The following is a 113,193-nucleotide window of genomic DNA, read 5'->3' as shown; positions in this document are numbered from 1 at the left end:
TTAAAATAGTCATTCAAGGGATAATTATTACCTTGGCTAATCACTGAATGATTTATTACCCGGCACATAAAACAAACGGTACACCCACAGCTATAACCTCCCCCTCCACACATACACACCCCCACCCACCCACCCCCACCCCCCCACCCCGAGACCTACACAACCGTTCACAAATTCAATATAACAGAGAGATTGCGATGTTCCAAACGCAGCACGTGGAACGTACGTTTTCACGTACGTTTTTACGTACGTTAATACGGTGTTAAATATTGGTAGTCTCGGTTCCAAACTGGATTGTGCTCATTCGTCACGAAAGAGAACGAGTCAGCTGGAATAAAGACTATAATATTTGAAAAAATAACAGTAAGCTGAGTCTCTGCCTAATTCAAACAGGCCGCTTTTGATTTTGACTAAAATTTTGACCTACATACTGATTAAACTTAATTGTTTTTATGTGCTCCCCAAATATTGTAGTTGCCCAAAACATATATTTTGGTAGATTAAAGATCACTACATCCATACATCATGACTTTACTTTCAAAATGAGACTTTTTCGTCCTGAAAATTGGGCGCGTTGCATGGATTTGACATGAGGTAAAATCAGTATATTTCAACGTAGCATCTGCGTTTTATTCTACGTTGGAATCCAAAATGGGAAATCGCAATGTCATTTTTTGTACGCAAAGTATCACACACATTTCAATGGGCAATCTCTGCGTATGAATATTGCGTTTAAATTTAGTCCATTTTAACACATCGCTGTACCTTTATTATAATGATTTGTTACAAACAAAAGGATCATAATAATAATTAGACATTCCTTCGTATGTTGAAATGGACAAATTTTGTGCATTTTCAACGATGTATCTACGTCGATTTCGCACGTGGAATATCTTCAAAAATAGCTAAATACCCGACCTCGCTTCAAAACAGGAGAGTGGTTTTGAATAGATCAACGTACGTCCGATGTCTACGTTTGGAAATCGCAATGTCTCTAACAATTATCACCCTACCTATGGTCTATCTCGTCTCAAGTTGAAAGTAACGCCATGCTGGATTTTTCAGACGCAACAGCGTAAAACGCACTGATACGATTCGGTCATTGCAAATTCCAACATGACAAATTGAATATTCTCAACTTGAGACGAGACAGATTATAGATCAAGATCAAGAAGCAACGGACAGAACGGAGAAAGGGGACTCCGAATAGTTTACCATTCGTCAAGGAGTTCGTCAAGGCTACATCCTTTTACCGTATCTTTTCAATATATATGCTGAATACCGTAGGCTAAAGAAACAAAAAACACTATATCTCAATCCATTTCAGCTGAAACAAATTTTTGTTTCTTATTTATGCATTTTTGTTATAGATTTTTGCCATAAAATCATGAAATTCTTAGAAATATTTTGAAACAAATTTACTTGGTTAGATTAAAAGTATAGAAAAATTATATATTTGTACTTAAATTGTGTACATGAACCAAATATATTATGCTGTGTACTTTTTAACACTCGCAAATGACATCAAAATTAAGTTTAAAAACCGCATTCCGCATTCGATTTTGAAACTACCCAGGGCTTTAAGACGTAGCATTTGACGTGTTTTGTTTAGCTTAATGAGAAGAGCCCTTGACAGTTTCGTGTCATTTGAGGGATCGAAGAACTCATCGTCAGAATGAGATGCAAGTAAAGCCGTTTGGACGCCATACTTCGATATAAAAAGACCACAAAATAACAGGCAATGTCAGTTGATGAAGTGCATTCCTTCAATTTCCCAGGTTCTCTTATTTTAAAAGAATGTTGGAGCTCAGAGTAAATCAGAAGGAGATTAGCAATGGCAAACCCACAGTCGCAACATAGAGCCACACTGATTCGTGTTATGAAAGCACTAGTCTTTATGAATTAAGGCATTATGCTGAATGAATGGAAATATTATGGTAGATAGGAAGTTGGGTGTAAAGCACTTTGCCACTTTTCTCAATACCACTGATTTTTATTTCAAACAAAAAGGACTCTCACACACACCAGCAAGAAAGTGATTAAATCACTTTGTATGGTGGTCAGATGATCGTTCTCTTTCTGAATTAAGGCACCCGCATACGTGACTCACAAATGTAATTACCTATTACCATCCGGTATCATTTACAAAATACAAGGTGCAATCAAAAAAAGACAATTTCGTCAGCGACTAATTAAAGACATCTGAACCAAAGGACATTCTGAGAACTATCATCGTGAGGCTCAAAGTGGCTATTCCAGTTGAAATCCATACACCCCCCGTGGAAAACACGACCTTAGCCTTCCCCACAGGAAGTGTAAAATTCAACTACTTTAATGGGTAGCTTCATTTGAAATCGGCACCCCATATTAAGGTCATGTCTTCCATTGTATGGGGAGATATGGATTTCAACTGGAACAGCCCATTATATTTAAATACACATTCTAATTTTGGGTCAATGATATTGATATTTTTCAGATAACATATGATGGGACTGACTTTTTAAATTCGTTTCCTGTGACCTTTTAGAGGAATGCTTTGTTCATTATGACTTAACGGTAAAAAAATGAACGAACCGTGAGGCGCAAATAATTTCAGTCTGAATTGCGACGTTATTTTGACACATCCATTTAGAGTGTAAGTTCAGAGCTTAAAAGGTACCATGCTGGTAAAATTCGACATGTTATAAAAAGATATCAGTAAAAAGTTATACGCTTTCCTCAGTAAATAAGTGCAATTATGGGTCTTTAACACGGAAATCATATAGCAGTGGTTACCATATGGAAGTAATCTGTTATGTCCGTTCTTTCTGCGAAATTCATATAATTATGACATTACAATGAACTCAAAAGTCCAGTTTGTACCTTTTATCTTCATTCGGAATCAATTAAAAATACTGCTATTACATCTATTTCGGCCTCGACATGTACATTTGAAAGTAATAAGATAAGAGCGTTCTACAGGCATTCCACAAGCATATGACGTTGTAAGCTACGCACGACCAATTTCCACGCTACGCAATGTTGTTACTAAGCAGCCGGTCGCTCCGGTCGTAGCTTTTGCGAAGTGCGCACACGCTTTAATACGACTTCAGACACGTACACTTAATTAACAGTACTTCACCTTCGTCATGTAATAAATGATGCAATGTCTTAGAATACTGCTAAAATTAATTATGCTAACCAAGTTTCAATCATATTTGGAACTGGTACTATATCTTTTGATCATTCTAAATTCACTATGTACATTATGTACTATATATAGGTGAAACACTTGTCTTACTATAACTTATAAGACTTATAATTTGGTTACCCGCTGTACATAGACGCACAACCTCCTATGGATTTATATACCAGACAATTTTATTTGATTTGATACCAGAGGAAATCCATGAGTCTTCTCTATCCAATGTTATCACAATAAGTGCCAACATTCTCCAAATGTACAATACGTAGACTAAAACCTGAATTTTGGCTAACATTCACAATCCTACAAACTTGTGGTTGAAAAGTTTATTAATATGAAACAGAAATCACTATCTAATCTAAATATCAAGTATGAAGTCAATATCACTTTGAATATTTCTTGTAAGAGCAAATATAACAATCGCTAGGCCTCGACAATCTTCCCACTACCCTTTAAGTTTGATCAAACACTCTACACAGGGTAAAAAGCATTTCAGTGGTTGGTAATGGCACGACTCCCCCACCCCTTAATAAAATAAGGGTTACGTTTCAAAAATTGGGAGCTGTTATTTACTGTTACAAACTATAATTTTTCCCATCGGACTGTCTTTAATATTCTGGGTGTGTCCGTAAACAGTAACTGTCTAGTGTCATGCACGTTGACATCAACTAGTTAAAGTTAATTACCCATTTAGTCAGTTAATTTCACTTTTACTTTAACAGAAGGTTCAGTTCTCGGGTTTCAGGTTTTCAATTTGAAACATAATGATTAATATCGCAAATTATATCCACAAATTATTGGAAAATGGTAAGATGTTGATGAGACAGATGGTAGCCTTCAACATTTCGCGCTCTGTGATCATGTAGTTATACTCCATTGCGCTTGTAATGAATGATTAATTACCATGATTACTGACCAATCAGGGGAGGTGTACTTTGTCGCACAACATTGTATAATGAACGAGGAAACCAGCCACGGTCGCTTGTTTGCTGATCATGAGTATAAATCGAACAGTTGACACTAGCCACTAACAATTTTTTTGTGTTTCAAAAGCAGGTAATTATTAGTTAAAAACTATGAGTAAATGTTATAGTGTATCAAGAATTAATAGCACCATGCTTTTCGAACATTATGTACATGTATGCAGGGTTCTAAACATGAGTGGATGAGAAACCCATTCCAGGAAACCAAAGATCATTATAAATTTGATTCTTTTTGGAAAGTCCCGTAGAAAGACATTTTGGTACCCGTTAATACAACCGTCTAATTTTGGTATTCAATTCGATATTAAAATGTGTGTTCTGCGTATGTTCTTTTTTACGTACGATGCGTTCTGCTGTTTTTGCTGAGTACGATTAATGCTGTTTGTAATGTGTTAATAATAAGAATTGATAATTTGAAGTGACCTAAAATGAGTTGGGATGTGTACACAACGCCGTAATCAGCAAGTGATATAATGTGAATGTTTCATACTGCAGTTACTGTTCATTTTCCTATACACAATACACAGTGCTCTCACAATTGACGCGTGAACTCTACAAACAGTGTATGTTATAGGTATAGGGCATTCCCTAGTTAACGTCACTGTGTGAACAATAACCGGTCAATATGTTTTGTACTCTCTGAAATTCTAGAAAATATCGTTTTGTAACATGTCCTAAATTTTAGCTAATTTAGATGTTTGGAAATATTCGCACTTTGGTGATTTAGTAAGGAAGGGCACGCACGACCTGCAAAATTCCCTGTGTAAATCGAATGCAACTTTTAGTGACGTGACTATCACTCACTTGTGGACTGCACTATTCCGAAGGGCATTAAAGCTAAACCACTTGACGGATATTTTTTGTATTTGATGTCAATCAAGAATAATGTATATATTACATGTAGGCTAAAAACTGAGTAGGTGGGGCATCTGCAAATGTTCGTACCTCCCTGATATGTAAGTGACAAATAACAGCAAAAACAACTCCCATATCTGTCCATAACTTTGGTCAGTGGAGCGAGCCAGGGGATTTCAAGTGGGTGATTATTGATTGGCAAGTGCCATATTTGGGCATAAGTACAGTCCACCATTCAATGTGGAGGATGGGCTAGACTTTATCGATTGATTTTGCTGGAGTAATATCCTGGTAACCAGGTTTTAGTACTGCAAAGGTCGAATCATGTTTCCTGTGCAGAATAACTGCACTATGTTTCTCTCGCACGGTAGGAAGTGATTTTAGGAGAGACGAAGAGAAAGTTGTTCATAAGTTTTATTACCATTTATCTGCATGTAGTATCAGATATGGCAGAGGAGGCTTAAAGGCATTCCTACAATGCACTATGATTGGGAAATTTGATCAATATAACCTAATTTTAAAGGCAAAGTCCCCATTGCCACACACACAAAATGGTAATTTTAAAACTGCAGCCAACGAGCTAATAGTTGAGACTTATGGCTGATATTTGATTTTCTTACAGGAAACATTCATATTGTCCCACTGCATTAATTTTATTCCTAAGTCTCGATGTTTTGAATGTTAAATAATAGGATGAAAACACCAGATATTTGCACACAATCCCAATGCAATGTATGATCAACTGTACCATATGTGTACAAAAGCCAGACATACAAGGTCAGAAACCCCATTGGGTTGTGGGAATGTCTTTAAACATCCTCTGCAGATATGGTGTTCAACTCACGTGAAAATATTTGCAAGACTTTATAGAAATGATGCTATAGGTTGTTGGCTAAATATCCTTCCACAGCAAAATTCTACAACAGAAAAACAAAGTTAAAATAATATGTAAGATACTATTATTTCTGTTATTGATATGTCTTTCCTTTTATCTAGAGGTACACTCATATCTATAGCGTGTAATATTTCTTGCCAGATTGTGTTCCTTGTCATTAACCTACCTTCATTGATAAAGCAGGATAGTCAGTCAACTATGCTAAAAAAATTAAATTATGATTGATATCCACCGTTTATTGAATATTAAAACCAATTATGAGTGCATCATAGTTTGCCGACATGTCAGCGGCAAAAAAACAGGTGCAACCAAATGTCAGCATCCTCAATATGAAAGTAAATTATTGTTTAGACATATAAAATCCAATTGTCAGATTGTACTAATTCCACATAACACAAACACAATAAAAAATAGAAACAGGATCGACTTTCTGAAACACTTTCCTCTAAGGATTTAATCAAATATGTGACCGTCCACCACAAACCAGCCGCAAAATGGTATATCATTAGACTTCAAACGATATCCAGAAGCGGGGCTATGGTTTGTTGAACTATGCTCCTGTAACAAAATGGTACCTTATTTCGGTTCTACATGTGTCTCTTTTTGCACATTGCTGGTAATAAATATCAAACAGTCATAATTGGCGGTCATTTCAAATCATCTCCAAGTCAACGAGGCTCAGGAATGTCCTCTCATTGTTAATTGTTGGTTATACATACCTAGAACAAATATATTGCTTTGTAACCCACCACTTGAACAGGATTTAGCCAAAGCAAATAAAGACTAGATCTATTTAATAATTCTATAGACATAGGTAGAAGCTTATTATCCTTTTCAACAATAGGAATATTGATTGGTTTAAAAGGCGATTGACTAGCATTAGCAAAATGAGATACATGTAGCACCAATTTGAGGTACCCATGAATACGACCTTCATGCACATTTTACGCAGTAACTCAGAATACAAAAAGCAGCACACTCTAAATATAAAGAGTAAAAAAATCCTTAATGTTGAGTAAAAAGGGAACAGAGCAAGAAAGTTAGTCAAATGGAACTCAATATTGATTACATTTTACGCAATATTAATTCCTTCAATTTAACATGTGTTTAATCTACATTGATTTCAATTCACTCATTTTGTTGCTCTGTTCCCTCTTTACTCAATAGTTGAGTAATAATTATTTGCAGTGTAACATTAAACGAACTTTCACCGGAGTCGTTTATTCTTTTCACATACGCACCTTTTATGTCGATTTATACTCCTTGTTTATTGGAAGTCAAATTCGATGCAATAAACAGCGTCGTTATTCAATCCGCTTTTCTCTTGTAACGAATGCATGTTGACGTTAAAAGTATTTGATATCAAATATTTGGCAGCGATAGTATTCTACGTCGACTATTCGATGGCAAATAATTATATGTAAACATAATTATATTCATTAAAAGATAACAATGATTTGAAACAAACTAAATAACGAATAGCCTACTTGTTGAAAGTATTTGAAATCGATTAAATGATGGCCGGCCGAAACAGGCCCATTTCAGTTTAAATCTAAGCAATGACATTCACAGATCATAGGATTCCTAAGACGGACTACATATATTCCAGTTGATATTCGTACATTCCACCACAATGGAAGACATAATCTTCCACAAAGGGGGTGTAGATTTCAAATGGAATAACCCATTCTGGTAACAACTACAAAATTATACAATGCCCAGTAAACACAAAACGTTTTCGACATCATTCGCAAAAGGTTATAAAAGGTTGCCAGAAAACATTTAAATGTCGGGTTCTATAAAGGGTACATTAATGGTATAAAACGTTTTCATAACATTAAATAACATTTGTTGGTAATTTACTGCACAGCAAACACAAATGTTTTACAGAAAATATTTAAATGTCGGGTTATATAAAGGGTATAAAACGTTTTAATAACATTCCAAAAACATTTTTGAAAACTTGGTACAAATCATTCCAAACAGGATGTTATTTTGGGGTTGAAAAAATATTTTGCCCAAAATATTTACAATAACGTTTTTAAAATGTTCTCACTACCTTTATATAACCCGACATTTAAATGTAATTAAAACGTTGTGTAAAAAATATTTTAAGAACATTTCTGTGTTTGCTGGGTGCAAATATTTTAACATAATGTTATTTAAGTGTTGACAAAATATTTGGCCAAAATTTGTTTGCAAAAATAGTTTACAATGACATTTCGAAAACATTTTAAAAATATTGTTGTAGTGTGTTTTTATACAAAACGTTTTAAAAGGATTTCATGACCTTTATATAACCCGACATTTTAATGTCATTAAAACGTTTTTACCCACACCAAAACCCAAAATGTAACTTATTTAAAACGTTTTTGTGTTTGCTGGGTGTATCCATAATAAGAATATAAAAATAAGTTATATTCTTAATATTGACCGTCTTTTCCTCTCTATATGCAAAGATCTCTACAAGAAAGTGACTGAGGAGAGAATGTCAACATCACAGAAGTTGTGGTCTTTCTTACGTCATTCGCCTTACGGCGGGAAGGATTCGAATGTATCAGAGTCTAGCCGTATGGCGCAAGGCGTAATGGTAAGGTACATTGTAACCTCTCTATTATTCTAAAGCGACGCGACATAAAGTTCACCACCTATGATGCTTTATGAGTACTTTAGAGACTTAAATAACTTAACTATTATAAAATAGAATCACTTTGATAAAAAAGTTTATTGTCAGTGATGTATTCCTTTAATTAGTCGCAACGTAGAACTTTTCTCATTCTCTAATTTTTCTGTCAGATCAACTTGTCGAAGATACTTGAAAGATGAGTTTTTAACATACGTATTGCTTTATAAGATAAATCCTAGACAAAACAGTTCAAGAACTAGTAGATAAGACGTTTTTCTAGGTACTTATAGCGGAAAATATAACACGGAAATGTCATATTAACTATATTAAAAGCAAAACCAATTCAAGTAAATATTGGTATACTCTATATTGATACAACCTTAACCTCATTTGAACTATGAAATATTAATATGTGGGCATCAAAACGTCATAAGTGGGGATAAGGGCAGTAGCTATCGGTCATTAGAGAGGTTCCTTTTGCCTTTAGGATGTATATTTTTGTGTTATATCGAACGTTCGACTTTCTTCCTCTTTGGTCAGAGTCTCGCCGTAAGGGACAAGGCGTAAGAAACATAGCAACCTCTCTATTTTATACGCCATACCGCCACACGTGTTTGCAGAGCACAATGATTAACCTCGTCCAACGAAGGGAGGGCGGTGTACCACCTAGCCTAAACCACTCGTATTTATACACAAATGACTTGAACTAATCGTAAAGCCATTCTTTGCGCCTATTTTAGTATTAACCTTCAACCTCATGACTTTTTGTCCTTTCATTCTTTCAACCTGTGAAAATCATATCTTCGTAGAACGTGTGGCCAACATTTTCAATTTACTATATTTTCAATATACTTGCATATACTAGGAGTGCACAAATTACGTGTGGAATGTTTGTACTTATTTTGGTTTCACTGTATAAAGGATACACATAGCTAGTTTACTAAATATAACAGTATAATTATGATGTTTAATACAGAAAAATATAAGGGCTTTCAAACCCCTTCGTAGTTGGCGTTTCTATATAAATTGGCTTCATAACAGAATATAGTAGGTCGTTTGTATAATACAAGTAGGGTATTCAGAAACTGTTGTTCTAATATCTACGGTACCCAAACAAGAAACTCTAATAACCATTCAGTATTGTATTTTGTTTGTGTGTGTGTGTGTTTTTGTTCTGTTTATCAGGTTCTTAGTTGAAATAAATAAATAAATAAATAAATAAATATATATATATATAAATAAATAAATAAATACATAAATAAATAAATAAATAAATAAATAAATAAATAAATAAATAAATAAATAAATAAATAAATAAATAAATGTGAATGAATGATTGAATAATTGAATGAACATGATAAATATACTAATGAATGAACGAATGAATGAACAATTACGAATGAACGAAAAATGAATGAATGAATGAATGAATTTTTGTTCTGCGCATTATAGTAAGAAAAATGTAAGATGTTTCTCATTTCGATGTGTTATTTACATTCAAGTCTGTATATTTTAGTTTGTAAGTATATTTTTTTAATGTTTTTTTCCATGCCACACAGTAAAACCAGCAACGCGAAAGATGTAGCGTGTGGCCGACGGGAGAAGCACCATGGTGCAATATTACTAAAACTTTGAAACATCGACCTGGTTTCCCAAAGATTAGATGTTCTTTTCAAAGATTAACATATTTTTTCGTTTTCGCTTTAAAACATAACAGTTTATTACACCGATATGTTACATAGCAATATAATGATACTTTAGTTATATCAGCTCCTAATCGGCGGGAATTGTTAGGTTTTTACCACTACGCCGAAAAGTATATCCACATTAATTGACCTGTCTGGTCCACATTTGAGAAAGAAGACAAAATATTAGGACTTTAATTAATAACTTGTGATGCCTCTTGTGAGATGTATCAAGACAATTCTCGAAATAAAATATATCGATATTAATGTCACAAGTTCCGCCAATTACGTGCTGATCAAACTAAACGGTTCCAAAAAAGTAAGTCCCCCTAAAACATTTTGGTATAATCCAAAAACGGCTTTATTAATTCTATTGTTTTAAAGTTTGGAACATAGACCGATTAAGTATGCATCAAATGAACGGGTTTTTTTTGCTACCTTTTATCATCTTTACTGAGAAATTCCGCCATTTATAAAATTTTCGGCCAAAAAAAGTTGCACTTTTCTACATAGGTTTTTTATGCATCACTTTTGGTTTTAGACCTCTTTCACTTAAAGCAAGTTAATCAAAATGGAATGTTTTTGTTTTAAGTTAAGATGTTCATGAATTAATTTTTACACATTCAAACATGTTTTATGGCTCTTTTTGTGAAATGTTATACATAAACAAAAGTTGCACTTTTCTAAATTGACTCTTTTGTATGCATTAATATGCGTTAACAAGTTTTTCATTCTAATTAAATTTATTAGGAAGGAACAACTGTAACATTAATGATAATAAATCTTATGGACCAACAGATTTTTGGTTAATTTTTTTATGCTGGATCCCAGTACACTTAATTAATTGGTCATTACTTGAATGGTTCAAAAATCATTTATATGGGTGGCCGTTATCAAAACTCAACTTTTTACAAGCGGACAAGTGAGGGACAACACCACCATGACCACCTTAAATGACTTTGCAGCAAATCCTGCAGCATTCGGGGAACCAGCTTGACCAACAGCAGAGAAGAAGCCATCTCACATGAAGGAAGGCCTACTTAATTTTGAAAGACATTAATAAGCTGCAGCATTCATTTTAATTTATTCACTGAAGCATAAAAACTGTTTTTGAATGTGTGACACCTAAATCAGGAAATATTTAAATTAAATTAAATTAAAGATGCTCCTTTTTGATTAAATTACTCGCTAAAGGAAAAAAATTATCAAACACAAATTGAAGCATAAAAAGCCTTTGGCCAAAAATTTAATAAATGGCTGTATTTTGCAATGAAGATGATAAAAAGTAACAACAAAAACCCGCTCACTTGATGTATAACTAATCAGTCTATGTTTCAAACTTTAAAACAAGAGAATTTATCAATCCGTTTTTGGATTATACCAAAATGTCTTAAGGGGGGACTTACTTTTATATGTGCTGACAAATTGTCTAACTCCAATGTCCTTAAGGGCGTACTACACCCATATATTGGTTTGATTGGTCTAAAAAATATTTTGTCATTTATAGCTAGGCGATATATGCACGGATCATGTGAAATAAAAAAAAAAGAAAAAAAAGGGAAAAAAAGGTGAGTTTAAACCATTGTATAGTAAGTCATTTTAGCCCTATATATTTTTTGTTTACTGTAACCTAGTTACTCAGATGCGTGTTTCATAACAAATCATAATTTATTCTTTTCAACATGTTCAAGTAGGGTACATGAATAGAATACATTAAATCCTTTGTTATACTCTCTATAGAAAAATCTAGTGGTACATGCAAAATATATAACACTGGATAAATTAAATAAACACTTACACAATAGATGCATATAGTCATTAGTCAAGTCAATACTATGTGTTGTTAGGAGAAGAAAAGGCTACTAGGTCACCGTGTGTCAGGTTATAGGTCAATTGGTTCAGGTCAAATTTAAGCATCAATTTTGAATACACATGTGAGAGTCTGTGATATCAGAATGAGGAATAATTTTGATATTCTGTCTTAACTGGATATATATCGAGAAGTGCAAGGTGGATATACTAATATACCTTGGGATGTAAATGGTGAGTACAATTTAGAATGCCTAGTTCAGATGGATTTCACAAATAAATATAAAATAGTTACCAAAATCACAAAAGCTAAGCTTACGGAAAACTACCCAATATGGTGGTATAGGTGACAAGAAATACAATTTTTTTCAACATTGCTGTAGTATGGTTGTGGTAACCTGTTACCTATGGCTTAATTAAGTTTCAGTGAAATAATGTCGCAAGTTAAAAATACAAAATATAGCTCAACATTGAAAATAGAAGCATTTTAACAGGTTCGTTTTTTGATAGTTGTGGAGCACCAAGTTCATGAAGTCATAAAAGAAATCAGGGACCACTTATTCCCATTTTACATATCAACATTATTTTCCTAATGTGTTAGCAACACATATCCAAAATTTTAACGAAATCCGTTGATAGTAAGCTTTCCAAAATGAAGTGAATTTAAATCATCAGTGATGTACCACCTTTTGGCTTCTACTTTTAAAAGCATGTAAGCTACGTTGATACCGACGCCACCAATAAAACGAGAAGATTTGCCCTTCATTTTGCATACCACTTTGTCCAATTTTTTTTGTAATTTCTTCACAAAATGCAAAAAATGCAAAAAAATCAATGGGTGTAGTACCCCTTAAAACCGTATTATTACATTTGCTGAGGAGGATGCCCTCAATATTTTTCAATTTCTTTTACACAATTATATTGTACTTTATGAAGCCAACATACCCTGCAAAATTCAAGACTCTAGGTGCAGTAGGTTTGTCAAAAACCGTCAATCTATTATTACGATGGAATCAAAAATAAAAGGGGATAAATCTGACAGTAAAAGCTAACATTTCATGGCAAAGAAATGCTAATCTAGTTTGTATGAAAATGTTATATATGGCTTTTAAAAGGCTTAACGAGGTTGCATAGGATAATTGACATGACCTTGCTGTTCTTCTTTCTCGGGGTTCTCACACTCTTTCTTCCCACTTGATCCTCGCTTCTTTTCTCTACGAGAAAAACCACACTTGAGCAATACGTAATCTATTATTTCTGCAAATGTAAGAATACTGCCTCCCAAAAACAGCCCAACGTTTCCGCCGATATCACCTGCGAAGATAGGGACGGAATCAAGATGATTGGGTTAAAATATGATCGATCGTGTATCTACAATGTAGGATAATACACTTCATTCGCTTAAGCAGTATGCTTTTGGGTACTGTACATGCTCTCACCAAGGTAGTAAAATCTCACGCATTGTAGAAAAATCTCACGCATTGAAAAAATATCGTTCGATAAAAATTATGTCTCTCCCAGCAATGTTTTTTACAATAAACGTAATGGTACTTAGGCTACGGAAGAACTGTTTTCAGGTCTTTGTTTTTATTTGCACCGTAAAATATGGTACCAATCACTTATGACCCATTAACAAACAAATTGCTGTGTGTATGTGTCTATAGCATAACATTATCTAATGCGAAGGATTGATTATACTGTTTATGCCTTTTTTCCATTAGTCAGACGCCATTTTATGTGTTGTACTTGCGAGTTCAATATTTTTGAGAAATGGGTACTGCGTGCCCAGTTTTCACTAGTTTAATAGCTTGAGTTTCTAACAAATTCTAATCATCTTATGGTCAAAGTTGACAACATTACACGACTTTCTCTTCAAAATAATGGCTATATTAAGGCAGCTGTGTACTCTAGACATTGTTTCTTTCGCAAAATTGAGTTTTTTTGATATGTTTGTACTTTGTTATGTTTTTTTATAAATACAAGGAATGAAAATCCAGATTTGTAAGCTCCAACTGCAATATTTTAAGGATTTTATTTCACTATTCCACTCGTGTTTGAAATTGAAAAGGAAAGAAAATCTTTGTTGTACCAGCAGGGTACACGCGCGCAACAACGCATCGCGTTGCGTATCGCGCAATTTGTTAACGCACAAATACGCTACGCATACGCGACGCTTATCTGCATGCGCGGCGCATCTTATGGAAACACCACGGAAGCACAAAAACCTAGTGGTCAAATGGCTCCGTTTTAGCTGATAAAATGTGGGTTTTTTTCAAGTTCTTTCCCCCGATTTAAATATCAAGTTATGAATGGATTTCGCTCAAACTTCTCAATGGGCGGTGGATTTACCCAATGTTTATGTAATGTAAGGTAGAAAAATTATTAAAACTGCCTCATTCTCCTGCGAGATTCGATGAAAGTGCAAAATGTGACCACTTTAAACTTCAACTGCCATTATTTCAATGTTCATTTTCTCGGTAAAATGACGATTTAGGTACACGATAACTCAATAAATACAGCATCTATAGGTAAAAAGCATGATCGACTGAAGAAACTGTTTTCTCATTTTTTTTTATATTTTGGACTATTTCCGATTTTAGGCATCATTTTGTGCAAATAGGCGTTTGTGAATTTTAAAAGTTCAATTTGATGCCTTATATGGTCAATATCTCAAAAAATAAGGCCAATATCAAAAAAATTAAAAAACTGTTTTTGGAATGGAGCCTCAAGATTGAGCTAAAAACAAAATAAAATATTTTGGAAAGAGTGTTTTTTTGTTATGATGTACCTAACAAATATTGCCAAAAACTCACTTTTTTGTGATTTTCTTCATAATTGTTGTTTTTACTTCAAATCTGTATTTATATTAAGATTTATTGATGTCTTGCGTTCATAAAAATGTATAATTTTATATGTCTTGCGCGAATAATTACAAAGTTATTGCACTTTTACTACATGTCTGAGAGTACACAGCCTCCTTAATAGACTGACATATCTAAAAAATTCAGATTATACTTGAATCCTCTCTCGGGTTTGTGTCACATTAGTGGTTCATTATCGTAATGACATTCGACGATGTAATTAATTAGCATTTTACTAGAAGTATATAAACATTAAATGTTGAGTATAGTGTATGTAATACAGCCTGTTTAAAAATTGCATTTCATTTTCCTTTCCTTCAAATTGTTTTCTACACCACACCAAGCATGCAGCTAAGATATCCAGCTTTTCCAGTAATTAGTTTCATCCCATGTGCTGTTGTTGTCGATAAAACATACCATTTGTATGAAATCACCAAATCCATTGCACGACTATTAAAGTATTACAAAAAGGTATTGCCGAGGTTCAGGAGAATAACGTGACGTCGAAACACATGACAGAAACTTGAACATCGGAATATTTCAATGACGTAGTTATTATATTCCTTTTCTGACAATAATCTAAAAGTTTAACCCCTTTCTGTACATTTGAAGATATAAATGTACCTGACGTACAAACTATCAATTTCTATAACATTGATTAACTTCAATTTCGATAATATTTCACTGACACCCAGTTTCAAAACAGGTTTACATGTAGACTACCCCGTAGTCCACTTGCCCATTGTGCATACATGTACTCTGGATATTGTATTTAAGCTTAAAACTCTGATTTAATTAATGTGTGCACAATTGATAGATTTTCACATCTGATCTTTTCAGTCACCCTACTCCCTCTCTTTGTTAGCTTCCCAAGTAGACTACTGACTTTGCCTTGCGGTTAAGATTTTTAACACGGGACTCTATGGAGAGTTAGGCCAATTTCTGGCCTAACTAAAATTGGTCATGATGTAATGCATCTTTAAATGGATCTGCCTTGTGATTGGTCGCCCATATCTCGCTATGGTTTAAATCTTCTGGGCCCGCGCCATTACCATTAACTACACCGTACACAACTGTCTGTACTTATGGTTAATGGACTGATAAACAAGTATGCTTGACAGTGTGTTTTTAGAGAGCAAAGTCCAGGGGGTAAAGTTCTGCTTACAATTCAAAGTCCATAGTCGAATTTTCGGGGTTCGCTATCAATAAACTGGTAGATTCCAAAATCAGAATTGTTCAGTATTAAAGTAAGCCATTATAATTATGCAAGATAATGTTGCATTCAATTACTTTTATTGTCATTAATCATCTGATATTTTTTAACTCTTTATGACCATTTTACTATTGAATACTTTATTTTTAATAAACATCAGTATAATTTTGAGTTCAACGAAATGGGTTCATCATGACTAATAATAACCTATTTTCAATAAAATTCGACTATGGCATAGTCTAGTTTACATGCTGTAGCTAATGCATACTTATCAAGCTTGAAACCGTCATTGCTTTGTTCTCGTTAAATGTCTGAAGACGAAGCTCCTCATAGTAAACATCTATTACGACGTAATTTAATCTGAGAGTGAATGTAAAAACTGATGTATTGTGAGTGCGTCATGTGACAAATTGAAACAAAAATGAGAAAAAATAAATAAATAGAAAACCCGACGTTTCCCAAATACTGACGAACTCCTTGAATTCTAGACAAATCCAGCGAGCAAAGTGATGGTCAGAATTCATTAAAGGCTTAATGTACGATTTCCTTCAAATTTTAAATTTGTCATTATATACTCAAAATGCTGAAATAATACTAGTAATAATTATCGAGAATGGTTTCTGTCCATTTTGAGCTGAAATTATGAGGTAAAGTGAAAGAAACACTGCTTGTTTATTTTGGCCGTTTAACACACAGTTCTATAGGAGGACATAAAGTCATAATTCTTTGAATTATGACTTTATGTCAAACTTTGCTCTGTTTACCTACAAACACAACAAATTTGGCTGATTCCATTTAGGTGCAAGTTGTGACATGTGTAAACATTACAAATATGCCAAAAATCAGGTTTGAAAAAATTAACCAAATTCATATTATAAGATCGTACATTATGACTTTAAAGCAATAATGTGTGATATGCATATGACTATGTTACGTGCATTGAAGTGATTGCTGAACTATATAATTCCATCCATTAAAACAATCATAGTAATGAATATTTAACCACCGCAATACAAAAAACGGCAATGCATTTGACAATATTGGGAGGAGGGGCATTGGAAATCGAGGGGGGAGTTAGGGGACGGCAAAATTGACCAATGCCGCCCCGCCCCATTCATCGCTGTGGGGGCGGCAGTCATAAGCATCGGGTCGGTAAATAATTGGTAAGGGGCGGAGAACGACTGGTAATGTAGATTATACAACATTAAATAAACCCGATACATGGACCCTTCCAATGTGTAGGCAAGTTGCCTTCCAGCTCCCAGAATTTTGTGGGAGTTCAATTTTACCGATCCTGGGTCAGACGAGTTTTCTATATATCACGTTCATGGTCTCACTGTCTTGCCGTTTGTGCGGGCGTTTGTGTAAGCGGCTACTTAGCCTGACCAATCAATGTAGATCTCAGCAAGCAAGGCGATATTTGAAATAGGTTTTCATTGATAGTCTATTGATCATAACCAACGCGCGCGCAAAATGACAATAGAACTGGGTCATGCATGCTATGTGTCTACCATATTTGAATTGACAATGAGGCGGGGCTATAATAATTGACGCCACAGTCACGTTACATAGCTTGATAATTATTTGGAAGGGAGTTTACTATCAAAGAGGAACAGTCTGGGTTTAGGAGAGCTATTATAAAAAAAAAATAACAAGTTGGTCTGTAGATTAATTGAGTTTTCGTCGACACACAGTGCTCTAGGAGCACTATAACTTTGTTGTCATTTATAATTAGGGCTTAGTGGTGTGTTGTTTTAATCTTTGGAGTGAAGATGAGGTGGTTTTAGCTCTAATTATTTACCCACAGATGGAACCCAGACTGTGGGACAGTCTATTTGCAATCGGTCCACAATGGTCTCATTAGATCACCTTGGATGAACGTTAACTTACCGTTGAAGTTCGTAGGTGTTATTGAAAAGCTGCTCAAACCAATTTTTAGCCACGCTCCAATTAGGTATAGCCCCGTATGATATCGATGTTGCATAATCAGTGTAATTGCAAGGGATTGGGCAGAAGCATGTTCCTAAAGAACCGGAATTAAGCTGGCCTATAATAAATAAAATTATTATATGCGTAAAATTAGTATCAATATTTATTTGCTAGTAGGCCTGCAGAAGCGTACGAATATCTGAAGTATTGTGCAATTTTCCGGAAAGCCATTAAATTTGGCTCAGTTGTAGCCCTTGATGTGGTGAACAAATCTGGAGTAAGGGCCAAAATTATTTCCTTCCAAGATGACCGCCAAATTCAAAATGGCCGCTAATGCGTAAAATTGCAATTTTTGCATCTTCTTGGTATTTAATTGTTCTTATTTCTCACATTTTCATATCTGTTTACCGCAGTAAGGCACAATTTGATGATTTGACCTACTTTTAATCTTCAAATCCAAAATGGCCGCCAATTATCAGCTCACAAAGGTCAAATTTTCAAATTCGCCGTATATCCTTCATAATAGACTCTAATTAAAGCTCTGATCATGCCAGGTTGAATGTTGAATAGTAAAGCTACAAGTAATAATGATTTGACCTATTTTTGACTTTCCAATCCAAGATGGCCGCAGATTATCAGCTCGGAAAGTTCAATTTTTCAAAGTCGTCGTAGAGCCTTCAAGCTAAGTTGCCCAGCAAACGCAAAACGTCTTATAGATAACGTTTTATTGTTGGGTAATATGTGACGTGTCATGTCAAAAGGAGACACTTTTGGGCAGGTTATCAATTTTGAGGTTTTTACATATCTTAAATATAGAGATATTTTGCTCCACAATGCCGTTTTCCCCAATGAAATCAGACATTCCTAAGCGAAGATATCGAGTTCGTAAGTTATGGTATTATAAAATTGGAAATTGAGATATCGGCCTTTAAAAATATTATTGACAATGTTGAGAGTAGGAATTACCAAGAAAAATGTCTCAAAAAATACAAGATGCCAGTTATATTTCGGTCTGAAACTATCAGACAATATTCTAAACACTAATAACATCACAAATTCGCAACAAACCCAAATTGTGAAAAAATTTCCCCGGGCAGATTTTTGGCTATTTCTCCATTTGCGATCCTGCCCAAAAGTGTCTCCTTTTGACATGACACGTCAAAACGTTCTAAAACATTTTTGGAAAGTTGATGCAAAACATTTTAACATAATGTTATTAAATATACGGTCCACAACTTATAAGTTCCCCCTAATACTTTTTAGACTAAGGGAGGACAGTTTTTATGGTCTACTTAGCTCAGCAATGCTTTGCTGTCTTCGATAATGGTTCATGTACGCTAGAGCGTTCGATAGGAACAAGCGAACAGTATACGAGTTTGCTGATATCTATCGGAGCGCTCAGCAGAGCAGCAGGATTATAAACACGGTCGATGGTAAAACCATAATCAATTTCCTTTGTGTTCAGTAAGTACATAACGACCCACTCATCAACTTCTCAAGTGGTCATTAAATGAGCATGTCTGGGGTCGTGTCTCCAGTCAATAGAAAGTCAATAATGTGTGTAAGTTTATGTTTACATAAAGTGGTGTAATTAGGTTTCAAGTGGTAGTTAATTCAAGCATGGTCGTAAAATTGATTCAATCGATATTTTGGTCAATTAATGTGGTATCGGAGCATAGTGTACAATTGAGCGGAGTCTGACAGAGTTTGCTACAGGCTTTTATGGGTTTGGGCTTTGATAAAAGCCAGGTACCTCTCCGATACAATGCGCTATCGAAGACAGCAAAGCATTGCTGAGCTAAGTAGACCATAAAAACTGTCCTCCCTAAGGGTCCTTTCATCTTTTCTGTTTCTGTTTCGGTTTCCGGTTTCGGTTTCGGATCTCATTGTTATTTTGAAGTGTTAGCATGGTACGTGTGAACAATCCTTTTATTCTAGTCTTTTGTTGACTAACAGAAAAGTTGAACGAAGATAACTTCTGTTTCGGTTTCGGGAGTTATGTTAATTTCTGGCAGGAAAAAAAGTGAGATGAGAGGGTTGATGCTAATCTAGACAAAAGAAGTGTCTAAATTTTACGGTCGTAAATTCGCGATAAATTGTACGGCTTCAATTGACTTGCGTTGGGTGTATAGGTACTCCAGCCTAAGCGGGAGTAGATTGTGAAAATTGCCCAACGTAGAAATATATACATTAACACGAGTAATCAGTGTTGCCAAGAATTACGTACTTGTTCGTGCAAAATGTATATTATATGAGAGAGTGGGGATGCTAGACGAGATGATCTGGTGGAGGAGAGGAGAGGAGAGGAGAGGAGAGGAGAGGAGAGGAGAGGAGAGGAGGGAGAGGAGGAGGAGAGAGGAGAGGAGAGGAGGAGAGGAGAGGAGAGGAGGAGAGGAGAGAGGGAGGAGAGGAGAGGAGAGGAGAGAGAGAGGAGAGGAGAGGAGGAGAGGAGAGGAGGAGGAGAGGAGAGGAGGAGAGGAGAGGAGAGGAGAGGAGAGGAGAGGAGAGGAGAGGAGAGGAGGAGAGGAGAGGAGAGGAGAGGAGAGGAGAGGAGAGGAGAGGAGAGGAGAGGAGAGAGAGAGGAGAGGAGAGGAGAGAAGAGAGGGGGCGAACAGAGCGGGGAGGAGTTTATTCCGTTTATTTTGATTTTTCCACGTTGATCATAGGTCTACTGCTAAAACAGTGAGAGGGGGAGAAGGGTAAAGGAAATACAACATCCAATATAATTCAGATATCCACATAATTCAAAAGATGGCACAGGTGAGAGTTGGGGAGGGGGAGAGACAGACAGACTAGAAAGAGAAGAAAGCGAGAGGAGGGGTCCTTTTTTTAAAGTAAGAGTGAGTAAGATTGCCCACTTGAGACGCCAGTGTTGTCAAAAAGTATTTTACGAAATGTAAAAATGTAAAAAATATGTATAGCCCTATTTTTTTTTCCACATGTGGGTCAATTTATAGCGTCACACGTCATTGCGTTCAGTCACAGTGGTTAATTGTGTAAGAAAAGAGGCCATTTTAATAGTGGCATCTGAGTCCATAGCAGTCAGGTTTTCTTTAACAAACACATGAATAGACCTGGCCTACTGTATGTATTGTTTGAGAGCTGACTCCTATGGACTCAGGTGCAACTTTTAACACTGTTTAAAACGGTCTCTTTTTGCATAAGGAACCATTGTGACTGAACGCAATGACATGTGACGCTATAATTTGGTCCATATGTGTAAAACAAATACGGCTATCCGCATCGTTTTACACGTTTGCATTTTGTCAAATATTTTTTTCGATTTATTTTAAAAAGTATTTACGGAGGAACTTACAAGTTGTGGACCCTATAGTTGACAAAGTATTTTGTTTACATTATAATGATTGATTGTTCTAATATAGTAATACACAATGTAGCAATACTAAATAATTCTGGCTTATTTTTTCAAGATGGCCGCCATTTTCAAATGGCCGCTATCTTAGCTGAAAAGAACAATAAACACATGCACATAAATAATACAGGATACTCCTTTCACCTATTATTGGGATAAAAGCAACCAGAAATATAGTGCTCTAGCTGGAGAACGATATGGGGAAATCCATTTTTTCAAGATGTTTGCCACTTTCATAGTGGGTGCCGCCTTAGCTGGAAAATACTTAAAACACTTAAATAGTTTTGTGCGTTTCAAAAATCAATCAGAAATGTGAAATTTGTTTAAAATCCTATAAACGTGTTGCAAAGACGCTCTGGTTTTATTCAAAACGTTATAATAACATTTGAATGTCGGGTTATAAGAAGATCATGAAAACGTTTTTAAAATGTTTTGTATAAAAAAATATTGCAACAATATTTTTAAAATGTTGTTAAAATGTTATTGTAAAATTTGTTTCGGCAAACATTTGTGCAAAATATTTTGTCAACTCTTTAATAACATTATGTTAAAGTATTTTGCATCTATTTTTAAAAATATTTTAAGAACGTTATTAAAATAACCCGTTGTCTACATGTATTAAACGATTTGTGTTTGCTGGGCCACCCAACTTAAAGACTCTAACTCGACTTAAAAATTAACCTTTCCGAGCTGAAAATCGGCAGCCATCTTGGACTTGAAGGTCAAAAATAGGTCAAATCATTATTAATTGTAGTTTTACTGTTCAACACTCAACTCAGCATGATCAGAGCTTTAATTAGAGCCTATTATGAAGGCTATAGGAAGAATTTGAAAATTTTACTTCTGTTAGCTGATAATTGGCGGTCATTTTGAATTTGAATATTAAAAGTAGATCAAATCATCAAATTGTGCCTTACTGCGGTAAACAGATATTAATAAATACCAAGAAGATGCAAAAAGTTGTAATTTTACGCATTATTGTGCCTTATTACGGTAAATAAATATGAAAAGGTGAGAAATTAGCACAATCGAATACCAAGAAGATTAAAAAAGTTGCAATTTTACTCAGTGGCAGCCATTTTTAATTTGGCGGCCATCTTGAAAAGAAATAATTCTGGCCCTTACTCCAGATTTGTTTAGCACATCCAAGCTACAACTGAGCCAAATTTGTTACTTTTCCAGAAAAATGCACAATACGTCTGCAAGCCTATAGTACAAAACAAAGAGAAAAAAAGACGTGAGAAACAATAATAAAAACTATAACGGTAATGGCATTCAACGTAAACAGCATTTGAATTAAAAGACGCCAACAGTAAGAGATACTTGAAACTGTTGGATTTTTGCTACGAACCTACTTAATATAACAGCCTAAATTTTACCGGCCACGAACGTATTTCAAACCGTTGAAAGAACAAGCGTTTTATACACGTGTAAACTAATTGTCAATAGTCGTTTTTGTCATTAAGGTCCAGAACTGACCTGAAAATAGGAAAAAACATTTTATACTGAGAAATTTGGTCATAATCACACCACATAGTTCCTCCAATAATAAAAAATCAAAAAAGTATTATTTGGTCTATCCGCAAGGTGTCGCTGGGCGGAAAAACCTCATTATGTAATTCCAGAGGTCAAATGCAAAACCGCATAATTTTCCACGTTTTATTGTTCTCTGCGTGGTTATGGTTCAGAAGGTTCAAACTAATCATGTAAATGCACAGATTTTGACCAAAATAGTCTCAGAGTGAGACCACAATACTCACTCAGCACATCTCTTACACAGGTTTCTTCTACCTGTGGGGTACACACTTCAGCTGTCCCTGGATATCTGTTGTAGAAATTCAAAATAAATCATGCATGAGATCCAACAATTCACGATAGCCCAGAAAACAATAAAACACCGGTCAATTTAATATAGTGAGGTCCATTTGAAAGCCGCACTTACCAGTCTGCCGCCTGGACAACCAATTCTTTAGAAATGCTTAGTCACGCTAAAAGTCGATCGATACATGTAAAAATCAGCACAATTCAGAGATACACCTTTTTGCTATGAAAATAATTTTCTCGGTCAAATATAAAGCAATATTTTTTTTTCTTCAGTAATGTCAGTTAAAAACTTGGTGCTTGAATATACATTTTTTAAAAATCCTGGTGTTAAAATTAAGCATCAAATTGTGTCTTTTAGTGTGATATTTTTGATTTTTATAGGCCTTGAATTCGCCTGCGAGCTTTTTACGGAATTCATGTTTTAGCGTCTCAAACTAACATAGTTTGCTAAAGAAAGATATTTCCCACCTCTGTAAAGCACATCGTGTGGGTCTATATGTTATAGTTTTGTCAGAATTTCCGTTTTTGTTTTACCCTTTTTCCATTCATGGTCCGAAAATGTCAAACTAAGTAAAAGTAGGCAATGGTGAGTACTTTTATCTCGAGAGCAACCAGCAGAAATAGTCGATATTTCCTTTGTTGTTATCCAGGTCAATTTTTCATTGAAAGCAAATTGCCCGACCAGCGATTAAATCCCCAATTGGGTGTTCTGGTTAAACATGATCAGTAGGAGCGCTATAGGTCTGGGAATTTCTTTGCTATATTGAAGTTCTGGCAACACTATAGCCATGCCGGTATTCCTATTAAACCCAGGGATATCGATCCACAATGCTAGTACTAGCCTTTAGATTTCACGTGTTGATTTAGAAATTTTTTCAGCCGACAGTGAAAGATGGTGAAATCAAAACGGAAATTCTGACAAAACTATGATATATAGCTCACGGTGATGTGCTTTAGAAAGTTGGGGAAAATCCTTCATTAGCGAACTATATTACTTTGAAAAGCTAAAAGGTTGATCCAAGAAAAAGCTCGCGGGCCGAGCTGAAGCCTATAAAAATCGAATATCTTACACTAAATGACTGAATTTCAGGCCTAAGTTTAACACCAGGATTTAAAAAAAAATCAGTATCAAGCATTATAGTTTTTCCAGCCATTTACTGAAAAAATGAAAATTATTGCTTTTCATTTGGCTGAGAAAAAATTTTACACTGAAAAGGTGTAACTCAAAATTTTGCTCATTTCAACACCAATTTCGATCGTTTGTATTGCCTCATTAAATGACTGAGTGAGCCTTGCAGAACAAAAGAATCGGTTGTGCAGGTAGCTGACTGTTACAACAATACAAAAACACACAGATATCATTACACATTATACTGAATACAAATCAATAGAATTTACTGCAACTTTCAAATCTTGGGTAACATGTGACGTCAATATTTAGACAATTGTTAAAAATGAGGTGTCAAATTCTGCTTCCAACGCATTTTACAGATTTTTAAAGGTCATATATATTGCTCGGACAACATCATTTCATTGGCAAGCTAATATTTTGAGGACAATGAAAATGACCCCTTTTTCGAGAAAATAAGACGTTTAAAATTGATATTCCGCAAAAACCAATTTAAGCGATGAGTTCCTTTGAACGAGACAGATTTGACCTAGAAAAATGAAATGAGACGTACCTGCTATGTAAAATTCTCAACGCACATAACGTATACTGTTGTTGTTCTCAGAAAAAACCTCTGAATTAAGTATTACAAATTTAATGGTTTTAAACATTTGGATAAAATCAGCCGCTTCTTACAATCGCAAATTTCCAATTTGCGAGTGTTCTGTTTTTGGTCAGTTCTTCTTTCTTTCTTCTGTCAAACATTTAACGAGCCATCGTAGCCATATGCTTTAAGCCAATGTGACCATATTTGGTCACAAGGACCATTGGGTGAGGGCACAAATGATACATGACCAACTCGGGGTCAAAGGTCATCCAAAGGTCATTATGGCCAAAATGTGATTTTCACTAAAAATGCTTCTTCTTCCACAAATTACATAACACAATGTCGTCACTTGCATACCTGCATCGCCTTCAGCCAGTGTCTAAAAGGTGTACAAAGAATTGGGGGCAAAGGTCATTAAGGGGGTAAAATCTTACAAATGCATTATCTCAACATCCGTAAGGGGTATGGGGCTTCAAACTCAGTGACAACAAATCTCATGACCAGGGGAACATTTTACAGGGGTCAGGTCAAAGGTCATGCAGAGGTCAAATTTAAGAAATGCATTTTCTGTACATCTGTAATGGGTACGGGACTCAAACTCTGTGACAACAAACTTAATGAATGACCAGGGGAATATTTTGGAACACTTTGCAGGGGTCAGGTCAAAGGTTATCTGGGGTCAAATCTTATAATTTCCTTTTCTGGACATCTGTAAGGGTAGGGCTCAAACTCAGTGACAACAAATCTCATGACCAGGGGAACATTTTGCAGGGGTCAGGTCAAAGATCAAATTTTAGAAATGCATTTTTTGGACATCTGTAAGGGGTACGAAGCTCAAACTCGGTGACAACAAACTTAATGACCAGGGGAATATGTTGGAACACTTTGCAGGAGTCAGGTCAAAGGTTATCTGGGGTCAAATCTTATACCGTAATGTCATTGTCTGTAACGGGTATGGGGGCTTAATTTCAGTGACAACAAACCTCGTGACCCGGGAAACATTAAGGTCAAAGGTCAGGTCAAACGGCCATTAAAGGGTTACATGCCTTGCGATTGTCTGCGCTCTGTGAGCGCAAATTATCTCTAGTTTTTTATATATTAGTAAATTGTGATATTACAATTCATATGTATATCAATATCATGAGAAATATTTAGACTAAAAAATAAAAATAAATATTTTGAGCTTAGAATTACAGCGTGATCAATCTGAGACTAATATGAGGAGCTTATTTCCAAATCGTGTTAAGGGGACTCGATCTTTTGTGCGTAATTATAGAGGGCCAGGAGATTCACTCTATCATTAAAAAAATCATTTGAAAAAGTCAAAGAGCCCTAGGAATAAAAACTGTGGTGTAATTCACGCCAGATACAAATTAATGTTTGTAATCGATCAAAAAACAAACGTTTTATATCAATTTTAAATTTAGCCTGAATCCGTAAATATGGTACCTCTCGCCCTTTTTTTTAGGGCAAGGCTATTTTTACCATTATGCAGCGAACTATTGTTGAAGCTATTTCACATACATGTACAAAACATTCTAGAGAAAGAAGGAGGACAAATAGTGTTGAAATATCTTTTGTTGATTTCGAATGATAATGTCATGAAGTCGTAAATTTTAAGGTCAAATTCCCAAAACCAAAACAAAACATTGCGACGCAGATAATTCCCGACTTACGCAATTTCATCATTACATCAGTGTCTTTATTATTTGTTTGAAACCTTTCACAAACGTTCGTGCTATTTATGCATAAAACGGCTAATCTATCTTTACAAAACGCGTCTTTTTTTAGTAAACAAAAGGCTAAAGATGGCATTATGAGATTTATTTTTTATCATTACACTCATCCGCTCAATTGCCACGGTGGCCGAGCGGTAAAGCGCTAGACGCGTAATCGAAGGAAGTTTAGAAACGCTGCTTCGAGTCCCAACGAAGCCTGTGGAAACTTTTTTTTCTTCAAAATTCATGATCGCATTCCGAAATGAGTCACTTGTCGGTAAATCATGTATCGTATCCTTAAGTCCACAAACTCATGTGCGATATTGCAATGCTATAGGTATTATAGTTTTAGTTGGATGAAATATTACAAAGCAAACGCATAGTAACAATACTGTTTCCCAAATGAGAACAATAGTCTGCATGTTGTTATGCAGCATTGTTATGGTAATTAATAGTACATGTACAACTCATTGTTGCTAATGTCAAACTTGTCAAAGTGAATGTGATTGTATCACACAAGTAAATGAGAGCATGATAGTGTCCGCTTCATTTACTTACGTCATCAGCCCGCTGCCTTGAAAATTAATTTCGCTTCGAACGGGGGAAGAACACGTACGAGCCCGAACTTTACCAACACAATTTTTCTTTTTTCAGGAGAAATACGCATAAAAAAATTGCAACGAGTGTCAACTTGTAATGTAATAATTATTCTCTTCGAATGGAGATAAACTTGTTTTTGCAATAGATATGCCCTTTAATACAATCGCCCGTTTTTGAATAATGACCATTATTTAAGGGGGTTAGTTACTTTGTTTGACATACTGCAGTTACTGTCCGTTTTCCTATACACAATACACAGTGCTCTCACCATTGACGCGCGACCTTTACAAATAGTGTATGTAAGAAGAATATTGCATTTGCCTAGTTAACATCACTGTGTGAAAAATAACCGGCCAATATTTAAACTATTCTCCAAACTTCTAGCAAATATATTTCTCTAACATGACCGAAAATTACAGCTAGGTTAGATGTTCAGAAATAGTCGCACTTTCGTAGAATATGAGTGAGGGCAAAGCATAGCTAGCTCATAGCTAGCCAACTCCCCGTGTTAATTGAATGGAGATTTGACCGAAAATATTGAGCTATATTGGTAACGGACCGCTCCGTTCTGAAGGATGCCACAAAAAAAACGGTACAAGCTACATTTAAACAATTCTCTGAAATTCTAGAAAATATAGTTTTGTAACATGTCCTAAATTTTAGCTAATTTAGGTGTTTGGAGAGGTCGCACTTTTGTGTTTTAGGAAGGAAATGTAAACGACAGATAACACCAAAAATATGAAGAAATTATTTCCAAACTGTGTTAAGTCAACAATCATTATGTTGCTCATTTTCAAGAATGCTGGTTAACAAAAAGCAGGCCATTGTCTCATTTCGTGAACAAAGGTCCACTACCATTGTTTCCTTGCGTTTCCTTTATAATTGGTTACCCAACTGAAGCTATAATACCAGCTTTATTGCGATATCGCACATGTAAAACAGACACATGTGCACAACCAGAGAAGATCCGATTTAATCAGTTGAGCTGTTTCAATGAGTGTTATCTTGGTTTAATAGCTTTTAATGGGGTTTAAGTCCTGCAAAGGTCGCGATGAATTCTACTGTAGACATGACTGCATCATGAGATGTTTATTCAACGGTCAAATCAGTTCAATCAGTCCTCTACTATTTTCATTTGCCATCTTATCATAATAGGAATCCCATTGGAATATTGAAATCACTGTGTCACGTCAGAGTAATTTTCGGGAACGGCCTAGTGGTTGTATAGTGTTTAAAAATCACTGCGAATTTAAGCGTATCGGTGATGAGTGATGCACCCACTTACCTTAAAGGTTTGCATTGACATATGCTGATGATATGAGTCAGACTGCATTCGATAAAACATCCGCTTAGTGTGTATTTGTTGTAGTATTGAAGAGTTTTACTTCGATTACATGTACCCCATGGAGGCTCCAAGTTGATGAACTAAAATAAAAACAAAATCACAGTAGTCATTTGGTACCCGTTTCGTGTCAAATGCAACTGACACGAATAATCACCATTCAAAGATTGGCAACTAAATCAGCTACGACCTTTTTAATATATAGAGTAAATAACCAGCTGGTCATAAAGAGCAACGGCTCATTGGAATGGATATTTACATTTATTTTCAATTTCAGAGGGGGTCAATATCAGACCCCCGTGTCATATCAATTTGTAAGCGCTGTTTTTTAAAAGTCATAGTTCATTAAATTTACAACCGTATGACAAAACAGGCGAAAATAGTAACTTTTTACACAAGATTTGCAATTTAAAGAGAATTGACCATTGCTCATTCTAGTGACGCTAGTATATGGACAATATAAGTTTTTTCATTTAATGACATAACATTTGAAAATATTGTAAGGAACACTTGAGGTTTTGGTAAAAAAATGTGCTTGGATAGGTAGTTTTCAACAGATATTCCACATCCGCCTTGTTATATAACATTGAATTTCGTTATCTGTTGACCTAATGACGAAAAGTGTTTTCGGGGGAAGTGTTAGCTTTCGTTTGATATAAAAAAAGAAGCTCCACAGCTCTTACATTGTTATGCAATGGATACATTCACTGCTTGTTGTTCTCTGCTTGGAAGCTCTTGGACGAAAATGTGTGCTCAGGTGTATCGAGGTGGAAACTGTGCGCATGATGGTTTATAAGAGAATCATTTTTGTATAGAAACCTTTCCATATGTTGAACAAAATATTTTCCCCTTTTTACTGACCAATGATAATATTTCCATGCTATTTTTCTTTTAATGCTCAAAATGTGTTAAATACCTGCCAAAGTCTACGATTCAGTAAACAAAAGCGACATCTGTAGCCCCCTGCATAATGCCCACCCCTATTTGGTCCGGTCTCAGAAGTCGCAGATATTTCACAAACTTTGACGGACCGGTATAATTATGAAGTACACAAAACATCGAGAAGTGTTTTGTTTTGTATCTGAAAGGGTAGATTTTGGAGTTATTAGAAACGGCAGAATTTGTTTTTAATGTTTATAGTTTCACTTTCAAAAAACATGGACAAAAACTGACAAAAAAGGTTAGAGGCATTATACAAAGTACACTAATAATATTAGTAATATCTCAACGAATAAATCAGTATGACTTATTGCATAGAGCCACTAACCAGCTAAATTTACAACGAGGAGAAGCAAAAAATATATTTGATTTGCATTTTGTCTTGACTTCACGAGGGCCTAGAATCAGCCACCCGTGCTTTTGAACACATTAAAGTAAAACATGTTTCCATTCGTAAATATCCAAGTATGTTGCTATTAAAGACTACTACGCATTACAAACTTAGCTTATTAATAACCATAAGCAATATAAGCAATCATAGCTGATTTAGTTGCTGAGATATAGGCATTTGTAAAGGGTACTTTGTCTGCCCCTAACTTGTACAGTACCATGAATACGTTAAAGTATGATTTTGTTACCCTATTTCTAATTCAATTTGAAGTCAAACTAAAGTTAGAAACGAAATTCTACTATTTTAAATAACTTTCAGATGAAAAAAATATAATTCTATATATTTTCTGTACCTCATGTAAGGGTTCGTTAAAGTTTGTGAAATTTATGTGACTTCTGTGGCCGGACCAAATGGAGTCGGCATTTTACATGTACAGATGTTTGTTTTTTTGACTGAATCGTAGACTCTGTGAAGTAGTTAACACTTTAGCATTAAAAGACCCTTAAATAGCATGAAAATATTAGCATTGGTCCGTGGAAAGGGGAAATATTTTGTTCGGGGGCTGACATTGATCCGCTCTGAAATTGAAACTAAATGTAAATATCCAATTTTTTTGTTTTTGCTGTAGCTCATTTGTGACTTGCTGGTTATTAATCCTTTGCAATAAGATAGCTGATTGACTTGCTGAGATATTGCCCTTTAAAAGGGTACTTTATAAAGTGGCCTGCTATTAACCAAATTCAACATGATCAAGGGCTTATGACTTCACCTGGGGGGGCACAAAAGAAACCCAAGACCAATGGTAGAACAACATCCAAGAGGCCGGGTGTACATCCATTCTGTTTTAAATTAGCATGGAATGACTCGTTTTTTGTTTTGTTTTGTTTTGGCCTCTGGATTTATTTTGATTATCATGGTTCAATGAACATGCAAGTAGCTTTAAAATTTTAGTACTTGTATACTATGGCCAACTTATTATTATTAAACATCTCAAAAAAAGTAACTAACCCCCCTTACATAATGGCCATTATTCAAAAACGAGTTATTGTATTACAAATCTGTAAAATGCGTTGGAAGCAGAATTTATTTCTGCGCATTTTGACACGATAGCCCAGAAAACAATAAAACACCGGTCAATTCAATGCAGTGAGGTCCAGATTTGAAAGTTGCACTTACTTACAAATTTTTACAATACAAAAACACTCGGATATCATTACACAGATTTCCATCCATTACACTGAATACAAAATCAATACAATTTACTGCAACTTTCAAATCTTGGGTCACATTGATTTAAATGTACGCTGTGACGTCAATATTTAGTAAATTGCTGCAAATGAGGTGTCAAAATGTGCGGAAATTAATTCTGCTTCCTACGCATTTTACAGATTTGTAATAGAATCACCCGTTTTTGAATAATGGTCATTATTTAAGGGGGGTTAGTTACTTTTTTTGAGATGTTTATTATTTTATTATATTTTTAACATCTAATAGTATTGAGTTGGGTCATATTGGGGCAACGGTAAGTCCATTTGGTGAATTACCTATTTTTTGTTGTGCGCATATGTTAACCGATATCTGTATATAAGTTGAAGGTAAAATGAAATAGTTCCATAACATTCTAAGACTGTAAACATAAGTGTTAGGCTTTTAGTGGATTTGGGGGATTTTGGCCGCCATCTTGGATTTAATGAAAAAATTGAGGTGCCCCTGGGTTTATTTTTACTTCCTTCATATAATGTAACATTCATGTCAAGTATGGTTTTGGTAGGAAAAAGCAGTAGGTTTTTCCTGGGATGGACCTGCCTCAATGCAGTGCACAATGGAAAGTAAATGTCATTTTAATGATATGTATTAAACAATGAAGCTAATCTTAGCCTAACATGCACAATTGCTATCTGTCGAGAGAAGTTAATGACATACATGTGGGTTTGTTGTGTTTTTGGAGGTTGTATGAAACACCACATTTTAAATCGATTTATCCGTGGTCAAAGTGGGTTTTGATCAACTTCATTGAAAGGAGAATAATAAACATATTCTTGTGACCTCTCTCTTCCTATCATTTCGTCTTCCTATCGGCTATTTCTCCAACTCACATGATGCTTATTATTTGAAACAATCAGACGGTATGCCTATAAAATGATACTTCATTTATACTTATTTTGCTTGCAGTAATTAACTTAATGAATGATTTGTTTTTCTTGCTTCAGTGATGACATGCAGTATTTAACTTAATGAATGCCTTCATATTGAGTTTTTAATCTTCCAAATGACAAAGATGGACCAGTATATATAATTAAATGTCAACCACCTGAACCAGTGGTATATATTTCTTTTGTATTTTTCTCAAAAAATAACTACACATTGGTAACAAAAGATATGTATATTATAGGGGCAAGGAATCCAATTACTTGTGACAAGTGGTTCATTAAATATGTTAAGAAACGAGGTACAATCTAGCAGTACCACTTTTATTATCATAAATAACATACCGCTTGTCTTGAGTCACTGAAATTCCAGTGTAGTAACTGAATTCTTTGCCCCTATAATATACATAACTTTTGTTTATACCAGTGTGTTATTTTTTTTGGGAGAAAAATGCAAAAATAGTCACAACTTTATCAAGGGGTGTAGTACCATAAACATGGCGCAGTACAGTCCATTCAATCAAATGTTATCATCAACCTATTTCATCTTAGTGCATTTGTTACGTGTGTGTGAGACGAACTGTCGCTGTAGATTGTAATCATGCTTTTTGTAATGTATTTGAGCAGTCCGCCATATTTACGGTATGATACGTCATATGCACAACCTCTATTTTGATGTGTAAGCATGCAAGAAAACATACTATCCACTAATGTAGCAAGACAAAATACTACACAACAATATTATGCTATAGATGAATTGACCTCAATGTTTATCAACAAAGGCAAGAAACTGGTATATCGGTATGCTTGAGTGAACCCCATGCAACCACTACACTATTCAATAGCCTTATTGTGATGTGGCGTGAGTTTTAAAAACACGAGCCCTGAACAAAATATGGTGCGCGCATACTGCCAAGCAAAAAACAATGGAAATTGTGATGATGCGTGCGCATACTGTAAGGCATTGACGTCAGAAGTCAACTCATCTGTACTCCGACCCATTGTTACAAGCCGACGTCAAACGTCGGCTTGTGCTGTCTCTTCTCAATTCTTACAAGCCGACGACAGAATGTCGGCTTGTTACACAGCCGTGACGTTAGCCGACCACTTCATTTGCTCTAGCACTTACATGCTTACACCGATTTTGACCTAACTTGGTCATAACCATCATTGACCATGCCCCTACATGTCATATGAAACTCGTGGGGTCAAAGGTCACGCAGGGGTCATAGGGGTCAAAAACGTGATTTCAACTCAAAATGCTTCTTCTCTCACAGATTACATAGGACGGTGACACCACTTACACACATGAATTGTTATTATCCCGTGTCTATGGGGTCCTCACAGATTTGGGGTCAAAGGTCATTAAAGGGTCACTTACATGCTTACACCGATTTTGACCTAACTTGGTCACAACCATCATTGACCATGCCCCTACATGTCATATGAAACTCGTGGGGTCAGAGGTCACGCAGGGGTCATAGGGGTCAAAAACGTGATTTCAACTCAAAATGCTTCTTCTCTCACAGATTACGTAGGACAATAACGCCACTTGCACACATGCATTGTTATTACACAGTGTCTATGGGGTCCTCACAGATTTGGGGTCAAAGGTCATTAAGGGGTCACTTCCGGTATAAAACGAAAAATTTTCAATTTTTTTTATTTGCTAAGAAAAACATAGGACAGTAACGGTATGTTCACACATAAATTGTAGTTACCCTGTGCATATGTGGTATTTTTCTTTTATTTAGGGTCAAAGGTCATTAAGCGGCCACTTCCGGTATAAAACGAAATACCTTAAAAATGCTTCTTCTCCCACAAATTACGTAGGACAGTGACACCACTTGCACACATGAATTGTTATTACCCAGTGTCTATGGGGTCCTCACAGATTTGGGGTCAAAGGTCATTAAGGGGTCACTTCCGGTATAAAACGAAAAAACTTCAAAATTTTTTATTTGCTAAGAAAAACATAGGACAGTAACGGTATGTTCACACATAAATTGTAGTTACCCTGTGCATATGTGGTATTTTTTTATTTAGGGTCAAAGGTCATTAAGCGGCCACTTCCGGTATAAAACGAAATACCTTAAAAATGCTTCTTGTCCCACAAATTACGTAGGACAGTGACACCACTTGCACACATGAATTGTTATTACCCAGTGTCTATGGGGTCCTCACAGATTTGGGGTCAAAGGTCATTAAGGGGTCACTTCCGGTATAAAACGAAAAACCTTCACAATTTTTTATTTGCTAAGAAAAACATAGCACAGTAACGGTATGTTCACACATGAATTGTGGTTACCCAATTCATATGTGGTATTTTTATTTGGGGTCAAAGGTCATTAAGGGGTCACTTCCGGTCTGAGACGAAAAACCTTCAAAATGCCCCTTCTGCCACAAATAACATAGCAAAGTTGTGCCACGTGCACCCATGTATTGACATTAGCCAATGTCTAGGGGCGTTTTCATATATTTTGGGGTTAAAGGTCATTAGAGGTCACAACACGGCTGTGTTCGTGGTCTTAGACCACAGCTAAGTCTAGTTCTGTCTTCTTCCAATTCTTACAAGCCGACGACGAACGTCGGCTTGTTCTGTCTTCTTCCAATTCTTTCTTTCTTCTTCTTTCTTCTTTCTTCTGGCAACCAATCAAAATGCTCTAGCTCCGCCAGGCATTGACAGATTTCAACCATATTTGACCCAAATGACCATTGGGTTAGGCAAAACCTTCCATTTGACTTTGACCTGGCTGTGACCTTTGACCTTGACCTTGTGGTCAAAAATGTTGATTTCACAAAAAATGCTACTCCTTCCACAAATTACATGCAATGATCACGTGACTCATGCATATAAATTAACGTTAACCAGTGCTCAAAACTTGTAAACAGATTTGAGGTCAAAGGTCATTAAGGGGTCATTTCCGGTAAAAGTCTGAAAAATTTGTAAAAAATATTCAAAAAATCACTGTCTTTACAAATTACATAGCAGAGAGTCGCCATTAGCACACATGCATCGCTAAAAGCCAGGGTCTTTAGGATGCCTACAGTTTTGGGGTCAAAGGTCATTAAGGGGTTACTTCCGGTCAAAAACCAAAATTATCAAAAATGTTCAAAAAATTTTTATCTCAAAAGATAAACAGACCAGAATAATATAACCATCATACATGAATTAGTGTTCCCTGATGTATGCATGGTATTTTTATTTTGGGGGTCAAAGGTCATTAAGGGGTCACTTCCTGTTTTTAGCTGAATAACTTCAAGAATTTTTATCTCAAGAACTAAACATGTCAGAATTTTAAATTAAAATTTGAACAATGCATTTTGTCGGTGTACATAAGGTTTTTTCTTCATTGAGGTCAAAGGTCATTAAAGGGGTCAAAAGGTCAATTAAAAATTTAAAAAAATCAAAATCCATGTATAAGTTCCGATTAAGCTGAAATTCACCAGGAATATTTCTTACGACATTCTAAACATGTTAAAAATATTTATGACCCCAAAGGTCAAAGTTTAGGGGTCAAAGGTCAAATTTCCAAATTGCTCAAAGTTGACCCATTAACAGGTCGGCTTGTGTGTCATGTCTCGCATGACAATTTCTATATAGCTCTTGTTACCTAGCCGGGACACCGGCTAGGTCTTGTGATGCTATCGGATCTTTCTTCTTCTTTCTTCTTCTGGCAACATATTTCAAAATGCTTCTTCTCTTACATGTTACATCCTACAATGACGTCACTTGCACATATGCATCGGCTATATCCAGTGTCTATTGGGTGTTCACAGATTTGGGGTCAAAGGTCATTAAGGGGTCATTTCCGGTATAAAACCAAATATCTTCAAAATGCTTCTTCTTCCACAAATTGCATGTGATGGTGACATGCTTAGGACATGTGACTTGACTTTGGTCGGTGTCTATAGGGTGTTCACAGATAAGGGGTCAAAGGTCATTAAAGGGGCATTTCCGGTCTGAAAGCTAAAATATTCAAAAAATCACTGTTTTTACAAAATACATAGCAGAGTGTTGTCATTAGCACACATGCATTACTACTAACCAGGGTCTTTGGGGTGTCTACAGTTTTGGGGTCAAAGGTCATTAAAGGGTCACTTCCGGTCAAAAACCAAAAATCGTCAAATATGTTCATTTTTTAAATCTCAAAACGTAACCAGACCAGAGTGACATAAACTTCATATATGCATTAGTGTTACTCGATGTATGCACGGTATTTTTATTATTTTGGTCAAAGGTCATTTAGACGTCATTTCCGGTTTGAAGCTAAATAACTTCAAGAATTTTTATCTCCATAACTAAGCATTGTAGATTTTTTTATTTAAACTGTAACAATGCATTTTCTCGGTGTATATGAGGTTTTTTTTATATTGGGGTCAAAGGTCATTAAGGAGGTCAAAACGTCAAATTTGCAAAAAAATGTTTAAAATTACGGAAAAGTAGCTGTATCTCAGCCTATGGAAGACGGATAAAGCCCCTACATGCTACAGTGATGCACCATTAATGGTGTAAGATGTCCATAATAGCCGGTCAAAGGTCAAACTTTAAGACTGGCATTTCCGGCCCCGGCTAGGTCCAGATCTGTAGCCAGATCTAGTTTCTTTCTTTCTTCTTCTTCTTTCTTTCTTTCTTCTGGCAACCAATCAACTGCATCTAGCTCCGCAAGAGATTGACAGATTTCAACCAAACTTCACCCAAAAGACAACTGGGCTAGGCCAAACCTTCCATTTGACTTTGACCTTGCTGTGACCTTTGACCTAGCTTTAATGGTCAAAAATGTGATTTCACAAAATATGCTACTCCTTCCACAAATTACATGCAATGATCATGTGACTCATGCATATGAATCAACATGTGGCAGTGCTTAAAACTTGCTAAATAGAATTGAGGTCAAAGGTCATTAAGGGGGTCATTTCCGGTCTGAAAGCTAAAAATATTCAAAAAATCACTGTCTTTACAAATTATATAGCAGAGAGTCGCCTTTAGCACACATGCATCGCTACTAGCCAGGGTCTTTAGGATGCCTACAGTTTTGGGGTCAAAGGTCATTATAGGGTTACTTCCGGTCAAAACCGAAATATTCAAAAAAATTTATCTCAAAATGTAAACAGACCAGAGTAATATAACCATCATACATGAATCAGTGTTACCAGATGTATGCATGGCATTTTTATTTTGGGGTCAAAGGTCATTAAGGGGTCACTTTCTGTTTTTAGCTAAATAACTACAAGAATTTTTATCTCAACAACTAAACATAGTAGAATTTTTTAATTAAAATTGGAACAATGCATTTTGTTGGTGTACGTAAGGTTTTTCTTTCATTAAGTTCAAAGGTCATTAAGGGGTCAAAAGGTCAATCAAAATTTAAAAAATCAAAATCCATGTATAAGTTCCGATTAAGCTGAAATTCACCAGGAATCTTTCTTATGACATCCTAAGCACAATGTAAGAGCATTTGACCCCATCCGTGACCCAAGGGTCAAGTTATAGGGGTCAAAGGTCAAATTTCGAAATTGGTCCAATCGAGCTCAAATTCAACAGGAATTATTCTTACGACATTCTAAACATGTTAAAAATATCATAATATTTATGACCCCAAAGGTCAAAGTTTAGGGGTCAAAGGTCAACTGCGGCGGCTTGTACTCAGAGTCTGTTGACTCTAGTTCTTACAAGCCGACGACGGATGTCGGCAGTAGCGTAGCCAGCGGGGGGCAGGTGGGGCAGAGTGCCCCCCCTGACAAAAAATGAATGAAAAAGTGCCCCTCTGACAAAAAAAAAATGAGAGAGAAAATCAGGAGGGCAAAGGAAAAGAAAAGGGCAAGGAGCCCTTTTCTAGCAAAATTCAGGGCCAAAATAGTGTAAAATACAAAAAATGTCCGCGCTACGCGCGCAAATTGTAACAATAAAGCCCTTTTTTAGCCGGATAATGGGCGAAAATAGTGTAAAATACCATTTTTTTCGCGCTACGCGCGCACATCATCCCAATAAGGCCCTTTTCGGGAAGCTCGAAGACATACAGTCCCAAAATTTTATTTTGCCCCCCTGACCAAGAAAGCTGGCTACGCCCCTGGATGTCGGCTTGTTCTGTCTCTTCTCAATTCTTCTTTCTTCTGGCAACCTCGTGACATTTTGCGTGAATTGCCACGTTTCGCCCTAGCTCTCTTATGCTTCGACAGATTTCAACCATACTTGAGCCAAATGACCACTGGACTAGGCCAAACCTTCCATTTGACTTTGACCTTGCTGTGACCTTTGACCTAGCTATAATGGTCAAAAGTGTGATTTCACAAAAAATGCTACTCCTTCCACAAATTTCATGCAATGATCATGTGACTCATGCATATGAATCAACATGTGGCAGTGCTTAAAACTTCCTAAAAAGAATTGAGGTCAAAGGTCATTAAGGGGTCATTTCCGGTCTGAAAGCTAAAAATATTCAAAAAATCACTGTCTTTACAAAATATATAGCAGAGAGTCGCCATTAGCACACATGCATTGCTACTAGCCAGGGTCTTTAGGATGCCTACAGGTTTGGGGTCAAAGGTCATTAAGGGGTTACTTCCGGTCAAAAACCAAAAATGTTCAAAAAAATTTTATCTCAAAATGTAAACAGACCAGAATAATATAACCAACATACATGAATTAGTGTTCCCTGATGTATGCATGGTATTTTTTATTTTTGGGGGTCAAAGGTCATTAAGGGGTCACTTCCTGTTTTTAGCTGAATAACTTCAAGAATTTTTATCTCAAGAACTGAACATGTTAGAATTTTTTAATTAAAATTGGAACAATGCATTTTGTCGGTGTACATAAGGTTTTTTTACATTGAGGTCAAAGGTCATTAAAGGGGTCAAAAGGTCAATCAAAAATTGTCAAAAAATCAAAATCCATGTATAAGTTCCGATTAAGCTGAAATTCACCAGGAATATTTCTTATGACATCCTAAGCACAGTGCAAGAGCAGTTGACCCCATCCGTAACCCAGGGGTCAAGTTATAGGGTCAAATTGCGGCTTGTATTCAGCGTCTGTTGACTCTAGTTACAAGCCGACGACGGATGTCAGCTTGTTCTGTCTCTTCTCAATTCTTCTTCTTTCTTCTTTCTTTCTTCTTCTGGCAACCAATCAACTGCATCTAGCTTCGCAAAGGATTGACAGATTTCAACCAAAGTTGACCCAAATGACCACTGGGCTAGGCCAAACCTTCCATTTGACTTTGACCTCGCTGTGACCTTTGACCTAGCTATAATGGTCAAAAATGTGATTTCACAAAAAAATGCTACTCCTTCCACAAATTTCATGCAATGATCATGTGACTCATGCATATGAATCAACATGTGGCAGTGCTTAAAACTTCCTAAAAAGAATTGAGGTCAAAGGTCATTAAGGGGGTCATTTCCGGTCTGAAAGCTAAAAATATTCAAAAAATCACTGTCTTTACAAAATATATAGCAGAGAGTCGCCATTAGCACACATGCATTGCTACTAGCCAGGGTCTTTAGGATGCCTACAGGTTTGGGGTCAAAGGTCATTAAGGGGTTACTTCCGGTCAAAAACCAAAAATGTTCAAAAATTTTTTATCTCAAAATGTAAACAGACCAGAATAATATAACCAACATACATGAATTAGTGTTCCCTGATGTATGCATGGTATTTTTATTTTGTGGGTCAAAGGTCATTAAGGGGTCACTTCCTGTTTTTAGCTGAATAATTTCAAGAATTTTTATCTCAAGAACTGAACATGTTAGAATTTTTAATTAAAATTGGAACAATGCATTTTGTCGGTGTACATAAGGTTTTTTTACATTTGGTCAAAGGTCATTAAAGGGGCTAAAAGGTCAATCAAAAATTTTCAAAAATCAAAATCCATGTATAAGTTCCGATTAAGCTGAAATTCACCAGGAATATTTCTTATGACATCCTAAGCACAGTGCAAGAGCAGTTGACCCCATCCGTAACCCAGGGGTCAAGTTATAGGGTCAAATTGCGGCTTGTATTCAGCGTCTGTTGACTTCTAGTTACAAGCCGACGTCAAACGTCGGCTTGTGCTGTCTCTTCTCAATTCTTTCTTCTTCTTTCTTCTTTCTTTCTTCTGGCAACCGCAATCAACTGCATGTAGCTCCGCAAGGGATTGACAGATTTCAACCAAAGTTGACCCAAATGACCATTGGGCTAGGCCAAACCTTCCATTTGACTTTGACCTCGCTGTGACCTTTGACCTAGCTATAATGGTCAAAAATGTGATTTCACAAAAAATGCTACTCCTTCCACAAATTACATGCAATGATCATGTGACTCATGCATATGAATCAACATGTGGCAGTGCTTAAAACTTCCTAAAAATAATTGAGGTCAAAGGTCATTAAGGGGGTCATTTCCGGTCTGAAAGCTAAAAATATTCAAAAAATCACTGTCTTTACAAATTACATAGCAGAGAATCGCCATTAGCACACATGCATTGCTACTAGCTATGGTCTTTAGGATACCTACAGTGTTGGGGTCAAAGGTCATTAAGGGGTTACTTCCGGTAAAAAACCAAAAATGTTCAAAAAATTTTTATCTCAAAATGTAAACAGACCAGAATAATATAACCATCATACATGAATCAGTGTTTCCTGATGTATGCATGGTATTTTTATTTTGGGGGTCAAAGGTCATTAAGGGGTCACTTCCTGTTTTTAGCTGAATAACTTCAAGAATTTTTATCTCAAAAACTGAACATGTTAGAATTTTTTTAATAAAATTGAAACAATGCATTTTGTCTGTGTACATAAGGTTTTTTTTTTATTGAGGTCAAATGTCATTAAGGGGGGCAAAAGGTCAATCAAAAATTTAAAAAATCAAAATCCATGTATAAGTTCCGATTAAGCTGAAATTGAACAGGAATATTTCTTATGACATCCTAAGCACAATGCAAGAGCAGTTGACCCCATCCGTAACCCAGGGGTCAAGTTATAGGGTCAAATTGCGGCTTGTATTCAGCGTCTGTTGACTCTAGTTTCTTACACAGCCGTGACGTTAGTCACGGCTGTGTCTTTTTTCTTACAGGTTCTTTCTTTCTTTCTTTCTTTCTGCCGACCACTACATTTGCTCTAGCACTTACATGCTTACACCGATTTTGACCTTACTTGGTCACAACCATCATTGACCATGCCCCTACATGTCATATGAAACTCGTGGGGTCAAAGGTCACGCAGAGGTCATAGGGGTCAAAAACGTGATTTCAACTAAAAATGCTTCTTCTCTCACAGATTACGTAGGACAGTGACACCACTTGTACACATGCATTGTTATTATCCAGTGTCTATAGGGTCCTCACAGATTTGGGGTCAAAGGTCATTAAGGGGTCACTTCCGGTATAAAACGAAAAACTTTCAAATTTTTTTTTTGCTAAGACAAACATAGGACAGTAACGGCATGTTCACACATAAATTGTAGTTATCCTGTGTATATGTGGTATTTTTATATTTAGGGTCAAAGGTCATTAAGGGGCCACTTCCGGTATAATACGAAATACGTTTAAAATGCTTCTTCTCCCACAAATTACGTAGGACAGTGACACCACTTGCACACATGCATTGTTATTACCCAGTGTCTATGGGGTCCTCACAGATTTGGGATCAAAGGTCATTAAGGGGTCACTTCCGGTATAAAACGAAAAACCTTCAATTTTTTTTATTTGCTAAGAAAAACAGGACAGTAACGAGTATGTTCACACATGAATTGTGGGTACCCAATTCATATGTGGTATTTTTTTATTTGGGGTCAAATGTCATTAAGGGGTCACTTCCGGTATAAAACGACGAAAACCGTCAAAATTTTTTATTTGCTAAGAAAAACATAGGACAGTAACGAGTATGTTCACACATGAATTGTGGGTACCCAATTCATATGTGGTATTTTTTATTTAGGGTCAAATGTCATTAAGGGGTCACTTCCGGTCTGAGACGAAAAACCTTCAAAATGCCCCTTCTGCCACAAGTAACATAGCAAAGTGGTGCCACATGCACCCATGCATTGACATTAGCCAATGTCTATGGCCGTTTTCATATATTTTGGGGTCAAAGGTCACTAGGGGTAACAACACGGCTGTGTTCGTGGGTTAGACCACAGCTTAGTCTAGTTCTTCTTCTTTCTTCTGGCAACTCGTGACATTTTGCGTGACTTGCCACGTTTCGCCCTAGCTCTCTTATGCTTCGACAGATTTCAACCATACTTGAGCCAAATGACCACTGGACTAGGCCAAACCTTACATTTGACTTTGACCTGACTGTGACCTTTGACCTTGACCTTATGGTCAAAAATGTTGATTTCACAAAAAATGCTACTCCTTCCACAAATTACATGCAATGATCATGTGACTCATGCATATGAATCAACATGTGGCAGTGCTTAAAACTTCCTAAAAAGAATTGAGGTCAAAGGTCATTAAGGGGTCATTTCCGGTCAAAATCTGAAAAATTTGTAAAAAATATTCAAAAAATCACTGTCTGTACAAATTACATAGCAGAGAGTCGCCATTAACACACATGCATTGCTATTAGCCAGGGTCTTTAGGATGTCTACAGTTTCGGGGTCAAAGGTCATTAAGGGGTTACTTCCGGTCAAAAACCAAAATTATCAAAAATTTTCAAAACATTTTTATTTCAAAATGTAAACAGACCAGAATAATATAACCAACATACATGAATTAGTGTTCCCTGATGTATGCATGGTATTTTTATTTTGGGGGTCAAAGGTCATTAAGGGGTCACTTCCTGTTTTTAGCTGAATAACTTCAAGAATTTTTATCTCAAGAACTGAACATGTTAGAATTTTTTAATTAAAATTGGAACAATGCATTTTGTCGGTGTACATAAGTTTTTTTTTTTTTTTTTTTCAAAGGTCATTAAGGGGGTCAAAAGGTCAATCAAAAATTTAAAAAAATCAAAATCCATGTTTAAGTTCCGATTAAGCTGAAATTCACCAGGAATATTTCTTATGACATCCTAAGCACAATGTAAGAGCAGTTGACCCCATCCGTAACCCAGGGGTCAAGTTATAGGGTCAAATTGCGGCTTGTATTCAGCGTCTGTTGACTCTAGTTTCTTCTTTCTTCTGGCAACCGCAATCAACTGCATGTAGCTCCGCAAGAGATTGACAGATTTCAACCAAAGTTGACCCAAATGACCACTGGGCTAGGCCAAACCTTCCATTTGACTTTGACCTCGCTGTGACCTTTGACCTAGCTATAATTGTCAAAAATGTGATTTCAAAAAAAATGCTACTCCTTCCACAAATTTCATGCAATGATCATGTGACTCATGCATATGAATCAACATGTGGCAGTGCTTAAAACTTCCTAAAAAGAATTGAGGTCAAAGGTCATTAAGGGGTCATTTCCGGTCTGAAAGCTAAAAATATTCAAAAAATCACTGTCTTTACAAAATATATAGCAGAGAGTCGCCATTAGCACACATGCATTGCTACTAGCCAGGGTCTTTAGGATGCCTACAGGTTTGGGGTCAAATGTCATTAAGGGTTACTTCCGGTCAAAAACCAAAAATGTTCAAAAAATTTTATCTCAAAATGTAAACAGACCAGAATAATATAACCAACATACATGAATTAGTGTTCCCTGATGTATGCATGGTATTTTTATTTTGGGGGTCAAAGGTCATTAAGGGGTCACTTCCTGTTTTTAGCTGAATAACTTCAAGAATTTTTATCTCAAGAACTGAACATGTTAGAATTTTTTATTTAAAATTGAAACAATACATTTTGTCGGTGTACGTAAGGTTTTTTTTTCATTGAGGTCAAAGGTCATTAAAGGGGTCAAAAGGTCAATCAAAAATTGTCAAAAAATCAAAATCCATGTATAAGTTCCAATTAAGCTGAAATTCACCAGGAATATTTCTTATGACATCCTAAGCACAATGCAAGAGCAGTTGACCCCACCCGTAACCCAGGGGTCAAGTTATAGGGGTCAAATTGCGGCTTGTATTCAGCGTCTGTTGACTCTAGTTCGTGTCTACATCTACCGTCTACATTATACAGCCTGTCTCAAAAAAAAGTTGTGCAAGTGAATGGCGCCCTCTTGGTAACTAGAAAATACCGTTGTGACATAATGCTTACATCCACGTCAAGGGAGTAGTCTTAGGTCTCCAATGCCGTTTGTTCTGTTCAATTTGCTTGTTTTAATCTCGAGATATGCTTACTTAACAACGAAAGGGTAAAATCACAATTGTGCCACTTTTACTAGGAAAGGGGGTTGTACATGTAAATCAATGATAGCAAAAGAATGCATCAATTACACAACAATATAAAATTGTTTTTACTGTTTTTACTGTTTTATCATGATACAGATATAATAATTCTCTTTTCTACTTACGACAAGTTAACAGATAAATAAATATTTCACATTCTGCTGTAAAATTAAATACATGTGCATGATTTTATCATGGTAAATACTGTTTTCTTTGTCACTCAAGACATGTTAAAAGACAAACAAATATTGCACACTTATAGGTTAATCAAGTTAGACAAGTTCATGAAATTTGAAAAATTAATGAAATTAGACAAAATAATGCACGCGCGCTGATGTTGAAGCGTCTAATGCACGAGCCCCGAAGGGGGAATGCATAGACGCATCAACATCAGCTATCATTGATTTACATGTCACAACCGTATTTTCTAATTGCCAAAGAGGGCGCTTTTCACTTGCACAATTTTTTTTGAGACAGGCTGTAGACTAATACAGGCTATTTTCCAACAAAATTCCCGTGCATTACATGCTGTGAATTCTCGCATATTCACGAGGGCCAATCGTTCGATCGTGCGTGTCTAACAATCACGCCAACGTTGCATGCCTTCGCGCGTATACGCGATAGAGCGTTGCGTTTCCTCTCGTTAAAGACCGTAAAAATACGCGGTGCGATCGGCCCTTATCGGGTGATGCTGAGACTTTGACTGTTTGGTGTTCGTCTGTAATCTTGGTAGTCCATGGTCTACATACCGTTTTTTTTCGTATACCGATGAATCCATAAAATCCTGGCGGTACAGCTGAACCAAGTGAGTCCATAAGGGGTGGATCTGCCTGATCATGAACAAGAACCTTGAGACCTGCCTGAATGTTACCAGCAAAAGATTCAGAATATTCGAGCTGCAAGGACAAAACGATTTATAGAAAAAATTATCTTGGCGAAAGAATCTGTTTTAATTGTATACATCCCTGGAATACCATTGATTATGATAACTATAATTAACTGAGTACCAGGCCTTGCCGTTTGGGCACCGCTCTCCCAAACTCGATTTCTAGTGAGTGATTTTCCACTCGCCATAGACACTAAATATCATTCGCTGCGAATCTCCTAAAATCTGCCTTCGAATCAGCCAATTCAGCTTTAAATCGATTCTGTGCCCCCTACAAGCGAAGAAAGTCAAAAATTTCAACATCAATACATAACTACCGTTTTAAGGTTATTAATTATTTTAAACTGTTGTGATTTGGTAGTTCATAGCATCTTACGAATGGAAGTGAGCTTTGGCAAAAACTGCATTGCTCAATTCATAGCGAGCGTGTAGAAGAATTAAAATATCACAGATATACTTTTATAGGTGCTGCAGTTCTTGAGTTACGTTGTAAAGAGGGCTGAAAGAACAACACTTTTGTAAAACGTACATAACTAATTAACAACAATAAATTAAGCAAGTAAATGATTTGTAGAATGAACTTTTGCAAAACATCAAGGTGTTAATTTTCAAAAATATATTGATCTAGATAATGAAAATCGATTTTTAGGTTACTTCGACCAACAATACCTCGTCTACCCTTAAGACCGAAGCTTTACTTGATTATACGCAAATACTGGTATTTGTGAAAATCGACTGCTCGCTTAGCATCATGCCAGCGAGGGATTAGACGATTGCAAGGCCTGGAGTACAGTGCATTATTAGTCAAGATAATCGCACTTGCCATGGAGTTATTGCATTTGATCTCGAAACCTAAATGCAATAACTCCACGGTAAGTGTGATTTATGACGAATGAGATTCATATGCATCAGACAGGCACGTGGCCAGCATTTCCTTTTCTGTTTCCTTCCCTTCCACCCTCCCTTTCCCTCTTCTTTTCCCTCTCCTTCCTTTTCCCCTTCTCTGTCTCCTTCTCCTCCCCCTTTCACTTCTCTTTCTCCCTCTCCTTCCCCTTAATGTTTCTCTCTTTTCTCCCCTTCTTCTGGTTCCCATTTCCCCCTTCTCCGTCCCCATTTTAGTTATCGGGGGAGTATTCACCTCACCCATCCACACCCCCGCTGGCTACGCTACTGGCATAAGATTTGATACAACAATATGCAGTGAATAGAGACTAACTGCTGCATTTATTATTTTAGTTTTAACTTTTAGGGAGCAAAAAAACCCAACAACACAAAAACATCAATTATGATTGATTATCAAACCAAACCATAAATCAATGATAAAATCGAACATTCTCTTTAAAGATAATATTTTGATAAAGTAGATATTGAAACACTTCTGTGACACGTTCTACAGACCGAAAAACATTCGGGTACCGGTTATTGTTACCCCTGTATATCCTAAACAAAGACAGGTAATCATAATTTGAACCAACAGCCAAAAGTTGCATCTTTTATATCGGACTTAGGAAGGAAGATGCAAATTCATAAGCCGCAGTTTCCTCCATTGGATGCCCTATTGATTTGTACACAAAACGTTCTCGAACTATATAGAACTATCGCCGTGCTTTCCATAGATTAGAACGTAAAGTGCACCTTTTGATTTTGTTACTTCCTTGGGATTTAGATTACCGTTTCTATAATTCTCAACCAGTTTCAAGAAATGAGGTCTTAAATCATCATCATCAACCGTATTCAGAGCACTTCAGGGCGAATGCCTTCCCCAAGTTATCAGCAAATATTCCTTTGCCAAAGATTCCAAGTCGATTGCTTTTGCCATCTATATACCTGGTAGTACATAGAGTACTCGATTTCAAAATGGTATCAAGTAAAGCGGTCTCACCTGTTGAATATCAATAACCACATTCAATCCATTTTTAGAGCCAGGTTGGTCTTCTGTTAAGATGGGTAATTCATTGCCATGGTTGTCCTTCCCACTATTGAAAGTCCAACAGTTCCCATATGACGTAAATACATGAGTGAAATTCTGCCATGAGAAATGTAAAGAGGATTATACAAAGAGTTGTATATCACCCGCGTAAAAGTACTTTCAACAGGTACCCAAAGCAAGTGTTTTTCATCAGTGTGAAATGGACAAGCCATTGTTAAAAGGCAGGTTGGTCTACTGTTAAAATAGGCAATTCATTGCCATTGTTGTTAAATGACGAAGGAGCACAATGTAACCGAGACTAGCGATATTATATGCACGTATGAACCCCGTATAAACGCACGGTCCGTGCAGGAATATCATAATCTGTTACTGTACGTAAATAGCGTATGGGATGGTCATAACACATCAAACATACCGACCTCAGTCACGATCGACGGAGTGGCACGCATATTGGTGACTTATGCGTTGGAACTAAATAGTTATTTTCTTTATTTTGCCTCCTTTGCTCGACTCAAAATTAAGAGGGGCATATCTGACAGTGAAACCTACAAAAAATACAAACCTATTGTGGAAATAATACAATATTGCTTTAATTCTCACCTCTGCAAAACATTCTTTGCCACGCCAATTACAAAGTAATAAAGTATCGTCATCCAACAAAAACCCAGCGCGGTTAGTAAATTCTGTGAAATTAAATGTAATGTTGTAGTCGGGGTAATCATACGAAGACTCTATGTCTGGGTCATAATTTTTCACTGCAAATTGGGTATAGCGAATAAATGGTATATCTTCTCGTCGTATCTGTGATGTTCGGTACCTAGGGACAAAATTAAATTGATTAGCATGACTTTTTGCAATAAAATTAATGGTTTTAATAATAATTATTACAATAATAACAATTAAATAACAAAACAGGAACAACATCAGCAGCAGCAGCAGCAGCAACAACAACAACAACAACAACAACAACAACAACAACAACAACAACAACAATAATAATAATAATAATAATAACAATAACAATAACAATAATAATAATAATAATAATAATAATAATAATAATAATAATAATAATAATAATAATAATAATAATAATAATATTATTAATAACCACAATAATGTCTTACTTTATCTGCAGATCATTAATGCTTAGGTCATTTCTTTGGTGTTTAATTTCTATTAGGTGCCCTTATTAACATACTAAAAGTCTACCAAAATCAACCTCTGCGAAATATGGATATATCGAATTTTTTCAAAATGGCCTCCAAAATGATTAAAATGATGGACAAACTATAGAAAACATATTCACTCTGTCACTTATTAGTATAGTAACACGATCCGTATGTCTCAAGCCATGCTTAGAGGGTTTGAAATAAGATTCATCACTTTTTCTCACTTGTAAGTTTTCAAAATGGCCGCCAAAATAGCTAGAACGGTCATTATTCCATCACTAAATATGGAATTAAATAATTAGCACTTGTAAATACAAAATGATAGTTTGGGACCACAAGAACCCCCCCCCCTGTACCACAGAAAAAGGTTTTGACACCCCCAGAGGAACGGGAATGCCCAGTATCACCAAACCCTAACGACATATCCCCCCCCACCAACGCACGATTTTTGTGACCCTCTAGGTATGAACGTATGACAATCTTGAGGGGTGGAAATCACAACTGTCTATTTTATGACATTTTGGCTGCCATTTTGAAAAAGTCACTTGAGTATAATTTACCTGTTAAAATTGCATATAGTAACTGCCGGAAATTCGATTTCATTCGGGTATATGCTACTGACTATTGTGTTGATATCATATAAAGCCTCGAATCTTAGGCAGATTTGCCAAATACATACACCCATGCAAGTAGCAACGGCTAAAATCCACGCAATTCGCAGCCACGTTGGTTTACTTTTATCTGCTATATTGGAGATGCCATGAAAAGTGGTTGATTGAGCACATTTTTGCTCCAAAGATTCCTTTTCAACGTCACTATCTTCCATGATGCGATTTCGTCTCAGTTATTCCAGAGTACATTTTTAAACCATGTTAAAACTATGCAAATATCAACGTATTGTGCTATTTTAAAAACATCACAAAGCACGTGATGGCGAGTTGCTAATACTTGCGCCCAATTAATTATTCATTTTAAACTCACTTTGCTCTGACCTGAGTTCAACGTGAAATTTCGCGACGTAATGCCTTAAAGCGTAAGATGTATTGGCGAATCGCAAGCTTTTATATCCGCAAGACAAACTGTGAGATATTATCAAATATGATAGCTATATACATTGAGGCATACATTAATCCACGCAGTAATAAAATTTGACTTTGGTATCCAGCTACCTTCGACTATATTTATAAATACGTACTTATAAATACGCACGAGACCCATGGGCACGACATACCAAGTCCAAAAAGTGTGACCAAAATCTTCATGCCACTGAAAAGGAGAGTAACTCTTTAGATATATACCTTAAACTTTAAGTATTAATTAAACAGCAAGGGGGGAGATTCAGTATTTGTAATATGTTATCAAAAACAGCATTTTGAAAGCATTTGCCGATGGAATAAATATATATCGACGGAATCATTTACAGTACAATCACGAAGTTGAACAAAATATACAATTTTGCGGCACAGCAGTCTCGATTTATTTACCGATCTTTGCAATCAAATGTACAGGAAGACCACCCGCTATGTAGAGGGTCACTTCGAGACTTACGGCAGCGCGGAGGTGGTCATGTGCGTATTTATAAATACGTATTTATAATTTTAGTCGAAGCATAACTTTCCGGACTTTGAAACGGAGGTAATTCAATTAGAACGTTGAAAGCTTGATATGAAACTATGCATAGACTGTCCTACGGCTTCGATTCCGTTTCTGTGCGCGAGCTTTATTCCGTAAACAATAAGTATAATAAATAGACGGCTTTCTAGCAGAACCACTTGTAGCATAGTGTGTAGTGCCTCGACTATGGATCGATAGGTTGCTGGTTCGAACCCTGGCCGATACTGGCCGTCGTTTTATCTTTTCAGTTTCTGTTTCCGTATCCGTATCCGTTTTGGTAAGTCATTGTTATTTTGAAGTGGTAGCCTCCCAGCTGTGACCAATTTTTTATTCTAGCCTTTTGTTAGTTACAAATAATTTAAGCAAGTTAATTTCAGTTTTCGTTTTGGTAAGTTATGTTAATTTCTGACATGAAAAACCTTGTGATGAGAGGGTTGGTGCTAATCTAGACAAAAGAAGAGTCTAAATTTTACGGTCCTAAATTCGCGGTAAATTGTACGGCTTCAATTGACTTGCATTGAAATAATACCAACAATGTTGCCAAGTTATAAGCAAAAGTCTTTCATATTGGCGATGAAACGAGCGTCTGAAATAGCCAAATATCTCCCAATGAGGCGCGTACAAGTGGCGATTTGGTAATCATGTTTTATATTGAAATGCAATACAAAAGAATTGCATTGGAGCAAAGATAATTTATTCTATTCATTCGTAACAATGGCAAGCTAATCTGATAATTGGTTTGGCATATGCAAGACTCGGGGTTATTTTAAATGTTTATTTTTGCAGAGCTTATTTTCAGTCATGGATCATACTGATAAATTTCGCAAGGGAGGGGAGGGAGGGAGGGGGATACTTGAGACTGAACAAGTGAGAGTGGGAGGGATGAGGAAGAATGAGAGGAGAGGGAGAGACGGAAAGACTAGAAAGAGAAGAACTCGAGAGGAGAGAGTAGGGACCGGGGAGGGAGTGGGGCGACTGATCAGGGGGGGCAAAATAGGGAGATAGACATTGATACGAGGGAAGGGCGACACTGTGGGCCTTCACAGGTGCATTGGGGTGCGACAGGCTCATAAGCGGACCTTTTGTGATTTAAGATTTCACACCACCAAATAGAATTATATGGTTGTGCGCCCTTAATTTCACTTCTCAGAAAAACCCATGCATTCTCAATTTAAGCATTAAAATGAGCAGAAATTTGCATAATTTTAGCCAAATTTGGATTGGTCATGATTAGTAATATTAATTCCTGCAAGTGTACCACAGATGGGAGAGATCGAATAACTTTTAATGATTTTAAGCAGCCTTTTCTTTACAGAAACACTGGCATGGTTTTGCCTGTAAAATAGGCAATTCCCCGACATCGTAGACTTCGAGGGCCAGTCGTAAAAAATAATGACGGTCAACCTATATTTTTCCCAGCCAGAGGGATCAGGCAGGGCTGATTTCAACCATCATAGCTGTCGCTTAAATCTGAGTCGCTCCTGTGAAGAAAAAATGACGTTTTCTTAAGGCAAATTTAGCACATATCTCTATGGGACTCTGATTTGGTGATGTGAGATCTTAAGGGCTTATTTCCAACGTTTTTACAGAAAAAAGTGGACTTTTTCATTCGGATTGGCGTTTTGTCATGTTAATGTGGATCAATTTAACAATGTCATGGCAAAGACGAGAGGGCGCTAGACCATTAAAAACACCGGTGTTAACACAGGTGTTCCATGATCTTGTCTCTCCCGCCTTTATTGACATAGGCATCTACCTCTATTGAAATAAGCTGATTGGTACTTCAAAGTTAACAATGAAGTCAGATTACAGTAAACTTACTTAATCCCTTGCGTTTTCGTATCTGAACAATAGACTTACGGAAACTGAAAAGATAAAACGACCCTTGGTAGAATTTTAAATCTAACTTGTTTCGTTTCTTTTTATTAAGTAAGAGGAAATAATAGTAGCCTAAGTAACTCCAACGGAACGCAATGCAACGCTAGTAAGCATTTCGTAAGGTGTGAAGAGGCACGCTTCGTAGCGCTTGTTACGTACCCGTCGGATATCGTGAAATTGTGACAAGAGGCTGGTAAAGCAGGAGCTCTGAAGTTATTATCACTGGCATTATCATGTGATGGCGCTTGTCTGCACAGTTCTGTTCAACGCCAACGCACAGAGGTGGATTGGAAAAGCATATCAAAAGTATCACGATTTGATTGACACAGTCGTATCTTGTTACTAGAGAGATTGTGATGTTCCAAACGCAGCACGTGGACCGTACGTTTTTCCCGTACGTTTTCCCGTACGTTAATACGGTGTTAAATATTGCTAGTCTCGGTTCCGAACTGGTTTGTGCTAATTCGTCATGAAGGAGAACAAGTCGGCTGGAATAAAGACAATAAATCTGATCTAATGATCTAATCTAGGTCGCTAGAGGGCATAGTGATTGAAAAATTTACAGTAAGTGCGGGCTACTGAGTTTCTGCCTAATTCAAACAGCCCGCTTTTGATTTTGACTAAAATTTTGATTTAACATGCTCCATAAACTTAATTGTATTTTTGTGCTCCCCACATATTATAGTTGCCCAAAAAAATATATTTTGGTAGATTAAAGATCACTACATCCATATATCATGACTTTACTTTCAAAATGAGACTTTTTCGTCCTGAAAATTGGGCACGTTGCATGAACTTCGACATGAGGTAAAATCAGCATATTTCAACGTAGCATCTGCGTTTTATACTACGTTGGAATCCAAAATGAGGAATCGCAATGTCATTTTTTGTACGCAAAGTATCATACACATTTCAATGGGCAATCTCTGCGTATGGACATCGCGTATAAATTTAGTCGATTTTCAACACATCGCTGTACCTTTATTATAATGATTTGTTACAAACAAAAAGGATCATATTGGTAATTAGACTTTCCTTCGCATGCTCATTATCATTGACTGCCTTTAACATATTGTGAAATGGACACATTTTGTGCATTTTCAACAATGTATCTACGTTTATTTCGCACATGGAAAATCTTCAAAACTGGCTAAATACGTGACCTCGCTTCGATACAGGAGAGTGGTTTTGAATAGATCAACGTACGTCCGATACCTACGTTTGGATATCGCAATCTCTCTAATGTCTGTTCAATTACTTAGATTATTGTATTTTTAAGGGATCTGGAATGAGCGTTTTGAGCGTTTCGACAGTATTTTTTGTGGGATATGAGAACACATCAGACATATCGAATTGCATTCTGAATCAGTGGCGTAGCTAGTGGGGGGGGGGGGGCGGGGGGCCCCGCTCGTCATGGCCGTCGGTTCATGTAAGGCCGTCGGTAGACGGAAGGCGTTGGTGAAAAAAAATGATTAAAATTTGAAATTGAATTATACATAAAAATTGTGTGTTTTTATGTTTGTAGCGCCTTTTTGTTTGCTCTTCAAATGTTTAGTTTTAGTTTTGGTTTTGGTTTTGGTCACGTGGTTTCCTATTGTCATGCCTAACCATTTGAATCATAAGATATCGAACTCATTGTTTCTACCTTTTGTTAAAAACTGAACATTTGGTTTTGGTTTCAGTTTCTTATAAGTGGTGTGAATCGTAAAATTATTTGGTTTGAAGTTACCCACTCTAAGTATACAAAAGAAATTTGTAAAATTTCGCAGTGCAATATTCACGAGGAGAGAAATCGAGCATGGTAATCTACATTAAAAGACGTGGTTTACAAAATCGAATAAGCCTAGGCTATTTCACCTGTGAACAAATATAGACCATCGAAATATTTGCATTCGACATTACAAAAGGGGCCACTATTGTAATTGTATAGGTGCTATAAACAAAATCGATTCATGTCCTTAATCCCATGTACCAGAATCGATGGAAGGCCATTATATGACCTCTAATAACCTAATGACTTTTACTGAAGCAATTTTGACTGCAAAAAGTAGAAGATAGAGGGGAGAAGAGATTGTGTGGTGTGTGTGTGTGTGTGGGGGGGTTGTAGGGTGGTGGGGAGGGAGGACAAGGGGATATGGCCCGGGAGAAAGAGAAACCGATGTGAGATAGCATTGGAAATGAAAGAGAAAGGGAGGAGAGCTCGAGATGAAGATATCGAATGTAGGGGAGAAGGAGGGGGGAGACTCACTTAGGGAAGAGGTGGTTATATAGGGAGGGGAGCCTCCTCTTAAAGAGGTATGGGTTGTGCTTCCCGGGGATAATAAACTAATTCATAATCAAATCATCTCCATGCATCGTTTATGTATCAAACAAACAAAGCCCCCACCCCACCCCACCCCATCCTTCAATATAGACGAATCCAAGTCCACGCATTCCTACACCTGACTAGCAGCCTTTAGTTGGGTAGCTGTCGGCTACAATGCACCCAAAATGTGAAATGATTCGGCCTTGGCGGAAATTTTAAACTGCATTCCATCACCCGTTTTACACCTTCCGCGAAAACACAGGTAGACAAAAGAATGATTAACGTTTACAACACAATAGGCCCTATAGTTCCCTTCGGCAAAACACACAGCTTCTACATGGTCTATTCGCTGTTGAAGTGACATAATAATCGGATTAACTACACCATATCAAACGCTACAAATGGATGTACTTGCGAACAAAAGGACTATGTATGAATAGATGCGACGGGATTACCTGCGGAATTATCTCTATTGTATTATTCTATTAACCCTCCTCGTCCTTGCATCTTCTCTAGGTGTTAGGCGGCTTTTATTTGCACAATTGGTCGCTCAAAACACCAGGTTGGTGCTAGCGGCTACCCAAAGATGGCCGACCAAATCGTGACCATGACTTGGCTCGTTGGATTCGTCTATACTCGCGTGTATATGATTTCTAGGCCTAGAACTCGTGAGTGTAATATGTCACACCGGGATGCCACAGCATCAACTGTCGTCCGCGGGATAGATTTCCGATATCAATCATGATAATAATTATGTTAGCACAATAGGCTATTGTATACTTCTAGTTATATACCCTATACTGTGTCCTCCCAGCATAATAGTGTTATGATTGCAGACCAGATCTGCTCTACTTTTTAATCCCTTGATTTTTGGTTTATGAACAAAAGAGAAACCAAAACTAAAGATTTGAAATGAGGAGTGGTGTGGTTGGTAAAACACAGTGGCGGATTTAGAGGGGGGCGCACGCGGCGCGCACCGCCTCTATTTTGTGCAGATCGGCGCCTGACTCTGTGTATTTTTGCAGAGTGGCGCCTGACTTTGTGTGGGCGCCGAGCCGCGGCGGCGGTGGCGGTGGCTCGGCGCCCCCTCTATTGAAAATTCCTGGATCCGCCCCTGAAACATACACAAGTAAGTGCAATTTCTGGATCAGATACAAAGAACCTTAATTATACCGATCCTGATGTACTTGTTCAACCCCACACCCATATTATACAACTATCCTGCGTATAGTAAGAGCGTTGTTGAATACTTGATACGAATGTATTAAAAGCAGAGTTTTAATTTAGCTCTAATCATTGGCATTATTTTGTGATGGCGCTTGTCCGCAAAGTTCTGTTCAACACAGGGGGGATAGGAAAAGAATATACAAAGTGTTGTTTTAACTAAAGAGGTCGTAAGACCAGGCTTAACTGAAAACGCGTTTCCCGAAGCACGGCTACCGTAGCCTTGAGGCTTCGTTAGCCTGTGGGCCAGGCTTGTAGGATTAGCCCCAGGCTTCAGTAAAATTTTACATTTCTCGAAATCAGTCTTCTGAAGCCGTAGTCTACGCAAGCCTGTTAGACTAGGCTTACAGCGGCTTTTCTTGGCCCTGCCTCAGAGCAGGTATTTGGTCGTAAGCCTTGGTCTATTTCAATTTACAAATTGTTTAAATTGTAACGGAGTGTTTTCTTTCAGATTTTTGACGGTCTTTCAATTAACATGAAAACAAAGGTGGAGGTCATTACAATATTGGCAATCTAATCATTAAAAAAGTGTGTAATGAAATTGCTAAACCTCTAAATATGATATTTAATTTGTCTGTATCTACTGGGATTGTTCCTGATAAATTAAAAATAGCAAAAGTCATACCATTATACAAAAAAGATGATGCTGAGGCATTCTCAAACTATCGTCCAGTTTCTCTCCTACCGTGTTTTTCAAAAATTCTTGAAAGATTGGTTTTTAACAGATGTACGGATTACATTGACAATAAGCGAATCCTTAACCCCAAACAATTTTGCTTTCGGTCAAAACATTCGACCTTTATGGCTGTAGAGCAAATGGTAGACAAAGTTACTGCAGCAGTTGAAAGAAACGAAACGACTATTGGAATATTTTTGGACCTATCAAAAGCCTTTGATACAATCGATCATAACATACTCTTACATAAATTAGAACACTATGGATTTCGTGGTATTGTGTTAGAATGGTTCAGAAATTATCTAAGTAACAGAAAACAGTATATCTATTATAATTCTCATGAATCAGAATCACACGATATTATATGTGGTGTTCCACAAGGATCAATCCTGGGGCCACTTCTATTTATAATACTCTATGTCAATGATATAACCAATGCATCTAAAGTACTCGAATTCGTCCTTTTTGCAGACGATACCACCATTTTATACTCCCATAAAAACGTAGAACGCCAGACAAACCTTGTTAATGAAGAGTTAAAGGAAGTAAGCAATTGGTTTAAAGCTAATAAATTGTCAATTAATGCTACCAAAACAAATTACATGATACTTGGCACACCGAAAATGACATCGATGAATCAAGACCTGCAAATCACACTAGATCACTCGGCTTTAGAAAGAGTGCATAAAACTAAATTCCTTGGTGTACTAATAGACGAATGTGTCACTTTGAAATGTCACATAGATTGCGTATCTAGAACAATTTCAAGAAATGTCGGTGTCATGAATAAATTGAAACATTTTGTTCCAAATCGTATTTTATTTACACTTTATTGTACGTTAATATTGCCTTATTTGAATTATGGAGTACTTTTATGGGGAAATACATGTAAAACTTACTTAAATAAAATTGTAAAAATTCAAAAATGGGCTATTAGAACGGTGGCAAACGGTCACTATAGAGACCACACAGCGCCATTGTTTGCTAATTATAACATATTAAAAGTTGAAGATATGTACACATTGGAATTAGGTACATTCATGTACAGGCACTCTATAAATGAGCTGCCCTGTTCATTTGATAATTATTTTACCAAACGTTCTGACATACATAACTACAAGACACGATATGTAATGATGATGACCTAAATCTAACCAAAAATAAGAAAGTCTTTTCTGATCATGCCATACGTACAAGAGCTCCCATTCTTTGGAATTCTTTAGATAAAAATCTGAAAGCTTCAAAATCTGTTAAACATTTCCGTAATCAATTCAAAACAAAACTGACCTCTAAATATAATTAATCTTTTCCGTGAGCACCCCCCCCCCCTTGTCTTTTGGTTATGTTATGTGATGTTGATTTATTTTGTTAATTTCATTTGATTTCAGGGAAAGGCTAACTTTCAGACCTTTTTGGTCTTCCAGCCTTTTCCTCCATATGTACCGTGTTTATATATATATATATTTTTATGCAATGTCTTTGATTTTTATGGAAATAAATATGAATGAAATATGAATGAATGAACATGAGTAAGCAGTGGCGTAACTATGGGGGATGTGGTGGTGGTGCGGAGGAGCTCCCCCCTGCTTGCCCCCCACCCCAATGAAAAAAGCAAATTAGACCTACTACTGAGAGATATTAATTAACCTCATATTTGGTCATTTTAACCTTAAAAACTCAATTTTAAGGTTAAATAAATTGCATTTATTCCACTTTTGTACCATTGGCCTATATGTCAAATAGCTGTTGCTATCATAAGGCCTACTCATTTTGAATGATGATTTTTTTTAACAACGAATATAATTTAAAAAACATTCTTTCATCATCATCATCATCATCATCCAACCATATCATCATCATCATCATCATCATCATCATCATCATCATCATCATCATCATCATCATCGTCATCATCATCATCATCATCATCATCATCGTCATCATCATCATCATCATCATCATCATCATCATCATCATCATCATCATGAAGACTTATATGATTCCACCTGTCCCTATCCAAGCCTTTAGTTTGATACTCGTATCTGACCTTTTCATAAGTACACTGTAAAAATATTTTACTAAACACTGAGTAAAAAGATCAACTCAACAGTTGAGGAAAAAAATACTCAATATTGAGCCCATATAGGTCACAACTCAACAAATGAGTAAAAAATTACTCAATGTTGAGCAATTTTTTCTATTTTCTATTTTCTATTTTTTTTTTGTATCACAGATGGGTACATATCACGATTGAAGATACAATTCACTGTTTTTTACACACGTGACCCATTTAACCTGCGCAGGGCAAAGGGTATTTAGTGGGAATCCCCAAGCATTAAATAGCAGCTGCATACTATGGACAAATTCACGCAATGTAATGATAGTTTCCTGATCGACGTGTATGCATATTATTTGGTGAGATCATGCAATCGCCATGGACACCATCACCACTGTCTAGTCTCATTGAAACCTGTTGTAATTTTTCACAATTTCATCAAATCTAAAAATGTACAGCAGACAATTCCATATAATGATGAGGATTATGTTGGCTGTACATGTAGTTCATTTTAATACAGGCTCACAATCGGTAAGTTGATATTTGTAGCTTCTTATTTATACAGACAATGTGATATTTTTAGGTGTTACTGATTCATAATAAGGCATATCATACACCCTTCCTAATTATTCCTTGATGATTGTTTTAAAACTTATTTCCAAAACCAAAATATTGAAGTAGAAAACCGAATTATGGTCATGTACGTGTGTGTAAATAAATATTTTGACATATTGGTGCCTTCACCATGTACACTGTACATATATTCAATGCCAGTCGACGTGACATCAGCGTGGTACGTGGTATGAAGTGAATGTCTAACAGGCCTACGTGATTTACATGAAAGAGCTTTTATTAAAGTGGCACTGTCGCAATATTTAGATTTCCTATGTGTTATAAGAAAATATGTTCATTCTCTTGAACTGAACATCTTAGCTTAATTATAGGTTGATAAATGCGTAGGCCTATCACTTGTCGGAGTGAAATTGTACAACAAAAAATAATGCACGTGTACTGAGATATGTGTGCGTCTATGCACGAGTCCAGCAGTGGGAGTACGTTAGACGCATCAACATCTCAGTACAACTGCATTATTTTGTACAATTTCTCGAGCAACAAGTGTATGCATTTATTCCCAGGCATTTATTACCCTATTTTATTCTTATTTTGACCGTCTACTTTAATTAAAACTTTAATTAAAACTTCCCGAATATTGTGGTTGGAAAAAAGCCAAATATGTCGGTAGTTTACCACCATGGACAACTAGGTGCCTACCCCGGGTGCCTATATGATGTTATTATCAAAACTATACTTTCTCGTCTGGAACAAGCATAAACCGCGGCATGGGGTACAAATCAGCCGATTTCGATGCCTTGCTGGCGTTATGCCCGTGGTTTGTGTCCAAAGTGTGAATCGCAACCTCTTTTTTTTCATACGGCCTATCTCACACGCCCTCTCTCAGCTTACTAAAAATTGCTTGCTCTCCCCCCCCCTTTCGGCTCACAAAATATTTCTTGCCCCCTCCCCAACTTTACCTCCCACACCAGGGCTCATAATTATTGAACAGCCCCTAAAAAGCGACCATACACCATCACAGGTGAGTGCTAGACTGTGGTTGTGAATAATTGGACGGGCGTACGATCACGGCTTAAATGAATCGCAACCTCTCTGGTAAGAGAGCAAGCCAGCGCTATTGCATTGCTATATTGGTATTGAGCAGCAGTCTTTGATTCTGAAATCTAACCCCTGAGTGTTAGCACCAACAATTGGAGCTTGGAACTTATACTTCGCATCTGCTGACGTGAACATGTGGAATGAAAATAAGTTACATTATATGTATTCACTCTGCAATCAAAAGACATGTGCGTATGCAATTGGCTAAGTATAGCTAAGACCTAAAAATGTTTGATTGGCGTAACATGAAAAAAAATTATGGTAGGTAGGTAGGAATTTCTTTTTTTTCTTTTTTTTAAGTATATTCAAGGACATTCTTCATGTTCTTTGTGATAAAAAGTTATGCAACCTTTAAAGCTGTAAATTGCGTTTGATAAAAGCTTTGGATCTATTTTTCGAGTTACACCAATAAAACAATTTTTTAGGTCTAATCATAATTAGGAATTAGGAATGATGCATGTGGATTCCTCTTAAAACAAAGCCCGGCGGCGTGAGCATTTTATAACACATTGATGTCTTTGAATGCTTGTGTACTTCAGGGCACTATCTTGGGGTCCACTTGTTCATCATATTCATCGATGATATTTCTGCAAACCAGTCCATCCTGTGCGTTGATGATGCTATCATCCTGTCCTTCATCAAATCCAGGAACCAAGCTGATCTTGGTTTTACCCTGGGTAGCGATCTATCGTGGGATCCATGTAGTTGTCACTAAACTGGCCAAGACAGCAGGCCAGCGGCTGGGTCTCCTACAAAGAGTTCACCCTACATGATCCCTGGCCAGAAAGATCGCAGACTTATAGCATATGGCTACGATACGCTCTAAGATAAGATGTTTGCCAACACTGCATGGCTTAGCGCAGTCCACTGTGGCGCAGCCTGTACCTCTCTAGCTCAGCTTTATTCGATAGCCACAAAAGAGCTAAGCGCCACATCGAATTACAAGAAGATGCGCTCCTGGACCACCGTATTTTTATATATATTCGCTAAACCATTGAAGGACAGTTGGAGCAGCAAAAACTTTTCATTGAGTTTTCTACCAGGAAACTCCAGAACTACTGTGATCACTAATGCCAAACAACAAACCCGAGATCATAGGCTTCGAAAGTCTGTAAGATTCCATGACCTTGCAGTTGATCAAACATTGTCAGCCATCATTTGAGCCATTTGATCTACAGCCCGCATATGGAATGCCTCCATGTGCATATCCCTGCTATATATAAGACTCCAGGTCAGCTTCAGCAAAGAAATTTATAGCTATCTGGGCGCAAACCTGTCAGCACTTTCTACAAGATGCTAGTTACATGCTGTTAATATCTTGATATACCTTGTCATAAAAAAGAAATGTATAGGAAAGTGCGACTTTGCTGGATAAATAGGTATATCCATCTATCTATAATGAACGCCATTGCATTTTCCGTTGCTTTATGTAAGCACGGCTGTTTTTATATCATTCTTAAACTATTATAATGTCACTCGAAAATGTTCAAAGATAAGCCAACCGTTTAAAAGAGTGTGTTCTTTCAATGGGTTCAGATAGATATACATGCAGTTATAGCGTAAATAGAACGTCATGCTACAATTGACATTATCTTAAGTTTCGTCATACTTGGAAATCCCCTATAACGAATAAAGAGTATGATATGAACACTTCTCAATTCAAAGCTATTGACCCGAAGAAAGTGTAAATACCTAAATACACCACAAAAAGTAAAGAAAGGTTTAGAGAACTCAAACTGAACAAACATAAGTTTCGATATATCCATTCAACATCACAGCAGAATCCACTCTGTAAAATATTGTCAACGCCATTGATTCCCATAGCCATAATTTATAGCATATTATTCATAATACTCTAAATTGACAAATATTGTCCATTTAGAGTATTTGGTAACAAATTTGGTGCCACATTGGAGCTAACAAGATTATGCACACGACCTTATCAAACCAGGCGTATCAATCAAATTCTCATAGCAAGATCAGGTTTTGGTGTAGGACTTGTTACAGAAGTGCGGAATTTCTTTATTCGTTGTGTTTAGTTTAGTCTAAAATTACCATTGTTTATAGCCGATGCTCCAATGTGACGTTTTTCTTTGCACATAATGAAACAGGGTATTTTCTCTGAAGTAGCCACTGCTCATGTGAACTAGCCCTTGGTGCATTATCAATATTTTTGGAAAAATAGTTTCCGTGTCACTTCTTCTATAACAGCCATGTTTATGGCCCCGTTGATTTTTGTGTCAGTAACTATAACTTCTTTGATATTTACAGCAATCTTTACAACCATATTATTTCCGCTCTCGCTGCGCTGATGACCAATTCCAGCGCACTAACCCCGACGGTGACACAGACTGCTATCAATGCAGCTCATGCCCTCAAGGTCATGGAGTCCTAAGACTTTGTACACTTCAAAATGACACAATATGTCAGCCATGTCCAAGAGGATCTTATTCTGTGTCAAACACTAGACGGGATAGTTGTTTAGAATGTCAGGAATGCAGGCCTCACCAACTGACAAAAACGGAATGTATTCCGACCAAGAACAGGGAATGTAGGAAGGCTTGTACACCAGGTAATACGTTAAATATAATTTATTTTCAAATCGTTTCAAAATGTTCAAAGAACCAAGACGATGGGATCGCTCCTACACATATAATCCCACGGACCGTCATGACTGGATGACGGATCATTGCCGCTGAGGAGATGGGATAGGGTGGTCTTATCTGATGGCCAAAGGTTATGGGAAAGAATTGGTTACAAGATAACCTGTTCTTTGTTTCACAATACTTAATTCACAACCAGTCTAGGCACGGACTTTGCAACGATTATTGATTAGTTTTGGTCCCTTGTTAATGACTAACTAGTAATTCCATGAATTCCATTATCTTGAACCTATTTACAAAAGTGATACTATAATATTCTCTGAATAAAAAAAAAATTGTAATTATATGTTGTCTTTCTGACCTTTCGATTCAGAAATCAGAAACTCTATCAATAGCGTATCATAAACTCGTTTACCATGTTGTTTACTTATTCAGAAGGGCAAATATTCTACACGAATCGAAAGCTCAGACCGCACACCCTTTTACTGTGGCATAAAACCTATTATAAAGACTAATGCTAATACATTCTTATTGCTTATTCTCTGTCAAGGCTATTACTTCGATAACCTTGCAAAACGTTGTAGCCGTTGTAGTTATTGTTATTCGACTCGTGGTATACCAGTAAGAGTTCCAGAATGCAAAGTGGAAGGCGTTCCTTCGGATTATCAATGTATGATCATTGGAGCTCGATCTCGGCCGTATGATGACCATTCCAGTTTGGACCCACGTGTAGCAGGACAACATCACGAAGGTAATCAGTATATACCACACACAATGTGTGATTTGCATAAAGAAAAGATTCCTATTTAAAATGATCAATGACAAATGAGGTAAAACGATGTACATTGCATTTTCATTCCAGCTCCTACAATCCGTGTATTAGCTCGCCGATCGTATAATTATCATTATTATTGGCGGAGCTTCACGCAGCTGGGTTGTACAAGCAAGACGTAAGACGGATAGCGATATACACACAGTTTATGCGTCAAGACGTAAAACGAATAGCGATATACACACAGTTTATACGTCACTCATTTAATGACACACAAGCCCGCGATGTGTTGAGCAATCCGGATGTAATATAAAACTTAAATTTTAATGTAATTAAAGCACTTCAGACTTAGCCTTCACGTGGTGTTTTAGTACACCACATTAGAATCATGAAAAACATAGAAATTCGAGAAAAATTGAGGGCGTCCCTGTGGAGCAAATCACACATGGCTTCTGAGTTCTGATCAGGCTGTTACATGTAATGAAACTAACTTTAACTTTAATCGAACAATATTTTTCAACAGCTAACACATTTCGAGGGCTCAACGCAACACTGATTTATCTCCATATTTGGTGAAAATTGGATTTTGCGAGTACCAAAATTTTCAGAAAATATTGGGCAAAAAACAAAGACTTGTGTCCATTTCATACCCCAATAACAAGCCACAGAGCAGTGAAACATAGCCTTATAATATATATATAGAAAGGTATTATGAGGGCAGAATTCTCTAACGAAATGTCTTTAAATGACCAAAATGGAGACGAGACAGTGTTGCACTGAACCTTTGAAATACGAAATCATAAATAACAATAAAGCAAGACAAAACTACAAATAAATAAACAACAATTAATGGCATAATTAGAAGCAAACACTTCAGCAACTCATACATTTCGGATGAAAGTACTACCTACATGCACATTACATTGCGAATTTAATTGAGTCAATATCACAATCGAGTTGACAAGAACTTTAATATATTAAACAAAGAACCGGACAGGATAACATGTTTTGATCTTCCTGTGCATGGATCTCATGTCAACTATTCTACCATGTATGTAACACTCTTCCCAAATGGTTCTTTCTCATTTACAGAACTTCTTCACACTACTGACATATTGAACACTGAGTATTTGTATACTAGTACTAATGGAAGACGAGATTTGACAACAACCTCTTCAAATCAAGACCGACAATACACAACAAAAGAAACGGATCACCAAAGACAACAGACTTCAGCAAATATCAGTTTGGAAAACAGGACGAACAACGTTACTTCAAACAACATCGTTGTTCTTACTTTCGTTTTCGTGTTGGGTGTCATTATTTTACCGACATTATTTTACTATTTACATCGATCTAAGCATCAGAACGTTGTTAAATCTTGCTTACAAGGAGCAACAGTATTAATAGCCTGCTGTTTACAGATGCCTGCTAAATATAGTAAGGGTTCTAATAGTGGAACAAATACAAACGTTTCAAAGAAAGATTACATCTCAAGTGATTGTACATCGCCTAGTTATGTTTGAAATGATGGGGACCAAGCCCTAAGGCACAGTTTCACTGATATATTTAGGTTAGATGGAAAGATTTTGTATACACCACGCGACAGGGTTTTAGCAAGTCCAAATATGACAGGGAAGCAAGTTTGACACTTTGGTCATGTTGGTAGGTCGTAATAGCGATTTTTGCATACAATCATGGGGCAGCTTTTCATGCTTTCATAAATGCATTATTAAAGTGTTAAGTCCTTTCTCTTTGCTCAATCACCTCGCATCGCATAATATCAACTAGAGTATGCAAGTTTGGTCCCCAGAAATGTGTCTGTTAGCACGACGGACGGGGCTTTTCGAAAGGTGGAGAGGAACTTGTACCTTTCATCTCCCATAGGGTTCGCATCAGTGCACAGCCCTTGAGAACCTGTTGTGTTGAATGGGCACAATACATGCAATTTAGTGTTTGAGATAAGCTTTTCTCAATACCTAATATGGGTTGGTAACTCATCAGTATCCTGGAGCAGCTTGTTGCCTTTAATACGAAAGTCTGGTTTCAGATTTCCCGTTGGTTTCCTGTTCATTTACATATTGTCTTCTGATGATCCAACCAAAATACTTGTTTTATATCGGTGGTTTATAACTATCATATGAAAATGTTCTTAAACAAATCCAAATAAAGGTGATGATACCCCGGTAGCATACCTAAATGACGTTTCGTGCTGTAACACAGCATTTTTCAAAATGACCAGCTTTGACCTTTAACGTCGGTTGCTTCCAATTGGTAGCTGACGTAGATGGCGCTGTCAATAACTGATCATAGATACGCGGAACGAAGTAGTTACCACAATCCCTATTGAGTGTATCAGCCTGTCCCCTCTTTCTTATCCATATTGATTCCTTTATGTGTCCACTTTTTCTGTTGGTTTCAATGTTTCTTATTTTGGCTTCGTCCCAGCTTATCACATGATTATCCTCAGCGACATGGTCCGTCAGAGCGGATTTCTTATTATTATTGACAGCGCCATCTACGTCAGCTACCGATAGGAAGCAGCCGACGTCAAATGTCAAAGCTGGTCATTCAATTTGAGAAAGTGTTGTGTTACAGCGCGAAACGCCATTGAGGTATCTTAACATCGCCTGTATTTGGATTTGTTTAAGAACATTTTCATATCATTTTAATGGTTTTATAACTACTATTAGTCGACACAAGAATTTAGTAAACACCCGGTTCTGAGGCACATGGCTTGTATTAGGTCAATTATTGCAACTAGTCAACTTAATAACATGTCCATAATTATTTCTTATCTTACTTGACATAACAATATTATTATTATTATTTATTCAGAATTTCTGTTTGTAGCTTTACCCAGTCCGTCCTAATGTGGTAATGTGGCTTTTCGTAAGCAAAATTACCTTTTAGACTCTGACTATACCGTGTCGGTTTTAAAGTTAGTCAAAGCAATTCTAAACATCGGTTCACCTCACGTTCGGTATGTATAGGGTACACGGTAGAGTGCACGCACCACTACAAGGGTATAATTTGTTGTCAAGCTTGAGGCATAACCGCAAAAAAGCACCGATGTCACTACCGATGTTCAGGTGAACCAAAGAGAATCTTTAGTCAAAGTGTGTTATAACTCTTTCCTTTATTGCTATTTCAGTTGAAATCCATACACCCTCTATGGAAAACATGACCTTAACCTATAACACAGGGAGTGTGAATTTCAAATGGGGTTACCTGAATGGGGTTACCATTTAAAGTCTACACCCCCTGTGTGGGAGATTACGGTCATGTCTTCCACAGAGGCGTGGGGAAATCACTACATAATCGTACTTTTGCATGTTTTCTGTAAAGATGGAAGTCAATAAAATGAATAACACGTCAAGTAAATCTCAACCGAATCGAAGACGTAAATTATGATAAATATTCAAAACAATACTTTATAGGAGGAAGCGTGACCTCAGAGAAGAGAAGGAATACTCTGCATGTGTAAAATAAACTCCGGGAATAAACTATTGAAATCATTTCATGATTTCATGATATTTCATGATTCTTTTAGCTACTTGTTAGTTCAAATACAGCAGTAGCCAATAAATTGTGACGACTTGAATTATGTAGATTACTACAAAATCTGTAAAAGTATAACAAGCAAGGAATCTGGTGGAATGCTAGCATTATCACACACACACCCCCACCCCTACACACAACACACCCCACACACAAAGGTACTTTTTAGCTTTCCAAAACGGCAAAATAGTGGCCAGAAAACGTTTATAGCGTGTACAATTTTAGGAAGTTCCGCCATAAAAGTACGTTTTGAAAGATAAGTTAAAGGAAGCTTATTTGTAAATATTTACATAAACAAAAACGGGAAAAACCCTTTACCCAAGTTATGCGATTTCTACTTATGCAGTACCGTGTAATGAACGTTACTCACTGAAATGGAACAAAATGGTAATGAAAAAGCCATCAAACCAGACAAATCAAGCATGTAAACGAGTAAACAAGCGCTCGATCTCCAGGTGAGAGAGCACTTTCGATTCACCCATACACAGTTACACACATACATCTACCATGCACCAAAAACGAACATCAAATCACAAAACCACTATCATCTGTGACTCAGATTTGGAGTAATTTTTTAATCCAGGTATTAAAATCATGTTCACGCACAAAATGGGATAAGTATAGCAAATTCTAGAGCAGTCTGAGCAACGTAGGTTTACCTTATCTGTAAGGATAGCACTTACACTGTCACCACTGTTTACATGTACCACCTTTCCCCAGACTGACAACATACAAACCCCTACCCTCTCGAATAAACGCGGAGTATTTGCAAATAATATAGCCGACACTGCGTTTTACATTGGGACAGTCTGATTCAAAAATATGTGCCCTTAACCCTACCCGTGGTTTTTTTTGCTATCGGAAGGTAAAGAAGAAACGAAAAGGAGAGAAGGTGAAGAAAGAAGTCACTTGGTATACCCGAGATTCGAACCCGGGACCCCTCGCATGCCACACACACGATCACCGACATGTAGCTACCGAGGTTTGGCTGCCCCGGGCAGCAATTCCCTGGGTATATATGACTTTGGCTGATTGCGTCATCAAGTCACGTGGTTTTAATAGTGAGCTTTAGTGAGACTCAGTTAGGTTAGGGTTAATTAAGGAGGCATAAATCTAGGAAAAACATGCATATTAAGGCACATTTGCACAGTAGCTTTTGTGATAAATGAGAGCACATCAGACTTTATCAAATTGCATTCTGAATACGAGGAATGTCCCTGTCGATAAAATACATACTTTTATTATTAAAAATTGATATTTACCAGTCCTCGAAGAAAGTTTGTAAATCTAATGATATGTGCTTAAAGTGTTTGTAGCTGGGAGAAAAGCCGACCATCAATTGATAATTTTGACCTTTCGTATTGAAGATATACAAACAGACCTAAAACAAATTAAGTTGTAGCTCCCTATTATGCAAGATGTAGTAATACCGTACCATGAATACCCTTTTGTCCTCTGTGCTCCCTTAGCAATGACAGAGACAGCGGTACAAACGAATGAAACCTTTGGAAATCTTGTTTATTGGGAAAGAGGGATTTTGTACTCATAATTGGTAATCCATAACTGAAACTTTGAAGGTGTTGATTCAATAGACCTCAAATATTATTTAGGTATTTTTTGGAGAAAACGTATATCTTCAATACGAAATATTTGTAAATGACGGTCCTCTTTTCCCCCAGCTATATACATATACATATCATTAGATTTATCAAGTTTACTGTAAATAAAATTTGTATTATATCGCGACTTTTAAAAATCGAACAAATTAGTTGGCATCAGAAGGACATTCCTTGCATTCAGAATACAAGTTGGTGTGTCTGATGTTATTGCAGGTCCCACAAAAATACTATACTGTGCAAACGTCGTTATCCGGTCCTTTAAGTTTGTAGAAGCCTGCCAGCTTGGACACACCAAGACTCGTTCAAATGAGACAGTCCGTTGTCTTAATGAAATGGTGTCTACATGTATTCATAAAAAAGATTTGTACCAATTATGCTGTTCCTTGTCTATAAACAAAATACGGTAGTTCAAAATAGAGCCCCTTTTCTTATTTACAAATCTTAGCCCTACATATTCTTATATTCGAACGATTGACGTAACAAGGAAATCTTAGCTTAAAGCAATTGATCTTTGACCATAGCCTTAAATTCGCAAAAAAGGCAAACAAATGAAAACAAACAAACACTTCAGCAAACAAACACTAATATGCAGGGCTGGACCTAAATTTTTTGGCACCAGCCAGTCGGGCTTGTAACTTAAAAAAGTTACAGGCCCAACAGAAATTATACAAGCCTGAACTTTCCGGTAATAATGTTACAATTAATGCGAAAGAGAAGACGACTGGGGGAGCACCGAATATTCAGCGTCCCGTAGATCGATTCTGCGCACCCTCCAAGTGGTGAAAGTCAAATGGTTGCGCACATGCCAACATAAATAGTCATTTGAAAGACAATTTTAAGACCGTATTTCACCTTGATTATAACCATATTAGAATAGTATTTATGCAAATTTCAATTCTTTCAAGAATTAAGAGGGTTCCTTCTGTATCCTTGCCCCAGGGCGCCACAACCCATAGCTACACCACTGAATTATACATCTTGGTGTCTTTCCCATTCTTCACTATTTATGAGGTTAGTCTGTCTCGCCGTCAATCTTTCGGGCAATCTTCCACTGCCCTCGACGTTTTATTTCTCTCTTTTCTTCATATCAATTCTTTTCTTCATATTTCTTCCTGTTTAATACCTTTAGTAGCACTTCATTTTGAGGGGCCTTTATCCTTGTTACATATTTCCACATTCTGTAGAGCGACCTCGAAACCAAGACTGTGATCTAACTGGTAATTGTCATTCAGAAATATTCACTATCAACTTTCGTACATGTATGTGCATTGAACATAAAATGTAACATGTAGGCTAAACTTTATTGGCTAAACTTTATTTAGTTCAGAAGCGATACCCATGACGAGTGGAAGTGGTCAACGCGTCAGCGTTGCCGTGGTAGCTGCGGGTGAGTGCAATGGAAAATTGACTATTGCACTCGCGTGGAGTGAAAATCTTTTTCTAAAAAATTAATACTCAATAGTAATTAACCAATCAAATGACAAAAATATTTGTATGAGTTATATAACCTGTGTTGGTCTATGGTCGTTAGTCTCTTGTAGGGCGTTCAGACTTGTATATTCGCTTCCATATCCATATCAAGCTAAAATCAAAGACTTCGATGACAGTGATTAAGCTCATGCCGACCATTAACCCCATTGTACCACCAATGTCACCTGCATATCAAAAGCATCAATAAAGAAGGTTACAAGTAAATATAAAAAACACATAAAAGTAATAATCATATTTAGCTGTTCATTGATATACACAAATGTCACAAATAATCAGAGATATAGATGTTTGAAAAAATTTCCAAACTTTTGTTGAGGAGTTTATATACTCGTAGTTTGTCCTATCTACGACTTTATCACTCCGAAGGCTTGCGGTCTGTATGCTTTTAAGTCGCCATTTTGTTCAATTTACGAAACCTTGAGTAAATTTGTCTTACAGATGGCGCTGTCGCTGCACTAATGTGCTCAATGTTACCACTTTAAGCTTTTTGGGCAGTGCTCATGGCTGGTATTTTATTAAATATATTATTATACAAAATGAATGAATGAAACAGTTATTTAAACTATGTTTATTACCCACACCTATAATTGGCGAATCGCGTTGGCCACCGTGAACGCTAGGCCTACGCTCGCGGGTTACGCACAGTTTAGGTCTAACCCGATTTTTGATACGGTCTCATGGTATACTCAACAACTGTCGGATCAGGCTTGTGGAAAGGGAATGGACTATATAAACGTGGTCAAAGGAAACAACAACCTCAAGGGGAAACCAAGTTGTAAAGTGAGAATTCTTCATCTTAAGATATATATATATATAATAACATACTAATACTACATGTAATAGAAATGATATTACTTAACAGGGTCTCCCTTGTATATGCTTCTGTTTGTACCACACTGGTGTAGCTTAATTCTTCGAAGAAGATAACTAGTTCGAGGTAGTTTTTCCTGGCACAGGAAGTAGTTAAACAGATAATACGGTACAATTACTTGACAGGAAATAGTGTGGTTCTAAAAAAGAGCAGTTACTTATCACTGATTCTTTTTTTTTTTTATCTGAAAAATAATACAAACATTGCCACCATTCTGCTTATATGGCTCGGTAACCCACCAGTGCACAGTATATTTTGTGGGACCTGAAAGCACATCAGGTACCAAATTGATTTCTGAACACGAGAAATGTCCTTCTGATATCAAATATGTTGATTTTTTCAATTCGCGATATAATAAGAGAACTTTAAACTTTTTTTTTGAAACTTCGTGTATTATCTTCAATATGTTCATTATGATGTCGGCTTTTCATTTCAATTGTATTACCTACATATACTTCGAGGACTGTTAAATGTCATAAAAGCTCTTTTTTTATCATTTCACCGGTATTAGGGATGCATACCTGATAAAATCTTCTGTTAAATTAAAGATAGTGAGTTCGTTCATGACGTGTTGATTTGGATAGTATGCAATTGAAGAACGAGCCTCGTAGTTTTCTGCGTTACACGATTGGTTACAGTCACAATTGATTTTCTCTTCCACAAACTTTGCTATATGAAATAATAAAAAGAAAATGTATTCATTATATACATTGTTGAAGTCAAATTCTTGAATTTCTGAATTGTATAACACAATATGTTAGACAGGATATAAGATAAAGATGCGATCCGATAAAATACTCAGTTAGGGCACAAACCAAAAGTTCGTTGAAGTACTATAAACGAAAGTCCTTTCGTTAGGGAGGGAGGGAGTCAAAAAGTCCGATTACGTTTGTAAAAAGTAAATTAGTTTAAATATCGGTCAAAGTTGATCTTTTTAAAGGATTTAATATATAATTTTCAGATTTTAGTATTTTCTGAAGTACAATATTTACATTTTAGGTGTGGCTGCTTTCAAATCAATATAGACTGCAGTACTCGTAACCTGCAACTTTTATTAAACCAAAAAGGTACGAAGAAAAATATTTTGAAATAAAATACAATATCATGTTTCTTCCATAAACGTGATCAATATCCCAGCATTGTCGCACCCCTCCACAATCCCATCCACCATAGCGACGGCCCTGCATCCCATGAATACGGGTTGGAATTTTCGAAATTTGACACTTACGTTAGAGGGGAGAGGGAAGGGGGTTAGCCTTCTAACGAAAAGATTTTCGTTTATAGGACTTCATCGAACTTTTGAGTAGTTCCCTTACTTAGTACGGTACTGAGAGATGCATCTTACAAAACAAAAGAATAACAAACCTTCATATGCATGTACACATTCTATTGTTTGTTTTGGATCACAGATGGATGCATCTCTTGAAGAACAAAAAGTGAAAGGAATATACAGTTAATAGCAATAAAGATAATGAAGATGGGGAAAATATAATTTGCCTGAAGCAGGTTTCGAACCGATGACTTTTGGATTACGGGTTCAGTGCTCATCCTTCTGATCTAATCATATAATTGAAAGTAGATCCCAGTTATGCTACCGTATGCAAGCGTTGCTTATCCTATTGTTTCGGGTTGAAACTTGGCATAATAATTTGTTGCCAATCAATATTCACGAAGGTATGCAATCAACGTCCAATTTGCAAAATTGGTGATTTTATATAAGTAGGTGCATACATTTAGAGTTAACCCCATTATCTGATTATATTATACCAAAAAGGTGGTTTGCACTCTGTTAGGAGTGACTTTCACTCCCTTTGGAGTGGTTTTCATTCTACTCACTCGTTTAGAGAGTGAAGCTTTTACCTTTTTCATTAAGAGAGATATCTTTTATATAAACTGGACGTTTCACGTGTTCTATATAAAAACAATTGCATTACATTATCAATTAGGAAATAGTCAAGGAAGCCAATAGTCATATTTATATTTCTATGGGGCAGAAATAATACCCTTTCTATCGACCCTTCTATCAAACCTCTATTCTTGAGGGTAATCTTTAATGATTGTCTCAATATTTGAGCACAAACACCGCAGGTCACGCTCCCGTCCAACTGGCATTAAGATTAACAAAATTGTATGTCAGTCTGGTCTCACCTGGATAACGGTAATCTCTACAACCACAATTTTTAACAACGTAATCCACTTTGCATTCTTGCTGACACAATGGTACGGTATACTTCTTTGAATATTTCAATGGTTTGTTCTGCTCTCTACATTCCGTAAATGGATGAGGCTTATTGACAACCTAAAGAAGAGAAGGAGGTATACAAAAAATTAACAAAAGACAGTCCGTTTTGCGTAAGAAATGTCAGCAAACTGCCCTCCCATCCTATTCATCATATTCATTCAGGTGGTAGTAGATATTGAATAGCCGTGTGCGGTGCACGCCATCTATTAAACATTTCTCCTCGGCATTTCTCCTGGTTTTTGACCGAATTGTTAGCGCCTAGCACTAACTATTTGCATAGCAAACTGACTTCTGTTTATTCATATTCATGACGAGCGATATCAGTGGGCATACATAGAGACAATAATGACACCGGTTGCTCTCAGGTACAATATGTACATGTAGGGTCTGGCGTATTCACGGTCCCAACCGATCTGGCGACAACTAGTACGTCTTTTCTGATTGGTTGAATAGATTCATTCAAGACCAAAGACATTTTCCAAAAACTTTTATTTTTATTATGAAATGTAAGAAATAACACATATTATTTCGCTGAATTAAATTAAAAATGTATGTAAATAGCGCCCTCAATTTTTATACAAATATATAGTTTATAGTATAAAATTTACCATAAAAATTCTTCGTTTCTTTATTTTCAGCTAATAAAGAAATCTATGTTAAAATCTATGTTAAAAATAGCTAAAAAGTATGTGTGTTGTGATGTGCCCTGAGTAATTTAATTTTATCTTTGTTTACAATTAACATCTATTTCATGAGACATTTTAGGAATCCCCTCTCATGCATCAAGTTGAGCAAAAACAAATTGGAGCATTTCTAATTTTGGATAGTTGGGAATTCCCCTTTCTAAAATGTTCATTGTGTTGCACAATTGGGAAATCCCCATAGATTGTAAAGTGAAAATGACATCATGTTGGGAAAACCCCACATGAAATGATATAATGAGAAAGGTTAATGTTATAGACTTGGGAATTACCAAGGTTGCATCATGTGTTATAAAATAGCAATTGGCTATTAATATAATGGGATTTTCCAGTGCTTGGTATATAAAAACATGTAAACATAATTCGACACAGTTATCAGTGTTGTTGTGGACTAGCGAATGTGCTGCATGCAGTCCATTTCTTTCAAAGAAAGGATATTGCGAACCAGAAATATTTTACGTAGTCAATGTACCATGGTATTACCACCTGTCAGTAATATCGAAGAAGAACTACCTCTTCCAAGAAAGGATTATATTCTTCTATCGACTTGCTGAAGTCTGGTTTATGAAAAAACACATCTGTCAATGTAAATGGAAACAGGGGGACTGTGTGCGACACGGGCCTGTTTCCTGACGAAATTGTGTGAAAGGTGAAAATAGCACCATTTTGGAGATAGTCAACTGTGCGAGGATTTTATGCAAAGGAAATAAAAGTCTTCAGTGAACTTCGCTGAAAAGTGATCTTCGCAGGACAAGTGAATCAGGTACATCAAGAACAATAGAACTTGAACTTGGTAACCAACAACAAGAAGAAGGCTGCTGGATAAGTAACATTCATAATAGATGTATATGATTGTACATGTATTTAATGTTTTGGTATCAAATCATTATAAATCATACTTTACTTTTGATTAAAGACGTCGATGTTGTTAACTTAATCAAACAGTGTGTTTTGTTGTGCATTCTGAAGTGATTTTGGGAGAAAGGTGTTTTGGCCTTGCGTCATTAAGCGACTCGTAACACTAACAGTGTATATTAGTGTGATAGCTGTATAGGTATGTTGCAAGTCTAGAATTGAACCATTGACCTGATACCATGATGGAATAATTTATTAGTAGTTTTTCGTATACCGCATGTCATAATACCAATATTTTAAATATTATATTTGGATCAATAATCGAGGGTTGAGAATCAGAAATCCTTAACTCAAGAAATGCCATTTAAAGAAAAATAAGTTTTAATATTTTTGCAAACTCAACCTATTTACAACTCACAATGTAAGTGTCTGAATTAAATAAAATTTGGTCCTATAACCGAAAGTCCTGTTCATTGTAACAAAATCAATTTATGATTAATAATGGTAGAATTTAAGATATTCTTTAGTATTCATTTCAGTACTGAGTTACGTCTTTCTGGCGCTAACTGAAACTGAGTTACGGCTTCTAACTTTCATTGTTGTCAATGGTTATTGGAATATGTTATTATAATCTCTTTACTCAGAAGCCAATGACCATTCAATTATCTATATAGCTCTGTAACTACACTCAAAAGGTACTTTAAGATAGATTAGTGTTAAGTGTCCGGTACTTCAATGTTAACCTCAAGTGGCATGGATGTTTAACAGTGTCATCATTCCCTCATTTCAAATATATAGTTTTGGTTTCTCTATTGTTCAGAAACCAAAAATCAAGGGATTAAAATGTGGAGATGAACTGGTATGCAATCACAACACTATTGTGCTGGGAGGAAACAAGAGGGTATATATAATCAAAAGTATAATGGCCTATAACCATACGTATATAATAGCCTATTGTGCTAACAGTTTCATTATCGATATTTAACAACGCGGGCGATTTTTGATGCTCTCTTGCCGTATAGGTGGCACACTTCCATGACACCATAAAATAAGTTATGCATAGACATCGTTGGGATGGATATATACGATTCCTAGGCCTACATGTAGAAATCATGTGCATATATTGAGGGGTGGGGGGGGGGGTGTTTTGTTTATTTGTCTGAAATATAAACGATGCATGATGATGTAGATGATTTGATTATGAATTAGATTATTCCCCGGAAAGCACAACCCATACCTCTTACCTATGTTCCCTCCGCCACCTATATATAACCTCCTCCCTCCCCCTGCCCACACTCGATATCGACTCTTCCCTATTATTCCACTCCACTCTTGAGCTCCCCTCTCCCCCTCCTTCCCTTCACACTTCCAATGCTCTCCCCCTCTGTTTCTCTTTCTCCCTTACCCTTACCCCCTCCCCCTCACACACACATCCCCTCTTTCCCTGGCTATCTCTTTCTCTCTCTCTCCCTTCTCCAATAAATAAATTGAATAAAAGTCAGTTTAAACCAGCTTTCTATGATATTGATCTTCCGTCATGCGACATGCACATAAATAGAGATTTGTATAATAGTGTTTATACCACTGAAGTCATAATCTGCCAAGTGTCTATTGTCATGTCTGTGGAAATATTTCGATGGTCTATATATTTTCACAGTGAAATCAGCTTAGGCTAATTTCGTAGTCTCTTGTCAATGCTTTCAAACTAAATCAATGCTTTCAAATGTAGACTGCTTTGTTCGACTTCTCTGCTCGTGAATATTGCACTGCGAAATTTAAACATTTCTTTTGTATACTTAGATCAGGTAACTCGAAAATCCTGTAATTTTATTTGTCACACCACTTATAAGAAACTGAAACCAAAACCGAAACTACCTGCCACAAATGTTTAGTTTTAAACAAAAGGTAGAAACAATGAGTTCGATATCTTGTGATTCAAGTGGTTAGGCAGGACAATAGGAAACCACGTGACCAAAACCAAAACCAAAACTAAAACTATATATTTGAAATGAGGCATTGTGACTAAGTAGAATTGGTCTATATCTGCATTTCTAAATTTAATGGGGGGTAAAGTTTTATGATTGGAAGAATCTGTGGGTGCTGGTGATTATTTTGGTACCAATTTCATTTCAGGACAAAGAACTCCCCGGACTTCAATTACAAGTACTTTGATCGAGGTCATTGCAATTCAGTTACGTAATCAGTCAATAGCGCAGATGTTTCTGCACTCGCAAATCACCGGAATTCGTCGGTTTGCGTTGTTAAAGAAAATCAGTGAACTGAGTTCCTTCTCAAGAATTATGCTATGTTTTAACTGTCGATGTTGCCACGATAGTATCGGGATGTGGGTGGAATAGGTCGGAATGCGGGTTTGCGGTGTGTGGGATGGGTGTGTTGCGGAATATGATATTGAGTATCTGCATGTGTAGGGGTGTCTATGCATTTGTGCGTATCTGTAGGTTTATTGTGTTTACCTTTCTATAGCTAACGGTAATTGATGTCTGGAATCCTGGTGATATGGAAAACCCAAGCTCCTTTAATACAGGACGCACTCCTTGTGGATGAAGTAAAACCTAAAGAACAATCATAATTAAAACGTGATCGTATTTTTAAGCGTACACATAGGCCTTAGTACTTATAATTATTCAATATGGAAGGTGCCTTTTACAATTCTTCACAGATCATCTGTGATACATTTTTGTAGTGAATTGTTGGCCAGATTATAATATTATTAATATTATTAAACAAAATAGTGCACTACGTCATATATAAGTTGTTTGATATAATAAACTGTGTTTTAGCGTGTTTGAGTGAACTCGGTAGCAGTTATTTTAGTAACCATAACAATTTTAAAGGTACCACAATATCAGGATACTTGCAAAAGTCACAGGCTGGTCAGTTACCATAGCAACCACGTTTCATAAATGGTTTTTGCTATGGTGCATGTCACACATGCGACTTCGGTGTAGTACCGGTATAAATAATATAAATTGCAATAAAAACTTTTGTATAACAAACAAACCATAATTAGGATAACAAAATGCAAATTTTTAATCAAGAATGGCAAAACTGCCAAAAACGACCATTTTATGGGTGACCTTTGATATTCAAGAGGTCACAGGTCAAAAACCGTTGGATTTTTTGAGGAAGTTGTCATGATTGGCATTTTTGATTTAACCTTGGTATACTTTTGTATTTTAGGTATCTTAAATTGTTTTTAAAATGCCAATGCAAATTTACTAATGCATTTCCCACCAATATTGCATCAAGATTTAAAGATGTAATTTTTTTCTTATCCAATATTGAATACACATGTGACATGTATTCTCCTGTGCAAATATAAAGTTCATACTTTATTTACTTTAAAAAACACCTTTTTTTATATTGACATTTGGTAAAAAAGTAAAACAAAATAATAAAAACAGCACATCACAACAAGTTGCCATAGACGGAGTGACAAACTCCATTGAGCTGTGACATCATCACCCACTTTACATCTCGCCGTCCCGAGCCAATACAATTGGACATGACATATCATTAATACACAATGCGATAGAAAAGAATTTAATAGTGTATATACTATACAAATAACTAGTTCCTTGCTCCACGGTGTATCCGGAACTAACCCTTTATTATGCTAAATAGTCTTTCCAATTTTACGTGTTGAAGGACACCCTCTACATACCTCAGTAAACATCTAAAGAGAAGAAAAGTTGTAAATTTGTGTAATGAGCACCATTGGTCTGTTTGCCAAATTTGGGCATTATAACCAATATTCATGATATTTATGAATATTGCAAGGTACATGAAGGTAAAATATGGTGTTCAAATTTGGCTCGAATATCCTTATGGTCGTTACAATCGAGTGAGTTTTTTATGAAAGAACTGTAGTATGAGTGGAAGAAATGGCATTATCGGGCCTTGATTCACTACAAAACAGTCAAAATGCTTGTTTTTGAAATTATATCGGTACGTGTGTTGGTTTTTTAATTTTTTTTGCATGAAATATGAAGATAACATTCAAATCAAAATCAATTGTGATATTTTGACCTAAATACATTTGTTTGGCAAGATATGTCTTTCGAAAGGAGTGGATACGTGCAGTTGGTCTATACCCTTGAGTGTGTGATTATTACGTGGTCAATTCACTACACATGAGTGAATGGGAGATGTCTACCAACTTTTTCGAATGATCTTTCAACTAACCTGTCTCAGTTCATGTCATTTTTCAGAAATGACAGCCGGGTAAAATGAAAAGATCAGAGTGTGTAGACACATTTAATACCATACGAAAATATAATAAGTTTGAAAAGCACCAAGTTATCAATACCTTAAATCCTGCAGCAGCACTCTCCCAACTAACATACTCATCCTGCTGGACATGCAGTGTCAACGTGAGACCGTTCTGCTTTCCTGGCTGACTAATTTGCAGAAGTTCACTTTTATTTTCGGGGTCATTAAACGTAAAGCAGACTCCCCAATCTGTCAAAGTAGTGGTAAAGTTCCTTGAGTCGCATGATTCAATTCCACGCCATTTGCAATCAACAACAGTTTCATTTAATTGATGTGCATACTCGACGAAAGTGTTTCTTTTGTTTGGAAGATATTTTTCATAAATGGTCCAATTGATTGGTTTGTCATTAAATCGAGCTGAAAATTAAATTTGTTAAATTTTGTTGTAATATACAATTTGATCTAAAGACTTCACAACAAGTAACGCAGCCGTTCAAGTACAAATACGCATATAGCTTCAAAACCGTTATTCGTATTTACAATATTTTAGCTTATTTTAACACAAGAAGAAAGGTGGCCCATGTACTCGCATTGTGGTACTCCAATCGCCTAATTTTATTAAGTATTAACAAGATAGCAGTATTGTCAAAGAAAATTACAGCGATCAATGGTTATTAAACGCAAGCATAAGGCATGCACAACCCACCATTATCTTCGCGCTGGATTCTAATCAATACAATTAACTACAACTTTTAAATTCGGGGTTTTTAATTTAAAAATACTGATAACTCTTTATAATATTAAACGAAATTGGGATATCAAAGTAACAAGTAAACATATTAACTTATGTAAACGTCCTTAAATATTAATGCTGGTAAAAATTTGACTTCTCGACTCAAAATGTTAGTTGAATTTTGACTTTTCCGGTTGATCATTGACCCGGAAGTGACCACTTGACCTTGACCTTGTGACCTTTGACTTCCCTAAACGCCATACGGTATTACTATTGGCGACAACTTTGTTCATAACGTTAGGCAGGACCTAACAGTGCACACAACAATTTCGGTCGTGAGTGAGTCCCAAATATGAAGAGGGGTCATACTTATAAGCCTGATACTTGGGATCATACTCTCTTCCCAATTTTGTATACTGTCAAGATGGTCATAAGGAATGCACTGGGTTATTGGGTTGTGATATCTTTTGTCTACGGCAACTCACTACGGTTTCGCCTTTAGACCCAGGATAGGATATAAGTTAACTGCAGATATTAGCATAGCAAACACATAATCAGTAGTTCGTAGTTACTATTGATATATTGACCTTAATTAACAGGGTAAATTAAAACGTCAAATCGATTTTATGTCTGTTTATGATTGAAAATATTTTGACGCATTTAATCAACCCCGATCTTTTTGTCGACCCCAAAAAATCAATTTGTATATTTAATTGAGCAGCCCTGTCTACAACATGGTGCGATATATTGATAATTCCTTAATGTGATCATTTTCATGCAACAGAAAACATTAAAATACCAAGAAATTAAAAACGCCTTCTTCTATACAACTAGCTCATTTTGTTTGATCAAGACAATAATGTGTTAGTACTATTATAGGTAGTGCAATCCCTACTTACTTATAGAAAAGAAACAGTCTTGTTCTTAGTTCTGTTTAAATACGCACTCATTTGGTAAACACATTGATTTGGATATAAAATTGCAAAAATTTTGCGCTCGTCGCGTGAAATGAATCCAATGTGTATCAACTTTCGCTTCAAATATTATGAAACTGAAAATAGCGTACATCCCAGTTAAAGTAGGTCGGCATAATGCTCACTGGGCAATTTTTTCTTCCCTCCCCCGACAAGTACGTCACTGCAAATAAACGGCAAAATGCTTCAATTGGGCCTTCATTGCATATTGAACATTTTTTAAGTTTTTTCTTCTTTTTTTTTTACACAATAATAGTGCAAAAAGTGTCCACCAATGCCTTCATTTGGCGCTCATTTTGTAATTGTTTTTCAACGGCCCACTTCAAGGTCATATTTTACACACCTTGTATCCCCCCTTCCCTCCCCCATCAACTTTGGACGCCTTTGATACCCTGCAATAAACAAAACCTATATAGGTGCAGTATTTGTGAAGAGATCTCAGATTTGTTAATAAAAACCAGAATCCCAATAAATTAATTTAATAATTTGTCAGGGAAAAAAAATCTAAATTTGTCAAAATATCTTATATTATTGTTCACCTACCTTGAACCCCATATACCATGTTGAGTAGCGATAACTGAGTTGGATTACTCTTGGACTTTCGGAACTGATTGTAGTTGCATATTGTGACGGCAGGAAAGTCTAAATCTGGTACATACGTAACGCCTACAACAGTATTGACATCATGTCTACAAAATCGGAGGGTGTTCAGAACTATGTTAACAAAAAGATATGAGTCTGCGACAAGAATAATGGCAACCCAAAATAATCTAAGAAAGAGAGAAATGAAATATTCTTAAGTTAGACTTAACAATAAGACATTAATAAATAAAATTAACATACTACATTGTATACACAAGAGGACAAATGCTGAGTTGCTGACTGTTCAAATGGTCACAGATATGAGATTATAGCTTTTGCGATACCCTTAGATAGCATAATAATGGTCGCCAATATGTTAAAAGTTCGTCTGAATTTGATCATCAACGCTTAATCTTAATTTCAAAATATCTTTGATCCAAAGCTATTCTTATTTCAATGTCAACATACTACATTCCCTATTCCAACCATCTACCTTATACCAGCCCTAACATCCTAATTCTTTTTTATTGCTTTGGGGAATATTCCTAAAATATATGTAATCAAAAACTCAAAACCAATGGATTTGAAATTACAACCTAATAGAATATAATTTCCAATCATATTTAGATTTCTCCTCCATCGCAATTTATTAAAGCCATAATTTTTAGATTAATTACTCTTTGCCAAATATTGCGAATTAATACTATTAACAACTGTTAAGAAAGGTTTTCTATTCATTTTAAGCCGAATTAATGGGATAAAAGTTAAGTAAACAAAACCTCTGCCAATTATAATTTAGCCGCTTAACTGTATAGCTCTATGGGTGATTTAAAGTTGCGACATTACATTATAAATAAGCAAAAAAAAAATCGTTTTACAAAATTAACCAAATCCATTTGTGGCAGACTGGTATAGTCAATCCAAGAATTTAGTTAGTAACCTTTGTGAAATTTTAATGAAGTTCATTTACGTTTTATATGATTATGAAAGTAATTACTTTCTTACCGTCTTAATATATGGTTTCTGCGATTAGTCACATGCCGTACTCCATGGTGAGTCGTAGTAACTCCATATTGATGTATCTCGTCCCAAAAACATTTCTTGTTGGTCTCCCTACTTCTTTTGCTCTCTACAGTATCCAAATTGATATCAACAACAGTATGTGATGAGTTGTACTTCCAAGAACTATCTCCATTTGAAAAGTGGTTAGAGGGTGTCGTAGACCAAGCATCCATGTTCTTTTAACACAACGTACAAGCGTTGAAACGTGGCTGTTGTAATTAGGGCGGCCAAGGATTGCGTAAGCTTAATGGAAAAGCCTCTTGAATAGTAAAGGCCCCATTTCATGGTCGACATATATTCAATAATTAAAATAATCAATATATAAACAGTAATTGGACTAACCTTTAATGAATCACATTTTAAGGGTTCATGATGCCAATAACTTTTAACATATTCAGCAATTTAAGAATTTAAAAAATTTTAATTGCAATTCTGGGTAAAAACCACATGTGCCTGCTAACGGTCAAAATTTTTTTATTGCATGAGGTGAAAGGGCTTTGGTAGTAGGCTACAAAAGGGCACATCAAGAATGCCTCCGGAGCTTGTTGCCATAGCAACGGCAGATTTTATGATTTTGGTGATTTTTGCTTATTTTGGGGTGAAAATAGGGGAAAATATGCACTTTTCTGAATTGCTCCTGACTTTAAATTTGAGGTCACATTAAAAAACAACCTTACCACCATAAAGTACTATCTTTGTGCTTTCCCCAGATGCAAAAAATATTTCAATAATTTTTTCCTATGTGCAATTTTAGGGTTGGGCAACATTGCCAATTTAGCACTTTTGAAAAAATGCAATTTTTACCCTATCTTTGAAGTCTAAAAACTAATTTTGCTTGAGCACCGATAATTATTTCCTCTTTGTTGGTACTTGGGTAGACATTGCCGCTTCCAAATTTGGTAAAAAATTTCTGGGGCTATTTGATCTGTAAAGCCAGTGTTGCCAGAAAGTTTGATAATTTTCAAAAAATGCATTTTTCGAAATAATGCATTTTCTACATATTTACTTATGTAACCTTTAATACCACCAACTTAATTGAAATATTTGCACACTTTGCACACATAATTAGACACACACTGCAACGGAAGCAACACTTTGAGGCTGGGGACAAGTCCTGTCCTGCAAAATCCGGTATTGCAGGAAAATCTTACTTTATTTATCCAATTTTTCAATTTGTGCGTTTTACAATTATTTATTCGGTTAATTTTATACTATCAATGTTAGTTGAATAGAATGTGCATTTAAACATCATCTGGTACAATATAGGTTCAGACACATGGGCGAGCTTCTCGACAGGTGCCTTAGTACACCTTAGGCTTAGGCGATCTTGAGGATACTAAGCCTAGTTTTTACCAAAAATAGTAATTTTTACATGTGAAATTTTTTGAAAAATGACCTAATCTTGGAAAGTGTATCATCTTACTAAGATATATGTTTGGATCAAAAAAGTAAATCACAACATTTTTCTGTGACCTATGGTTTTTGACATATGACCTCTTGGAATTCATAAGTAGGCCCAAAATGCTGGTTTTTAATGATTTTGGTCATTTTGGGCAAACTTTGACAATTTTTACCATTTTAGCAATTTTTTGCATTACAAAAGTTTAAATTACACTATACGTTTATTGATAAATAGTTCTTCTTTAAGTTTAAGCTATTGAGAGAATTTAACGAGTATGCAGTTTCCATGGCAACAGCTATTAATGCTCATTTTTAAGCAAATATCTGTAAAACAGAGCTAATTTCCTAGTAAAATTAGTAAAATTTTTATGTAAATGGCCGTTTCCATGGAAACTGTCTTCTCTTTGAATTCTCCTAATAGCTTAAAATGGCCGAGTGAACTCGTATCAACGAATAACAGTTTCAAGTGTATTCTCTGATTTAAACCTCTGCTTTATACTAACAATAGGCCTATCAATACTCACAAAATTTACTGAACAAATCTGAAGAAATTATCACAAAAACATCGCAGCAACATTGCTTCTATTGTTCCGGTGAAATTTTCTAAAGAAATACACAAGTGTATAAGAAAATATACATTATTGTTACGTCATTTGTACAATTTTTCAGAAGAATTTTTACAGGATGTTAACTTCGCTGTCAGAAATGTCTGTAAAATTAATCGCCTTTCCTCCCTTTTCTCTTCTCTTTTTCCCCTTCCCCTTTCTCTTCTCTTCTCTCCTTTCCTCTGGAAGGAGGAAGCCGCCCCTGAATTCACGTCTGGGCCTTGGCGGGGATATGAAACTGCATTCCATCACCCGTGTTGAAAAAGAATGATGAAAGTTTACAACACAATATTCATTGAATTCAACATTGATTTTTAAGCCGATATAATCCACCCAATTGCATGGGCAGTAACAGCTATATAGTAACAACTGAATTCTGACCATCACTTGGCTCGATGGATTCTTCTAGCGGCCCACTCTATTCGCCCCAAACACTCAATGTGGACCGGGATGTGGCCAAGATCAAGGCCCTCATAAATAAATATTTTTCTAGTATGCAGGATATGGTAAATCTTTAGATCCTTCATTTTTTATTATAAAGACCATCGAATGTTATCTTCCGCAGTTGATCACATCCTTGCATCCCTGATCCTGGGCATCTCGGGAGGGGAATATTTAAAATTGTGAGTCTTTCAGGGAAAATGTTAAACATCGGACCTTTCAAAGGGAAGCTTTAGTAAGGGTATGGAAGTAAGAGAGGTCTTCTTCTGTGTCAAATGTTATTTAGTAATTTATTATCAAATTAAGCAGAGCAATTTTGAAATTTGACCCGTACATGAAGTTTGACCTGAAGTGACCTATGCTGTGATTTTAACATATTCCCCTCTCGGTTTATATTCACCAAGTTTGAGCCTAATCACAGATATTTCAACCCCTAAATGACCTTCGACCTCAACATCATTTAGGGTATTATGTATTATATCTTTTCTCCCTTCAATGATCATATCATTGTTACCATGATACTTTTGGAATGGCAATTTTAACCAAATTGATAGCATATACACAAACGGATAGAAAATTATCTTGAGGATTGTGTTAGAAACTAGAGAAAATGGTTGAAAATAGGGAGTGTTTTAATTGCAACAGCACATCATGACCCACTAGCTTCATCACCAGTTGGATTTTTGCTTGCATTGTAGACTAGTAACTATTGTCTGTATGGTTGTTTCCATGTGAACATGTGAAGACAATGATGTTACCTTTCCACCCTGGACAAGCATCCCGTCAACAGGTCCTGTTTCAGTATAAACGTAGAAGTAGAAATTGATGGCATCGGAACAATAAAAGGATGTCTTAATTTAGGGGAGAATTTCAATGAGGGTGTCAAATAATGCAAACGTCAATATTGATGCCCGCATGGGAGTTTGAAGTTTACATTTTTGTTCGTATCATTCATTTTACCAGGCTATATTTCGAAACATGTGCACGCATGTTTTGACGAACTCAAAAGTTACGGTATGGGTAAATTAATTGTCATATAATCTGGTAACACCATGATTGCCTAAGTTTCAATACCTGTTTGAGATGGTGGTAAAAAAAGGTCCCATTTTTGCCCAAAATGGCCAAAATCATTACACTCTTATTTCGCCAATTAAAAAAGTCTTAAACAATCTTAATCAATCTTAAACTCGTGTTAGTTACGTGGTCATCTCGTCGAAATATTGGTTAAGGGCCCTTAATTTTCTTGTTGTTTAAGGCTCAAATCAATAGTTGGTTAAAACTTGTAACCAATAAATGCATATAGCACTTTAACCAGCTTCAAGTTTAAGTGCTTAACCAACTAGGTTGTTTAAGGTCTTTTAATCAATATTTGCTTAATAAATCTAAACAGATAATGATTTATATGTTCTATTTTATCTAAGGATTGTTTAAGAAATACAACTGCTTAATCAATGGTTGTATTGGATTTAATTATGACTGGGACTTTCTTTCTTTCTTTTTTTAAAATTTTATACCGAAACATAATTCATGATAGATTTGAAGTCATCAGATCTTGGTCAACTGTGAGATTCGTTCAAAAATACAATTTCATGCATAAAGTATTTTGGGTTTTTTTTATCAGTTCAACCCGCTATTTATCCGGGCAATGTATCCGAGTAAAAAATTAAAATCTAGTAAGCCTTTCTCTCTCGCATGCATTACGATACAATGCTAAAATACAATACATCAACGCTAATAAATTCACACACTCGATACGGTATCCAGCATACCGATACTTCAATGCATCTCGTCTACATTGTAAGCTATTGTGCGTATGCCCAAAACTGAACATCGCGGTACACACATTGGTGATATACATGTACCGTGCACGTAGAACAGTACAGTACAGTATCGCTAGAATGTCAATCCCAATGACGTTGTTAAATCTAGCAAATGAACGCATCAATATCCATCCTTTATGTCTCAACGATGTCTATGCTAACTTATCAAACGAATCTCGAGTTTGGTGCAACCTGATTGACTCAAACCTACCTATTTGAACGAAGTTTCAGGAGACCATAAGCAGCACGACCAGCATTCACTCGTGGCCGCCATTTGCTTTTGTCATTTTAAACAATACTTGGTTAAAGTTCCGTGGCGCGAGATGTATCGTTAAACAGGTAAAGTACAATTCCACTAAACATTACACAGTTTAACGCCTTTTAACGTAACAAAAAATAACCACCTTTATACGCTCGAGTTTAACAGTCTTTTAACATACGTTAAAACAGATTAAGCGCAAAATCACGCCTTTGAACATTAATTGTTTAAAAATCTTAAACTTTTCTTCTTATACTTGGCGACTGTTAACTGCCGGAACAAGAGTGTAAAATCCTACATTTTAGGCCTACTTATGAATTCCAAGAGGTCATAGGTCAAAAACAACAGGTCACAGAAAAATGTTGAGATTTACTTTTTCGATCCAAACATCCATCTTAATAAGCTGATACACTTTTCAAGATCCATATAATTATGTCATTTAAAAAAAAAATTCAATACAAAAATGACAATTTTTGATCAAAACTAGGCTTAGTATCCTCAAGGTCCCCTAAGCCTATGGCTTGCTATGCCACCTGTTGCAAAACTAGCCCATGCATGTGTCTGAACCTGTATTGTATCAGATAATGTTTAAATGCACATCCTATTCAACTAACATTGATAGTATAAAATAAGCCGAATAAATAATTGTAAAACGCACAAATTGGAAATTTGGATTAATAAAGTAAGATTTTCTGGCAATACCGGTTTTTGCAGGACAGGACTTGTCCCCAGCCTCAAAGTGTTGTTTACGTTGCAGTGTGTGTCTAATCATGTGTGCAAAGTGTGCAAATATTTCAATTAAATTGGTGGTATTAAAGGTTACATGATTAAATATGTAGAAAATGCATTATTTTGACAAATGCATTTTTTGAAAAATATCAAACTTTCTGGCAACACTGGCTTTACAGGTCAAATAGCCCCAGAGATTTTTTACCAAATTTGGAAGGGGCAATGTCTGCCCGAGTACCAACAAAGAGGAAATAATTATCGGTGCTCAAGCAAAATTAGTTTTTAGACTTCAAAGATAGGGTAAAAATTGTATTTTTTCAAAAGTGCTAAATTGGCAATGTTGCCCAGCCCTAAAATTGCACATAGGGAAATATTATTGAAATATTATTTGCATCTGGGGAAAGCACAAAGATAGTACTTTATGGTGGTAATTTTTTGAATGTGACTTCAAATTTAAAGTCAGGAGCAATACAGAAAAGTACATATTTTCCTTTATTTTCACCCCAAAATAAGCAAAAATCGCCAAAATCATAAAATCTGCCGTTGCTATGGCAACAAGCTCCAGAGGAATTTTTGATGTGACTTTTTGTAACCTACTACCAAACCCCTTTGACCTCATGCAATAAAATTTTTTTGACCGTTAGCAGGCACATGTGGTTTTTACCCAGAATTGCAATTAAATTGCTGAATATGTTAGGATGTGAACACAAATTTGATTCTGTTGGACAAACGTCCCCGCTATGATTTCCACAATCGTTGGAGCATGAGCCCTTATGGATGATATTGACTGTGTTCTATAGGATAGTTTTGCTGGTAATTGAATAATTCAAATGTAGAGACATAATGGTTCTTGTCACTCTCTCCATTGGGAATCGGTCCTTGGTATAAAAATATCTCATTCTACTAATTAGGGATTCAGTCATAAAATCATGTAATCAGGTGTAATACTATCTATAATTAGGGATTTAATCATGTTTGATCGTAGTTCATCACCGTTTAACAACGATGCGAGTTCGCTTTGCCTGCGTCTGCGTATTTAACTTCGCGAGGGCAGCTTTATCTGCCCGAGCTACAGATTATTTCACAAGGAATGTCCGTTAGCGACAGTATCTCTGTTAATATCGTGAACAGAATTAATACAGCAATGTTTAACCGCCTCCTCAGAAATAATGAATTCAACACGTAAACGTGTATATATAATTGTTTTTACGTACACAAGTTCCAGGCATTGACGAATTTCATTCGCTCACGCGTAACTCGCGTTCCGTTAACTTGTGTTGGCGTATACACTATACTGCAAAAGTGTTAGACTATGCCATAGTGAAATTTTGATAAATACAAATATTTTATTATTAATCATGATGAACGCATTCCATTAAACTCAATATTTTACTGATGTTTATTATAATTAATTGATGTCTCCGGTAATCACAACATTATGCCGTATATTAGGGATGTCCACTGTTGCTACTGGAACTGTTTCAACCCGGGGTGTGTGTGCACTCACCCACGTATTGTCTATGCAAACACACCCCATGCACTAAGTCCAAGACATGATAAATGGTAACAGTACTTGTTGTGGTCCAATTTATAGGCCTAAAACAGGGTGTTTCAAAAAAATCCTTATTCTACCAGAAAACATTAACCAATCTCTTTCCTGATTTGTCAATAAATAGAGAGGACCTTCCTTTATCAAGGGATCAAGTTTTTTAAAAGAAATAATCATAGAGATGAGAGAAGCAAACTTACAAAATATGCATACTTGAACTATTTTTAAGACAAAATGTGCAGATGTTAAGGAGTTGAAGAATGTTTAAGCCTACCAAAATCCATCTCAAATTATGCACTTCTGGCCACCATGCCCATTTCAGATATGCTACCCATCATGGCTTCCATGCACATACAGTGTATTGCTCACTGTAGTAAAGACAACCTTTGAGTTGGAGCAAATTTCTCAAAATGAGTAGTGATTTATGTTAGCAAATTTATATCATAATGAAACACTTTTTAAAATGTTCTAGCAGCCCTATATAAAACCGTGACACTCGAAAGGCCATATCTCTGGAATGGAACGTCCGATTAAGATTATGTAAACGCCAAATTTGTTTTTGCAAGATAAAGGGACATATCAAAAGTTATGAGCCGATTGAAATAATTGTTTCGGTTTATTAAAGCTAACGGGTACAGGCTTCTTTACATACTTACATATACTTGATCAACTTTTCTGAAATAGTAGAAAAAGAGGGCGCAATGAGGGGCACCTTTTTTGGGACACCTTGTACCTTACTAACAAAATATCAAGCGTGGTCTTATGATTTTTATGAACGACCCAGCAAAATACAGAAATGTTTTTAATGACTTTTGAAAACGTTTTAATAACATTTAAATGTCGGGTTATATAGAGGTCAGGAAAACGTTTTTAACCCCCAACCCCAAAATAACATTCTATTTAGAATGTTTTGCATCAAGTTTTCAAAAATGTTTTTGGAATGTTATTTAAAAAAACGTTTTTATAGCCTTTATATAACCGGACATTTAAACGTTTTCATTTTGTGTTTGCTGGGGAGGTTAATGACTGATATGATTTTGTTGACGTGCAAATGACAAATCAATGTATTTACCCTTTAAGTGCATTGATTTTTGTCATGAATATCAATAGTAAATTACATGCACCTGTATACAAAGATATGAAATTGGATCGATTGAGCCCTTATTATAAACAACATCCCATTGGAATACAAGGGGTGAAGGTGTAACTTGCGAGCCCCTAACATGATTTTAACATAATATTTATACCTCATTTATTTGCATTAATTTTTACTAAGAATTTACAGCTGACCATTGATTCTTCCCCTTTTGATAATACGTATTCATTCACCAATTAATGTCTCACTTTATAATCATGCAAAAGGTTAATAAGTATTAACGTCAATGTCGTTTATTCCGGATATGAATGAACTTTGGCATGTTTGAACAGTAGCAGCCAACGCCTAAGCTACGTTTTTAATATTAATACATTATGTCAGTCCCATATAGATAGGACAGTAGCAATATTGCTGTCAATATTATAACATCATGGATAACAGCTTCATCACACTTAATGTTGGTGTTTACACCACTCTTCTATCTACGTTACACGTTACCGAAACTCCAGACTTGGGCGCATGCTGAGTGACAACCCTGACGATAGTCTGCTGCCATTAAAAGACACGCCAACTGCACATTACATTATCGACGGAGACGGTAAATTATTCCGACACGTCCTCAATTTCATGAGAACATCGGAACTAATTCTTCCCGATGGTTTCAAAGAATTGGATATGCTGACTAAAGAAGCTGAATTCTATGATATTGGTGAATTGATCGAAGCAATTGCTACCAGAAGAGTAAAACAAGAATTTACATGGCCACCATACAAAGGTGTACCGCCTCAGGAAATGTGGGCTAACCGCAATTTATCATCAATGACGTATTCTGGTGTCTTCACAGACAGGACATTCATTGGCAGTTATGAGATGTTGGTCGCAATGAATTGCTTATTTAACCCAGCAAATATGCATGTAGATCAATCAAACCATACTACAAGTACATTTGTGAATCCCGGTAGTACTGTTTTACATATCTGTTGGTATCAACTAAACGAGGTTGGGCGTGTTGATTGTGGTACCCCATCTCATATATCAAGGAGTCCTTACTCTTCTGAAAAGACTGAAAAAGTCATCGACAAAATCTGTTCACTTGGATTCAGGCTTCAGAATAGTTTGGATCACGTGCCGACATCACAACCAATCAAGAAAGAGCATAAGTTTGTTTCACTGCACTGTGCAAAAACCTACATTTTTAGGAAGACCTGATTAGAGTAATCAACGATATCAATGAATTTTGATCAGAAGTGATGTATATAGAAAGTAACGTGAATCATGTTGGATGTGCGTTAAAACATGGACTTGTATACATTCTGTTGTACATTCGACGGAAGCGGTGTATTATTTTAGAAATAGTAAACATTCACTGCGGAAATGTCAGCGCTTTGTACACTGTTGAATGACGTTTGGATTTTCGTGTGAGATTGACTTATTCATGTGCATTTATACAAAATTCTGGATGTACATGTATAATAAAATGTATTTAATTGTGCCAAATCACACAAGAAGGTGACCATTTAATTCTGTGAAATTGTAAACAGAGAACCATTGTTTGAATAACTTCCTCATCTTTACAAGAGTACTACCGAATTCAATAATTAATAATCAATGATTTTCACAATGATCTTGACTTGATTAGAGAAATCAAAGAAACGAATGTACCTAACAAGCACTGTACATTCGACTGAAGCGGTATTAAAGTTTAAAAAGCAATAGTAAAGTTTTGGCTGGAATTTCAGCAATTTGAATGATGTTTGGAATTCGTGTGTGATTGGTTTATTATTCGTGTGCATTAATATACGATTGATCAAGTGGTATGTGTCCACACCCAACCGAGGGTGCCACTCCTCATTAGACACGGGTCAATATTCATTTTCATTAAATATGTCAACAAAAAAATATTAAAAATGAAAGATGTGACCCTGGGATAGGCTGAAATGAAAGAGATAAAATATGAGTTTACTCTTAAGGTTAGTAACTATTTAAACTGTTGCGATTTGGTAGTTCACAGCATCTTGTGAATGGTAGTGAGCTTTGGTAAAAATTGCATCGACCATTTCGAAGCGAGTGTGTAGAAGTACTCAAATATCACAGCTATACTTTTGTAGGTCCTGTGGTTCTTGAGTTATGTTGCAAAGAGAGCTGAAACAATAAAGCGTACATAACTCATTAACAACAATAAATTAAGCAAGTTATCGTAAGTGACATTTTTGGCCAAAATGAGATTTTGACGAATTATGGAAGGCTATATAAAAGCACACATTTTAACCTAGGTTTTAAGTTCCAAATTTGCTTAATTATTTTTTAATTAATAAAATAAAATATCGTAAGTGCAATGCAATTTTAAATAATGCATGCAAGACTATCGTATGTGCCACTTACGATAGTCTTGCACGCTAATTCTGTTTTTCATTTTTCTGCAAGACCATCGTATGTGCCACATACGCTACTTTATTGGGCCTAAACAACAAAATCGTGCAAAACAGTCTCTACCACATCACTGGCTGTGACGCTGACGGTTGTATGCGTTGTCATCATGCTGGCTAAGTTCATAGCTCCCGTGACTGGTAATAGAGAAGATAAATCCGGTGTTTTTAGTTTGAGATTCATTAATAAATCTTGAGAGATAACATTACGGGAAAAGGTTTCTTGCTGTTGTAAATATTATGTGCCAAAATAAATTAACACTTGTTAAGAAACATAAAATGGACATATTGGATATTTGAGCCGATATTACGTATATCCTAATTTAGCAATGAATGCTACACTATCGTATGTGGCACATACGATAGTGTTGCACTCTACACTTATTTCTATTTGAGTGCAACACTATCGTATGTGGCACATACGATAGTGTTGCACTCTACACTCATTTCAATTTGAGTGTAACACTATCGTATGTGGCACTTACGACATCTAAATCAGTAAATATTTCATCGATTTATTAACTTTAACACCATTTATATAGTTTATATTATTAAAATCAAATTGCTTTACATTCCCATGTCATTTTATGGCTACTTGGAAACAAATGGCTACGCTAAACACAAAAATGCTCCTCCTGTAAAACTGTCCAAACTGCACTTACGATAGTGTAGCACTCTGCCGACGATATGTTTTGTAGAATGAACCTTTGCAAAACATTCGTGAATTGATCGAAGCAATTGCTACCAGAAGAGTAAAACAAGAATTTCGAGTTGAAATAAGAGAATTTAAGCAAGAATTGACATGGCCACCATACAAAGGTGTGCCGTCGCAAAAAGAATTGGATCAACGCAAATATCAGTCAGAAACGTATTCCGGTGTCTTCACGGACTGGACATTCATTGGCAGTTATGCGATGCTGGTTGCAATAATCCTTCTATTTCAACCAGCAATTATGGAGGTAACTCAACATTACCGGACTGACACTAGATTTGTGAATCCTGATAGTACTGTGTTACATATTTGTTGGTACACAAGCAAACAACCAAGCACGTTATACAGAAATATGGATTGTTCTCACCCATCCTATATATCAAGGAGTCCTTACTCTTCAGAAAAGACTGAAAAAGTCATGGACAAAATCTGTTCACTTGGATTCAGGCTTCAGCAAAATTTGGACCACGTGGTGACGTTACAACCAATCAAAAAAGAGCATAAGTATGTGTCACTGCACAGCGCAAGAACCTACATTTTTTAAGGAGACCTGATTAGAGTAATCAATGATACCAATGAATATTGAAGTGATGTATAGAAAAGTAACGTCAATCATAATGTTTAGACTGTCTTCAAGGCAAGTTGGAAGTGTGTATAACCTGAACTTGTGTACATTCGACTGAATGAATACTGTGGAATAATGGTCGAAATTAGTGTACGATTGACTAATGCAGTTGCATTAATACAGAATTGGTCATTTTGGATATACATAATAAAATATTTGACTTCTGTCAAATAGTGACCATTTGTTTCTAAAAATGTTAAACAGAGAACTACTGTTTAATAACTCATCTTTATCGAGAGTACTACCAAGTTCAATTGAATAACCAATGATTTTCACAATGCTCGTGACTTGAATTACAGCAATCAAGGAAACGGAAGATCCACACTGCCTCACAAGCACTGTACATTGGAATGGAGCGATATTAACGTTTATAAAGCAATAGTAAAATTTTGGCTCAAACATTTCAGCAATTGAATGATGTTTAGAATATTTGTGATTTTTACAAGAATTTCAAGTTGAAATAATACAGTCTTTACATTATAGTGTGGAATATGTTTTATATATTAATATTAATTGGAGGTGTTTGGAGATGGTGTAAAATAATTGTTTGATAGAAAATGTGCCTTCCATGAGTTTACATAATGGTGCTCATAATGTAGGTGAATTTGCCTAAAATGGAGCATTTATGGAGGCTGACTTTGAGCTTTGTTGGGAACATTATGTTACTGTTATGCAATAGTGTTGTATTATTATCAAATTTATAGGGGTTTGAGGTGATATTTCCTCAACTTCGTCAACAGTTGGCATTCATCACAGCTGAAATACACTTGCAATGTACCAATTGTGTGAACATGGGAGGAGCTTAAAATATGTCTCTTAAAAGTGGTACGTACTCAGAAATTTGGAATGGCTCCCCTGAGGTCAAATGTTATAAACTTACGGTAGGCCTATTTGTTTTTAATTAATATGCTCTAAAATGAAACTCCACTTACATAGACCTACTTTATAGCAAGCATAATTGCGTTATAATATGATACGGTAGTTCGAATGATTTGTTCTATATTCGTGTGACGAATGTTGTAAAATGAAACTGCACTTGTAGGCCTACTAACTTCATAACAAATTAGGCCTACATAATTATGTTTAGATCGAACACTAAATATGTTGTAATGTGAGTTGAAATGTTGAATGGTATGTTTACACTTACCTAGTTAAAGCCATATTATAACATTCAGTTTGCTGAGGAAGACGCCCTCGCTGAATTTTTAAAATTCTTTTTTTCACACGATTAAATTGTACTTTATTAAACCAATGTACCCTGCAAGATTTTAGGTGCTGTAGTTTTGTCAAAATGCGAGATTTTGAATAAAACGCCGGAACCGGTGCTTTATTATTACAATGGAATTATTAGTCGAACGCATACACGATGTTCATAACACACAGTACGTACACGGCGTGCGGGACGGTGATATACACAACAAAGGGTCGTACCACAACATGACCGAAGGAGTGGTACGTATTGGCGACATGTGCGCTGGTAGTAAATTCCAATTTTCTTTGCTTTGCCGTAGTTGTTCGGCTCAAAAATAAAAGGGATATATCTGACAGTAAAAGCTAACATTTTATGGCAAAGAAATGCTAATCTATTTTTTTTAAAATGTTATAATATGGCTTTAATGAAGAAAGCCTAAATTGTGGATACAATTACAGCACTCGGACAAGACGCGAACCAACGTGTACGTTACAAATACACACACAGCCACACATTTGTATACGCACAGTAGCTCCACCGTTAGAGGGCAGTATCCTCTCTGTTTTCCGCTCTGTTTATAAATAGAGCAGATTTTTCTTATCCTAAATCGTGCCATAGATGAAACGTGGCATTAAATGAGTAAATCAACCGAGGACTTCCTTAGAGACTTCATTAAGATTACGTCATTGCTAATTTTGCCAGAGCTTGTTTTATTTTTCATGCAGCGGTGGACGGACTTATACTCTTTGTTTTGTGAGTGGTACAAAATTGCGATTCCCCGATAAATTAATACATTAATAAATTAAAGAATTAAAGTAATACTAATATGCGACCCCATAGAATATAAAAAGCAGAATTGGTATGTTAACATTGGTAACATTGCGGGTAACATTGGTATGTTAAAAATCGAAATGAGGTATGGGACTGGCTGGGGGCTAAGGGGCGTTATCTCAATGACAATATTGTTCAAGGTTGCGCCGCAGGCTTTTAAAGAAACAATGTTGCTCCAAAAACAATAGCAAACAAGCTTAAACTATAAATTAGCCCCCGATAGAGGGCAGGGCCTGACGAATGAGGGAAATTATGGGGTAATGAGTAAAAAATCTAAAAGTATGAATCGCACTTGGATAGTTTAGTCGTCGCATGGGAGTCGCCGGCCTCGGGCCTGCCGGCCCTGCGGCCTTGATGTTTTTGTTTGATACTGGGCCCCAGCATCAGCAAACAACAATGAGTAACCTTAAGGGTGACGAGCTGGCTCTAAAAAATGTCAAAATTGTTCGAGATGTAAATTACTAAAACAAATGGGGTCATTGGGTGTAAGCTGGTGAAAAAAGTGGTCGTTTGGTGGCAGATTTGCTAAAAAAGGGGGTCTATTAACATGATTAACAGGCATATGCCAATAATGTGAGTGTCCACCCCCGGGGTGGGGGGCATGGGCCTATATGATTATTTTGCAATGACTTGTAATGACCAAAACAGCATAGAATTTGATACATGGGGTACGTATTCAATTTATTATGACGCGCTTTATTGATCACCATTCAGTGATCCCAGCGCAAGTGAAAAACAATTAAAAGTATTTATGAATTGCTTGAAAGTGAAGGATAAGTCATTCAAATTGTCATTTGGTATTTTAGAAATGACAAATGTGGCAAAAAACAAAGAAAACAGTATTGACGATGTTGAAGCCCCAATTAAATACATGTAGCTAATTTTTCCTTATATACTGTCAGTATATAAATTGCAGATTCATGTAAATGTCTTATTTTGTTTTAAATACACAGCTTTCGGCTGAACCACTAGCAGGTTATGTTAGCACATCTACGACAATGACAAAAATAACAAAATCTGAATTTTGATGATTTTTACTATCATCCGGATGAGCAAATCACTAAATGGGCCATTAAATACCAAAATTATATTGTATCATTCTCAAAGTTTGCAATTAACCAAGCAGTAAATAATGATTCAAGTAAAATCCAAGCTTCATTTTGTTATATTTTCAATAAAGTTGTCGCAAGTACTTCCTCCCGTCCATGTGATCGTATTTCCCTCCTTTGCTCCATTTATTGCAATCTTTCCAGTACCACCGCTGTTAATTATGTCCCCGAGTTTCCCCTCGGTTGCAGAAATGAAGTTATAATACCAGAATGCGACCAATGTGGAGTATTACTGGAGCATATGATGGTAACCATGGTAACGGTTTACCTGAAGATATTAATTGACTTTTCGGTAAATCCCATAACCCTTTGCGAGTACACCTGAGAACTCGTCATTTGACGTCACGCCGACTTACAATGCGCAGTAACGATGTTCGATAAACGATGTGCGCATCGGCGCGGAGCGGCGTGACGCAGAATGACGAGTTCTTAGGTGTACTCGCAAAGGCTTATGGGATTTACCGAAAAGGTCAATTGGCCGCTGTCACGACATTTTCTAGGTTTTTAATATTGAAAAATAATTTAATCCTATATCTATAGATGCTATAGTAATAACGCACTCAATTAAAAAGTAAGTGAAAGTGACGTCTATAGCCTATATATTCCATTGGATGACATAGAAGCACCAAGTCAAAAGTAAGTCGGTGAAAGGTGAAGTACTAAAATCACCTAGATTTTATTGGATTCTAGCATGTCATGTGTAAGTGATCATGTCAAAACTCAACCGCCAGTTTCCCGCCGGTTCCAGGCGGTTCCGTCCGGTTCTCAAAGTCTACAGGAAAATCGCGCGGGTACCCACTAGAGTTTTATAAAGCAAGAGACCTATCGGTATAAAATGTTGCCGTCCTGGGGAAGGTGGATATGGGGTAATGGGGGTAGCGGCAACGTGATGCTGATGAGGGGGCACAAGCCGTTTTTCGGCAATTATCCTATGGGAATTTCTAAATTTTAAAATCTATTGACGCTTCAGCCACCGCCTATAAAATGTGTTAATTTTTAATTAGCCTTGATATCTTTGATAAAATAAATCGATGCTGCTATTACCCTGATTGCCAGTGGTGTAGCCAAGGGGGTGGGGCAAAGGGGGCAGCCACCCCCTGTGATAAGTCTTGCCCCCTCCCCCATGAGATGCTGGCCACTCTGATATGTTAGATTTTTAGCCCGGTTTTGTAATTTTTAACCCAATTTTGTTAACGTTCCACCCTAAAAGTTTTCTTGCCCCCCTTTGCCCACCCTCTGAAAAAACCTTTTTGCTAGCACACTGAATGTCTTCCTGTGCTTTTTATATTATGTACAGCGCATCGAAACGTCTTATGCGCTTTATAAATGAAATTTATGTTATGTTATGTTATGTTATGTTATGTTATGTTATGTTATGTTATGTTATGTTATGTTATGTTATGTTATGTTATGTTATGTTATGTTATGTTATGTTTTTGAATGACCCTCCTATTTTCTAGCAGTTGTCCATCACCAATACAGACATTATGTGATTCAGAAAATAATAAACTCACAACTTTTAAATCACTTACTTGAAATCAATGAAACACTGTTCTGAACTTAAATTAAGCGATCTAAACAATGATAATATATTCAAGCAATTTTAACCATAACCATAAACAAGAAACCGTTTTGCTTTGGTGACAAGCCAATTGGCACACGAATAAGAAAAATCAATCACCGTCTAGTGATTCCAAGTATGCGCTATTGTGATCGCGAAATAAACATATCGACATTTTGTTAATCTCTCCGGTTGTGTACTAAAACGGCGGTTGCTATGCATTCTTGAATATTCATATACCAATAATCTCTGACCAACGGAAGGAACTGCTCGGAAAAGGCGGGCAACCGGCGGTCGAGTTTTGATTTGATCCCTAAGACAATAATGATCCATTAGCCATTAAGAGCTATTGCCTGTAAAATGTATTCTTTCAGTTCATAGTGTTGTGTCAGGGAGAGTAACAATGGACAATTCTGGGCTATAACGGTAGTGTAATTCAAACGCGTCTTGATACGACCCACCAGTGCTATATTGAAGGCATTTTCAAATGTATTCTTAACCAAGGGTACAGTAAAAGTACATATTATAGTGTTCACAAGTTTCCATAAAGCATGGAGAACAATATTGGGAATGCCTCCTTGCCGGCAGCCTCGCCAACAACAGAAGAAACGCCCAACCAGACAACATCAGAGAAGAAATCATCATCTGAAATTACACATGATTTTGCATCCGAGTCCACTTTTCATGGTATCAAGTACGTGACAGATCCAAAACATAGCATATTCAGACGGTAAGTTTTTAAAATTCAAACATATTAGACATTCATAACCTCATTAATAAACGCGATGCGTGCGATCCAATCATATTTTATTATTTGTGAAAACGCGAACGCAAATCGAGGTCATTAATATCTCACAATTGACCGCAAAATGCGTAATTGTTCCAATGTCGCACACAATTGACTTCTGCGTGCGCCGTATTGTGCGTCCAACGAACTGCGGGCGCGCTGGCTGCCGTATTTGGATTGCGAGCTACCATATTTGCACAGATTCTGATACGCACTTTTGTTATTGGTCGTTTTGTTTTAGCCTGATCGATTTTGGGAAAGGGAAGATGTAAAAATTGTTTATTTTTACAAACTTTTGAGGAAAATTTTGTGTTATTTTGTAAAGTTAAAAGATCAAAGTGACGGTTATGAATGAGGTTAATAACTTTGCATCGGTTATATGTCGGGCATTGTGAAAAATCTAAACATTTTGCTTTGGACCTCGGATATCCCTCGGGGCTGCGCCCCTCGGGATATTCCTCGGTTCCAAAGGCAAATTGTTTAGATTTTTCATAATGCCCTCCAAATAACCGATGCGCAGTTATTAACCTCTAATTAAGGACTGAGTATGTAGATACGTGTATAAAATACGCTTTCATCATTGGTTAATTACCGATATACATGACGTGAATCTTATTAAAGCCATAATGCGTGATCTTATAATATGATTTTTTTTTTCAAATCTGATTTTGTGGCATATTGGTGATGTTTACATCTACCAACTCACATTTAAAATGGAATAAGCCAAAATACGTTGTGTTCGTCAGGTAAACAGCAATTTTGACATGATATCATATTCACACATTAGATCACTCATGGGACTCCACGGCCAAAAATTATACCCGTCTTTCACTTTACACTGCAAAAAATATTTTACTCAACAGTGAGTAAAAAAATACACAACATTAAGCTCATATAGGTCACAACTCAACAAATGAGTAAACAATTACTCAACATGAGCTCAACATGCACTAAAATACCATGCGAAAGACTAAACCTGAAGTGATTTAATGACAGTAACACCGAAGATCTCCGATTTTATTCAAGTGATGACTGACACGACTCGTGCATGTGTATCATTCAATCAGTCCCCCTTAAATACTTTGTAAAATAAATCGAAAAATATTTGACGAAATGCAAATGTGTAAAACGTTATTAGTAGCCTTTTTGTTTCACACATATGGACCAAATTATAGCGTCACGCGTCATTGCATTCAGTCACAATGGTTCATTATGTAAAAAAAAGACCGTTTTGTGCACTGATTTAGTCCTGACTCGACTATGCTAATGTTCAGATGTTGGGATTTCGACCAACATGGGTCAAAGATCGTAAGCAATTGCTCAAACACATTCATTGGTTGCCAATGAAAATTAATTCATAGAAATCCATGGCCTTATTGCACCTTACCTCACCGATTATCTTTAGAGATATTAGATAGATTGCGATGTTCCATACGTGCTGCGTGGACGGCGGACCGTCCGTTTATACGGAGTTCAAAACGTGCGTAGGCCTACATATTGCTAGTCTCGGTTCCAAGCAAGATTGTGCTCCTTCGTCATGAAGGGAAAAAGGCGGCTGGAACAAAGACCAACATCTGATTTGCTCACAACAGGCCGAAACACTTGAAATTTGGTGGTCGCCGGGTCTTATGTCTACTTCAATACAGCATGCTTTTGATTTTAAATAAAACCAAGGGTAACATGCTGCTTAGAATTGACTGTATTTCATTGCTTCTCAAATACTATGGTTACCCAAAAACAACTTAAGGACCACAACATCCATATATCATACGGTATCATATCATATAATTTATTTTCAAAATGAGACTTTTTCGTGGTGCAAATTAGTCGCGGTGTATGATCCGGGTCAAAATGTCAATGTACCGTGCGTATACCGTCCGTTTTTATCAAAAAGGCAAATCGCAATCTTTTTTTATATCTCGCACGCATTTCAATGTAATGGACAACGTACGCATGAACCGCGCGTATGAATGAAGTCAAAGTTTTACACCTCATTGCTACTTTATTAAATGATTTCTTACAAACAAAAAGGATCACATTAATACTTAGACGTTCCTTCGTATGTTCATTAACCGTGACTGTCTTTAATACATTGTTAAATAGACAAATGTTGCGCATTTTTAACGTTGTATCCACGTTCATTTCGTACGTGAAAATCTTCAAAACTAGCTAAATACGCGACTTCGCTATACATGAGAGTGATTTTGAATAGATTGACGGGCGTACGATCACGGCGTTTAGAAATCGCACGCGGTAGGACGAACTTGCGTACTAGTGATGCTAGCCTCCTTTTACGCAATCCAATGACAAGGCCTTGTATAGACTTCTCCGTAGTCCACTTGCCCATTTTGCATACTCTGGCTATTACATTTAAGCATAAAATTCGGATTTATATTGATTTGTGTGCAACTGATAGATTTTCACATCTGTATCTGATCTTTTCAGTCACCGCAATAAACTAGTAGATTCCAAGTATCAGAATAATGTTCAATATTAAAGTGAGCCATTATAATTATGCAAGATAATGTTGCATTCAATTACTTTTATTGTCACTAATCATCTGATATTCTTAATTCTTTATGACCATTTTACTATTGAATACTTTAATTTTAATAAACATCAGTATAATTTTGAGTTCAACGAAATGGGTTCATCATGACTAATAACATATTTTTAATAAAATTCGACTATGGCATAGTCTAGGCCTTGTACCATGTTTACACAGCTTCCTTCGACTACGGAACCCCATACCTACTTCACTTTGTCATTCCTCCTCTTTCCTTGCTTTTAGGGGGTCTTAAGACTTATTTAATCCCTGGTTGATACCACCGCCATTAATCATTGCCATGTACATTTGTGCTTTTTGGAGCTTTTATGTTTAATTGTTTTTTATCCATAAACTGCCATGCCTGACTAGCATCTTTTATCATAATTTGTTCATGCAGCATGCGCCCCTGCTTTTATCATTATTGTATGTTTTAATAATTACTCGTAACCTATATTTAATTTTTATATGTTGTTTCAAAATAATGTTGGCTCCTGAATGCTAATGCTCTTTATGAATGAGGTGTTCTCGCTATGCATTTTATCTAATTATGTTATATATTTTGCTATGAATGATCTAGCTATGTTTCATGATTTCGTGCTCTTTTAAATAATGAGCTGGTCTCGCTATGTATTTTAAACTTTTATTATATTGTATTTTCATTTACACTTATGTTGTTGTTGTTGTTGTTGTTGTTGTTTTCTCTCTTGTCATGTAACGATATTTTTGTTAATTTTATGTATTGTGTTATAGAGCGCTTTGTGTATGAAAAGGCGTTAAATGATACGTTTTTACCAAGTCAAGGGCTAATCCTTGGGCTAATACTTTGTTATTGTTGATACAGATCTTTTCTGGATACCTACGTTTGGTGATTTAATAATATCACATGAGTTGTGACTGGATTTTGGTGTTTTCAATGCATTTTAAGTTTACCGTATTATTATCGCTGATAATTGTCACTGATTTTTTTGTCTTTATTCTCATACTTGATTTCTTAATATTTATTTCCCTAATCTGCAGATTCATATGGACTTTGATCATTTTGGGAGCTTTAGTATGGCTTGGCTTCAACGTTACTATGAGTTTTAAACAATTTTTCCAATTCCCGAAGAGTACCCTCGTAACAGTCAAACATGTACCAGATTTGAACTTTCCTGCAGTGACTTTGTGTAACTTCAATCAGTTGCGGAAATCAAAACTCGACGAGAAAACACTATCTTTAATGCAGGCGGTGTTTGGGATTGAGGGTAGGTTAATAATATCCTTCTTCTTCTTCATCTTCTTCTTTTCTTCTACTTTCTGCATATTTTTTCACTTCTTTCCTTCTTCTTCTTTTCCATTTTCTTCATATTTTCTCACTTCTTCTCTTCTTGATCACCTTCTCCATTTTCTTCTTCTCCTTCTCCTTCTCCATCTCCGTCTTCTTCTTCTTCTTCTTCTTCTTCTTCTTCTTCTTCTTCTTCTTCTTCTTCTTCTTCTTCTTCTTCTTCTTCTTCTTCTTCTTCTTCTTCTTCTTCTTCTTCTTCTTCTTCTTCTTCTTCTTCTTCTTCTTCTTCTTCTTCTTCTTCTTCTTCTTCTTCTTCTTCATATTTTCTCACTTCCTCTTCTCTTCTTGATCACCCTCTTCTTTCTCATGTTTCTACTTTTACAAAAAAATCAACTTTCCTTGACATTCAACCGTTTGTATCTTTTTCAGCATTAGAAACAGGCAGGTCAGTTAATTGGACAGAGTTTCAACAACTCCTTTCCGACGATTCCCAATGGCTTGATCTTATAAACAATTCAACCCATCAAATAAGGGACATGGTGGTGGCTTGTACATGGCGGGGATTTAAAAATGCGATTTCAAATCCACTATAACTGATTGGGGTGTATGCTATTCTTTCAATAATCCGTGGAATAGAAGTGATATTTTGAACGTGACTCAACCTGGCAGCGCTAATGGATTATTTGTGCGATTAAATACGCAGCAGGAGGAATACATAAGTTGGGAAAATTATGCAGCAGGATTTAAGGTAAATTTATTGGAATTAGCAATTGGATATAATTTACAAAGATACCTCAAACAAACATTCACTGGCCACACACCCTACCTATCACATCCAACCAGTCACACCCTGGGTCACACCCCACCTGCATCAACACCCTAAATGTAATTTTCCACTATAGCCGCATTATTTAAACACATTCACTAAAGTATACTCACATTATCTTGTCCAGGTACTGCTACATCCACAAGGCGTTCGTCCTTTGGTAAGAGAGCTCGGATTTTCTGTATCCCCTGGGTTTGAAACATCAGTGAGCGTCTCCCTAACAGAGGTAGGCATAGTATTCCTGTTAATAAATATTTTCTGTGCACGATCTCTCTCTCCTGCAGTGAATAATGGTTTCCATTATAAATATTGTTTGCCTATAAGAGCTTATAAGGCCTGTTAAAGTTTAGGTCTATTACACGAATTGTACCTTTGCAGGTTAATAATTTGCGCTATCCGTACTCCGACCCTGACTGCATGTACCAAGACAAAACGCTGAGCACAACCGAAGTGTACACTGTTTCAGGGTGTCTCCAAACTTGCAAAGAAAAGTTTGTTATAAATAAATGTGGATGCAAACATTTCAAATATGAAGGTATGTAAAAATATTAATATTGGTAACAACGTATGTAAATATTAATTTAAGCAATATGTGACAGCTCTCTACTTTTAATTAAAATTGAAATCATAGAAGTATTTACAGTACACTCTGGAAGTGTAATTGATGTAAGGGAATCTTTCCTAAAATTCACGACGCAAAGCGTCTGTACACACCATTTTGTCTCAACATGCCCGATTTAACGATTATATTCTTGAATCAAGCTAAGCAAATGCTAGTGATTGAGCTGAGGAAAAGGTGAGTAAACTTAATTGACATGATGACATTCACTTTGTTGGTATAATGAAAGTAATTTACATTGTAATTACCCATTTTACCAATATCCACTAATATATTTATTAAAATATTTTTTCGAACTGAATATAGAACGTGCTTCTTTATGCAATCCAAAATGATGATTGAGTGCATTGTGACAAAAGAAGGTATGCTATTGTACTAAATATAAATTAAATAAACATCTAAAAAAAGTAACGAACCCCCTTAAATAATGGCCATTATTCAAAAACGGGTGATTGTATTACAAATCTGTAAAATGCGTTGGAAGCAGAAATTATTTCTGCACATTTTGACACCTCATTTGCAGCAATTGACTAAATATTGACGTCACAGCGTACATTTAAATCAATATAACCCAAGATTTGAAAGTTGCAGTAAATTGTATTGATTTTGTATTCAGTGTAATGGAAGGAAATTTGTGTAATGATATGTGAGTGTTTTTGTATTGTAAAAATTTGTATGTAAGTGCAACTTTCAAGATCCTGTAAAGGATCTGTGCTCTAACCCAAGGGCGTGAATGTTTTGGCACAATCAAACAACGTAAGAACTGCTGGTCCTGTTGAATAAAAGTGCAATGGACTTTTCAGAATATTAAATCTCTGTTGTAGATGGATGAAAAAAATACAATTTTTAAATACCGAACGTCTTATAACAAAATACAAGATAGCTATTAAGTGTCGCATTAAATACCTTTCAAAAGTTGTCAACTGACTCGCAATAAAAATCTAGACCAACATTCCATTTGAGACCAAACGGAACACAATTGATTGCTAATGTTCATTTCTCTAACTTTTCTCTTCTTTACTTCTGATTTGGTATTGTCATTATAAAAATAGCCGAGTTTCTTAAAAACAACTTGAACAGGAAAATGTGCAATAATTGTTCCGAGCCATGTCACTCTCAAACTTACGCAGTACGACTGTCACAGGCGTATTTTCCTAATGATCACGTCACTAATCAACGAAGTATGAGAACTAACGTATCTACGGACTATTTCAGGTAATACGTAGAATTTGAAAATAATTAAATAATGTACCTGACACCATTTTATATAAATAAAGGTTTCTTAAGCGACATCATTAAGAAACAGCGGATGGCCAGTTTGGCCACTACTATAGCTCCCGACAATAACCTTTCAGGTTTGTATGCAGGCGCGGACACGGGGTGTCAGGCACCACCCCCGAAAGAAAGAGAAGAAAGGAAAAACAATAGGAGTTAAAGCAGTAGAACGGAGAAAAAAGGGAAGAAAAGAAGAGAAAGGATTAAATTACACGTAATTTAGTAGGTCCATGCAAATACTGTAGGGTGTTTTTGGTTTCTAACGCACCGCTTTACCGCATGGAATGTGCCTTACATGTATGTGTGCATTCTGCATGTGCTGACTACTCCTATTAAATGAAAATTGCAATGTAATTATTTAGAAGCTATATATCGTAAAGAGATTTGGTCAATGAAGCTAGTATTTTTAGGAACGCATGTAACATATGTTGTGTCTAAGACTCGTAGCCATGGTCTAAATACTTATTAAAGAAATTGTTGGGACCCGCATTTTATGGGACACCTGTTCAAGAAACCTTCATATCGTAAATTCCGTTATATTCGAAGGCGCGAATCAGTGATTCCCACCAATTAGATTCATAGTTTGTTGGGAATTGTCAGGCGTTCATAATTAATCCATGCTTTTCTATGCAACACACCTATTCACTTGAGATTAATTCGTGCTGATATATTTTCTAACAGGAGAAATTACCTTGATCTACGCATATACTTCGAAGAAATCAGTTATCAGAGTGTGACTCAAGTTAAGGCATATACGAGTAACAGTTTACAAAGTAAGCTTAAAGTAATATATAAAAGTAACTTCTATTTATCAAATACCATTATTTTCTGGTCAAATATTAACGTCGCTAGAAAGAGATCACTCGGTTCACCTCCTTATTTCGCTTTGTTCTTGTCCAGCGTTATCACAAAGAAGGTCCATATATTTATGTCTTCGTTGGCTGTCCTAGATTTCGTTTGCTATGACTGGGTTTACACAGTACTATCATGACTATGGACACCATGCTTTAAATTCGTTTTGGTTTTTGTCTGATATTGCTAATAATTATGTATTCGTATACTTTCAAGCACCATGTTATTGTATGGTTTTGCTGAAATAGAGCTTCTACTTTTATTGGTGTCAACCATTTCATTTTTACGAAACAAAAATGTTTTGTTGAGTGTTTTCATGCAGAACCACGTCAGTGGTTAGCTACTCATGAATCCACGTGCTGAGGCTCACTGGTTTGATATTGATCTTTCTGAAAATTTCTATTTGCAGGCGACATCGGTGGCTCTATGGGACTTCTTGTTGGAATGAGTATCATAAGTGTTGTTGAATTCATAGACTTTCTTATCATCTTATGTTGGAACAAAATATGCGGAGCCTAAATTCGTGTGAAGGTTTATCTTACTTTGTCAGCATATGAAGAGCTTAGTTTCAAAACACCTTACATCCACTTGACGAATTTTGAGAACACATCAAAAAATCATCACAAAAATCATTGATATAAGGGAGTTTTCAACAAAAGCAGTTTTTGGTGGGATGCTTGGGTAGGATGAGCATCCCACCAAAAACTGCTTTTGTTGGAAACCCCCATTATATCAGTAATTTTTTTTGATGATTTTTGGATGTGTTCTCAGAATTCGGCAAGTGGATGTAAGAGGTTTTGAAAATAAACTCTAGGACATTATAACTGCGATAGTAATGATTGATACAGTAAGATTTTCCGCGACGCGCCGCGAAGTTTTCCTTTCTTCACGCAATTACATTTGCTCCGCGAAATTCGAGTTTTTCCGCGCAATTCACAATGAAATGTGAATAAAATTGGTAACTTTGTTCGTCTGTATTGTAATGACTGCCTTCTCTGCAGTAATATTAACCATTAGCTTTCTCCTCGTACCAGTGTTGCTGTTTCGCGTGTATTTATCATGTATTACTACTGAATATTTAGACTATAGCATTATGTATGCATCCAATGAAAAGTTATCATAGGCACCAAAGAGATTTCGTATGCAAATATACTCAATTTATTTAGACATCGAGGGCTCTGGTATGAACGTTTTGACAATGTCTTTGTGGGACATGAGAGCACACCAGACATATCGAATTACATTCTGAATACGAAGAATGTCCTGCTGATGTCAAATAATTTTGATTTTTTTGATAATTTTGAAATTGGCGATATAATAAAATTTGTATGACAAATTATCAAAATTTGATATTTGTTTAAAGGTTTTGATATAATAACAGTCCTCGAAGTAAACTTTATTAATCAAATGATATGTACATAGAGTGTATGTAGCTGGGAGGAAAAGCCGACCATCAACTGAAAATTATTTGATATCAGAAGGACATTCCTCGTATTCAGAATGCAATTTGATGTGTCTGACGTTCTTATCCGATCCCTCAAGAATACCTTTGTTTGCAATTTATATCAAATTGTTTTCCTGAATTTTGCATATTTATATCAAATTTTGGTCCGAGTTCAGGTTACGAGGACTCAAAAATATTAAATTTCAAGGTCACTGATCATCTGATTTGCATAGTAATTGCTGGCCTCGTTGGATTTTGGGCGCGTTACTTTCGCAGAGTATTACAAATGAAATTATCTAATGTTTGTTAATGTGTTTTTTTGCATCAACTGATAAATAAATCAAATAATAGTATATTCAATGCTTTTTGATATTCTTATCTAAAATATGGTTTATTTTTAGATTAATCACTATTTTGATTATTTTCGACAAAATACTTTGAAAAATCCACTTTAAAAATATACACGAATTTAGAGTGCTTTGTTACGCATTGTGAAATGGTTTGAAGAATAAATCTACCAAATATGAGCTTTCTATCATGTTTCATTACCGACATAGCTGATCATTGCTCCAAAGACACAAAATGGTCAATTTAGGAAGCAGCCGAAAAAAGTCTAGAAACGGTTTTTTTATATAAATTTGTTTTTATCCATGGATTTATAAATCACGTGTATTTTAAAAACGATATGTTGCACTCATATGCTTTAAATGTGTACATGTTACGTGTAAAAAACAAAAACAATAAGAAACCAAGAAATGTACATTTCATTTGTTTCTTCCTGTTTTCAGATCAGCATCTGTGTTAAATATCAAAGTAAAGTCGACGATACCTTAAACCATGAAGACAAATCAGTTAATATCAGCGCTCAAAATGGGAAAAATAGCTGAATTATAGCTTGAATCCCTAAAGCTCAATTTTGATTACATTTTCTGATCATTTAATTTGGATCCACTTTTTAATCTACACTGAGTAGACAGTATGGTATGTCCTGTATTGTTAACTGGGAGATACCAATCGTCTAGCTCTGGGTGTATTAGTTCCCTATTATTACACAGTTTTCAATGGAAAAATTGCCTGGGAAAATGGGAATTTCGAGAACGATTTTTCTCATATTCAGTACTCTCAGACTCAAAAGACCTCATTATCAGTTAAAAGTACAAGTTTGAGTTTCCAAACCAAACTAAATCATAAAACATGTTAACCTGGGTGTCTGTTTTATAGCACCAAGGATGAATTTTGGTTATCTTTTCATCAAAACTGTGAAATGATGAGAGAAAACATGTCAATTTGAAAGTGACAACTTGCCATCTATTCTTTTGAGAAAATAGACATTCATCTGATAAGTGGTATTCAATATATGGTATAGCCAAAACCGTTGGATTCCATATTCCATTTCAATTTGCAACACGACTCCGTATAGTACAAGTATAATAAACTAGATAAGTACATTATTCTTGTGTATATATGTTTCATTACTTTCACTAAAACCCGCGCCCATATAATTATATACCAACAAACAAAACAAAACATTACATTAATGTAAATAAACCTGTCTTTTCTCATGAAGACTAAAAGTATTATCACCCATTATCAAATGATGGTGTAGAATAGTAAGCCCATATAATCAAGATATTAAAATACAAATAGCATTCGAGACAACCTTCGATCCTGTATTATGAATACACTCAAATCCATTTATTTCTGCAATTTTCCCCACTATTTCCATGAAGTTACTAATAAAAAACGTTTTATGAAAGGGAACAGCGTCGTCATACAAACAAGATTAATAATAATCTATATATCTACCCGTGGTATACTATAAACATGATAACGGCGATATGGAATCGATGAAAAGTACACCATGCCATTTATACGTGCACTTTTATTATTGTGTTGCTGAACCATGAAATGGTATCAGCCTACATTAGTGTATCTTACTTACTTACTTACTTACTTACTTACTGACCATTTGGTCTTAAATGGTAAAGAAGAAGGAAAGAATATAATAAAAATATTTTCCCACCCGGGTGTGGCACTCATAATAAGCCCTGGGTCAATATTCATATGGGTCATTTTCATATCTCAAAATGTCAAGAAGGTATGTGGTGTCAAATGAAAAAGAACAACGTAAAGAATATAATAGCAGTAATGTCCCCACCGGGGGTCACACTGCTCATAAGACATGGGTCAATATTTATATTTTGGGTCCTTTTCATATCTCCAAATGCCAAGAAGGTATGATCCCCGAGTGGTATCAAATGAAAGAGAAAAGCAAAGAGTGTATTCAAATTAATTTCCCCACAATATAGTGCCAAAGCCACATGGTTCAGCTATGGTACGGTAATCGCTCTAGTTTTTTTACAGAACTTTTGTAATTATTTGAGCGATAAAGCGGAAACCGTAAGAAGTTTTGTCAATGTAAACGACAAATTGGGTAAAATATAAAAAAATACCACATAAATGTGTAAGCTCAGAAAAAGTTACCACATCGATGTGTTAAGCCCTGTAAAGTTTACCGATGTGCGGTGTAAAAACATCATGCCCGATGCATGAAACTTCCGCGTTCGAGGCACCTTTGTTCCATAACCATTAAGGTATAGGACATTTTTTGTTTTTGCTATAGCCTCCGAATGAAATGTATTGAATTATGTTTGTACTCACTCTGATAGCAATTTCACATTCGAACTAAGTGTTATTCTTTTTTATGGTCATTTTAGTGTCGTATCTAAAATGGCTCAAAATGAAGGTTTTTCAATATTGCTGTCCATTTCTAATCGTCACCCCCATAGACTTTACATGTAAAATAAAAAAGGCCCATAAAATTTGAATAGCACTTAGTTCGGATGTAAAATTCACACAAAATGCTTTTTGAGTGATTACAAAGATAATTAAATACTTTTCATTCGGGGGCTATGTGGAATATTTTTTTTATTGTATTGCCTGTATAGGTCCTTTCATAATAAAATGTCCATCTGAAAGTTTGCAACATTTTGTTGGTAAAACATCACCACGCCACACCATCAATCTTCATCAAGCTATAATGATGGAGGAGGCATAATTCTCCAATAAAGTGTTCAAAATGCCAAATCTGTGTCGCCCATAGTTTCAAGTCGTATTCAGACTTGTTTCGTCAGAAAGAAATAACTTAATGTGTTAATTAATGACCATAGCTTTGTCCTTATTAAATTTTTAATGACTGATTTTTTATAGGACGTGCCCTTTATGCAACGCAAGAATAATGATCGAGTGCATTGGAAGAAAAGAAGGTATATTATTTTATATAAATAATGTCAGAAAAAATATATTAAATATACACAATTCGGGGGGCAGTGAGTGATAGTCACTAAAAGTTGCATTCGATTTACACAGGGAATTTTGCAGGCCATGCCGGGCCCTTCCTTACTAAAACACCAAATATCTAAATAAGCTAAAAATTTAGGACATGTTACAAAAATATATTTTCTAGAATTTCATAGAGTACAAAAAATATTGGCCGGTTATTTACACAGTGACGTTAACTAGTAAATGCCCTATACCTCTAACATACACTGTTTTGTAGAGGTCACACGTCAATGGTGAGAGCACTGTGTATTGTGTATAGGAAAATGAACAGTAACTGCAGTATGCCTCGCTTAAATTGAAGAAATCTGATCACAGTTTGGGAATTTTACGCTACTGTGCGACATTTTAAAAGATGGTAGGGACACGCATGCATTTCATGCAACATTTAATACACAGTTTTGTACTCGTTTTTTATTTTCATTATTTAAACATATTAAATACCGTTTAACTTGATATCAGAAAACCAGCTCTGTATGTACTGTCATCGATTTAAAATGAATATCTACCCTTCGAAGTAAATCCAAACATTTTTTAAAAATAATTATTACATTTTACAGAGATTTTAAGTCCGTGCAATTGTAGGCACATGTGTGCATTTTATGCATTTGTGCAGAGTTTGTATTCGTGTTTGTATTCTGATTAACATTGTTTAAACATAATACCATTAACTTAATGACATTAGTGAACCTGGTGTGTACTTTCATGGAGCAGTAGGTAATTAAAAATAATGACAAGTCAATTACATCCCAATGTATGTTATTACATCCATCATATTCCATTAGAATATGTATCCAGTAAAAGACAAATTATACAAAATATCAAAATTGATGCCTCATTATGATGGATGCCTAAATTTGACCTCAATCAGGTGACCTATAACCTTGCCTATGTTTTCTAAATAGCATATAAATGTAATAGAAGCTAGATAGTATTGCTACCATCCATTATGGAAGAGTAATTTTAACGTGCCTGACTAAGCACAGTTTAGAAAGCTTCAAGTATGCTATTTGAATTGAACTTGAACGTATGAGTACCTTTACCTCCTTACTAACCAGTATGCTTCGACTTTATTTATAAATACGTTTTTATAAATACGCACGTGACCACCATCGCGCTGCCATAACAGCTTGAAGACAGTAAGTTTCAAGTGACCTTCTACCTAGCGGGTGGTCTTCCTATACATTTGAATGCAAAGGCGGAACAACATGAGACTACTGTGCAGCAAAATTGAAGAGGCAGACCACAACTAGATGTTCTTAGCAACAGTAAGAATAAATGGAAAGGAGATTGATCTTTTCAAAAAAAAATCTTGTTCTCTGGAACACCGAGAGGGAAGAAAGAAAATGGAGTTGCTGTAATCTTGGAGCGGCATGCAAGGCATTTGCAAGCTATAATCCCAGCACCGATCGACTCATCACTGTATGACTTCTTGCTAAGCTCAAACCAATAACCATCCTGCAGGTTTATGCCCCAACATCCAGTCACGATGTTCCAAACATTGAAGAGTTTTATGAACAGATGCAATTGGCCATGGACAAGATTAAGGAGAAAGGAGATGTATGTGGGTCATGGGTGATATGAACGCCAAGGTTGAAGAAAGCGAGGACAAGAAATGTGGAATTGAAAAGTTTGGCCTAGGAGACAGAACTGAACGAGAACAGGCTGGCTGAATTCTGCTGCGCCAACAACCTAGCCATCATGAATACTTGCTTCAAACACCACAAAAGGGGCCTACACCACGGAGCTGACTGTGATACAGATCAAATACTACTATCAGCTAAGATGCGAGTGAGGTCAACATGCACCAAAGCAATGAGAAGATCAGGCAAACTGA

General features: G+C 36.1%; 2 protein-coding genes across 2 annotated transcripts; both read left to right on the top strand.

Moving 5' to 3' along the window:
* Positions 1–58,364: 58,364 nt before the first annotated feature.
* On the top strand, positions 58,365–66,512 carry LOC140161096 (uncharacterized). The gene is made up of 4 exons (XM_072184484.1): positions 58,365–58,607; positions 62,019–62,319; positions 62,901–63,101; positions 64,215–66,512. Exons 1-4 carry the CDS (start codon positions 58,527–58,529, stop codon positions 64,646–64,648), a joined length of 1,017 nt encoding a protein of 338 aa, XP_072040585.1. The 5' UTR covers positions 58,365–58,526; the 3' UTR covers positions 64,649–66,512.
* Positions 66,513–98,774: 32,262 nt separating this feature from the next.
* Positions 98,775–107,180, top strand: LOC140160352 (acid-sensing ion channel 1C-like). The gene is made up of 9 exons (XM_072183599.1): positions 98,775–99,132; positions 102,755–102,981; positions 103,431–103,749; positions 103,955–104,053; positions 104,206–104,362; positions 104,753–104,808; positions 105,499–105,661; positions 106,403–106,494; positions 106,983–107,180. The coding sequence occupies exons 1-3, from the start codon at positions 98,954–98,956 to the stop codon at positions 103,592–103,594; spliced, it is 570 nt and encodes a 189-aa protein (XP_072039700.1). The 5' UTR covers positions 98,775–98,953; the 3' UTR covers positions 103,595–103,749; positions 103,955–104,053; positions 104,206–104,362; positions 104,753–104,808; positions 105,499–105,661; positions 106,403–106,494; positions 106,983–107,180.
* The last annotated feature ends 6,013 nt before the right edge of the window (positions 107,181–113,193 follow it).

Source organism: Amphiura filiformis, chromosome 9, assembly GCF_039555335.1.
Source record: "Amphiura filiformis chromosome 9, Afil_fr2py, whole genome shotgun sequence".
Taxonomy (NCBI): Eukaryota; Metazoa; Echinodermata; class Ophiuroidea; order Amphilepidida; family Amphiuridae; genus Amphiura; species Amphiura filiformis.
Note: the sequence above shows the minus strand (reverse complement) of the source record. Positions and strands in the feature narration are given on the sequence as shown.

Coding starts and splice junctions, on each gene's coding strand:
- LOC140161096 (XM_072184484.1), top strand. CDS start 58,527: ATGTACAGCAGACAATTCCATATAATGATGAGGATTATGTTGGCTGTA. Junction 58,608..62,018: donor TTAATACAGGCTCACAATCG/GTAAGTTGATAT, acceptor TGATATTTACAG/CAATCTTTACAACCATATTA. Junction 62,320..62,900: donor TAGGAAGGCTTGTACACCAG/GTAATACGTTAA, acceptor TTCTCTGTCAAG/GCTATTACTTCGATAACCTT.
- LOC140160352 (XM_072183599.1), top strand. CDS start 98,954: ATGGAGAACAATATTGGGAATGCCTCCTTGCCGGCAGCCTCGCCAACA. Junction 99,133..102,754: donor AAACATAGCATATTCAGACG/GTAAGTTTTTAA, acceptor CCTAATCTGCAG/ATTCATATGGACTTTGATCA. Junction 102,982..103,430: donor GGCGGTGTTTGGGATTGAGG/GTAGGTTAATAA, acceptor TATCTTTTTCAG/CATTAGAAACAGGCAGGTCA.